This window comes from Salvia miltiorrhiza, chromosome 1 (genome assembly GCF_028751815.1).
Source record: "Salvia miltiorrhiza cultivar Shanhuang (shh) chromosome 1, IMPLAD_Smil_shh, whole genome shotgun sequence".
NCBI lineage: Eukaryota > Viridiplantae > Streptophyta > Magnoliopsida > Lamiales > Lamiaceae > Salvia > Salvia miltiorrhiza.
The window spans coordinates 42,922,272-43,054,051 of record NC_080387.1 but is presented as its reverse complement, the minus strand read 5'-3'; the positions used below and the strand labels follow the sequence as shown (position 1 = coordinate 43,054,051).

Sequence of the window (131,780 nt, the reverse complement as noted above, 5' to 3'; positions counted from 1 at the left end):
TCTATTGTTTTAATTCATGTCATTTTATATTCTATTTTTTAATCCATATGTCATTATGCTCTCCGTCCCTCCCTGCGTTCTCTCTCTCTCTCTCTACCGTCTCTCTCAGTCCAAAGCTCTCTCTCTGTTCTTACCTTCAAAATTCCACCGCAATCAAACAAATCCAATCAAAGGTCCAACTGAAAATCACAAAATCAGAAGCCATCGTTTCTCACAACTCATGCTCATCCCTTTTTCCTCATCCAAACTACACTCAATTTCACCTCTTCCCCAAAACGAAATTCAAAATTCTCACTCTAAACCCAAACTGACATGGTGAAATCACCTAAAACGCAGCAGCAACCTTCATCCTCAGCCACCGCCGCCGCTTTGGAGGTTGTTCGAGAAGCTTCCTCTTCCTCCTTCTGCAAATACAAGGCCGTGCGCAAGCGTAAGTGGGGGAAATACGTCTCCGAGATCAGGCTCCCTAACTGTAGGGAGAGGATCTGGCTCGAATCCTACGACACGGCGGAGAAGCCGGCGCGTGCCTTCGCCGCCGCTGATTGACCATGGCGAAGAAGGCGGCGCGTGCCTTCGGCGAAGATCTGGGCAACGCCAAGTTCAATTTCCCCGAAAATCCGCCCAAGATCGAGATCCAGGTTGCCGCCGCCCGCTTTGCCCATGCGTCCACCGGCGCCGAGACCTCGGGTCAGGTCGACGATCTCAATTGCTCATTTTTTTCAGGAGTTCAGGGAAGTCAACGCTCCTTGACCGATCCTGGGGGGTAAACGCTCAAAGGGTGTCAAGTTCAGGGGCCTATTTGCACCTTATTATTATTATTATTATTGTTGGAAAGGTTTATGATTGTTAATCCAATTCAATGTTGAGGTACAACTTTAGGGGCTAATGCACATTTAGTAAAGAGATGGTCTTGGGTGTACCGTACAATTAGGTTATACATTCACTTAAATTTTGACCCGCACCCTGATTTGAACTCATATCCTATATAAATACTATTTTGGATACGGATCAACCCGGTTGTACGGTACACTTAGGTGTACCCAAGATTTTGTGTTTAGTACATAGGATTAGAAAATTTGCCAAGGAGAGAGAAGGACAAGGGTGAGGTGAAGGTGATCTTGATATTGATGTGCAATTGTCTAATGCTTAACAATTAGATTAATAAGTCCCTTCGGGGACCTCCGATAAGAATAATTAGATTAATAAGAATAATGATTATTCTACCACGATTTTAGTTATGCACATATTATTATTAACAATATAAAATCAAATCTACTAAGTTGATTTCTTAACATAATGCCATATATAATTTGATACTAATAACTAGTATTACTATGTTGATATAATAATAATAATTAGATTAATAAGAATAATGATTATTCTACCACGATTTTAGTGATATGCACATATTATTATTAACAATATAAAATCAAATCTACTAAGTTGATTTCTTCACATAATGCCATATATAATTTGATACTAATAATTAGTATTACTATGTTGATATAATAAATACTCTCTCCGTCTCATTACAAATATTTCATTACTTTTAGGCGCGAAGATTGAGAAATGTGTAATTAGTATATAAAGTGAATTGATGGAGATTGTTTAAGCATCATTTTTAAAATAGGTATATAGAGAGAGTAGAGTGGGTGGGCTATTAGTTAATTAATTTAATTGCCTTCATTATTTGCCAAAAAAAGAATGAAATATTTGTAATGGGACATCCCATTATGAAAAGTAGGACATTTGTAATTGGACGAAAGAGGTATAATATTATGAAATAATCCATTAGGAAGACTTTGAAAGTAACCATCAATCTTGGTGTTCCAAGCATAAGGAGCTTGCTTCAACCCGTATAATGCCTTCTTGAGACGATAAACTTTGTCTTCTTTTCCTTCAATAATAAATCCGTCAGGTTGTTAGATTTAAACATCTTCTTGCAAATCACCATTAAGAAATGCTGACTTGACGTCTAGTTGATAAATGGGCAGCTCAAGCTTTCCCCAAGAGCTAGAACAATTCGAATTGTCTCCATTTGAACAACTGGTGCAAACGTCTCGTTGAAATCAACTCCGGGCTGTTGTGCATATCCTTTTGCAACCAATCGAGCTTTGTGTTTTTGGATTGAACCATCCTCGTTGAGTTTGGTCTTGTAGACCCATTTCACCCCAATCAAATTTTTTCCTTTGGGAAGATCAACCAATTCCCATGTGTTATTTTCCAGGATACTCATGATTTCTTCATCCATTGATTTTCGCCAAATCTCTTCTTTTGCAGCTTCTTCATACACATGTGGTTCACTTGCAAACGATGCAACAAAAGCTACATCACAAGAATTATATATATTAGCCAGGCTTCGTACCTTTTGGATTGGACTTTCGGACTCGTAATGGACTTGATCACGTTCAGGTGAACCAACGTTTGGACTCGCGGAGAGTGTGGGCGAATATGAAGAGATTCAGAGAGGCTCTTGATATTTGTGGACTGAAGAATATTAAGTCCGATGCGGAGTTTACATAGACTAATCGAAGGAGTGGTGAGGTGGCTATTTAGGGGCTTTTGGATTGGTTTTTGGTCAATGAGCGGTGGGCTATCTCGTTTGGGAACCCGGATTCTCAAGGTCTCGACTACTATGGTTCTGATCATAGGGCCGTACAGTTTATTCGCCCGGAACAAGTGGTATGTGACTCAACCCAAAACACCTAATGGATTGACTCGCAATCGTACGAGGTCATCCTAGTGTAATAAGCTAACCCAAGTCGTCTCTCAAGGAAGGCTAAACAGGGCTTTGATCATGCTACGCACAGAAAACATGAAATAAACCTAAACACTCTAATCAGAAGTTTGGGTCTGACACTTTCTCTCCGATTAACTAATGCGTAATTAAAATAAAGCATATAAAGTTAACTAGGCAAAAGATAGAAAGCCAATAAGAATGCAAGAAGGCAAACAAAGCTAGGGTTCTAAACTAGCAATCTAGAAAGCAATCATCAATTCAACACTATAAACAACGATTATCTAGGCGAAATAACATATTAACATTTAATCAAATGAATGTTAAGCAAACACACATGGACAAACTAATTAGAACATGGCATTTGAACATTAACGAAATCAACTAGAGTTTCAAACTCAAACACTAAACCAAACGATCATAAACTCGTAAACATCTAAGATTAATAACTACCTAGGCAAGAAACTCAATCAAGCATAAGATTCGAATGCAAGAAAATCTTAATCTCCATAAAAGAAATCTCTAAATATTCATCAACAAGAAAGGAAAAGGGTAAACAATAGCAACAAACTACGAATCACGTAGATTATCTAAACTCAACAACAATTATCTCCAATCATCATATTAATCAAAACACAAAATAAAGATTCAAATAAACCAAAGGATTTAGAAAACCAAGAGAATCTAGAATCAACAACAATGAACTTCAATCTTCACATTCATCAAATACATAAAACACAAAACTCAATTAACCAAAAGATTCATAAAACCAAGAGAATATAGAATCAACAACAATAATCTTCAATCATCATATTCATTAAAGACAAGAAACAAAGACTTAAATAACCAAGGGATTCATAAACAAAGAGAATCAAAGGGAGTTCTTACAAAACATAGCAATCCAAGGAAAACCAATCCGATGAAGTGTTAATTGACATCCAAAGCAATCCAATGAATCCAAGATTGAAAGTAAGTGTTGTGGAACTCTAAAAACCTTAAGAAAGAGGTGAAAATCGCCTATGGAGACTGCTGGAGACGAGAATGATAAAGTAAAACCCTAGAAAGGGGTTTTTAAACGCAAAATCGTACTGTCGGATCTGAACAGAGGCGGCGGCCGCCGTGGGACGGCGGCCGCCGTGCACGGCGCGTGCCGTGCCACGGCGCCGCCGTGTATGCCTTTCGCAGACTGCAATGCGCAGCGTTTTTGTTTTGGTCCGTTCTCCCTCGTTTCAAGTCGGATTTTAGATCCGTTTTCGCCTACGAACTCGTATCGAGACGAACTTTGATTCTTCTTCAGACCATTCAACTAAATCCTGACTTTATTTTTGTCCACATATCAATCAATTTGAGCACAAAATCCTGAGACAACAAAATTAGCACAACAACTCAAATCAATCAACTCTTGAGTGAAAGAGACCAAAATAAAAGTCAATATAAGATGTAAACACCCATAAATTCATCACAAAATAGGGCTAAACAACCCCCCCACACTTAATTCCTTGCTTGTCCTCAAGCAACAATCACAACATCAAATGGAAATCCACAAGCGATTCTACTCACCAAGCAAAACACCAACAAATCCAAGTCTTTCTAGATATCTATGTTCCCAATCAAATGTTCAAAGCTAAGGTTTAAAATGCAACAACAAGATGATACAACTCAATCCGATCAGACCCAATTCTCCGCTAGGGGTGAATTTCCTAATGCAATTTCCTTTATAATCATATCTCGTTCCTTTTTCACATTCTTTCATCTTTTCACATTTCACTCTCTTTTCTGGGGTCAAGTTATTTTTGCTCTTAATAGATAGGCCATATTTCACGAGATTGACATTTTTGGAGGTGGTCCAAAACATTCTCGTGTGGTTTCCCATGCTCATAACGATACTATTAGAGGAGCAGAGACCCAGAGCTATCAAGTACTCAACAACCAACCAAACATTTCAACACAGAGAAAGATATTAGGAAATTGCAATAAAAACACTCCCCCTAGCATCTACCGGACAAATCACGTCAAGAGTTGCTCATCAGGGTGTTGCATCCAAACATTAAACTAATTACACCACACTGGGAACATATCTATCACAAGAGACAAGGACAACAATCAACACAAATCACAAACCAGAATCGCTAGTGAACCACCATCAACATGCGATGTGTACTTTAAAACAAACATGAAATCAAGACAAGGGGACCATTCGCCCCACACAAGAAAGCCCAAGAACACAACAAAAAGACACCCACAGGATTCACAACTACCAACAAACACCCCCCCCACACTTAAAATCTGGCACTGTCCTCAGTGCAAACAAAAAGAGAGGTGAAAGAGGAAACTTCCCTAAATATCGATCCAGTGGTGAGTCTGTAGTGTCCCACGATGTCTGCCTCTCTCTCATCCATAGAACAAGCAGTCTCCAACGCAACAACCTGCACCAAACAGCAGAAGCAACAAAACACAACACAAACAAAACGAAAGAAAAACGAAACAAGAAAAAGCAAGAAAACATGGGTTGCCTCCCATGCAGCGCTAGTTTTTAAGTCGCCAGCCCAACTAAGAGAACCCCTTAACCAAAATCCGATTGAAGCTCCAGCTGCCTTAGCGCCCTTGTAAACACATCTTCTTGAATTGCAGCTGCGGGTCCTCCAAATGAGTCCTCCATGCTCGTATCCTGGGATGGCCCTCTATCCACACATCCCACGAGATTGAATGAAGCAACCTCATCAAGCTTCTCTTCTAGGAGCAAGGCACACAGAAAGCCTTGCTCAATATCACCTTCCTCGTGCAGCTTATCCAGAGATTCCTGCTCAATGTCAGCTTCATCCTGCAAGGTAGCAAGGAATTCCTCCACAATCTCGTCCTCCTCCTGAAACTTATTAAGGAATTCCTGCACAATACAATCCTCATCCAAAGCATCAAATGCTTCAACATAAGAGCAGGTTTGAATTAAGCGAGTGGGGGTAGTAGGTTTTTGATCAAAAACAGAGAATGTTACCGCTCTACCCGCCCCTACCATACTTACAGTTCCCGTACCCACATCGATGCGAGTACGGGTGGTAGCCATAAAGGGTCGGCCAAGTAGCACGAGATGCCCATTCTCGCCTCTAATCCCTTTTCCCTCATCAAGTACAACAAAATCAGTGAAAACACTAATCCCCCTCACGACCACCTCAACATCCTCAACAAGGCCTCGTGGGCTGCTAATGGAGCCGTCAGCTAGCTCTATCTTAATGTTCGTGCATTTCAGCTCTTTATTTCCCAACCTCTCAAAAATATCAAGCGGCATCAAATTGACTGCCGCGCCCAAATCAAGCATTCCCAAAACCTTTTCAACCCCACCTAAGCTAATATCAAAAATAAAGCTACCTGGATCTCCTTGCTTGGGTGGTGGTTGGTCTAGTGCAACAGTGACGGGTGGCAGTGGCTCACTGGGGCATTGGGTAGCCTTGATTGCCTGCACAGTTTTGCTTCTCCATCTCCCCATGGTTATTGGGGCCTTGTCCTTGACTACCTCAACGGCATGAGCTTGATGCGGCTGTTTGTCCTGGTTTGGGAACTTTCCGGTCGGCTGTTCTTGCTGCAGCTGATTCAGGGCTCCTGTAAGTTGCCCAACTGTAGTCTCGAGACGCTTGATGGTAGCACTCTGAGACTCCATGTTCTGTTTGGTCATCTCCATGAAAGACTGCATGGTGTCCTCGAGAGACGGCTTCTGTGGTTGAGCTTGCTTCTGAAACTGTTGGGGAGCATTCTGGTATTGCTGCTGCTGCTGATGCTGAAAATTCCCTTGTTGTATAGGAAACTGTTGATACTGCTGATACTGCGGGGGCTGCTGTTGCTGATAAGCTTGAGTGTAGTTCTGCTGCTGAGCTCTCCAACCCGAGTTAGAATTTTGTTGCCCTTGATTAAACACGGGCCTCTGTTCAAATTGAGGCCTCCCCGGATAGCTCTGAGCAGCATAGACCTCTGCTTCTCCTTCAGGTGTGCATTCCCCCATGCGATGGCACGCGTTGGTTCCATGACCAAAATCGCCACATATGCCACATCCTTCTGTTGGTGGCGCATGAACTGGTGGAGCCTTCACCTGGTTCATCGTGAGGTGTTGTACTTGCCTCATCAGGTCCGCTACTTGCTTCTGAAGCTCATTGTTGGGAGCTACTGCATTGGCTTCAACCCTCCTTCCTCTAACTGATTTCTGTTGAGAACTCGCGGCAAGTGTTTCGAAAATCCCTTTGAGCTCATCAGCTGTCTTCCGGGCAATGTTGCCCCCTGCTGTACTGTCCACCATAAACTGTGCCGTCTGGATCAATCCGTCATAGAAGAACTGCATCAACATGACGGGTGCTAGCTGGTGCTGCGGGCACTGGCGGAGGAGCTCTTGGAATCTCTCCCAAGCCTCGTGGAGAGGCTCGTCAGCTCCTTGCATGAAGTTCATTATTTGGCTCCTAATCTCTTGAGTCTTGTGATTAGGGTAGTACTTGAGCATGAACTTCTCACACGCCTCTCCCCATGTAGTGATGGAGTTCGGCGGCAGGGACAGCAACCACGTTCTCGCCCGGTCCTTGAGTGCGTAGGGTAAGCACTTGAGTCTCAACTGATCCTCGGTGAGTTCCAGCAGTGGGAAGGTCTGCACTTGGGTGCAGAAATCACGGATGAACTGCAAGGCGTCCTCACTGGGCATCCCATAAAAGAGCGGCAACAGGTTTGAATCATTGGGCTTCAGATTATAATTTCGGACCGCCGTGGGAAGCACTATAGCTGACGTGCTAGTGGTCCCAATAACTGGCCTGGAAAAATCTCCCATGTACTGAACATTCTGCTCCGCCATTGCTTCTTGGTCAGGATTGGGCCAAGCTTCTTCTTCTTTTTCAGAATGCACTGAAAGTGTCTCCTCAAAAGCTTCCAGAATGGGATTGGAAGCAATTCTCTCTTCACAATTTTTCTCTCGAAACTGTGATTCCACAAAACTTCTCGAACTGGACTCGGACTCCTTCTCCAGGCTTGAAAGAACCTCCCGAGGTCGATGAATGTTGTCGTAGTAAGGTGCAAGCTTTCTCTTCAAGCTTCTACGTCCTTGCATACACAACACGAACAAACAAATCAAACGCACCGGAGGGAGAAAATAACCGAGTCAAAAGAAATAAACAAAAATAAACACGGAAAACAATGCAACACAATCAAATGCCTAAAGCCTTCCCCGGCAACGGCGCCAAAATTTGACTCAACCCAAAACACCTAATGGATTGACTCGCAATCGTACGAGGTCATCCTAGTGTAATAAGCTAACCCAAGTCGTCTCTCAAGGAAGGCTAAACAGGGCTTTGATCATGCTACGCACAGAAAACATGAAATAAACCTAAACACTCTAATCAGAAGTTTGGGTCTGACACTTTCTCTCCGATTAACTAATGCGTAATTAAAATAAAGCATATAAAGTTAACTAGGCAAAAGATAGAAAGCCAATAAGAATGCAAGAAGGCAAACAAAGCTAGGGTTCTAAACTAGCAATCTAGAAAGCAATCATCAATTCAACACTATAAACAACGATTATCTAGGCGAAATAACATATTAACATTTAATCAAATGAATGTTAAGCAAACACACATGGACAAACTAATTAGAACATGGCATTTGAACATTAACGAAATCAACTAGAGTTTCAAACTCAAACACTAAACCAAACGATCATAAACTCGTAAACATCTAAGATTAATAACTACCTAGGCAAGAAACTCAATCAAGCATAAGATTCGAATGCAAGAAAATCTTAATCTCCATAAAAGAAATCTCTAAATATTCATCAACAAGAAAGGAAAAGGGTAAACAATAGCAACAAACTACGAATCACGTAGATTATCTAAACTCAACAACAATTATCTCCAATCATCATATTAATCAAAACACAAAATAAAGATTCAAATAAACCAAAGGATTTAGAAAACCAAGAGAATCTAGAATCAACAACAATGAACTTCAATCTTCACATTCATCAAATACATAAAACACAAAACTCAATTAACCAAAAGATTCATAAAACCAAGAGAATATAGAATCAACAACAATAATCTTCAATCATCATATTCATTAAAGACAAGAAACAAAGACTTAAATAACCAAGGGATTCATAAACAAAGAGAATCAAAGGGAGTTCTTACAAAACATAGCAATCCAAGGAAAACCAATCCGATGAAGTGTTAATTGACATCCAAAGCAATCCAATGAATCCAAGATTGAAAGTAAGTGTTGTGGAACTCTAAAAACCTTAAGAAAGAGGTGAAAATCGCCTATGGAGACTGCTGGAGACGAGAATGATAAAGTAAAACCCTAGAAAGGGGTTTTTAAACGCAAAATCGTACTGTCGGATCTGAACAGAGGCGGCGGCCGCCGTGGGACGGCGGCCGCCGTGCACGGCGCGTGCCGTGCCACGGCGCCGCCGTGTATGCCTTTCGCAGACTGCAATGCGCAGCGTTTTTGTTTTGGTCCGTTCTCCCTCGTTTCAAGTCGGATTTTAGATCCGTTTTCGCCTACGAACTCGTATCGAGACGAACTTTGATTCTTCTTCAGACCATTCAACTAAATCCTGACTTTATTTTTGTCCACATATCAATCAATTTGAGCACAAAATCCTGAGACAACAAAATTAGCACAACAACTCAAATCAATCAACTCTTGAGTGAAAGAGACCAAAATAAAAGTCAATATAAGATGTAAACACCCATAAATTCATCACAAAATAGGGCTAAACAGTATGTTCGGTGCATGGTAGTTCCAAGAGATTTTTCTTTGAATAGAAATGGATGGTGGCGGATAACTTTACGGCGAATTTTTTTATGGAGTGTCGTATGAGTGGAGGGTTACCTATTCACCAACGCCTAGCCTGGTGCCAGAGTTATCTTGAAAAGTGGAAGGACTCTGAGTTTGACAACCATACTAAAAAGATTGAGGAGTTAAGGAAGAAACGAGTTAAAATCTTAAATGATGGGGCTTCTAAATCCACTTCGGCAGATCTGGTTGCATTAGATGAGAAGATTGATCGAATGTTGGAGGCTGAGGAATTGCACTGGAAACAAAGGTCGCGAGCAAATTGGTTGGGTTTGGTGATCGGAATATGAGATACTTCCACACTTGTGCTTCGGTTAGAAAGAAGAAAAATACTATTGTGACCCTTCTCGATCAGCATGTGGTCTCACAAAAGGATGATAAGGTGAAGGCGATGATAAGGTAAAGCATCATCTTCTTCTTTCGAGAGTCTTACTGGAGGAGAGCTATAATTAGCATCATTTCAAAAAGCTAAAGTACAAGTTCTTGGTTGCCATAAATTGCTGCCGAGAGAAGGTGATAGCCGATGGATCCCTCCTCGCCGCGATATTCTTCGCCTCGATGTCAACTTCTCCCTTCACGATGTTAGTGGCATGGCTGGTGTGGGTTTTCTGGTCCGGGGGGCTGGTGTCGTGCTCGCTGTTGCTGCCCATAGAGTGGGGCGGACGGAGACTATCCTTATGGGTGAGTTGCAAGCTATGTTATCGGGTATTGGTTTTTGCTTTGAGAATAATCTTGGCCCGATTGTAGTGTACTCTGATTCGATGTTGGCGATGCATGTGGTTCATGAATACTACAAGGGCTCAGATTCTTTATGTGATTATTTTTTTGAGGCATTTGTGCTTGCAAAGGATCAGATTGTCATAGCCCAAAACCATTTATTTTCTTAATTTACAAATTTTATTTGAAAATTATTGAACTTTTAATTTATAAAGTGTTTGAAAAATATTTTATTTATTGAATTTATGTTAGTCTAGTCGTGCCCCTAGTCAGAATAATAACTTTAAGATTAAAATCAAGCTTTAAAAATAAGAGTTATTGTTGGGAACTTAGTGAAATATCATTGCCCTAGTTTTGATGATACCAAAATCGTTAAGTTTTCTTTGTAATAGACTAGAACCTTTCGAACTCAAGTGTTGGAGCTCTTTTTCTAGTTTAGTTTGTGTTCTGAAGACCGGATGACTGAAGTCTGAAGACTGAAGAACTCAACTAATGATGGATTTAAAGGCAAAGTCAAATACTGATGTTTGACTAAACGCGTTTCTCAACTGAAGGATCAGTTATGACTGATTCACTAATGCAGGCCACGTGGATTTAGCGGACTGATACTAAAGTCAAGTATTAGTTAAACTCCTTCCTCGGACTGATACTCTAGAAGTTTAAAGGAAGCCACGCACTCCAAGTCAACCGCATTAAATGCAGAGATTCAAAGGATCGTCCTTTCTCTGCAGAGCATTCCTTTTTGGTGATTACCTTTTCAGAGACGTCGTATCTTCTGTAACTGAGTAGCCATTTCTCACCAAACAAGGAACCTTGAAGATTGAAGCCTCAGCCAAGTTCGAATTTCTCTCCAACGGATGAATTCTTGAAGATCATCTCCGCCAACGGATCTATTCAAGACCTCTCCTATAAATAGAGCTCGAGGAACACTTCAATCTTCATCGTTTCATATACACAAGCTGAAACGCTGTCGAAATCGTCACTTAGCCAATCAAGCCATCCAAAAGTTTGAATCGAAGAAGAGAATTCCAAAGCCAAAATCAGTCTACTACTGATTACATATATTCTCTTAGAACCTTAGGCAAATATTGTATATCCAAAGCCTAAGTTATTGATTATAGAGAGCTTGTTCTCTGTGGTCTAGTTGGCAGTTTTTCGAACCTCCTTTCAACTGACCGAAAAAAGTGTTCGAGCCGAGAGGAGTTCAGACTAGTGTTTTGACTCCAAGAGATCTTAGCAGCCGCAGAAAAGACAGTGTTGTGTCTTAGTGAGCTAAGAGTGTTTGAGAAATCCAACCCAGTGTGTTGGTACTGAAAATCTGATTTTCAGTTGTAAGGTTTGGTGTGCACCCGTAAGCACAAGCGCATAGTATTTGTTAGTTTGATCAACTAACCGTGGACGTAGGAATTGGATTCCGAACCACGTAAAAATCCATTTGTTGTTTATCGCTTTCAGTTCTTACTTTCTTATCTGTGCAAAATCTTTTTGCTAACTGAAACTGATTAACTGCAAAGTGAAACTAAATCTTGACAACATGTTATTTGTCTGACTGATTTATCCTTGAATAGTCAGGAGGATTTATAACACTCTTCTGTTTTACAAACTTGACTGAAGCCTATCACATATCAGTTAAAGTCTTGGACTTAACTGATATCTCTTTACTGAAGAGTGATTCAGTATCAGTCATCAACCTTTGGAATCAAAGTTTTCCTTAACTCTTTCACTGTCAAAAGGTTGTTGTTGGTTTGTATTTGCAAAAATAGCCTATAGGTGCATTTCCTCCCCCCCCTCTCCCCTTTATACACATATTCCAGACTTTCCAGGACCTAACAATTACTTGCACATATTTTCATAATTTTATAATTTTATAATTATATATATGTTTATTTATTATAGTAGAAAATTTATATGCGTTGACATATATGTATAGTAGTTAAACTTATTAAATTAATTTTTATTAAAAAGAGAAAGAGAAAAAACGAACCAAGAACCCTTGAGTGCACAAACAACAAACTAAGGGCCGAGCCTCATTAAAACCCTTTTTAAGGCAAACCTGGTCGGAAAATCCTTAAAAGGGAAAAAGAGTACTCGTCTAAACAAGGAGCTGTGTGGGAACGGAAGTGAGACAACTTCAGAGATTCCGGCCGAACCATCACCCCTAAGCAGCTCGGTTCCCGAACACATCAAAGCAAACCAACAAAGGAGAACAAGCAAAGAACAAGCAAAAACACAACCAACCAAAAAGGAACCAAAATGAAAACCAGAAAAAGCACGACACCAGCCACAACTAGCGAAGCTAAAAGGAAAATCAGCAGACCAAGAAAAACCATGTAAACGGAAGAAGTAGGAACCATCCCAACACCAACAGACAACCGAAACCCCAACGAAGCAACCGCACCTGTCGCGAGAAGCATCCAACCTATTCGAAACAAACACTAACACCTTAAAGCACCATTCTAACAAAGCTATGGGTAGAAAAATCACGAGCCACCGCATGTTTAATATCGTCAATCGCATAAGGCCACCATCCCTCTTGTCTATCATCATTGGCCATTATGTCCGCGGGGTGATTTCCTTCCCGAAAGATGTGAGTAACAATCAAAGAAAAACCATGAAGACGACGAAGAACCTGCTTCCAGGAAGCTAAGAAACGCCAGGGAACATTCGTGGAGCGATTCTCCAACAACCGCACCACATACATCGAATCGGACTCAACCCAAAGATGAAGCCAGCCACGATCATGAGCAATATTAATAGCAGTAATAACCGCGAGAAGCTCAGCTTCAAAAGCAAACCCACTACCACCCTTGATGTGAAAACAGCCACGGACATAAGCAAAATTATCCCTAAAAACTCCTCCCGCGGCAATACGACCAGGAGCCCCTTTAGCAGAGCCATCGATGTTGACCTTAATCCAATGAGTCACCGGAGGCCACCAATAAACCTCCACCATGCGAGGGGGAGGAGCAGCTCGACTGCCAATTCCAAGACTTCTAACAATCACGTAGTCAGTCCAATTATTCTTGATGGTACCAAGCCGTGAAAAATTAGAATCCATCTCTTTAAAATAAGCTTTAACAAAAGTAAGAATCGACCGAGCCTCAAAACGGAGATCATCGAAAACAATCGCATTCCTACAGTCCCATATCTTCCACAGGATCGAAATAATGCCTCCTTTCCAAAAAGCCAAAATTTGGGGGCTGAAGCAAGCATTCCAAGCCAGCACTAAAAAAGTGTGAATATCCAAGCAACTTAACAGATCCGTTTTATGAAACCAGACCAGAAACGTTTCCCAAATGTAACTAATCCGAGGACAGCTCCACATGATATGCTCAATGGTTTCAGCATCCATATAACAAAAGGGACAACCATTAGGAGTGACCATACCTTGTCTAACGAGAGTATCCAAGGTTGGAAGACGCCCATGAAGAATCCTCCAGCATAAGATCGAACGACGAATCGGAATGTACGGTTCCCAAATCCATGTCCCCCATTTCACCATAGTGTAACGATGACAATTCTTGGAGAAGGCTAAAGCCGCCAAGACATCCCCCTTGAGCGAATGCTTCCAATATCTAGAATCTTTTTCCTCGCTCATAGGAATCAATAAAATATCAGCCACCACCTCAGGAAAATAATTCACAAACGAATGCGAGAAATGCCACAGACCATCGTAGTAGTAATCTTTCACAGAGAAATGGAGATAATCATGCATGTAGTGAGGAATTTTGAGCTTATCCACCAAAATGTAACCCAGCCAATCATCCTTCCAAAAATAAGTATTAGCACCATTATTGATGCAAGAGTAAGAATCAACCACCAAGGGATCAATCTCCTATTTTACGCCGAGCCAAATAGTCGAATTAGCAATATTTTGCTTGGCATAGCTGAAGGTCGTGAGGTATCTGGACCTCATAATCCGATGAGCCCAATCATCACCTTTTATCATCTTCCATGCCAGCTTCATCAAAAAAGATTTATTCATTAAGGTAAAAGAACGAATGCCAAGACCACCTTCCTCTTTAGGAGCGCACACCCGTCTCCAACTAACAGAACAACGCGGTTGCTGATCAATGCTGCCCGTCCAAATGAAATTACGACATTTACGGTCAAGCGAATGCAATAACGATTTAGGCCATTTATAAACCATCATCGAATGCACAATCGAACTCTGAATCACAGACCTCACCAAACATAAACGGCCTGCGATAGACAGTTGAAGACCTTTCCACCTTGTAAACTTTTGGACAATTTTATCAAAGATCGGCATGAGATACGAGGCCCGCGGACGACCAACAAATATAGGAACTCCCAAATACGTCATCGGAAGATTCCCCACAGAGAAACCCATGACACGCTGAATAGCCCTTCTCCTATCCGTAGTCACGCCCCTAGCGAAGTACAGATTCGATTTCTCCTGACTGCAAACCTGACCAGAAATCGAACCATAATAATTCAGAATTTCCTTGATCTTTCGAGCATTACGAACCGTAGCAGTGCTAAAAAGGATAATATCATCAGCATAAAATAAGTGTGTTGGAAAATTAGTGGCCCGGCTGAAACCCATCGGACTAAGGTGTCTCGATTCCACACAACTGCTGATAAGGTGACTCAGGACGTCTTCCGCAATCCCAAATAAAATCGGCGACAACGGATCACCCTGCCTCACCCCACGAGAACAAGAGAAGTACCCCGAAAGCTGACCATTGTAAAGAATGGAGAGCCGTGCAGAGCTAAAAATGATCCAAATCCAATTGACGAACTTCTCATGATATCCATTCGCTCTCAAAACTTGCATAATGAACTCCCAGCGAATGGTGTCAAAAGCCTTACGAATGTCAATTTTGCAAGCCATATTCGAACCCCGATTCGTACGTTGCATCGAGTTGAATCCCTCAGAGCTGAGCATAATGCAATCATGGATGTTGTGACCACTAATGAAACCAAATTGGTTATTAGAGATATGAGTGGACGCAATCCTGCTAAGCCTTGACGCCAAGATTTTGGAAATGATTTTAAAGAAGAAGTTCGACAGAACGATGGGCCTCAAATCAGCAACAGTTGAAACATCCTTCTTCTTTGGGATAAGAATCATTGTACTGGAATTGCAACCAGTAGGTAAATAAGAAGACCAGAAAAAAGTTTGAACAGCACTGACAACATCCGTCTTAATAATTTCCCAGCAAGTCTGAAAGAAAGAACCAGAGAAACCATCAGGTCCAGGGGCACTATTAGCGTCCATTCCAAAGACCTCCGCCGCAATCTCACTCTCCGCAGGTATACTGACCAAAAAATTATTCTGAGCATCCGAAACCGCCAGATCAAAAAGCGCCTCAATCTCCAAAGGGTCAGCGCTCGGGCTTCCATCATCCATGAAAAGAGCCGAGAAGTGCCCGATGATATGTTGCTCAATAATACTCGGATCATAGACATCCACACCATCAATATTCAAGCGAGTAATCAAAGTATTCCTCCGTTTGAATTTTATCATTCTGTGAAAGAAAGTCGTATTTCTATCCCCATCTTGCAACCACGAGGCACGGCTTTTCTGTTGAAGAAGATTATTTTTTCTAGAAAGCGCAACATTAAGCTCAGCTTGCAAACGAATCTCCTCATCGAAGAGCTCATCAGTATATCCAGTTTCAGAAATCTGGTTCTGGGTGACCGCCAAATGATTCTGAAATAGACCAATCGAATTATCTACGTTGCCAAAAACATCTTTATTCCAGACCTTAATATCATAACGCAGCCTCTTGAGTTTCAACATAACACACAGAATAGGGCAGCTAGTGTTAACAGCAACCGTCCACGAATTCTTCACCATATCTAAGAACGAAGGATGAAGGGTCCACATATTCAGAAATCTGAAGTGTCTTATGCCAGAAGGAGTAACCTGACGGCACTGCAGAACTAACGGAGAATGATCAGAGGTGAGCCTCGGAAGCGCCGTGGTAACAATAGAATCGCATAAATCAGCAAAACCCTTGGAAAAAAATGCTCTATCAAGGATAGATTCAACATGACGGGGAAAAAACCGTCGTCCAGACCAGGTAAAGCGAATCCCTTCAGTCGGAGATTCAATGAATTGAGAATCATCAATGAAAGCGCAGAAGTCCAAGCATGAGCTTCTTGAAGGGGACCTAGAACTGATCCTCTCATTAGAGCCTTTGACTGCGTTAAAATCACCAATAAAGACAGTATTACCTGACGTGAAATGTAGAAGATCATGCCAAAGTTGACGGCGGAGGATCTGGTCATTGGCTCCGTGTATAATAGCTACACGGAAGTTGTAAGTTTGCCAAATACAATCAACGATCACAGATTGGTCAGAGGAAAAAACCATGGTTGCAATCACATCAGGATGAGCAAGAACCCAAATGTTCGAACTTTTAGATGCTCGACAATTTTGATGAATAGGCACCATATTTAAAGAATTCCAGTAGCTCTGCCTCACCTTACGAAATGCCTTCTTAGGTTCAATCAAACCCAAGATAATAGGAGAAAATGAGCTACAGTGCTCCTTAAGTAACCGCTTGGATTCGTCCGTCAAACCACGGACATTCCAGGCGATGATATTCATGAAGATTGATTGAAATGGGCGGAGGAGCCTCCGCATCTTTCCACCTCAGCCGACCAGCTTTCACGGGCGATATTCTCCATCGCCTGAATACAGTCTTTCTTGCTATTATCAATAACAAAAGCTTCCGGATTATTGCCAGCATCTCCAGCTTTTCGAAGACGATGTTTAATACTCTCCTCTGCCTGTTTTGAGATTTGTTCCGCTGCACGATCTGCGAGCTGTTTTTTTGAAGGCCTACCGCGCCGCTTAGCTGCCATACCCGAAGTAATTGGCTCCTTAGCCAATGCCAGAATTTGTTCCAATCTCTGAGCCTTCATAGCATTCTCAAAAGCAACCGCATCAGTTGGTTGCTGTCGGGAATGAATTTCCTCACTTATAACATCCGCTTCAATTGTTTCCTCCTCTTCTGAACTTTCAGAAACATAAACTTCAAGCGGCCTATCGTACACCGATGTCTCCACAATGTTGGTAATAGCGTCCAACATATCCGGCCCTCTGATATCCTCATTATTCCTCAACTGAAATCTAACATTCTCACCACTGATTCTGTTCTTAGCATTTTCCTCCTGCTCCAACAGATGAGGCGAAGAGCCTCGATGCGAAGGCTGCGCAACCTTCTGAGGTGTAGATCTTGGTTCATTGTCCTCACCGGAACCTTGCTGCTGTACGCGCGCGGATTTATCAGTTATCTGCTCAGCCTCCAAGATTTGTAACCCAGTTTCTTCACCTCTCAGGTTTTCCAACACAGCAAAAGTGTTTCCAATCGTAGTCCCCGAGCACTGCTTATCTTTAACCGAATGTTGCTGAATCTGTTGATCGCCGACAGGTTGATTTCTATGCTTATGCAAGGCGGCTTCATGTTCGTTGTTCGTAGTCTGAATATGCTCAATTTCTTGCCATTGTTTTCCCCTTGGCTTTTGCGTGGCAATCTTGACGTGAGTAGTTGTCTCGTCAGTTTCCTTTTGAATAGCTTTGAAACATCTATCAGGAGAGTGTCCTGTTATTTTGCACCTGTTGCAGTAAAGTGGGAGCTTTTCATAAGTGAACTCAATATAAAAAGCGAAATCTCCTTCATCAAAAAGAAGAGTAGTAGAAAGAGGTTTAGACATATCTAACTCGACCAAGACCCTCGCAAACTGTCCAAAATCCTTCTTCACTGAAGCTGCATCGATTCTAATGGGATGCCCAATATATCTCGCAACTCCAGCCAGCACTTCCGCGTGCCAATATTCTATCGGCAAATAGTGTATTCTCACCCACACATTAGCCAACGAAGAATGCTCCTTGAAGGGATCGAAATTCCTTGACCATTCCCTGAGTCGAAGATGACCATTAAAAAGTTCCCAAGTGTTTTTAACCTTGGCACAAGTTTTGTCCGCCTCACTTTGAAAAACCAAAGTGTAGTAGCCTTTTCCAAGGGGAATAAGTTGCCAAGAAGAAGCAATTCCCCATAAATCATTCAACTCATTTTTTAACATCATTGCCGGCTTCGGTTTTTCACCTTTACGAAGCAAAAGTCTTCCTGTCAAAGCATATTGAAACTCCGAAACTTGTTTGATAAGAAGATCTTTGGGCATTTTGAAACAGAACTGATCACCCTCCTTCATGGGACATAGTGCATGAAAGTTATGAGCAGCTACGTCAGAGCGTCGTTGCCCCCTGTTAGAAGCCATCTCCGCATAGGATTTGTGGGCATCAATCTTCTCTCCCATATCAGTAACTTGTTGACGAACCGAATTCGTGGGAATAGTTGTCGAAGAGAAAGCCTCCGCCCCATTAGGGTTAGGATTGGGATTCCCTTGTGCTTGCGTAAGGGAAGTACCATCCGGAACCACAAGCGTACGTTGAGGTCCCTTTGAGCCATGAGAAAAGACCATCATTCCAGACTGTTCGTTGGCGTTGTTCAAAGCCAAATTCGGATTAGCAGAAGTAGCAGGCGAAACCAAACTAGGGTGTTTCCTTGGGGAAGAAACATGACGAGCATTCGGGTTAAAATTGTTAGAAACGAGTGGAAGGTTCAGGCCCCCTTTGCCCGACATGATTCAGCAAGAGAGGACGCCGGAATGCGAAAAAGAAACCACAAAGCTTTCACTGGCATTTCATCAAACACCTTAAAGGCAAACACAAAAAAACCCAGAAATTGATTTCACCTACCAGAGTAGCATCGATCCAGGCGAGCAGCAGCTTTAGCGGCTTGTGGCAGCTGCACGTCGGCGTGGAGCTCAGGCATCGAGCTCGAGCGCCGCTGCTGCTGGGACGACCGGACGAGCGAGCCCTGCTGCTTCTGGGACGAGCTGCTGCGTCTGGGAGTGGGTCTGCTGCCTGCTGGTGGGCAGCTGCGCCGGCGCCGGAACCGTGGGGACAAAGGTCTGGTAGCGGTGAGCTTCACCGGCCGGTCGCGAGAGAGACCGAACTGATGCCCGGCGAGAATGAGAGATCGCGTCGCCGGCTGCTGCTGGAGAGGAAGCTGCTGCTTCAAAAAGTCGCCGCCGCTGAGGAAAGGTCGCGTCGCCGGCTGGAGTGCTCCGCGCCACAGAGGAAGGGTCGCCGAAGTCGCTATGTTTCTTAATAACGAAAAGAAACATAAAATATATGTATAGTAGTTAAACATAAACTTAGAACTAATAAATAACTAAAATATTACCTTTATGCATGTAATTTACATCTATATGCGTGCAATATAAGTAATACACATATATATGTAAAGATATGGATAACCAAAACTAAAACGGGTTGCAAGCTAAACTAATAAAATATACATATATTATCTAAACGTGTAAAATTTTAGAAGTGCAGTAATCAAAAATATGCGTGACTCACTATGCGTTACATGACTCATCAAAGTTAGGAATCGTTATAAATAGCCGAGAGGCTTCAAAATTTTAATACATCTTCACAGCAAGAATTTAGACTATAGGTTACATGACTCATCAAATTTAGGAATTGTGATAAATAGCCGAGAGGCTTCAAAATTTTAATACATCTTCACAGCAAGAATTTAGAGCTTTCTATCCAAGGTATAATATTTTTCATGCATTTACTATAACATATATATATATATATATATATATATATATATATATAATATCTATATAATTACATATTATATAATTTATGTATTATATAGTCCTATATAAATTATTGTCCCATTCTATGTAATTAGGTGTGGCGCGACTATGACGTTGACTTTGATTTGAACCACATGTTAATTTTCAAAGCTCAAGTTTCAGATGTGGGATTTATTTAAATGCATGTTGTGGTTAATTATTGTCCATTTTAATATTATATGTTTACCATATGTGAGTTAAATTAAATATCGCTAAGGTTGCAACCAGTCGTCAGAGTCCAGCATAATTGGTCCAGGACGGTAAAGGTCATTGGTATGCCACCGTGCGACTTACAGTTATGAATGTTACAGTGGATCATATGTGTTACCATTTTATTAATGTGGACAATGATTGCATGTTCTCACACTGAGTGTACTATTTATGCTCATCCCACATTTAACATTTTCAGGTTTTTAACAAGGGAGGCGCGTGGAAGGTCGAATAGCGAATCAAATATTTTGTATTTATCTTTACTTAAAGATATTATTTTGAGTAAAGTATTTTAAATAAAAATTTATTTCATGATTTTCTCATTAAATATTTATTTATATTCATGGTTTTTCAGCACAAATATACATTTAAATTTTAGTTAGATTTGGGTGTCACACGGATTATTTTTTATTTTAGGCATGTTCGTCGTGAGGTGAACAAGGCTGCTCATTGTTTAGCGAACTTCGCTGCATGGTCTAATGGTGTAATGATCTGGAAACAGAATTTTCCTTCCTGACTCACAAATATTGTTTATCGTGATTTGAAATAATATGGTTACGTGGTTTTCCTCTAAAAAAAATTAACATATATATAAATATATCTATTTATATAGAATCAATACATAAAACTATATATGTAAGAAGCATGCATTAAAATAAACATAAAAACTAATAATTTTTTGTTTAAGTTAACATCATTGCCACTACAAAAAAATGCGTAAATAGCGACGAAAAATAGAGACGGCGGCGCCGCCGCCGGCAATTACCGACGGCACGGCGGTGGCAAAAACGGCGACCCACCTTTTGCCTATTACCGGCGCATTACCGACGGCAAAACAACCGCCGCTAATTAGCGGCGGTTGCGCCGTCGCTAATTTAAATATATATTATTTATTACCGACGGCGTTGCCGTCGCTATTTACCGGCGGCAAGCGGCCGCCGCTAATCACCACCGCCGGTGACATTCGGCGATAGCACCACCGCCGTCCGGCCAAAATTACCGACGGCAAATTCTAATTACCGACGGCGTTTGCCGTCGGTAATTAATTTTTTTTTTTCATTTAGCATCTAATAAATTGGTCAAAGATAATAATACAAAAATATTAAAATTAAATATATATTGAAATACAAGTGAAAATTTAAACATTGATTATTACTAATCTAAGATTATTACTGAGAATTCAAGATTCTTAGTAAGAAACTTATAATTATAACTTAAGAATGTTAATTTGATTAGTCATCCACTCATCAATCATCACTAATCTAATATTATTACTAAGCATTCAAGATTATTAGTAGAAACTTATAATTATAACTTAATAATGTTAATTTGATTAGTAATTCACTCATCACTCATCACTAATGTAAGATATTACTTAAGAATTCAAGATTCTTAGTAAGAATCTTATAATTATAACTTAAGAATGTTAATTTGATTAGTGATCCACTCATCAATCATCACTAATCTAATATTATTACTAAGCATTCAAGATTTTTAGTAAGAAACTTATAATTATAACTTAATAATGTTAATTTGATTAGTGATTCACTCATCACTAATGTAAGATATTACTTAAGAATTCAAGATTCTTAGTAAGAATCTTATAATTATAACTTAAGAATGTTAATTTGATTAATGATTACTCATCACTAATCTAATATTATTACTTAAGAATTCAAGATTCTTAGTAAGAATTTTACAATTATAACGTAAGAATGCTAATTTGATTAGTGATTCACTCATCAATCATCACTAATCTAATATTATTACTAAGCATTCAAGATTGTTAGTAAGAAACTTATAATTATAACTTAATAATGTTAATTTGATTTATTGATTTACTCATCACTCATTACTCATCACTAATCTAATATTATTACTAAGAATTCAAGATTCTTAGTAAGAATCTTATAATTATAACTTAAGAATGTTAATTTGATTAGTGATCCACTCATCAATCATCACTAATCTAATATTATTACTAAGCATTCAAGATTTTTAGTAAGAAACTTATAATTATAACTTAATAATGTTAATTTGATTAGTGATTCACTCATCACTCATCACTCATCACTCATCAGTAATATAAGATATTACTTAAGAATTCAAGATTCTTAGTAAGAATCTTATAATTATAACTTAAGAATGTTAATTTGATTAATGATTTACTCAGCACTAATCTAATATTATTACTTAAGAATTCAAGATTCTTAGTAAGAATCTTACAATTATAAATTAAGAATGCTAATTTGATTAGTGATTCACTCATCAATCATCACTAATCTAATATTATTACTAAGCATTCAAGATTGTTAGTAAGAAACTTATAATTTATAACTTAATAATGTTAATTTGATTTATTGATTTACTCATCACTCGTCACTAATCTAATATTATTACTAAGCATTCAAGATTGTTAGTAAGAAACTTATAATTATAACTTAATAATGTTAATTTGATTTATTGATTTACTCATCACTCATCACTAATCTAATATTATTACTAAGAATTCAAGATTCTTAGTAAGAATCTTATAATTATAACTTAAGAGTGTTAATTTGATTAGTGATTCACTTATCAATCATCACTAATCTAATTTTATTACTATGCATTCAAGATTCTTAGTAAGAAACTTATAATTATAACTTAAGAATGTTAATTGATTAGTGATTAACTCATCAATCATCACTAATCTAAGATAATATTCCTAGTAAGAATTCAAGATTGTTACTAGATTGATAAAATACTTATGGTGTATAAACTAGATTGATAAAAAAAAAATTAATAAATAAATATTTTTTCGACATAAAAATAAGGACGGAAACGAGCCAAATCCGTAATTAACAACATTTTTTGGATATCATCTCGACATATTCTAAGGTTATGAATATATATGATATTGTATATTGAAGTAGACTTTAAATGAATTAATAGGTACTAGATATATCTATAATACGAGTGTTCTGTACTGGTGACCACTCGAAAAGAACTTCAAGGTTAAGCGTGCTTGACTTAGAGCACAACTAAGATGGGTGACCGACTGGAAAATTCGTCTAAATTATGCAATACTGTATAAATACGAAAATAAATTGTGGATATACAATAAAATAAATAAATAAAATAAATTGAAAAAAATTACCGACAGCATTTTGTCGTCGGTAATTAGCGAGGGCATTTTGCCGTCGGTAATACATCGGCCTAGTCCGGCGAGTGCGCCACCACCGTCCGGTGAAAATTACCGACGGTGATCTCGCCGCCGCTAATTAGCGACGGCATTTGCCGTCGGTAATTTTCCGGCAATTCTCCGCCGTTCAACGGTGGCATTAACGGCGGAAATGCCGGCAGCTTCGCCGCCGTTAATTGCCGGCGGCGGCCGATCGCCGTCGGTAATGGCATTACCGACGAGCCGATTAGCGACGGCGATTTGCCGTCGGTAGCATTTATCACCGGCGGCCGTGCCTTATTACCAACGGCATAATGCTGTCGGTAATCGTACGTTTTTTTGTAGTGTGCCTTATTTTATTTTTTACTCTCTCTCTCTCTTGGAAACAGTGGTTGGCTAAACTCGTCGAAATGAGCGATCACAACTCCGAGTAATTAAAAATTTCCAAATTTGACAATGAAGCGTAATTAAGTTGGTAAGAGGTCGGTAGTTTGAGTCACCTAGAGAAAAATGAGAATTTATTATTGATTCTCTTAAAAAAGACGAAAAAAAGAAAAGAAAAAAAAGAAGAGGAGGTAAATTCCCGGTACAAGATAATTATCATCCCTTCAATTTAATTTCATTTCCATCCAACTGCAGCTTCAGCCTAATTAATTACTGTCTGCCTTCAATTTCCTCTAATTCATGTTTTGATGATCTGCGCTGCGGTGGTGGATCCGTTATTATAGAGAAAATCTTTCCTTTCAACAAGGATTCGACCATGGATAGAAAAGATCAATGCTAGCTGCTTTAATTCTCATTCCATTATTTGACCTCATCAAAATCTAAATGTGACATCTTTCATTCCGTTCCATAATTTGATCTCAAATACAAAATGCAACGAAAAGAATGTTGGTTTAGAAATCAACAAAATCCTTAATTAATTAGATATGTTTATGATGTCTTCAATGGTAGCTAGAACCATATTTTTTAAATATTATGATCACCATTTAAAAGGTGATGACATTTGCCCTTTGCAAATAACAAGAGGGCCTTTGAACATAATTTCTAGCTAGAAAATGCAAGGATATTCGATTGATTTTTTATTTTATTTTTTGATAAATTACACAAGTAAATAAAGAAATCTAAAAATCGCATGACGGTAAACTCGAACCCAGAACCTTAGACATAGGACATTAACCACCTACCGTTAGGCCAACACATGCACACATAATATTAGATTGATTATTGATGAATATAAGAGCATCCCAAAGAACAAGTAAAATGGATCGAGCAATAACCATAGAAGAAGAAAAGTAACGTTGTTATTAAGGGCCTGTTTGATATGGGTTTAAAAGCAGGATAAGTTAAATTAATATGGATTTATGTAGTGTTTGATATTATGTGTTACTAATATGGTCAACTCCAGGTTTATCCCAAGACTCTGGCTTATTTTGTGAGATTAACCCATACTAATTATCCCACCTCCTCCATGGGATTAACCCACACTAATTATTCCACCCCCTCCATAGGCTACTAATTTAGGTATTTGATATGTTAATCCAACCTATTTCAATGGATATCAAACACTTTTTGGGATTAATTACCAATGATATCAAACACCCATCTGAGATTAGAAATCATGACTAATCCACACTAAATTATCAGGATAATTTATATCCTGATTAATCCAATACTAAAAATCAAACGGAGATAATGGAGATAATTTTACAAAAAGGCAAAAAAAGAGAAAAAGAATATCCAATTAATGTTGGGAGTGTTAAGAGAATGGATAAGCTTGAAAATGGATCCTACATATGGGGTGTTGCACGTTGAGGAAGCAAGTGAGTGTGGTATTTTTAAAAGGTTCTTTTGTTTGAGTTCAAAGAATCTGATCAGACTATGGTCTCCTCATTTAAATCTTGATTTAAGACAAACAAATAGTAATAAAAAAAACTTTGATTAACGCTCGCATTGTCCCTGCTGGCATCTTTACAGTCTAATTTTACCTCGAAAAGGAGCTTGTCCTCATAACTGCGCACGTGCACTCCACCACCCCATCTTAAACTTCCTACTAATTCTTTCAGGAACACACTACTTTACATTATACCAATTTAACTATATATATAATTTTTAATTTATTCAAAAACCGCATGGAAGGTGCAATCCAAAAAGTTAGAAGACAAACACTATCATAACAAATCAAGACCATGGAATTAATACAAATTCAATTTCTCAAATTAAAGCAAGAAGTGCTTATAATTAAGAAATAAATTTGATATACAATTTCTTAAACACCACCTCGTCAATATTAATTCCAAATATTTCAAGCCTCATATCTTATTGAAAGTGATAAATTTAAACATTAACCATATACAAATTTTAACTCCCAATCTCCAGTAATAATATGTACATCCCCAAAAACTGTGGTGAAATTAATCAGCATGGAAATTAGCTACGAGGACCCTACCACTTTGCATCTCGTGAAATATTTTGAAAGATTCAATTGCTTTAATGAACCCTTTCTTCATTGTAAGCATGTGTTAGTTCAGGGGGATACAGTAATCTCACGGATTACTATGAATATATAATTAACCAGATTTGAGGTAAGTGACATTATCATTACCTCTAAAACTGGAGAATCTCGACATATTTTGAATTCTAAGATCCATTATATGCTTAACAAATCACATCTCCGATCATTCGCTTCAATTCACAGAATATATAGTATCAAGTTTGTATGCTAATTCAGTTCAAACGTTTAACCAAATATTAGATCCCAACCTTTCAAATTTCAATATATTCTAATTTCTCATATCTTATAATGCAAGCTACTTATACAACAATATTGATACGAAAGTAAGGGATTGGATCAAATAAAAATCTCTCTTAACATACAAACTACAAACCTCTTGCACTTAATCTACAAACCTATCTGCACTTTTTTAATTTTGGATTCAAATTTCAAAGGAAGCACAATTAATTAATTATAAGGTATATTATTAAATCATGAGTTTGTGCAGGAACTCAACCCTAATAATAAAAACAGTAGAATATAGAACATACATGAGCACTATTTTGCTACAAATGATAGAAATATTTTGGGTCTAGCTTTATGCAAACTTAGCATTTGATTTGAAATTGTTCGCCACATAACAATGTTCATTGTTCAATAACATGAGCTCATCAAGTAAGAGAAACAAAATCTATGACTATCTCTAATAGAAATCATAACATAATCATTAGCATCATCATCATCAAACCGATCAAATTACAGGCAAAATTAAAACAAATCCTAAGCGAAATGCAATAATAATAAAAATTGGTATAATAGTGAAAAGGAAAAAAGAATGAATTCCCCAATAATTTACTCAGGCATAAAAAGGTGGGGAAGCCACAATTTTTCATCTAAAATTATACTCAACAAAAGGATCTGGATTAAATTATCAAGAATCTAAAATGATAAATAAAATACAAGAAAAATAGCTACCTCAAATTATGTTAATAATAATCCGGCCGGAGCTAGAACGGCGGCCTTCCAGTGGCCCAAAACTCGTCATTTGGCATCTGAACTGAGTTGAGCAGATTGGGCGGCATCCCTTGAAACAACGACGGGTCCGCCATCATCTGCGGCGGCGCCTGCTGCGGCGGCGACCCCAGCGAATTCCCCTGACCTCCGATTCCATTCTCCTCATTCTCCAGCGGCAGCCTCTCATACGCCGCATTGCTAAACGACGCCGCCATGATTATGACCGGCCCCGACGCCAGCAGCTGCCCGGCCACGCTGCCCCCGACCACCTGCCCCTGCCCGCCCGCCAGGTACACGGTGAGCCCCGTGGCCGTGGGCGGGGCGGGCGGGGGCAGGAACGACCCCGCCAGCGACAGGATCTCGAAGCGGCCGTGCAGCGTCACCACGGCCCCGGGCGACGCCGGCTGCCGCAGGGTCACGTTGGTGACGCTGCCGGTGCCGCTCATGATGCAGACGCCGCGCTGCCGGCTGCGGGCGAAGCTGGCGACGGCGTCCATGATGTCCCCGCCGTCGGCCACCTCCATCACGTGGGTCCGGAGCGCGTTGGCGCTGTCGCGGGAGATGATGATCGGCGGCTTCGACTTGTTCTTGGATCCGGCGGGGCGGCCCCGCGGGCGCCGGCTGGCCGACATGTCGCCCTCGGCCGCGGAGCCGCTGCCGCCGTCTTTGCCGGCGGAGTCGCTCTTGCCGTCGTCGAGGGCGCGCTTCAGCCCCATGTTTAGGCCGCCGGGGGAGTCGCTCTGCTCGTCTTCGGAATTCTGCTGGTGGAATTGGTGCTGCAGGTTGAAGTGATCCCTTGTGTGGAACGGCGGCGGCAGTGAGTGATTATCCATCTTTTTTTTACTAAATCTGGAATTTGAAGCTCAAGAAAAGGGAAAGTAATCAAGAATCTAAAGAGGATTGAGCTAAATTTGTGGGGTTTCCTTTTTAGGGTTGTTTAAAGAATTGAGCTACGCTTTCACCATGGTACCAAATTCAGAGATGAATCGCCACCATTTTTGTGGAGCTTCTAGAATCTTCGGCGGCGGCGTTGAGCTGAGATCTATGCTATATGTGGTAGTGTCTGATCTGAGGAGGATATATGAGCTGGGGGTTGTCTTCTTGGATCTCAAAGACTTTGGATTAGGGTTTGATTTCGGAAAACAAGACTACTTCTTCTCTCTCTCTCTCCCCTCTGTCTTCTCTCTCACACACAGGCGCACGCACGCACGCACATATCAAGTGTAATAATAAGAGCTGCTGCATCATAAAATTGTATGATTAATTAAAATAATGAAATTATTTATGTTCAATCCGAAAATCAACTTCGGCTGTCCGTATGTTTCAAATCAACTAGTGAAAGAAAAAATAAATAAAAGGAAAGTGACCTTTTCCTTTGTCTATGTATTTGCTTCGAACCTTGCAGTGCTTTGCTCGAAGCTCATTGGTCGTTAAGGTTTCCTACATGTTTTATCACTAGCATTTGATGTTTAACATTCATCGCTAGGTATACATCTGAGGGTAATATATAATACTAACATATATTGTAAAGTAAAACAAATATAGTACACAAAAGAAGAAGAAAGGCATATCTTTTTTACAAAATTTTTTGAGCTGAAGTTCGTACGTTGCGGATCACTCGCATATTTTAATAAAATATTTGTAAGTATTCATTGACGACTAGATAATTTACACTAATTGTATTGATGCATGAATAGAGAAACTAGTATATATGAGTGGTCTGCACCATGAAAATGTAGGAAAATATTCTCTATTTTTTGTGCAAATTCATTTGCCAATATTTGGAAAATAATTTTTTTGTATGAATATTACATCACTAACTATTACTATTATTAAAAACTCAAGATAAAAAATTATATATAATATTATACACTTCACCTGTCCCATAAAAGTGTACATTATTTGTCATTTTGGTATGTCACACGAAGTGTGTATTTTTCATTTTTGAACACTGCTCTGCCACATAGCAATACAATAAAGTGTTGGATGAGATGCTGTTGTGCGGGGCGGTGAAGAAGCTGGTGGCGTTGCTGCATGTAAGCGGTGGGCAGTCGACAACCAAGAGATTGGGCGCGTGCGAGCTGACAATGTGCAAGTCAGAATCGATGAGTACGGGGGCGGTTAAGTTGATGTCGGAGGTGGGTTGCTGAAATTATAAAAATAAAAAATAAAAAAAATTAAGATGCAGATCCACCCCTGAAGTAGAGGGTGCAATTAAACCCAAACGTTAACGGACACTTAACGGCGTTAGGTCAGAGGGGGAAATTTGTACCCTTTTCTCGGAGTTCAGGGGTTTAGTTGCGCACACAGTGAGTAAGAGGGGTTATACTCTATAGGGGCTACTACTTCGGGGGTCAATCTGCACTTTTTTCCATGTTAATTTTATGTAACATATATTTATATATACACACACATCACTTATAACTTATTCAACTATATTAACTGGGATACATAACTTTATTATATTAGAAATGACTATGGAATGTTCATTATGAATAAAGGTTTGTATACTCACAAAAAATCAATATTGTCGTAATTGAGTTTTATATTAAAGCTAAGTTAATGTAAATATATAAATTACGGCCAAAATTCCAATTTTTAACCAAATTAATTAATGAGAAATCTTAGTTTAAGAATAGAAGAACATTATAATGTTTCAGAATTTAGCTCGTAATAAATTTGTGGCTAAACTTAATTATACACGGCAACATAATCTAAATTCCGACCAAAAAAAGATATGGAATGTCAAGACAACATCTTTCAAACCATTTCAGGGTCACTTCCAAGAACCAAAATCCAACACACTTGAGCCTTAGAATTTGCTGTTTACAAATTGAAGTATGCACCCGAAGACAATATAAGATGCAGTTAACACGCACAAGCTGACAATTTTAAATTCAAGCTAAAATATTCGTATTCAGAGTTTGGATCTTTCTTTAGAAGTTAGAGTATAGATCATAGTAGTCTGCATAAGATAACATAACATAGCATACATTTAACCTAGTTCAGGTGTAGCTAGCTAGGGCAACTAATTGATAGCGAATTAATCAAATTAATTAGGCTCCTTGTGAAATACTCTCTTCGTCCCAACTTTTAATATCCATATTTTCATTTTAGTATGTTCTATATTTTGGTATTCATTTCTATTTTTGGTAAAAGTAGGTGAGACGCTTACTCCACTTTAATTATTTTAACACTCAAGAGTGAGTGTTAAAATGTGATCACATAAAATATGGGACTCTCATTCTACTCAGAACCACTACAAAAAACGCCTGAATACCAGCAAAATTACCGGCGGTGAACTTACCGCCGGTAATTATCGGCGGCCCAACGACGCCAAAACAAGGCGGGTCGTTTTTTTCGTTTACCGGCGGCATTGTTGCCGCCTCTAATTAGCGGCGGTATTACCGGCGGCATTGTCGCCGCCGGTATATATTTATAAAATAATTTAATTTAACTTTAAATTTATATAATTTGCAGATTACCGGCGGCAATGCAGTCGGTAATTAGCGGCGACATTTTGCCGCCGATAATTCTGTCATTAAATAACTTACAGATCCCCTTTCACGCATTTTCCCCTCAAACCCCCCCCCCCCCCCCTCCCTGCCGCGCCTCCAGCCCCAGTCGCCGCCTCGCCCCGCCCCTAGCCGCCACCGCCGCCGGCCAGCCACCCTGCAGGTATTATTTCCATCTCTTTCTCTTTAATTATCTCTCATTTTCAAATCTCATTTTATTTCTTTAACATTTCAGTTGAACGACGCCGCGCCGCTGCCGACACTGCCATCGCCATCGCTCCGCCGCCGACCACTGCCGTACGCTTTCGTTCTCGTTATTTGATTTATTTATTAATTATTTTGTTAGATTAAAATTAATATTAATTAGATTAATTTTAATTAATTTATAATATTTGGAGTATGATTAATTAATTTAAAATTTGTATATTGATATTATTTTGTTAGAATCTAATTAATGTTAATTTGATTAATTTTAATTAATTTATAATATGTGAAGTATGATTAATTTTAATTAGTTAAATTAATTTTAAATTTGTTTTTACAATCTAATTAATAATTTGTTGGAGTTTGATTAATTTTAAATTAAAGTTTGATTAATTATAAAGCATGATTAATTTTAAGTATGAATTTGTTAGAGATTTATTTATGTTAAATAATTTTGTTAAATGAAGTATGATTAATTGAATTTTAAGTATGCTAGTATGTGTTTATCATGAAATGATATGATATTATATATTGTGGGATAGATTTAATCAATTTCTTAAGGATCTTCTCCCTTTGGGATAGAAATTGATTATTTCTTAAGGATCTTCTCCCAACAAATGATTGTTTTAAATTTTATTACTTTATTTTTTATTGCTTTATATGTATTGTATTATTGCTTCGACATTGGGGGGCCGGGTAGACCTAGTATAGGCTTAGTAAATTAGGACCACTATGGTCACTATAGCTGCTGGTAGAGTCGAGCACTTGGTAGTTAGGATAGTGGGGTTATGCTGTCGAAATTTCGTTTGATTAAAGTAATTTATGATATTTTATTTATTTTTTTCAATTAGAATTTGCAAGAATGAGTGATAATCGCATGTGGATGTATGCGAGATACAATGATCGTTCTGCATTTGAAACGGGGCTGGAGAGTTTCCTTGATTATGCGATAAATCAAACGGCGTATACAGATGAAGTAGGTAACATTAGGTGCCCGTGTAAGAAGTGTAACAATGAAGCCTTTTTATCTGTACCTGCAGTCAGAAAACATGTTAGTAGGCGTGGATTTGTCCACAATTACACAACTTGGATTTATCACGGGGAAGCACCGATGTGTATGGCGACAGAACATGCTGGACCTAGTAATTACCAAGTAATGGATGAGGATGATGGGTCATACAATAACTAGTCCCGGCTCTACGGCACTGGAAGTCTTCTCAAAGCACAGGCACTTCCATGATGTCTCAGCAGCTGTATGAGACACGGATCTCCACGCTTGAAGAGCGCCTTCAGGCCGAACAAGCAGCACGTGAGGCCGAACGAGAGGCTTCTCAAGCAGAACGTGAGGCCCTCCAGCAGCGTATGGCTCAATTCGAGGAGTTCATGAGGCGGTCGGGTCAGCTACCTTGAGCATCACTTTATGTTTTGGAACTATTAATTTCATGTTTTGGACTATTTAATTAATTCATGTTTTGGAACTATTTGTTTGAACTATATTTAGGAACAAAATTACACTTGCACTTTCTTTTTACATTTATGTTATGTTGAGAAACTATTAATTTAATGTTTTCAAACAACATTACAATTACTTCGTAACAAAGTAATAAATTCAAAATAACGACGAATGAAAATAAATTCAAATTACTTATCTTATAACAAATTATCTCCTTGTTTTTTATAAAAATAAGGACGTATGGAAATAAATTCAAAATACAATTATCATGATAAAATACTAATGGTGTATATAAACCATATTGATTAAAAAAAATTATATAATAATAATAATAATAATAATAAATTAATAAATAAATACTTTTGCGACATAAAAATAAAGACAAAAACGAGTTCGATCCGTAATTAACAGCATCTCATCGATACCATCTCGATATATTATAAGGTTGTGAATATATATATGATTTTGTATATTGAATTAGACTTTAAATGAATTAATAGGTACTATATATATCAATAATACGAGTGTTCTGTACTTGTGACCATTCGAAATGAACTTCAAAATTAAGCGTGATTGACTTAGAGCACAACTAAGATAGGTGACCGACTGGAAAGTTCGTCTAACTAAAAAATAAATAAATAAAAATAAAAATAATAAATAAATAATAATTAAATAAATAATATTAATTAATTAATTAATTAAATTACAAAAAAAATTGCCGGCGGCATAATGCCGCCGGCAATTAGCGGCGGCATTTTACCGCCGGTAACGAGAATAATCTCCGGTGGTATTCACTACCGCCGTCCGGTGAATACTACCGGCGGCAAAGTCGCCGCCGGTAATGCGCCGGCATATCTCCGGCGTTCGCCGAGGAAATATAACGGCGGGACGTACCGCCGTTAATTACCGGCAGCGTGTTTTGCCGCCGGTAATTGTGTTACCGACGAGAAAATTATCGGCGGCGCGACGCCGCCGGTAATTTAATTTCCGGCGGCCCTCGTCATTACCGACGGCAAAACGCCGCCGGTAATTGCCGGTTTTTTTGTAGTGAACACACATAACTACTTTATTAAAACTCGTGTCACTCTCAAACGGATACTAAAAATTGGGACGAATGAAGTATATAGACTATAATTAGGCTGTCAAAGACTTGGTGTCAATTCTTAAAAAATTAAAATAATATAGGTAGCTCTCTTGTATTATAAATAAAATATCACTCTGCAATATATATATATATATATATATATATATATATATGTGGAAGAGATCAATAGAGAATGCTAATTGTAAAGATAATGGAGAATGAAATGTCAGTTTCAAATAAGTCAATAACTTTTCCGAATACGCCAATAATTTTACTGAACATGCATTTCCGTTTGGGTTCAAATCCTAGATGTGGCGTGTTTTATACGTAAATGCATGTTTAGTAAAATTGATAACGTATTCGGAAAAGTTATTGACTTATTCGGAACCAGCATTTTATTCTTCATTCTCTCTACATTTAGCATTCTCTATTGATCTCCACCCTATATATATATATATATATATATATATATATATATATAGGAGGCCGCTCCAATGAGACTCCCTAATTTTAGTGAGATCTATGGCACGATCCGGTGCGTTTATTTTATCAATCCTATGACTGATATTGTATCTAGACGGTGATTTTTTTCGCAGGGTTCGAATCCTGAAGGGAGCAGAATATTTTAAATTTTGTTATTCATCAGTATACACGGCCATGTTCATCACTATATATGTCTTATTCATTACGAATTTTTTAAATTTTATTTTTCATCAGTATATACATCTTGTTCATTATATATGCGTTTTGTTCATTAGTATTATATGTCTTATTCATTGTACTCATGTTACACGAAAAATAGGGAGTCTCACTGGAGCGCGCCCCTATATATATATATATATATATATATATATAGGGGAGAGTTCAACAAGAACATAAATATTTACAAAGTCTAGAGTCATAATCTCGTTCGTTAGATCAATTTTAATCAAGGGCTGAGATTAAAAGCTAATATAATTAATATAATATTTTTTGAAAATAAAATTGGTAAGATTATAGTATCCCTTAAATTACTCACTTCCCTCTCTCCTCTCTCATCTCTCTCTCTCCCGTCCATTTTTCCATCTCTCTCTCGTCTCTCACACAGAACACACACACACCGCCGCCGCCGCCTCCATCCGTGCCCTCTCTGTTATCCAGCCCCGATTCGTCCCCACCACCACCGCCGCCTATTCGACCGCCGCCTCCCTCCGTGCCCTCTCTGTTGTCCAGCCCCGATTCGTCCCCACCACCACCGCCGCCTCCCTCCGTCATCTCTATGTTCTCCACATCACCACTGCCGCCTCCCTCCATCTGCTCTCTGTTCTTCACACCACCACCGCCGCCTTCGAACGCCCTCAAGTTCAGCCACCGCCGCCCAAGTTCAGCCCACAAGTTCAGAGCCACCGCCGCCAAGTTCAGCACACCAAGTTCAGAGCCACCGCCACCCTCAAGTTCAGAGCCACCGCCACCCTCAAGTTCAGAGCCACCGCCGCCTTCGAACGCCCTCAAGTTTAGCCACCACCGCCCAAGTTCAAAGCCACCGCCGCCAAGTTCAGCACACCAAGTTCAGAGTCACCGCCGCCCTCAAGTTCAGAGCCACCGCCGCCTTCGAACGCCCTCAAGTTTAGCCACCACCGCCCAAGTTCAGCCCCCAAGTTCAGAGCCACCGCCACCCAAGTTCAGCCGGAGAAATTTTTAACTTGTACATATAATTCTGTGAATTTATACATATAATTTTATTGAACCTGTACATATATTTCTATGAACTTTTGATTTTCTGGTATTCTGAACTCCGGTCGCCGCCCCCTTCTCCGTGCATTGAACATTCGCCGGAGAAGAGAAAGGGGACGACAGATTTTGTAAATAATTTTATTGAACTTATACATATAATTCTGTGAACTTTTGAATTTGTGGTATTGAACTTCTGAACTCCGGCCACCGGCCCCTTCTCCGTACCTTGAACATTCGCCGGAGAAGATGAAAGGGGCGGCTGAATTTACAGAGAGAGTGAGAGGGAGAGGAAAGGGAGAGAGGAGAGAGGGGACGAGAGAGAGAGAGAGATGAGGGAGAGAGAATGGAAAGTGAGTAATTTTAGGGATATATGAATCTTACCAATTTTAATTATATTAACTTCTAATCTCAGCCTTTGATCAAGATTGATCTGACGAACCAGATTGCGACTCCATTCTCCATCTAATATTGTGTTTCCGTAGAATGCAACCCTATATATATATATATATATATATATATATATATATATATATATATAGAGAGAGAGAGAGAGAGAGAGAATAAAGACCAAATCAAGGTCATTCATTGAATCCCAATCAACGATCCAGATTGCATCCGAATTTAATTTTTCATGTAATTAAAAATAGGTGATTAGCATTTATTTAACAAATCCCGCAAATTCCTCTCTTCCCATTCTGGGACCTGATCTATTTCGACGAACGTATCGATGAACATTAGTATGTTCATTTGTTTTTATACGAACATATCGACGAACATTAGTATGTTCATTTGTTTTTATACAAAAATATCGAAGAAAATTAGTATGTTCATTTGGTTTTATACGAACATATCGACGAACATTAGTATGTTTATTTATTTTTATACGAACATATCGACGAACATTAGTATGTTAATTTGTTCTGTGAATGCGTTATTCACGTAACAAACAGATATTTCATAAATAAAAGATTTTATTAGATATATTTAGTGCAATAATTACAAACCTACCTTTATTAAATAAAATAACCAAAAATTAATAATCTTAATCAGTTGAACGATCACCATTAGATTAAGCAAAATCGACGCACAGGATTTGGTCTTTATTCTTTATCTAAGGGAGTGGTCTCCATTGAACTCTCCCATATATATATATATATAGGGACAAAATGAAAATGGCTATTTTTCCTGAAATATGAGAATGCATGAACAAACACCTAAAATTCATGAATTCGAGATGACAAACTAATATAACAATTGAACAAGCACATTAGTTAAATGTGAGAGTCAGAGGGTTTTTTAGGACAATAACTTAGGTTGATTTGAAAATTAGGACAATAACTTTCGGACTTGTAAAAATAGGACACTAATTAATAAGCGTTGCACCCGCATGACATTTATGGGCCAATTATTGAATTTTGAGACTTTTTTGCACGGAGCAAGCACATGACAACCCGCACAGAGAGGTTGATTATGTGGCAAGCACGTCATTTTTACGACTCCAGATATGATGTCATGTGCTTGATCCATGCGGGAAATGTCCACGGATACAACACTTAGTGTCCTATTTTTACAAGTTCAAAAGTTATTGTCCTAATTTCCAAATCAACCTAATTAAGTTACTGTCCTAAAAAACGCTCTGACTCGTTAAATATGGTTGTTCATGTATTAATTGTAGTATATATGTGTATAGAGAGAGAGAGAGAGAGAGAGAGTAGAGAGAAAAGTTCCGTTGAAATTGTTAAATGTATTGAGAATTGAGAATGAGTGCAAATAAGTTAATAATTTCTAGGAATAAATTAATATAATGCACAAATTAATAGTCATTTTCGTCTGGATTCAAATCATGAATGGGGCGAAATTTTCATCATATTAACTGGGTACGACTATTCATGAGTTATATTAATTTCATTAATTTATTTATAAATTTTATTAATTTATTTTTTATTCTTATTTTTCACAAAAAATAAAAATCACTAAAACTTGACCTATATACGTGCGTGTGTAATACGACAGTCTTTGGCATAAAATCCAACCCCACTAATAGTAACAAGCCGAAATATATATAGCTAGATGCCTAGATTCAACAAATGGAATAAAAAAAGGTCCTACCTATCTAGTCACAAAAGCAAAGGAAAAAGAAGGTTTAGTGCGACAACTTGGCATTTGTAAGATACAGAATTAACCCATTGTTTGATCAGATAAACTTAATTAATTGGTTGTAAATGGATAAAATGACGACAATAATATCATATTATCATATCATGTTCAAATTATATCTCTCGTGTCGAATATGATTATTTAAATTAAATGTGTTATACTTATTATTGGAAGAATAATCCAGTGTAAAAAAATCATTTGATTACAGGGAAATGCCTTTGATAATATCGCGACAGTATTAGACGAATATAATACATTAAACTTACAACTTAATTGCATTTCTTTAATACATTAAACTTACAATATCATAGTCTTGCGCAGTTTGCGCGTTCTTGTCAACAATCAGTTTGTTGGACTGCTGATTTTCCTCGATGGCTTTGTGACTTGCTATCTGTGGATTATTCTTAATATATGGGCACATCTTAGTTCTAAAAAAAAAATATTCGTTAACGTAATTGCTTTCAATTGAAAATCAAGGGCATGTTATATTTCAATCAATTTAGTGAATTAATTAATGATCGAATCCTGTACCAATATGTATGGTTCTAGGCTTCTAGCACACCATTACATAGGTGCCTCTAGCTATATATAGGCTAACAAGTAAGTGACCCGTCGAAATTTGACAGGATCTATTAAAATATAAATTTATGAAATTATTAATGTATTTTTTGTTTCATGATTTTTTTTACTAAAATAAAAAATTTAATGAAATTATTTTAAAGTAAAAAGTTATAATATTTATTTGAAATTGACTGACCTAATTTAAATATCTTATGAAATTTATATATAAGCAGAGTTTCGATTCAAAAAAATATTAAAAGAGAAATTGAAACAATTATTTGAAACGTAACTATATTATAGTTGGAACCGGTAATTAAAAAAAATAAGAAAAGAATAAATTAGATAATATCACTAATGACTAAAACTTTAAAAGTTTGAAAAAATTATTAATTTTGCAATTACCTCATAACCTATCGAAAATTTCATCATACGTCATGTTAGTTGTTGCGTCTAGCGTATGACCTCTTTTTTTAGTGACTTTTGATATTGTCGCGTAGAGTTGTCCTTAACTAAAAATAGGTTTCGACAGGTATAATCCTACATTTGAAAGAGATTATCCATGACTTTTATTTATTGTCGACATAGCAAAACAAACACTCATAGAGAATTGCCTTCTCTTGAAGCGAATTGGAAATTTAGTGAGTTGCAATGAAATTGTAATCATTCTAGCTATAGAAAACTTCTTGCGCACATTTTTTTTCCTGAAATGAGTTTGCCTTCACTTACGTGTTTCCCAAGTTGAGTTACTATCAATCTGGTGCCATTGTAAATCTCATTAAATTGATCATATTTTTGAGAAGCGTGATTATGCATTTCTCTTTCAATTTAATCTCATGACTCGACAATCCTGAACACTTGATTGTGTCGAGATATTGAATTGAGAATACATGTTCATCGAGGTCAATTTGTCCATCTTCTTTGCAAATGTTGTCTGAATTTAAGTAAACTCTTTCTTTGGTACACATTAGAGACATGACGTAATCATTTATCGTATCAACCATCTCATTAGGGGCTAAGATAGCTCTATTCTTAAACATTTTCTGTATCAAATGCATTATTAATTACGTTATATTAATATAATAATTTTTAGATATATACTAATTTTTAGATATTTAATGGTTTTTGTATATGGAAACTGATTAAAATCCTATTTCAAAGGTTGTTTTTTGTAGATTTAATAATTAAGGATACTTATTTAATTTCGCATTTTGAGATCAACTTTGTTGTGATTTTTAAGGGATCTATAGTAGTTTTTTTTATTCCTAATACACAGTAGGTATTAGAGACAAATTAAAATATAATAAATTTTAAATCGTGTCCATTAAAGTATTATTGATTAAGGGCATAGATTAGTTTTACATTCTTATCTTAAGGGTGATTTTTATTTTAACCCAATTAAAATATTATATACGTTGGAACCCGAATTGGTCTGCCCATGAGGTCAAAGATAATTTTTTAGGGAATATAAATAGAATTAATAACATCAAAGTCATATATATTAAAGTAAATCAAGTATGTTTTTAAATTGAAATTGGAGAGTTAGATATCATGAAGTATAAATGAATACTAATATAAAAAATTTTAGATATTTAATAGTTTTTAGATATATAATAATTTTTAGATATTTAATGGTTTTTGGATATGGAAATTGATTAAAAAATAAAAAATAAATATGAATGAGAATTGATGAAAATTAGAATGGAGTGATTGTACGAAGCCACATAGGATAGAATTTATTTTGTTGGAATATTTATATAATGATTTTTTAGATATTTAGTTTTTAAATATATCATCATGGTTTTTAGATTTTTAATGATTCTTAAATATAGAAATTGATTAAAATTTAGAAAAAAAATAAGAATGAATGAGAACTGAGGAAAATTAGAATGGATTGATTATAGGATGTTGTTAGGTCCGGAGGGTCTCGAATAGGTGTATGGGGGGTGGGGGAGAATACTCATATAGGCTATTTTTCGAGAATGAAACTTTAAATACAAAGTGACTCAACCTTTTTAGTGAAAAGAGTTTTGTCAAAGCAAGGTTGACGACTGATACTGAATACTCTTCAGTAAAGAGTTATCAGTTAAGTCAAAGACTTTAACTGATACACGTAAGGCTTCAGTCAAGTTTGTTAAACAGAGAGATGTTATGAATCTTACCGACTATCTGAAAATAGATCAGTTAGACTAATAACACACGCAGCGGAAAACTTTTGTTTCAAAATAGTCTGTGATATTAATCACGTTGTCAGCAGTTAAGTTTCTCTTTGCAATTAATCAGTTTTCAGTTTAGGAAAGTAAGAGCACAAGTAAGAAGGTAAATACTGAAAGCTGTAAATAACACAGAGATTTTTACGTGGTTCGGAACACACTTCCTACATCCACGGTCGGTTGATCAGACCAACAACTTCACTGGGCATGTGCTTACGGGTGCACAACAAACCGATGCGTGAGCTTACGGGTGCACAACAAACCGAAACAACTAAAGAGCCTATCTTCACTACCAACACACTGGGTTGGATTTCTCACTCCTAGCGCACACTTGGCACTAAGATCTCACGGAGACAGAACACTGGTCTGAACTCCTTTTCGACACAAACTCTCAATTCGGTCCGTTGAAAAGAGGTTTGAAAACTTACCAACTAAACCACAAAGAACAAGTTCTTTGCAGTCAGTTTTACTTAGGCTTGGGAGATACAATATATGCCTAAGTTCTAAGAGAATATATGTAATCAGCAATGACTGATTTTTGGCTTTGTGATTCTCTTCTTCGATTCAAACTTTGGGGAGGCTTGGTTTTGCTGAGTAACGAATTCGGCAACGTTTCAGCTTATGTTGTTGAATCGGTGAAGATTGAAGTGATCCTCGAGCGCAATTTATAGGATACGTCTTGAATAGATCCGTTGGCGGATATGGTCTTCAAGATTTCTTCCGTTAGAGAGTAATTTGAACTTGGGCTGAGGCTTCAATCTTCGAGGTTCCTTGTTTGGTGAGAACGGCTACTTTGAAGAGCAGGAGATGGGACATCTCTGAAAAGGTGATCACCAAAAGGAATGGCCTCTGCAGAGAAAGGACGATCCTGAGATCTCTGCATTTAATGCGGCTGTACTTCTGTAGTGCGTGGCTTCCTTTGAACTTTAGAGGTTCAGTCCGAGGAAGAATGTTTAACCGATACTTGACTTTAGTATCAGTCCACTGAATCCATGTGGCGCGCATTATGTAATCAGTTGAAATTGATCCTTCGACTGATAAGTCAAATATTAGTATTTGACTTTCCGTTACATCAATCGGCATCTCAGTCTTCAGTCCTTCGTTCTTCAGTCTTCAGAACAGCAACTAAACTAGAAAAAGAACTCTAACACTTGAGTTCGAACAGTTCTAGTCTATTACAAGTGAAACCTATTGATTTTGGTATCATCAAAACTAGGATTAGGATATTTCATTAAGTTCCAACATATGCCACGTATGATAAGATTTATTTTGCTTTAATATATGTATATAGATAGATTAATGAACCAGATAGAAATTTCCAAAGATGAGTGATCTCAAAGAAGAAGAAGAAGAAGAAAAAAAAAAACAATGAGGCGATATTGCTCTATTGAATGTAGTATTAAATTTAAACAGAGTAATATATCTATAGGTTGATTTTGATATATTGAGCATACATAATTTTCGCTACACATAAAATTACAAGGTCAATTCCATCCTACTGAGATCAAATTCTAGTAAAATGGTAGTAATATCCAAAAAAACTAGCTAAGCCAAAATCTCGAAAAACTCGTTAATTGCTTTAGTCACATGCTGAATCAATAGAAATATGGGGAAATGAAAAGATCAAATTTTAAGAATAGATTCCATAGAATCTTCGAGCCAAGAGCACCCCATTTTGGGGACAAATCGAAGTAAAATTACATCAATCGCACGCTTAATATATTCTTCTAATTTGTAAAGATATGAGAGAGACCACTGTACAGATCTTAATCTCCTTCCCACAGCTCCCAAAAAAAAAAACAAAAAACAAAACAAAAACTTAATTATATTGATGTTTTTTTTGTGAAACCAAACCATCATATTACTTCAAATCTTCCCAAACAATATCCCTAAGCCAGCCGGAGAAAGAAGATGTCCAGACAATATAATCCGGACAAGAAAGCGAAAACTGGGCAAGGCTGTGCGCAACGCTATTTGTCTCTCGATACATGTGACTCACTCGGATAAGGCTATTCTCTCTGGCCAGCTGCAAGATCTCGCAGATATCCTCAGGAAGCAGATTTTTCTCTTCATCTTCGTTGGCCATAACTCTAGATAGATGCGAACATTGAGTCAGTAAAAATTTCAAAAGGCGTGATATTATGCTCCATGCTCGTAATGATCCCTTGAACAACCGCCATGAGCTCACTGATGAGTGGACTGGACATGGTTTTGAATCTCTTCGTAGCTGCCACCAACATGCGGCCCTCATGGTCCCGAATGATCACTCCTGCACCAAACACATTCCTATCTCTATCAAACATAGAGTCAACATCCACTCTGAACTGCCCTTACACATTGATCGCCGCTAATGATATATATTCATGTTATAATTATTTATCAGGCTTGCAGTTAATCATTCATGAGCACTAGCAAATCATGCGTTTTGTTACATGTACATGGAATTTAAACATGCTACAACTACAAGGGCTTCCAGTGATGTGGGTTATCCTCAGTTCAACTTAAATATGGGTTCTAAATAAAACAATTAATACTGTTGTAAATTCTTCCTATAACTTCACTTATGATTTTTCCGTGAGCTTTACTTAATAATTTTTTTACAAAACATGATTTCAAATTGATTCATTATCAGTGTTATGTCTTAATGAACAAACAAATTTATACTTATTATTTATATGCGAAAAGTTAATAGTAGGGGTGGGCTAGCAGACTATGGGCTTAGGTTGAGCTAGGCCTCTAGCAGGGTTACTGGCTTAGGGTTGGCTGGGCTTCATAAAAATTTCAGAAAGCACAAATTAACTACGTGAAATTCGGCCCAATTAGCTTGGGTATTGTTCATATGGACCCACCATCGGGCAAACCGACCATGGATAATACTTCATCAGTCCACGAAAAGATGTCTTAATTTGTCATTTTGGTCCGTCCACAAAAAAATATCTTAATATATTTTTAGTAATATTTGTGGGCCTCTTTCTCTACTCACTAACTTAATTAACTTTTTTCATTTTTCTTAATTTGTGGGTCAATTTCTTCACTTACCATATCACCCTCCCTTATGACATCTTTTCATAAACGGAGGGAATATATACTAACCACAGAAATATTCGTCACAAATTAATTTAAATAAATATACTTGTTGAGTCGGATCAACAGAAAATTAGGAGAAAACAAAAGAATAAGTATAAGGAATCAAGAAAATAATAATAACCTTATTATCTTATACATAAGAGGTCCTATTTATAGGTTACAAAAGAAACTTAATAATAAATAAAACCATTAATCAAGAAAACTGAGCCATGTTCTATTACAACAGTTCTGCCTTAAATCTACTGATATCTAAAGTCGTTGATCGGCAGGGCTAAGCAACATTGGTGATTGACAGGGCTAACTTCGTTCAGGCTTGCTCAACTCCATCACAACTTAGATTTGGTATTGGTTTCAACACCGATTTGCTATTTTCACATGTTGTATTCGGGATAACTCACATATATATATTATATATATTATTCCTTCCGTCCATAAAAAATAGTCAATTTTTTGTTAATTTGGAATGTCCACAAAAATTATTCCCTTTCCATTTTTGGAAACTAACTATCACATGATGGGCTCTATTATCTACTTATAATACAATTAATTATTATTGTAAATACTACTTTTTAAATGAGACTATTTCTCCACTCACAATACAATAATCATTTTTATTAAAATTCGTGTTGTCCCTTACTAGGACTTTTTTTTTTTTTTTTTTTGGACAGAGGGAGCAATTGTTAGTTTGAGCCATAAATCAAATGTTGGGATTTTAAACCTCTATCTCATTATTGAGCCTTGTAAAGTTGAGACCAACAAAAGAAATGCACGAAACCATCCTCATCAATACTAATTATAGATATGTCGCCAGTTTCGTCGCAAGCCTTGCAACAGAGTCGTACTTCCGTCATAACTGTATTTTGCGACCACTGATTCTACGTTGGCGATTTTCAATCGGTGGTATGCTTAAAATTTAAATCTATGACGGAAAAAGCGAGAATTTTTGACGAAAATTCTATGGCAAGTTTGCAATATTTTTGCAATGATGTAAATATAACATGTACTAATTTCATTGTTTAATTAATAGCCAAAAATAAAATATTTGACCAACTTAAGCTATAACTTGTCTTTAAGAAATATGCTTCAAAATTAATTACTATATGTCTACAAACAACTTGATGCAAATGTTTTTATGAATGTTGAAAACAAATAAAAACTCCCTTAAGTTGCTTGAAAATTGTGGCTCAAGCTATTAAGTGAACAACGAAGATAAGTACTAACTATATTTATAATACTTATTATATTCGGGCTAAAAAGTCATAACAAGATCATAGTTCGGGCTATAACTTAAAAATAAACTTCAAATTAAATCCTAATCAATTTAAGAATTATTAAACTCTAATTAAAATTCTTCAAATTAAATCCTAATCAATTCAAGAATTGTTAAACCCTAATTAAAATTCTAATTAACTCATAATTAACTACTAACTGCACACGAGTTTTTGAGTACGGTTTTATAGGTTAATAGCTTCTGAAATACCAATCTTTGACCTTTATTGCAAATTAAATTCAAGTTTTAAAACGTTTTGCAATTAAGTTTCAACTTTTCGTTTTGTAATAAATTCGATCCACCAATTTAACTCGGTCCAGTGACCGGATGTATGTTATGGCTCGATTCATTTCCACATGAATTTGGGCTTTCATAATTTTAAACGGCACCTGCAAAATCCCAATTCAGCGCAAACCCAAAATTTTCATTTTCATTCTCATCAACAAATAATGAATACTGGAATCTCGAGCGATTAATGCACCGCATATGTGAAATTTTATTGTCTGGATTTTTTTTTTGAAAAGGTCTAGAATAATTTTATTTGTTTCAGCTTTAATATACCAGATTCATATTTTGTTAGAATTTTTCATTGCAAAATCCGTTGTTTAAATTTAATTCACGTTGCGCGAATCATTACTTTTTTATTCGCCCCTTAATTTCAAATAAGCCATGTGTACATCGAGGAGGCCTAGGCACTGAAGGTCTTTGTTTTCAAGAGTTCATTAATTCAAGTTTTATCAATGATGTGTGAATTGTATTTTATTTGAATATTAAATTGTATTGTATTTATTTAAATATTTGATCTAATTTGCAATAGCATATTTGTTATTTAATTAATTTAAGTGTAATATACAGATATAACCTGTATGTCTTAGCAAAAAAAGACCACTTATACTTCATTCCAAAGGGAAAGACTGAAACTTGGCAATAAGGATCAAAGGTTGAGACTATCCAAACTAATCTTTAACGTCACGTTTAATTTACGTAATTGAATATTTTTATTTATTTATACAATTCTAGTTATTTCAAGAGGATATAGATTAAGCAAGTTTATAAAATCGTAAAAATAATCCCCAAAAAATAAACACATGTTAGCATAGGGAAAAAATGGAAAACCGAACTTCAACCAAACTAAAAACTAAAATTTGATTCGATTAATTTGGTTAATTTGATATGGCTCATAAAAAAAAGTTAGCTTAACAGCTTTAACTTAAACATGTGATATTTGTCATGCACAACTAAGAAATATGGATTACAACTTAACTCGAAATATTAACCAGGGGGCTTAGCCCACTGGCCACCGGGTCCTCACTTAAGTGAAGTGACCCGGGTTCGATCCCTCTTGGGAGCGAATTGGAGTTTGAGGAGATATAAGGTAGATTTTGGTGAATGGAGAGATAAGGTGGTTCTTGGAGTGGATGGGGAACTAATTATTAACATCTAACATGACTTTGCCCGATCAAAAAAAAAAAAAAAAAAAAAAAAAAAAAAAAAACTTAACTCGAAATATTACGAGACAAAAATAAAATAAAAGGTGAAGAGTTTAACAATTTACGTTGAACAATAAAAAAAGAATCAAATTAAGAAAGTAAGATAGTATATATTTCAAGTGGCGAAATAAGAAATTAAATGTGTCGAGCTTGCAAGCATGTCTTAACCTCCTTTTCGTTTGCTTGATATATATTAACAGAAGTAACAATTGATGATAACACAAACATAGATCTCTTACAGTAAAGACTCATGCTTTATCAGTGTGTTTCAATTGCTTGTCCAGAAACGCCTCCAGCTTGTCGTCAAATTCTTCCACCTACATATTTTCGTTTACCAAATTAACCTAATATTAAAAAAGTCATTTGATTTGGTGAATGAGATGGATTTCACCATACATATTTCATATATAATTGATGCATGAGTTCATAGTTTGTATTTTAAAACAAAATTATAGCCTAACTCTTCCATTAAATGAGAAAAATATAATATTCTCTCCATTCACAATTTATGTACTCACTTTTAAATTGCACGAATTTTAATATAATGATTAAGTGTGTAGAGTATAAGTGAAAAATTTATTAAACATAAACTAAGTATATTTATGTGTTATAGATGAATGAAAATACTCCCTCTGTCCCGTGAAGATTGATCAATTTCTTTTCGGCACGAATTTTAAAAAGTTTATACTTTGTGTGTCAAGTATGGTAGGTAAAAAAGCGAAAAGATAAATAAAGAAAAAAAAAATATCATATAAAAAAGGTGCTCAAATTTTGCGGACTCGAAAATGAATACTGCTCAAGTTTCGTGGGATGGATGGATCGAGTAATAAATTAAAATATTTTTTATGGACGAAGGAGTATTGTTTTCGGATAAAAAAGGAAAGATAATATTGTAGTACATCTATGCTGACTAGATTGGTAGACTAATACTAAAAACTAAGCAAGTATGAATAGCTGGCAGCCTCACATGCCCATCATACCCCAACTACTGCAATAAATCCAACATTGCAGCTTCACCTACTTCAAATATGTGAATAACAGCTGGCAGCAATTATTCATATTTCTCATCCCAACAAAAATGCACATGGGAATTAATATGGACACACCTTTAATTGAAGCATATGATATAGAATTAGTGTTACATTAATAATTAACAATTCCATATATATTTCCGAAATTATTAAAAAAAAGTACCTTGTCCATCAAATCTCCGATTTTGTCAGCCTCTTCAGCTGTCTCTTCAGCCAAATGTTCCACAAAGTGAACAACTTCTTTGAGGCGGCTTTCCGGCAGCGAAGCCTCGAACTCCTCCGCCGCGTCCTCCACCTTCTTCGCCACGTTCTCCACCACGTCCGCAATATTTTCCACCGCCTGCGCCGCCATATCAAGTTGCTCTATATGTACAAAAATAAATTAAACTCCCATTTAATTTACACATATATAATTATTTACCCTACAAAAATGTGTGTTTAACAAAAGCATATACTCCCTCCGTCCACTAATTCAGGACCTAAGTAGCAAAACACGAGTTTTAAGAAAAAATATATTTTTATTAGTTGAGTGGAGAAAGGGACCCACAATTAATGTATTGTTTATTAGTTGAGTGGAGAAAAAGTGTATTGTTTTGGGACCCACCAATTAAATATAAATAAAAACTTACTAAAAATGGATAGGCTTTGAGTTGGTGGACGTCCCAAAAAGGAAAGAAGGCCTTGAATTAGTGGACGGAGGGAGTATATAGGTAATTTTATTTTATCCCTTACTTGTAAATGCTATTAGCCTTTGGATCAAAAATGGCCCCCCTACTAGCAATCCAGATGCACCAACAAACCTGCAACAAGATTTTGATTTTTGAATATCATCAATTTAATTTTGTTCTATTAATCCAAAAACAAGCAAATGTTAATTACGCGATTATGTGATTTAAAATATAGGGTTAATCATAGTACGTCCTTGATTTTGCATTTTTTGAAAAAATTATACACAATTTATGTTTTCACTCCAAGAACCCTCAACTCGGAAAAAAAATTATTTATGTCTCTCCTTACAGAATAAGTCGCCTTATAAGGTTTAGGGTTTTTTTTTTCTGAAATTTTATAAATAGTATAAATTCTGATGAAGCGACTCATTATTCCGCTGTCAAATTTTATAAGCGGGACATTAATCAAACTTATGTTTAATGTTGGGAATTTTGAAATATAAACCTAAATTGAGAAAACACTAAAATTTGGAGATACCAACTATGGTTATTATGTACATATATAGTAGTAAGAAGTTTTAGAGTGACGCACCATGGATTGTCCGTAGGGAACCATGACGGTATGCCGGGGATATGGAATTGAGAGAGAAGATCTCCGGCAACCTCCGGCGTAGCTCTCCGGGTAACCAGATCTCTGAAACTCCAACAGAATATATGATTTAATTTACGTGCATGCACAATTTTTTGATAAATGGGAGAAGAAGTGAATTAATATTACACATACTTGTTTGATGGGCTTGTTATGGAAAATTTGTGGAAACTACTCCGGCGGGGAAAAGAGAATTGGCCATCATCATTGAAATTTTTATGATTGTGAGAATTTTTATTGTTGAGAAGGGGTGCGATGGGAGTGGAAGAAGATGTAGCCATATAAGTAATAAGATCGAAAAATAATTGAAGTTAATTTGGTGTTTTAATTTGAATATTGGGATGGAGATGAATATATAGATGAAGGAGAGTGGAGACGTTGACTCTATTTGATTGGCGCAAAGAAAAGGTCTCTCTCTCGTGGTGCCTCGTGCTTAATTTGGCCTAATCTTTTAATGAAGATAGATATTGATTCTCGCAGAAAATTGCCCGTGCATTAATTATTAATGAAGTTGGCATATGTATAAAATAATGTGATGCTTAAGATCTGATGTAAAATTTTAATTTTGTAGTGTTTTTTAGGTTTAATTGTCTGCAATCACATAGTGTAATGTATATTTGAATCTGTAATTGTGATGCGAATTTTTTTAAAAAAACAATGTGATCGTAACACTACATACATTTTCTGCATATCTCAGTTTTATCACAAAATAAATTGTTCGATATGTGATTCTAGAAGGACGTTGTTTTGGCATTGAAATAATGAAGTTTTGTTTCGGAGAAAATTGTGGATAAATATTATGGATGTACAAAATTTAAAATTTAACGGTACAACGTTTCAAAACTTATATACTATTGAATACAAGTTAAAGCAAACGTTGTCTTGTTTTCGGCAATTAACATTTTTTTCTTTCTTTTTCATATAAAATGAACCTAATTAAATGCAATAAAATTCGATTGATAAGACGCTGTAGTAAATTATGAGTTTGAATCACTATAAAGTGAAAATAAGAAATCATTATTTATCCTCCACTTATAAAAATAACATAATGCCCATAGCTTTAGGAAAACTCTCAACCTGCACTTCACAAGGCCAAATCTTAGGATCCATGAAATAATTGTAAGCCGAAGAACTCTCCGCGAAACAGATCGAATGCAGCAAACTTTGAAGTAAAGATTAAGAACAAGAACACGCTTGATTTACGTGGTTCGATCCTTTCGGATCTACGTCCACGGGCAGGTCAACTCGATCTCTTTTATTGATATGAACAAACGAGGAAACAATCACTCTACAATCTCTCAAAACAAGCAATGAAAAGAAACTCTAAAATAATACTCTCTCTCAAAGCTCTCGAATGACCTCAGTTTCACTCTTCTTGCTTATCAACTAACAACCCTAAAAGAGAAGTAAAACACACCTAAATATACACTGAAGATCAGACTACAAAGATAGATAAAAAAACTCCTTGAAAACCTTGCTTGAAAGCTAAGCTATCGAGCTCCAAAAACTGCCGAGCAAGTAACATAAAATAACAGCTTTTTACCAACTTTGCATATAAGTCCTTCCAGCTTTAATAATTGCAAAATACTCCTTCAATTAGTTGCATGCATGATCAAAATAGTTAACAAATCTCCACCTTGAGCATGCATGAAAACATCAATAAAGGAAATCAAAAGCTTCCCTGCCAGTAAGCTCCACCACAGAGCATCCTTCAAAAAATTATTGAAGTTGAACTCCTATCAGCTCCAAACAATATTTGAATTTGGTAGCTGGGAGTGACTTTGTGAACATATCAGCTGCGTTGTGTTCAGTAGCAACCTTCTTTACCTTGACAACACCTTTTTCTATCTCATCCCTTATGAAATGTAGCTTAACATCAATGTGCTTCGACCTTTCATGAAATACCTGATGTTTGGCAAGATGTAAGGCACTTTGGTTGTCACAATTTATCACAACTGATCTCTGATCAATACCAAAATCTTTGATAATGCCTCTTAACCATATGCTCTCCTTAACTGCCTCTGTAAGAGCAATATATTCTGCCTCGGTTGTTGATAGAGCAACAACTGACTGTAGTGATGATTTCCAGCTTATGGCTGATCCATAAAGATTAAAAACATAACCAGTTTGAGACTTCGTTGTGTCAATGTTTGTAGCATAATCTGAATCACAGAATCCAATGAGAGCATCTTGCTTATAATCTTCATTCTTTCTGAAAATTATACCATATCCTGCAGTACTTTTCATGTACCTAAGTATCCAATTTAGTGCTTGCCAGTGAGTCTTTCCATGATCTGACATATATCTACTAGTTACACTGATTGCATGTGATAAATAAGGCCTTGTACAAATCATGGTGTACATAATGCTACCCACTATGTTAGCATAAGGAGTATGGCTCATCTCCTTTCTTTCCTCTTCTGTTTTAGGTTTCTGATCTGCAGATAGCTTGAAGTGTTGAGCTATAGGAACTGAAACTGATCTTGTTTCCATCTTTCTGAACCTTTTAACTATCTTCATAATATAATCATGTTGGACAAGCTTCAACTCTTTCCTTTCTCTGCATCTCAGTATATCCATGCCAAGAATCCTCTTTGCATTCCCCAAATCTTTCATTTCAAATTCATTCTGCAAATCTTGCTTAACACTTTGTATCTCATCTTTACTAGATCCGGCAATAAGCATATCATCTACATATAGTAATAGGTAGGCTACAGCAGAACCATTTATTTTCTTTATGTAAACACAACTGTCATAATCAGACTTTCTAAAACCAATTCTATTCATATAGTCATCAAACCTTCTATACCACTGTCTGCTGCTCTGCTTAAGACCATACAAACTTTTATTTAGCAAGCATACCTTATCTTCTTCACCCTATATAGTGAATCCTTCAGGCTGTATCATATAGATTGTCTCCTCTAGATCTCCATGCAAAAAAGCTGTTTTTACATCTAATTGTTGCAATTCCCAGTCATTCTGAGCAACCATTGCAAGAAGAATCCTAATGGAACTATGCTTGACTACAGGAGAAAATACTTCATTGAAGTCAACCCCCTCCTTTTGGGTGAAACCTCGAGCCACCAATCTAGCCTTATATCTTATCCTTGTTACTTTACCTATCTCAATTTTCTTTTTAAAAATCCATTTGCAACTAACTGCCTTTTGAGATTTTGGCTTTTTCACAAGTATCCATGTTCCATTCTTGAGTAATGAAGATATCTCTTCATTCATAGCCTCTATCCATTTATCTTTCTATTTGCAAGTAACTGCTTCTTTGTAACTGTTTGGCTCAGAATACTCTATTTCCTCAGAAACATTAAAAGCATAGTGTATCATATCTGCTTCTGCATATCTAGATGGAGGTTTGATAGTTCTTCTATCTCTGTCTCTGGCCAACTTATAATTCCTCAGATCATCAATATCATCACCATTGTTTCCTAAATCATTATCTTGTTCTGTATCAGATGGCTCTTTTTCATCAGAGTCAGCTGGCTCCACCTTCACACTGATATCCTCAATTTTCTTATCATTTGGCAGGAGCTTGACTTTCTCTTTATCTATGAATGGCATGTCATCCTCATTGAACTTGACATCTCTACTTATGATGATTTTCTGCTTTCCTGGTTCTATGCACCATAGTCTATAACCCTTTACTCCCTTTTGGTAACCAAGCATCACACACTTGAGAGCTCTAGCTTCTAATTTGTCCTGTCTAACATGAGCATAGGCTGTACCACCAAAAGGTTTAAGGATAGCATAGTTACCTGCACTGCCATACCATCTGAAATCTGGTGTTTCATTGTTGATTGAAGATGATGGACATTTGTTGATTAAGGTAGCAGCAGTAGATGCTGCTTCACCCCAAAACTTCTTGGGCAGCCCGGAATTCAACAACATGCATCTTACCCTTTCTAAGATTGTCATGTTCATCCTTTCAGTCACTCCATTTTGTTGGGGATGGCCTGGTACAGTCTTGTGTCTTTTTCATCCATTTTTGTTTGCAGAAAACCTGAAAATTCTCAGAAAGAAACTCAAGGCCATTGTCAGTCCTTAAACACTTAAGAGTAGTTCCCTTCTCCACCTCCACTTCTTTACACCATTCTTTAAATTTTTCAAAAGCTTCTGTTTTATCTTTTAAAACATATATCCAAAGTTTTCTTGAGTAATCATCAATGATGCTAAAGAAATATCTACCTCCACCTACTGTAGTAGTTTGTGAAGGCCCCCACAGATCACTATGAGCATATTCAAGTGGGGCTTTGGATGTATGTTTTCCAGTGGGGTAAGAGGTTTTCTTGCTTTTACCAAGAGCACAAGATTCACATATCTCAAGTTTAAGATGATTATCTATATCAATAAGTCCTTGTTTGTTCAATTATTTCATTCCTGATTCACTGGCATGGCCTAATCTCCTATGCCATAGATCAACATTTTCAATAGCATGAGAATTTCCATGAATAGTTTCAGCATCTAGATAGTACAGGCTATTATTCATTTTCCCTGTCATAACCACATTAGAGTCCTTAATAACAGATAAATGACCATTTTTAGACAGAAATGAATAACCCTTTGATTCTAGCATGCCAAGAGAAATCAAATTTCTCTTCAGACCAGGTATAAACCTAACATCAGACAATATCTTTATAGATTTATCATGCATTCTTAATTTTATAGTGCCAATACCTTTCACCTTGCAAACCTAATTGTTTCCAAGAAGGACTGATCCTTGATCTTCCTCAATGAGCTGCTGGAACCATGACTAATTGGGGCACATATGAAAACTGCATCCTGAATCCATGATCCATGAGTCTTCAATGGGCCCTTCAATGACATTTAGAACCTCTGCAGTCTCCATTCCTTCTGCAACATCAGCTGAACTTGTCTTCTCCTTTTCAGCCTGAGTCTTTTTCAAAGCAAAACAGTTCTTCTTGAGGTGGCCAGGCTTCTTGCACCAGTGACATGTCCTTGTTTCTTTATGATCAGCTTCCTTTTGCTTTGACTGGCCTTGCTTATTGTTGTCTGCTCCATTTTTCTTGCCCTTCTTTCCCTTGAATTTCTTCACATTCAAGCTTTGGGCATTGGGATCTTGAACATTGTTGTTCAACTTTTGCAGTTCCTTGGCTTTGAGTGCCAATTGAACTTCCTCCAGTGTGATTGAGTCCACTCTACCATATAGCATTGCATCCTTGATCAAAAGATTTGGGCAGAGCATTCAATAGAATGATTGCCTTATCTTCATCTTCTAGACTCACATCAATCACTACGCCAGATTCGCTCATAGATAACGGATTTTATCCGTTATCTATGTGCGAAAACATCCGTAATATATAATGGTGTAATGTATGTGGATTTCATATATAACGGAGATTTAAGCGTTATCTATTCTATTATACATAACGGATTATATCCGTTATCTATAGTATTATATCCGTTATCTATTCTATTATACATAACGATTGTTTATATATACGTAACAGATTATATCCGTTATCTATAGTATTATACATAACGGATTATATCCGTTATCTATAGTATTATATCCGTTATCTATTCTATTATACATAACGATTGTTTATATATACGTAACGGATTATATCCGTTATCTATAGTATTATACATAACGTTTCAAACCGTCATGAAAGTTTAATATTCACTGTTATGTACACACCCATACATAACGGTTTTTTTATATTAATAACGTTTGGTAATCCGTTATGTATAACGTTTTTTACCGTAATTAGATTTCTATTTCTCCGTTATCTATTAATTTATACATAACAATATAAATGATAAAACCAACAATAATAATATTATATATCATCCAAAATATTTAATTTTATATTATTATCATAAAAAAGAATTCATACAAGATTTGAATATAGTCAAAATTCAACAACTGCTCTATCTATACTATTATGCCTTACAAAAATACTAAACATATTAAATATGCAACTAGCTAGCCATCTGGTACAACTTTTCTTGTGAATTCACAAGCCTCTTCAGCTCAACGTATGGCTCATTTAATCCACCACCACAAACCTGCCACAAAAGCATACAAAGAGCCAACCGAGAATAGCAACAAAATAGCTATAATAACATCATTTAAAAGTGATTCAGAAAAAGTAAGCTAGATTTCAGAGTCTTACAGTGAGAAGCTGATTTAAGGTGTGTTCACGGTCATCATTACTCACCATTAATCAGCAGACAAATTAAATCATCTTTTAAGAATTTGATTCCAATTCAATGCCCCTAAGTCATTTGTATTGTTCATACTGGATAAAATAAGCATATCTCTATTTCTTATACTCATATTTATATCGTCACCAGAAAGAAGCCAAATCTTTGTGCCTAAATCACTTAATGCATTGGCCATTTTATATTTTTCCATCACAAAGTTTGGAGTGACAGTCAGATACCTGCACATACAAGCATAAACAACGCATCAGAGGGAAAAGCTTATTGAACAAGTAATTAACTAAGCAACTTTCATAACAAGAAATTTCTGACTCCAGATCCCCATGAATTTTGTAGATAACACCCATGTTGCATTATGCACACATGGGTCTTTATATATGATCATAATCTATATAATAACAGCTAAAAATACAGGTATTAACAATCCTTCTTTTTTCTTCAGGGGTATAGCAAAAGTCACTAGTGTCATTTTGAGCACCTCACTCTAACATATATACCAGCAACATGTGAGTTACATCAAATATTGATGCATAGTAATATAACAAAATGCAGAATCTAAATCATATATGAATCTCAACTTTGAAAAATCATATAAAATCAACCTCTTCAAAGAAAAATACAAGCTTTACCTTTTAAGAAAGCTATTAAAGTCTATCTTTATTAGAAAGTTACAAAAATACAATATCTCAAGTGTATAAGAAATTATCTCACAAAATGCAGAATATCTCAAGTGTATAAGAAATTATCTCACAAAATGCAGAATCTGCCACAGAACCTTGCTGCTTCGCGTAGTACTTTTAAGAAAATTGTTTGACATATCTAACGGTGTCCAATTTAGCTGAAATTTTGTAGAAACCTCCTACTCATGCTGAAGTGATTACAGTAAAAATTTCAAGTTATTTGGACAACAGGAACACTCTCGAAAATCCCTCACAAGACACTGGTTCGTCCAGCCAAACTTGACAGCAATACAGTTTCTGTTGAAACTCAACATATAACTCATATTTTGGCCAAATAAAAGCTATAGGAACTCAAATACATCATCTTACTACACATTAGCACGCTTTAGCTTGAAATTTAATTCATATTTAACTCATCAACACCAAGAAAGCAAGTTATAACACAACCAATCACCACAACTTCTCCACTCAATACTAAAAGTCGTTATTCCCTTATTCATAAATCAAAATGGGCTCAACACATAGTAACATTTATGTGTATTTTTGTAGTAGTGTAATATCTATGCAAGGTAAAATCCAATGGAGTATTGACACGAGCCCAACTAAATATGTATTTTCTTTGATGTATCATTGCCAAGCATATCAGTGAACATTGCAGGAGACTGGTAAACACAATGTATTAGTCCTTAACAAGCCGAGACATAATAACTTACAGGGAGGGAGAGATATGGACCTGTACAGGGGATGCTGCTTTGAGCATTCCGAAAACTCCTCCACCCAATACCCTACCATCTGATCCAGCCAAAGATATGCTCAGACCACCAGTTCGACTGCAGTTACCAATGCTCTCTGACAGAAGGAATGAACCTGACAATGAGATTATTTCAAATCGGCCCTGTAAATCAGTCGAGGCACCATTAGAATATAGCGTAATAGACAATTTTAAACATATTATTGAAAAGATTCGGGTGACTGGCTAATGTTAAAGGTATTGTGAGGTTTCACCTCACAACAATCAACGTATTAACTTAAGATAAGATTCTCTAAATTTAGATGTTCGGCAAAACCAATAGAGCAAGAACATTGAGAACTCCACAAGTCTCCTGCAATTGTTTAAAACAGTACCAATATAGAAGCTTATCAGTGAAGATCTCAGCAACAATGAAGGATCCATAAGCTGCAAGCATATAATATGACGATCAAAATGAATAAAAGTACAATGACCTCAACAAGAAGAAATTTCCTGTAACTCCCCAAAATAAACAAAGGCATACAGAAAGCATTCTTTATATTCCATTTTTATCTGATTACTGTCAATAAAAGCATAAGAGTAAGTTATGTCAAATTTTAAGGTCATTCAGTTAAGGACCAAAAACCAAAGACTGTTATACTTCATCTGGACGATTATGCATATCAAAATAAGACTTTTTCACAGTTTAAAATATTGGAGAACAAAAGTTCTTGTACAAGCATCACTTATCAGTATTTGAAGGCAAAAGAAGCCATATCCCATGACATACCAGCCCAGCATACAAGCCATTTGTGTTGGTCATCTTGATCCTTCGTCTCAATGGCCTTGAATGTAGAATAAACAGGTAAGACAACCCCCACCGAACAGCTGTAAAGAAAACACGCAGATTATTTTTATGAACGAAAGGACTCACAAGTCAAAAGAGAAAATGGTGGAAAATATATTAGCTGCAATCGTGGTTTATATGAAACAGAATCTCTTTCAAATACATAACTGATGTGGTTAGAAACTGCCAGAAGCTAAACCCTATGTTGGAGTAATGCAAAATCTCATTACACCTGTTGGCTCATCATCGACGCTCATCTGAGAATATAACTCAAAACTCACCATGCTGTACGAACTACAATATTGGAACCAAATGGACAAAGAAGTAACCGCAGCCTGACCTGCATTAGTACGAAGCAATAATTATATAATTCCAGATACTCTGCACAAAATTCAACTCACAAATAGCAATGCAGCATACAAACACATGCCTATGGAGATAAATCCTATCTTAGTGTATCCAGACTCCATGAATGACAATGTGGATCAGTCGATGCAATAATCAATCATCGTAACCACAATTGCATACACACAGAAAAAGTTCAGTAAGACGCCACGCCACAAATACAATAAAACCTTCAGTCTCACATTCAAACATTAACCAAGAGCACACTTGAAATGCAAACAGTAAAACCTAATTACAATCAAAACATAAGCACTGAACACAAAACTCACATAAAAGGGTAATCCAACAAAAATCAGCAGCTCCACAACACAGATTAATCAAGGGCGAAAGGGCAAGAGGGGGCAAGCGAAATAATAGAGTTTCAATATGAACCGAAATTTTGGAATACTACACACCGAAATGAACCTACCTGAAGGCTACCCGCGTCGGAGGCGGGGATACGAGAAAGGGCTGAGCATCGGAGCTCCGAAGTGGTGCAGGAAACGACGGGACTGGGCATAGTGGAATCGATCTACTGTCTTGTTGGGTCGGGGACGAGTGGAGCTAATTTGCTGCACCGGGAAGAGTGAGAGAGATACGAGAATCATCAGGGGGGGAGGTCTGGACAGCGGCGGCCGGCGACTTCGAGAGCCACAGAACAGAGCAGCGACGGGGAGTGACGAGTTTGATTGAACTCGAATTTGAATTAAGTTTTGATTTAGGGCTTTATCACAAAAGAGGAGTGGCGGGCCGCGGTGGGTGGCAGAGGAAGCAAGGACGCGGCGGGGGCAGGTGGCGAGTCGCGGCGGGGTTCTCGTCGTTGCCATGGAGGCCAGAGGGAGAATTTGTGGGGCGGCTGAAGATGGTGTTTTTGGGATTTAGGATTTTAGGGCTTACGGGAACGAAGAGAAGAAGATTTAGGATTTTAGGATTTTATTATCTTAAGGAGATAAAAAAAATATATATAAAAGATAAATGTAAAGAATACTCATACATAACAGTGTTGACGCACTCATATATAACGGTTAAAACAACCGTTATAAAAAGACGCTCATAGATAACGGTCGGCTTAACGGTTCGATAATACCGTTATGTATGCAATTAATAGATAACGCTCATACATAACGGATTCACTAAAACCGTTATCTATTTCAATGGACAACAGTACATAGATAACGGTTTTTTGTCAAAACCGTTATCTTTTCAAAAAATGCGCTCATACATAACGGTTTTCTAAAAAAACCGTTATGTATGAAGTGTTATGTATGTGTAATTTTGTAGTAGTGAATGTTCTCCAAATCATCCAAAGATTTGTTGAAATCATCAAGCTGCTCACCGATTCCTTTGTCCTCCAAGAACTTGTAGGAATAGAGCTTTTGTTTCATGAACAGCCTGTTTGCTAATGACTTAGTCATATACAAACTTTCTAGCTTGTTCCATACACCAACTGCAGTGGTTTCTCTTGAGACTTCTCTCAAGACTTTATCTGTCAGGCATAGAATGATCGCGCTATGCGCCTTCTCCAACATCTCCTTCGTGTGTTGATCGATCTTGACATCATCTCCTTTCTTTTCCAAATCAGGATTCAGCGCACCAGCCAAACCTTGCTGGATGAGCATGGCCTTCATCTTTATGTGCCAAAGACCGAAATCATTCTTTCCAGAAAACTTTTCCAAATCAAAACGCACTGCCATCGTACAATTTCTTCAGCTCTGGTTCGTTCCAAGAGATTCCCATAGACGACGCCAATTTGTAAGCCGAAGAACTCTCCGCGAAATAGATCGAATGCAGCAAACTTTGAAGTAAAGATTAAGAACAAGAACACGCTTGATTTAAGTGGTTCGATCCTTTCGGATCTACGTCCACAGGCAGGTCAACTCGATCTCTTTTATTGATATGAACAAACGAGGAAACAATCACTCTACAATCTCTCAAAACAAGCAATGAAAAGAAACTCTAAAATCGCAGCTAGAATACTCTCTCTCAAAGCTCTCGAATGACCTCAGTTTCACTCTTCTTGCTTATCAACTAACAACCCTAAAAGAGAAGTAAAACACACCTATATATACACTGAAGATCAGACTACAAAGATAGATAAAAAACTCCTTGAAAACATTGCTTGAAAGCTAAGCTATCGAGCTCCAAAAACTGCCGAGCAAGTAACAGAAAATAACAGCTTTTTACCAACTTTGCATATAAGTCCTTCCAGCTTTAATAATTGCAAAATACTCCTTCAATTAGTTGCATGCATGATCAAAATAGTTAACAATAATAATATTGAATAGAGTTGGTATTGGATGCGGTTGACCGCATAGTATGTGGACGGTTACTTTTAATAAGCATAAGATATATATTTGTTCGCACAAATGTGTACTTATATATGTAATACTACAAGTTTTCATGAATAAAAGTAACACTTATTGTGAATAAATGTAATAGTTTAGAAAATTTTACATTTCATTGTAATAATAATTACTTTTTATTACGACAATGATTACTTGAACAAATAGTTAAGAATAAAGGTAATAATGAGTGAAGACAACTAAAAGTAAAAGTTTTTATGAATAAAAGTAAATATTATTGTGAAGAAATGTAACCTTTATTAAATTGTCCGTATACTATGCGGTTAACCGCACCCAATAATTTACCTATTGAATATTATAAATAAAAAATGACATTGTACGTTTAGTTTCCTTTTAACAAAAGGAACAACCGATCATAACAAAACTAGAAACATATTCACTTGGACGTACGCCAAGTGGAAATATACGTGCTAGCGGCTTAAACAAAAAAGATAACAAATTAATCCAAAATAGTTCAATCAATTATTAAGGACTCGGTTATCACTAGGGATGGCAGTGGATCTTGGACCCGGTCCAGATCCGTGGATCCAGATCCGTTTTTACGGATCTGGATCTCAATTTTTTGGACTCGACGGATCTGGATCTGGATCTGGATCTCAGTTTTGAAAACGGATCTGGATCTGGATCTTGAAATTTTAGATCCGGATCCGGTCCAGATCCGACCTGTGGATCCGTTTTATTTTATATATATATATTTTGTATTTTATATTTAGTTTACTAATAATATTAACTAAATTAAAAATAATAAATAAATTATATTCAAAAGAATAAAAACTAAAAGTAATTAGATAAAAGTATTTTGTGTTATATTTTTCATGATGGAAATTAGATGTTGTTGATTTTGTGAATTTTTTTTAATTTAATTTAGAAATAGCAGATCCATGGATCTGGACCCGTGGACCCGCGGATCTGACGGATCTGGATCTGGATCCAAAATTTTCAGATCCACGGATCTGGATCTGGATCTGGATCTAGTATGTGAAAACGGATCTGGATCTGGTATTGGCCAGACCCGGTCCAGATCCGGCCCGTTGCCATCCCTAGTTATCACTAGAATCAAATTAAATATATCTCATTGAACTAGTGAAGTTGACGACATTCCCTCCCCTTAGCAATGCCGATTTCTTCCTCGTCCACATATTTTCCGACATCTTTTTCATATATTAAATGATACTGTATTGAAGGTAAATGTATTGTCTCATCAAGTAAAGCCATAAAGAGTTTAATTGACGGCGGCGTTTGATTTGATGGATGAGATAGATAGGATTGGATGAGTGATTAAATAATTCACTCACCTTTGGGGTGATAAATAATCACTCAATTACATGATTAGATGCGAGTCGGATTATCAATCACGGCTCAATAATGCAAACTAAACACTTGATTAAGGTAGATTATTTTATCAATCATGTCTTCTCACTCAAACCAAACACCTCCACATTACCACATCTAGGTCATTTTGTACTAACCACATCATGTTTAACTATTTTGCAATTACAACATATGTACCACAAAAGAAATTGGCAAAATTGAAGATTAAGACTGGTGGCGATCAATATTATTGTGAGATTAAGGTTGTTGTTCGACTGAAATTAAAGATGGAATGGACATTGAACTATTAATCTTTTAGACTGATTTTTTTTTTCATTCTCTGAAAGATGTCGTTCTAGCCTCTAGGTGGCTAGCTATGAAATTACCCCATCAGTTCCACTAATTCAGTCCCCTTTTACTTTTCACACATATTAAGAAAATGCATTTAATCTTCTTTATTAATCAACTCATAAATTGTGTTTTTTTTTTATACCCTTATTTATTATGTTTACACATCATTTTCACATTTAAGTGAAATATTAAATCAGGTTAATTTAGTAAAACAATATTTTTATATAACATTAATTAACAAGGTGGACTATCTTTTTGAGACATCTCAAAATGGAATAAATGACTAATTTCATATGGAACGAAAGAGTATTACACATTACCACACACACATGTATATTGTTGGTCCAAAAAAGGGAAACGTCTATGCTGCACAGTGTGCACATCCACATTGTTGCTTGGATTTTGACACGTATTATCTCATTATGAACCAGTACAATTCATTTTTTACTAAAGCAGACCGATTCTTCACATCAAATACCACCGATTCATTGGAGAACCTGGTTTTTGGTTTGTACCTGTCCTTGTTTTCCACTTCTTCAAATTTGTGTTTTGAAACATCTGTCCTTAATATTCGCATCTGGTAAAAGATTGTTAATTAGTTTATTTCGAATGTTATAACAAATTTAACTAAGAAGAAAAATAAAATAAATGCCAAAATTGGAAGTCCAACATACGTTAACATTAACGAAAAATTATATGGCATTTTCAAATCCAAATTAGATTACTGAGGAACGATTTCGAAGTTATTATAAAATAATAAGATTACTACAAAAATTATGATTTTCAACTATACATGGTTACACGCATGCACGCTACACGGTATGTTCACCGTGCACGATGTGTTTAACGCGGTATAATCATTTGTGTACGGTTTTCTTATCCGTGCACATATTGTGTAACCGTGTACGAAATCGCTAACTGTGTCCCCTAAACCCTAATCGTGACTTGTAAGGGATTGTCCATTGTTTTATTGATTTCACAATTTTCTATCATCTTCCTTGTGGATACTAACGCAAATATGTAACTTTCATATATAAATATATGATATTCAACTAATAGTTATTTGTTTTGTATAACATGAATGATTACTCTTTATTAAATAGAACTACTAAGTAGAACTTACTAGTTCTTTATACTAAGTATTTCATTCAATTACTATAGTTTGTCTATAGATGGAACTATAGTAATCATTCATATCGAAGATTGTCTGCATATATAATAAAGTATATAAAAAACATATTAGTGATTATATATTTGATATTTAACCACAAAAATATCACAAAAAGTTTGATTTTCAACTATACACGGTTACACGCATGCACACTACACGTTATGTTTATCCGTGCACGATACACGGTATAATAGAACATGCACGGTTTTCTAATGCATGGTAACTGTACATGGTATGATTTTTAATGCGTAATTTGTTTAATCATGCATGGTATATGTACATGGTTTGCATGGTATGCTTTAAGGTGCACGGTTTGCATATCATTGACTGTGCACACGAATAATAAAATAACACAAAAAGGGCAAATCTCTACAAAAATAAATACCATCCATTAAGTTCGTCAAAATATAACCATCCTCACAAACACGTGAATAATGTCATACGAATGCACCAAATACACCAAAACCCTAGTTCTAAACAATAGACACAATAACGATTCCTGAAAATAAATTTCGACAAAAGTTGTATTCTGACAGTGGGAGTGGATGAAGCAGTTGAGAGGAGATGGGCATCGCTCCTCATGTGCAAGATCGGATCCTTTCCGTGTAACTACTTGGGTACTAAAGTGGGGGGGCGCAACAATGGTGTTGGAGATTGGAAGTTTTTGGTTGAAAAGGTTTCAAACAAAGTGGCAAGCTGGAAGAAGAGACATCTTTCGATGGCAGGACGAATTACTCTAGTCAAGTCGGTTTTGCAATCCATCCCGGTCTATCAATTATCCCTCGCTTTCATACCTAAAGCGGTGAGTAAGGAGCTTAATTCACTGTTCTCAAAATTTTTGTGGGGAGGAGGTACACAGACGGGGGTTATCACTTGGTTTAAGTGGAATGCCTTGTGTCTCAACAAGGATTCAGGAGGTCTGGGGTTCCGGAATATCGATTGGCTCAATCAGGTGCTGTTAAGTAAGTGGCTCTGGAGGTTTTTGGGGGAGGGGAAAGCTCTTTGGGTAAGGGTGATCAAATCGCTTTATGGGGAGCTAGTGTGGGGGGAAGGGGGAGAATGTTCGGTGGCGGGAAGAGGTGGACAGAAAGGGTGGTGGCAAAAAATTGTGGATAAAGGAGGAGGAAGAAGAGATCGGTGGTTCATCAATAATTTGAGGCGAAGAATTGGGGATGGACTTGAGACCAGCTTCTGGGAGGATGTGTGGGCGGTAGACAAACCCCTTAAGTTTGTGTTTCCGAGATTGTATAATTTGAGCCTGGACAAGAAAAGGCTGGTTGGTGAAAGCGGGTTTTGGGAGGGAGGGTCGTGGGTTTGGAGGGTGGAGTGGAGGAGGGAGTTAAGGGAGAGGGAGAAAGGGCTTGTGGAGGATCTCCGGTTGGTGATTGCTGATTTTGCTCCTTGTGTAGATGAAACAGACAGATGGAACTGGAATGCGACAACAGATGGATGCTTCACAATCAAGTCGGCATATGAAATTGTGGCAAAAACAAGACAGGACCAACAAGTTTTACCTTTGGAGATGGCAAAGGTTTGGAAGGCCCCAACACCAAATAAAGCCAAGGTGACGGCATGGAGATGTCTTAGAAACAGATTGGCAACATGTGATAATTTGAGTAGAAGAAATGTCCAGATCAGCGTGGAGGAGAGATGGTGCAATGCATGTGTTTCTAGTGAGGAAACGACGGAACACATGTTCCTCCATTGCCCGAAAGCAGCGGCGGTGTGGGACCAGATCTTTCAATGGCTCGACATCAAAACGGCAATTCCGAGAGATATCTTTCAACACTTCATTTCTTTCATTGCGGCTGGAAAAAAGAAGAGAGAAAGAAGACTGCTTAAAGCTTTGTGGGTGGGAACAGTGTGGTTGCTCTGGGAAAGCAGGAATGGTAGTCGTTTTCAGGACAAGGCTTGGGATATTGATAGACTTGTCTTACAGATTAAGGGGAGACTTTGGAGCTGGAACGAGGCCTACAAAATCGTGGAGTTAGGGATTCCTTTTACTTCTTGGTGTTCCAAAGATTTTAAACTTTTTTTATTGTTTTGATTGGCATTCCTGATGCCTTGATCCCTTTTCTTTCAATAAAAATTTTACTTTACTGATCAAAAAAAAAAACGATTCCTGAAAATAAAATGTTGTAGATTCAACTCAACAGCAAATGAATCCAACCAACATCTTGTAAAAACGTGTATTCTACTTTTTTCAATGACAAGTCCAAATAAATCAATTACTCATTGGTTAAGGAAACATCATGTATCTGCCATGCACAGTACTCTAGGAAAACAAGGACACATACAAACCAAAAACCAGGTTCTCCAATGAACTGGCGGTATCTGATGTGAAGAATCGGTCTGGGTTAGTAAAAAGTGAATTGTACTGGATTATAATGAGATAATACGTGTCAAAATCCGAACGGAAGTGTGCATAGCATAGGACGTTTCCCAAAAAAGGAAAACATCTTCTCTCACAAAAAATTGTGGGCTCCACCAATTTCAATCACGTTTTTTTTTCTTCAATCACATCTTTTTCTTAACAACTGTGCTGAATAGTAGTGAGTCATTATCAATTAAACAGTGGGAGTACTAATTTTTGTTGTATTTTATTGATTGTTGAAAATGGCTAACGTCATTTTTAATTAATAAATTTAAAAAAAATCGAATTAAAGTGGGCTAAATTCATGTTTTTTATTTTTTCCAAAAATTCAACTCCATCCAAATTATATAGGATTTTTTTTTTCGAATGTCTCAAATATATAGATTCATTTCCATAAAAGGCTATACATTTTTAGCACATTTTTAGATTCAATTCTAGTATTAATGAAATAACCAATTCAAAGTTTGGAGTGATGCCGCGGTTGATTTGGAGGTTGGGATGGGTTTTGGCGTGGTCTTGAAAGATGGAGAAGGTATGATTGTGGGGTGCAGATATGGTTTCCGGGCAGGGACGTTTTCGGTGCTGGAAGCGGAAGCCATTGGAGTCTTGGAAGCTCTTCGCCTGTGTCGTGAGAAGGGGGTTTCGGATCTTATTGCGGAAATGTACTGCCAAGAACTCTTCTGGAAGCTAGAGAAAAAAGAGGATGACATTTCTTATCTGGGACGGTACTTGGAAGAGATTTTCATAGAGATGTCTCATTTGCAAACTATGGAGTGGAGCTGGACACCAAGAGATGGTAATGAGATAGCTGATAGTGTAGCTAAGTTAGCTTTTAATTATCGCTGGCAACCTGTTTCTGCTGATTCTATTCCTTTAGATGTGAACTCTTGTGGTTAAGTTATGATATTGGTTGGCTTTTCCTCAAAAAAAAAAAAAAAAAAACCTATATAATCGGGACAGATTGAGTAATTCAATTCATCTATTTTTCAGGCCAAATCGAACTGGATACTTATCCCTTGATCGCAAATATGACATTTCTAAAATGTTGAATTGATTATTAAAATGTTAAAAGAATAATGTAAAATGTAAAATGAATGTTTTTTTTTTGACTTGGGAGAGTTGGGGAGGGGGAGCAGTGGGGTTTGAACTCGGGACCTCACTGTTCACACACAGGAGATCGCACCGCTTAGTGTCCCCTTGGGGACAATGTAAAATAAATGTTAAAGTTGACATAAAGTAAAAAAGGAAAAGTCAAGTTCAAGTGCCAAAATAACAAATTAAATGCGTTGAGCTGCAATAAGGAAATCGCTTCGATCGTCAAATCATATTAACAAAATTTAAATATTTGATATCAATACAATCGTAACCTACAAATCGATCGGTAAAACTCATGCTTTACCAGTGCTTTTGTTTTTTTCTTTCTCCATAAACTCATCCAGTTTGTCGTCGAGTTCTTGCACCTGCATATTTTGTTACCAAGTATAAGCTTTAATCACATTTAAAATTAAACTTATGTATAGGTTGGTATAATATCTACTATTTATAACAATAAAACTTTGGGCTATATAATAATATAATAGAATTCTCATCATTAAGACTGGATCGGAAGGAAATTGTTCTAAGTTATAGTATAATTATGTAAATATTGTCATATTAGAAATTAAAATGATGTCGTGGCCGCAATTAGAGATTATTTTTTAATTATTATTATTATTATCCAAAAAAAGAAAGAAAACACTCACACTCTAGTCCTCTAGTCGAACTCCTAATTTATTTATATTGATTGAAGCAAAAACCGTCTTATCCACATACTACACTTCGTTCGCAATTACAAATTTATTTATTATTAATAATTAATTGATGATCAGCAATTAATTTGGATTTTAGTAAGAGTTTAACAAGAGAATAGTAATCTAGCTATCTGATTGGCGTTTTTCATTTAGAATTTGTTATTTCTAACTATTTTTTTTAATTACAATGATTTTTTTTATTCTTTTTTTTTTGAGAAAACAATGAAAATTAATTAGATCGGATTCATGAGAGTGTATACTATCTAAAGAGATTCTTTTCAAAAAATTAAATACTTCACCCGTTCATGAAAATAGGTCCTAAAAAAATGCTGACACAAGTTTTAAAAATTGCATAAAGGCTCCACAATTTTTTTTTTTAAAAGAGAGATAGAGAGAGTTACTGAGAGAAAATACCTCATAAATTAAAAATTAATGATCCATGATGAATGATACAAAAAAAATTATGGCAAATATGTGAATGTACTAAAAATGATAAATTAAAACTTATCGAAAGGAATATATAGGAGTATAGATTAGTCAACAGTCAAAGAATAGGAAAAGGCTGGTTGCTTCACGTCACGTGCCTATCAAACCCAACTACTACTACATTAAATCCAGTAATGCGCCAGCTTTCGTGAGTAATGCTAACAGCACCACTGGCCACCCATAATTTACCTAATTAAAAAATAATTTATTTTATTTTTTAAAATAAAAATAAAATTTAATTATTTTATCATATTCTTTACATTGTAATTATTTTTTTATAATTTTTTAGTAACTTTTTTATTTTTATTAAAAAATAAATTAAAAATAAAAATAAAAATAAAAATAAATAAGTACAATATAGAGAATATAGTAAAATAACTAAATCCTATTTTTATTTTAAAAAATAAATTAAATAAATCAAGATTTTCTTTATATAAACCCTAAATATTTATTTCCTTTTTCATCCCAATAATTGTACGCACTAATTGATTTCTTAAGTGATAAAAGAAAACTGTGTAGCGCCTTTAATTGAAGGATAGGATATAGTCATATAGACATTAATGTGACATTTAAGTAACAATTTCATAAATATTATCGAAAAAATAAAAAATACCTTGTCCATTAAATCGCTGACTTTATCAGCCCCATCAGATGTATGTTCAGCAAACTTTTCCACAAAGACGACGGCATCCTTCAGCCGCCCTTCCGGCAGCGACTCCCTCAGCCCCTCCGCCGCCTTATCCACCTCGTCGGCGATGTTCTCCACCGTGTCCGCTATTTTCTCCACCGTCTGCGACGCCGCTTCCAGTTGATCTATACAAAGCTCAACTAACTTAATTTTCACACGATCTAACACAAATTTAATTTTATGATAATATATCGCTTAATTACTTACTTGAAAACGCTATTATCTTTTGGATAATAAGAGGCACCCCTACTACTAATGCGCAAATTCCAGCAAGCCTGCAACAAAGATTTTGAACATGATTATTTTGATGATATTGAAAAAAAAAACATAGGTGATTAATTAATTAATTAATTATGAGCTGGGAAATGTAAGAAATTTTGACGAACTTACAATGGATTGTCTCCGATCAGCGGTATGCCGGAGAGAGGGTTTGAAGAGAGAATTTCTCCGGCGATCTCCGGCGTAGCTCTCCGAACAACAAAGTCCCTGAAACCCCAAACACAAATACTATAATAAGAAGTTGTTAACACATTTTAAAATAATTTAGAGGTAGCACAAAATATAAAATATAAATATATACTTGTTTGATGGTCTTGTTGAATGAAATCTGTTGAATTTACTCTGGCGAAGAAATGAGAATTGGGCATCATGATTGAGATTTTTGCAATTGTGGGTTTTTTGGTGGGTTTGGAGAAGGGCTATTATGGGAGTGGAGGAAGAGGTAGAAGCCATGGAACACTACTTTTTATTAGTAAAATGAAATTTTGGAGATCTGTGTGTTTTGAATTTGGTAGGGGCGATTCAGATCATATATAAATATATATACCTGCGAGAGTGGAATCGTGTTGACTATATTTGATGGGAAAATGGAATAATTCAAAATTTGGGGGCAATAATGAATCTCAACATCGAAATTACCGCGAACTTCACGTGTTGCCTCGTGTTTAATGTGCCCAAATATATTTATCCTTTTTTTAGTATTATTATTTGGACAAAATATATCTAGATAAAAATGTATTTGTCCATATTGTAACTATCTTTGTAATTTTTTGTACTTAAAAAAAATGTATTTTGTTCATAGTTTTTGTATAGAAAATTAAAATATATATATATATATATAGGGGGCGGTTATTCAATAATTACATAAGTAACTTAAATGGGGATAAATTAATTAAATTCTTTTTATTTTGAAACAAAATTTTCAAATAAATTATTTTTTTTTATGTATTTGACTATTTTTCATTTAGACATTTTTTATTCAAATAGTATTATTGTTTTGTTAGAGACAAAGTATGATTTTCAAGATATATAGTGACTCTTGTGGAAGTTGGTGTGGTGTGTATAAAAACAACGAAGAAGTTGGTGTGTATAAAAACAACATTATCTTCAAAATATGATTCAAAACGTAAATTTCTGCTACTGTTCTCATTTATAGTCTTATTCACTCTCAAATCCAATCAAACGCTTATCCCCTACTCAATAGGTTGGGGATTCGAGTAACCCTAGAGCTGGAATGTGAGTGAATTTTTTTCTTTTTTTAGTTGTAACAATTTTTTTTAAAAAAATTCACTCCCAAATCCGTTCTACATATTCATTAATAAATTTAATTCTTCTTACGTCAAACTATTTATCTAATTTTTTCAAATTTTAATTATATTTTAGTTCAATTGTTCTTGTGTCAATTCTGGTTATACTACCATTAATTGCTAAAAACAAATTTAAATATGTGTGTGATTAATTTTAACAATTTTAGATGACTACTTGGAAAATTAATATTCCATCTCTCCCATAATATTAGTCATTTATACGTTTCTGTAATGTCCCAAATTTAATCCAGTTTCTTATTAAAATTGTATCGAATAGTCCTATTACTAAAGCAACCTTATTAGATATTTGTGAAAATGATACATGGAGCAATAAGTAAGGGCAAGTAAAATAACTAAATATAAATTAATAATTTTCTAATTAAGAACATTAAAAAGGCATTTCATTGAACTTTAAGCTCTTTAAAACAACTTTCAGCATCCACTATGAAGAGCCAAGGGTGAACAATCTTAAATGTGGCCCCCACTATTTAAGAGTCCACATTCACTTATCTCCGTCAACAGTTGATGATATTAATTTTGCCATCTTCCAATTTTGGCCTTCCTCATCTCTTATACCATCCTCCTCTCTCCTTTCCTCAACCACACCGCCGTCTCCCTTCCCTTCAAACTCGCCGACCTATGTCGCCGCCAGCCACCACCGCCACAGTACCACCCCTCTGTTTCCCTCTCATCTGTCTCCCTAAAAAAAATCCCCAAAAATCCCTAGCTTCCACCCCCCCTTACGTTTCCGGTGAGTTTACCGTCGGAACCACCGCCTTCTTCCCCTTTATCTCTTCGGAACGACAGCTGCAGTCAGCCGGACCGTCGCCATCATCGCCTCCCTCATCCTCTCTGACATCACCTCCGCCGCTCGCCGACGACAGCAGCATCATCCTATCTATGACACCAAGCCAAGACAGTGATACCGTGTTTTTAGGTTACATATGCAGGTCATGGACAAAAGAAGTTGTAAGTAAACTGATCACTCTTGATCAGCAGTACAATTTAGATTGAGGTAGTTGCTTAATTAATCTTGATTGCTATGTAATTTGCTTCCAGTTGAAAGAAAGGTTAAAGCATTACGGCTTTGAGAATATTGAGGATTTGACACTGGTTGAAGATAATAAAAATGTAGGGATGAATCGGGGTTTTACCGACGACAGCAGCGCCGTTGTCGGCCGAAGATAGGCCCCCCTCGTTGCCCACTCTCATTCACTCGGCTGGACGGCGAACGACAAAGAGTCGCCGCCGCCTCGCCTCCCTTTGAGTCTCCTTAGGCCAGATGGGGGTTGACCAGAAGCCTCCCTTTGAGTCTCCTTCAATTGGCATGAAAAATTTAAAGGACAATAAGGACATTTTTGATTTACTGAAGGGCATTCGGGTCATATCCTCAAATAATCTCCTTCTTAGGCATTACTATCAAACAAAAATACCCCATTTCCTCAATTTTAGACCATCCTATCAAACACCCAATTCGAGTTATATAGATATTAATTAGCACCTATCAAACAGAAGATTAACTAATTAACCACACAATATCTATATTAATTATCCCAATCTAATTAAACTCAATAAGAATCCTCAACCTCACCTGCGTCGCTCGCCTATCCTCCACCCGCGCCGCTCGCCTATCCTCTGGCCGGCGGCCGTCCACCTCCGAATCAGCCCCTCCGGCCTTCCCCACCCGAGAGCAGCAGCGTGAGCACTGAGCAGCAGCGTGAGCAGAGCAGCAGCGTGAGGCGACGCCGCTCCATCTCCGGCCGCTCCATCCATCTCCGGCCGCTCCATCTCCGTCCAATCCATCAGCGTAGACCTCTCATCAGTCATCAGGTAATTTATTGGGCATTAAGGAGCGCAAGTGGAAGAGGATTTAGCCAAAATAAAGACTTCCATCAACGCTTTTTGCAAGAGTTACTTTCAAGAAGAAGAAGTCTTCCTTCCTTGCGCGCGGCGCGTCGCCTAATTTTGTAAGACTGTCAAGAGCTTTCAACAGATCCGCCGGCCATCCAGATTGGGCAGATTGGACCTCGGATCTCCTCGGATTTACAGTTTCGGGCAGATCCACCGGTCTCACTTCGAAGCTGCGGCAGTCACCACCACAGATTCAGGCGACCCTCGGATTTCCAGATTCAGGCGACCCTCGGATTTCCAGATTGGGCTTCTCCGGAACCGCCGCGGATCCGGTTTTCCAATCAGACGCGCTCGAGGATCCGGATATGAGGTATTGGGCAGTCTAGCGACTGGGGAGATGCGGCGGAGGTGTGGCTAACGTGTGCGGCAGGCTGCATTTTGAATAGTTCCAATTTAAGAGATGGGAGAGGAGGTATGGAGGGAGGTGAGGAGACGAGGGGCGGGGAGTACCGGAGCCGATGGGATGGTGAAGAAGCAGCAGAACCAAAAGACTCAAAGGTTTTCGAAACTTTGGAAAGATAGAGACGACAATGAAGCACAAAGAGTTACATTCTTTTTCAACAACATTCCAGAAGAATGTAGCTTCGATTTTTTGAGGAGAAAGTTCGGTTCCGTGCGAGAACCGACAGACATCTTTTGTCCAAGAAAGAGAGATAAAAAAGGGAAGCCTTTCGGTTTTGTTCGCTTCGAAGACGTTGAAGATAGGGAAGGTTTGCTGGAGCAGCTGAATAAGTTGTGGATTGGGAGCTATAAAATTAGGGTGTTCAAACCGAGATTCGAGAGAGAAATGAAGGTCCAAGGAAGTAAAGGGAAGGGAATCAAATCTGACGCGGGTAGAAAGCCGGAAAAAAGAGAGGTCGTGCTTGCCGCAAAAAGAATGATGGGTGTTTCTTTTAAGGAGGTGCTCACTGGATCCAAAGAAGGGGAGTCAGGATCTTCGGATTTGCTTCAGTTCAAAACTTCGGATGAGGAAACACGATGGCTAGATGGAGCCTTCACGGGTTTCATCAAAGATGAATTCTTGTGGTAAGAGATTAATGAAGAAATCAATAGTGAATGTGCTGGGAAACTGAAGGTGACGACGATGGGAGGAAATTTGGTGTTGATACGTAGTGTCTGCGACGCGCCAATAGAAAAATTTTTAACCGAGATGGATGAATGGAGTGACTTCTGGTTTCAATGGAAGAGGAAATGGAACGTTGTGGATGTGTTTCAACAACGAGTTGTGTGGACGAGGTGGGTCGGGATCCCACTCCATGCATGGAATCCTCGTTTCTTTGAGTTGGCAACTGCAAAGTTCGGTCGGGTGTTGAAGATGCATGAGAAGACGAAAGAAAAAGAAAAACTGGATGTTGCTTTGATTCAAATATCCACGGGCCTTAGATCCATTGATCAAGTGACGGAGTGTTGTATTAATGGAGCAAGGTTCACGTTTCGCATTGAGGAAATTCACGAGAACCTTTCTCTTCCATGATCGGAGAGCCGGAATTAGAGGATTCGGGATCGGATGCAGGATGGACGAGCGGGGAGGAGTCCATGGATCCGGCAGCTGCAACCATCGGAGATCGGAACGAGAGCGGTGAAAGGGGTGATGACGTTTCGGTTCTCCAAGAAATTAACGTTTCGTCTCCTTCGATTCAAACCGTTGCAGACACGTTTGTCGAGGAAACCAATTATGAGGGGGCGTTGGCGGGAGGATCGAAAATGCTTTTGAATTTGGTTGGGGCAGAAGGTGAGGGTCAGCCACTCGTTAAGGATGGGCAGATGGACTGCCACGCTTTTCAAAGCCCAAATCAGATTTTAGAGGAACAGAATTGGGCCGACTCTCAGAAGATACAGGAAAAAAGCCCAACTGGTGGCTTTACTGATGTTTCTCTTGATGGGCCAGGAAGAAGCGTTTGTGAGGGAGGTCATACTTTAATGTCGACCCAAGCGCAAGGTGAGAATAGAAGCGCTATTCTGGAAAGGGATAGAAATTCAAAAGGAAAAAAAGGGAGAGAAAAGAAAAAGAATAGAGCCAGGGAGAAAGAGAAATGGGAACACTTCATTTCAGATTTAGAGCCAATTGATGGAAGGGGGGAGGAAGAGGCAGAGCAGGAAAGAGAGGGGGAGAACGAAGAAGGGCAGGAGACGACAGTTGGAGAGCAAATTTCAGGTCAGCAGATATGGGATTTTGGAAAGAAGATCGGGCTGTCAAGTCGAATTCCAGACGAAGATGTTGCTCGACAGATTGAGGTGCAAGGTAATTTTCTTTCTTGTGAAAATGCTGGGAGTATTTTGAGGAATGTTTAATGAATTTGTTATCTTATAACATTCGGGGCTTGGGGAGTGTTGCGAAGCAGAGAGATGTTACTGATTTGGTGAAAGGGCAGAAGATCGATTTTTGTTGCTTACAGGAGACAAAGATGGAGGTGTTTAGGGATTTGTTCTGTAAATCTTGGTGGGGGTCTAATTATACAGATATAGCGATTAGAAATTCGGAAGGAAGGGCTGGAGGAATTGTTTGCTTGTGGAATAGGGAGGTTTTAGAAGCCTCTAGTACGTGGGATTTACCAGGGGCGGTAGTGGTGAATGGTAGGTACAAGGAGGGTGATATCTTATGTTGCATCATCAATCTGTACGCACCAGTCGGTTCAGGGGATAAGCGGATATTGTGGGATGCCTTAAGTTCAATTGTGGAACAAAATACGGATAGGAGTGTATGTATCTTGGGAGACTTTAACTCTGTTAGGAGGAGAGATGAACGTGTGGGCAGTGGGGAGGCGTTTGGAGTGGCTGATGCAAGAAGTTTTGAAGAATTTATCCGGGAGAACGATCTGGAGGAAATTAAAACTCAAGGCCGGAAGTTTACTTGGTACAAACCAAATGGAAAGTGCAAGAGTAAGATTGATCGTTTCCTCGTTAATGAGAATTGGCTGGCTTCTTGGGAAGGGACGTCGGCACGAGGACTTCAACGTTCAATTTCGGATCACTGTCCGATTATTCTCACTACAAGATCGGAGGATTGGGGACCAAGACCATTTCGGTTCCTCAATGCATGGGTGAATCATTTGGAGTTCGAGGAGATGGTCAAACAGGTTTGGACGGTGAATAATGTGGGGGGATGGAGCTTTTTTGTGGTTAAGGAGAAATTGAAGAAACTCAAAGAGGTATTGAAGGTGTGGAATCGGACTTCTTTCGGTGAGATTGACAACAAAATCCAAGAACTTCAGAAGGAACTTCAAGAGAAGGATAAGGTGGACGAGCAGAGAGGTCTTGAAGAATCAGAGGTGATCAGGAGAAATGAGATTCAAGCCCTGCTCTCCCTTCAACTCAAGAATAAACAGATGATGCTGCAACAGAAAGCCAAACTCAAATGGCTCAAAGAGGGAGACACTAATTCGGGTTTTTTCCATAGGGCAATTCGTGGGAGACGGGTTAAAAACGAGATTGGCGGAATGCTCTTTGAAAACTCTTGGATATCTAAACCGGAAGATGTTAAAGCAAGAGTGAGAAATCATTTTGAAGATTTTTTCAAAAGGAAAGAACGACAGATGCCTGATTTCCCCATAGACTTCATGAGGAGGAAAATTTCAAATGACGAGAGGCATTGCCTGATAAGGGATTTTGAGCTGGACGAGATTAAAGAAGCAGTTTGGAGCTGTAGTGGAGACAAGAGTCCGGGACCCGATGGATTTAACTTCACATTCTGGAGAGCGGCGTGGCATGTGGTTAAAGAGGACTTACTCCAGCTTTTGAAGGAATTTCACGAAAATGGAAAAATACCGAAAGGTGGTAACGCCTCTTTTATTGTTCTGATTCCGAAGAAAGAAGGGGCTGGGTCGCTCGATGATTTTCGCCCAATTTCTCTTATCACCAGCTTGTATAAAATTGTGGCTAAAATCCTGGCTGAGAGATTGAAGAGGGTTATGGGGTCGATCATCTCCGATAATCAAAGTGCGTTTGTCAAGGGTCGTTTCATCCTAGATGGGGTGGTTATCCTGAATGAAGCTATTTTTGAGGCAAAAAAGAAGAGAGTAGGCCGTATTTTCTTCAAGATTGACTTCGCAAAAGCATACGACTCTGTGCAATGGGATTTCTTGGATATGCTTCTCAATCGACTTAACTTTGACGGAGTTTGGAGGAAGTGGATTAAAGGGAGTCTGGAATCTGGAACGGCAAGTGTATTGGTGAACGGGTCATCGACGGGAGACTTCAAAATGGAGAGAGGTTTGAGACAGGGTGACCCGTTGTCACCTTTCCTTTTCCTTATCGTGGCAGAAGGCCTCAACGAGTTCATTGAAAGAGCAGCGGAGAGGCAGCTCCTGGTTCCGGCGAAGATTGGCAAGGATAAAGTGCCCATTTCACATCTACAGTACGCGGACGATACTATCTTCTTGTTGGAGGCAGATGACAGAAATTTGGAGAGCGTGAAGAAACTCCTGATTCTCTTCCAGTTCGTCTCGGGTTTAGCTGTAAATTTCGACAAAAGTTGTCTTCTGACAGTGGGAGTGGATGAAGCAGTTGAGAGGAGATGGGCATCGCTCCTCATGTGCAAGATCGGATCCTTTCCGTGTAACTACTTGGGTACTAAAGTGGGGGGGCGCAGCAATGGTGTTGGAGATTGGAAGTTTTTGGTTGAAAATGTTTCAAACAAAGTGGCAAGCTGGAAGAAGAGACATCTTTCGCTGGCAGATAGTCAAGTCGGTTTTGCAATCCATCCCGGTCTATCAATTATCCCTCGCTTTCATACCTAAAGCGGTGAGTAAGGAGCTTAATTCACTGTTCTCAAAATTTTTGTGGGGAGGAGGTACACAGACGGGGGTTATCACTTGGTTTAAGTGGAATGCCTTGTGTCTCAACAAGGATTCAGGAGGTCTGGGGTTCCGGAATATCGATTGGCTCAATCAGGTGCTGTTAAGTAAGTGGCTCTGGAGGTTTTTGGGGGAGGGGAAAGCTCTTTGGGTAAGGGTGATCAAATCGCTTTATGGGGAGCTAGTGTGGGGGGAAGGGGGAGAATGTTCGGTGGCGGGAAGAGGTGGACAGAAAGGGTGGTGGCAAAAAATTGTGGATAAGGGAGGAGGAAGGAGAGATCGGTGGTTCATCAATAATTTGAGGCGAAGAATTGGGGATGGACTTGAGACCAGCTTCTGGGAGGATGTGTGGGCGGTAGACAAACCCCTTAAGTTTGTGTTTCCGAGATTGTATAATTTGAGCCTGGACAAGAAAAGGCTGGTTGGTGAAAGCGGGTTTTGGGAGGGAGGGTCGTGGGTTTGGAGGGTGGAGTGGAGGAGGGAGTTAAGGGAGAGGGAGAAAGGGCTTGTGGAGGATCTCCGGTTGGTGATTGCTGATTTTGCTCCTTGTGTAGATGAAACAGACAGATGGAACTGGAATGCGACAACAGATGGATGCTTCACAATCAAGTCGGCATATGAAATTGTGGCAAAAACAAGACAGGACCAACAAGTTTTACCTTTGGAGATGGCAAAGGTTTGGAAGGCCCCAACACCAAATAAAGCCAAGGTGACGGCATGGAGATGTCTTAGAAATAGATTGGCAACATGTGATAATTTGAGTAGAAGAAATGTCCAGATCAACGTGGAGGAGAGATGGTGCAATGCATGTGTTTCTAGTGAGGAAACGACGGAACACATGTTCCTCCATTGCCCGAAAGCAGCGGCGGTGTGGGACCAGATCTTTCAATGGCTCGACATCAAAACGGCAATTCCGAGAGATATCTTTCAACACTTCATTTCTTTCATTGCGGCTGGAAAAAAGAAGAGAGAAAGAAGACTGCTTAAAGCTTTGTGGGTGGGAACAGTGTGGTTGCTCTGGGAAAGCAGGAATGGTAGTCGTTTTCAGGACAAGGCTTGGGATATTGATAGACTTGTCTTACAGATTAAGGGGAGACTTTGGAGCTGGAACGAGGCCTACAAAATCGTGGAGTTAGGAATTCCTTTTACTTCTTGGTGTTTCAAAGATTTTAAACTTGTTTTATTGTTTTGATTGGCATTCCTGATGCCTTGACCCCTTTTCTATCAATAAAATTTTACTTTACTGATCAAAAAAAAAAAAAAATCAATCCAACGGTAAAAACAAACATGTAAATATGCAGTACATCGGCAATTATGTGTTCGCTTCATCAAAACATCTGCTCAACTCTAAAACTTTATATATAATTGAGATAAAATATTTATTTTTTATTTTTTATAATATATTTATTAAACTACGTTAATACCCCTACTTTTTTGAAAATTTAAGAGGAATCCAGTGACCTGTAGCTCTGCCCCTGGTGGTAGCACAGGCTCCTGAAGAACGACACCCTATAAAATATTTGGATCCATATATAGTACTATGTATAAATTTATTAAATTATGATTTTATTATAAAAAGAAAAAAAAAGAAAAAACCTATACGTATTTACATATTTTCCATCTTTAAGTAAATAATTAATGAATTGTCCTAACAGAGTTGATACAGGCAAGTGTGCACTTTAACATTATGGTTGTGGGTTTGATTCTCATTCAACTAGGTCAAATTTTATCAGATTTGAATTTTGGAGAAAGGCCAAAATATATTTGTGAATCACCTACATTATAAGTGTAAATTAGTTTTTTGAAATACAAGAAAGTCCTAAATCACAATTTTAGTCATTTTTTATTTCTAATTTTTTATAATCCCGTATATAAAGGGTCTAATTTTATGAAGGATAATTCTATGCCCCTATTTTACTCCGTGTAGCTCCCATCTAAAAAATAATAATTATAAATTTACTATTTTATTATACAGTTATAGCTCCTAAATAAAATACTTAGAGCACCCGCATCGCGGGTCCTCGATGGGGTACTCGAGGAGACCATCGTACCTCGAGGAGGGCGATGCGGCGAGGAGCTCCTCGAGGACTCCTCGAGTTATCGAGTATCCTCGATAGGGCGAAGGAGATGGCGCGTGCAATGCACGCGTCCAATTTAAAAAAAAAAAAATGAAAAAATCGAAAATTTGAATTTATATACACTTTTTGACTGCAGCTCCTCGGTCTCCGCACCTTTGACCGACGGATTTAATTTTTTTTTTTTTTTAATTTTCCCTTCTTCTCTTCTTTAAAACACCCATCTTCTTCTTCTCTTCTCCACACCTCTTCTCCTTCTTCCTTCATCCTTCTTCCTTCTTCTCTTCATAGCACTTCTTCTCCTACAATTTTCTCCGTCATGGATCCACACAACCCTTTCTACGATCCAAATTGGTGCCCTGATCTCTCCTCCGATTATCATCCCGATATGGGAGGAATCAACTTGGAGGAGAGCCCGCCCGAGGAGGAATCGGTGAGTGCTCAGCAGAGTGTCTCCCCACCAAAAAAAGGCGGCCGGAGGAAGGAAAAGGCCACCAAAATGAAGCACGACAAACCAAAAGTTTACCGTCATACTTACCTTCCACAGCATACGGATCTCATCGTCCAAATTTGGGCGGAGGAGACCAACGACTCGATCCGTGGGACGGATCATAAGGGAGAGTCATATTGGGGCCGGATCCGCGAACGTGTGTGCCCCATCCTCGGCGTCGACCTCGGCATTAAGCAACTTCAAGGCCACTGGTCCCGGGTGAGCGCGGATGTGCGTCTCTGGGAAGCTGTTTGGGTGGAGACGAGCAACAATTGGCCGTCCGGTCATTCGGATGATATGATTCGTGAAAAGGCCCAAACCATCTTCAAGGCTAGAAGCCCAACCAATGCCTCCTTCAATTTCTGGAACGCGTGGAGAACTCTCCGGCACAATCCCAAGTTCAAGTCGATGTACCTCCTTGGAGACGTGCATGCCTCCAAGAGGACAAAGACTACGGAAGAGGGCGGCTTCACCACCTCGGCGTCGGGCGAGGAGATCTCTTCTGCTCGGCCCATTGGCAACAAGGCGGCGAAGGCGGCGAAGGCGGCGGCGAAAGGGAAAGGGAAGGCTGCAGCGTCGCATACGAGCTCGGATCCTCCACCAGAAATTGTGGAGAGGTTGGATAGGAACGACGCGCAGATGAGGGCATTCACCGCCCAGTACCAGCGGAGGAACGATCTCCGGGAGAGGGAGCTCGATATGCAGCTCCTGAACACGGATACGACGAACATGACGGACGCACAACGTGCATTGCACGCGTCCATGGTCGCCGACGTGCTCAGGCGTCGTGGTCTATCCTAGGCTTTTAATTATGTGATTTTAATGATGTTTTAGGTTTTTTAAATTTTTATGTATTTTTTTTTATGTTTTAAGTAATTTTAAATTTTATGTTTAATCCAGTATTTAAATATGCAATTTAAATTATGCAATAAAATTTAAATGAAAAACATAAAATCAAAACTAATATTATCAAGGAGGCTATCAAGGAACCTCAATGCAGCACTACCTACTCAATAATACAAACACTATCAAGGAGGCTATCAAGGAGGCTATCAAGGAGGTCCCAATGCGGATGCTCTTATCACCAGAGCTGAGATCTGCAATGTGATTTCACCATACATATTGAACATCTGGGCACATTTTTTATGTTGGCCACGGCCCCATACAAATATATGATTTAAAGGAAAGCTCCAAATTATCTTTAATCCCAAGCAAAAATTAGTTTGGGAAATTAAAGGTGCAAGTATAACTTTAAGGCTACGCGTGTGTTGACTATGAGGTTTCTAAGTAGTTGGTTTATCTTATGACTAAATTGTTTCTATATATTTTTGCTGTGCGATTAGATTGTTTGTTTTCCAACTAATTTGTGCTAATTAAGTAGAAAGTTGATACACATATATAATGTTGAAGTGGTAAAGAGGACTTCAAAAGGAGTGATAATTTTCAAATTTAAGAATTTTAAAATAAAGTAGTATATATAGAAAGTCAGAAATATAATTTTGACAAAAGTCTGTTAAAACAATTACTATCTAAAAATGGGGAAGTATAATTTTGGGCCGCAATATATCTTAGATGAGTGGAAAAGTGAAATGGATGTTGTAATTATAATGCAAGATTAGGTCGGAAAAGTGATATGAGAATATGATTAAGGGTGTAAATGTAATAGTAATCAGGTGGTGACGTGGTTATTGATTGCCAGATCATGTCATGACTTCGTATTAAAGATACTCCCAACTTGAAACAAAATTAAAAAGAAATTGGTAAAGATACTCCTTAATTACCGGCCTTATAAATAAACTAATTCACGGGCCCCCACCATACCTTCTCATGCCTTAATCACACCTAATTATACATATTTTCTTCTTTTTCTAGAACATAGTTACAGTGCTTTCTTTAATTATGTATATAAAGGGCAAAAAAAAAACCTTTTTCTCGATAAATTTAAACTCGATTGAAATGATTAATTAGTCCTTCCAAAAAATGAAAAGGGGTGCATCTCATTTTGCACCTCATTTTTTCATATATACTTTTTGAAGAACTTCAATTTCACCAATGCTAATTAATATGCTATCTACGTTTGTGGAAGTTTTTGGGTACCTTCTTCTATTTTCAATTTGCAAAGATAGAATATCATAATTATTCATATGAAGATGTCTATCTCAGAAAGGAAGAGAAATGCGTTCAATAACGAATTCGATTAATAATAATCGCTAAGCTAATTACATATCTGTTTTCATTAAAGAAACCATAATTAGAAAAGCCCGCTACTAATAAATAAGTAGAACAAACCGCAAACGTAATAAGGGCTGTTAATTTTGTCCACAACCAACGGGTTCGTTCGAATAGACCAAAAAAAATAAAGGCCGGAAATTTCTAGGCTTAAAAAAATTAGTTCAATTGGCCTGAATCAAAAAATAATCTGAGCGTTTTACATTCTTTTTTTTTGAGAATGTGTTACATTCATTTATTCATTTTGAGCATGTTAATTTGAGTTTGTAGCTAATTCAGTAGGATGAGTATATCTGAGTTCACCATTGATGTCCACTTGAATTAATATAGTGTCCAAAGCACTTGTTCATGATTCAGCACATCTGAATTTTGAACTTAGGATCAACATGCGTAGATATTTGTTCTGCTTTTGCTATTTTCTTGGACAGCTATATATTGCTCTTAGAATATGACGTAAGAGCATCCACTGTGGTGCTACCCATAGTGGTGTCACATGTGTGCCAACTCAACAACTACCTTCTTTTCCAACTACCTCATAGTTTCTTCACTGTGCCACTAGCTCATATTTAACTATTCATAAACTCCATTATTATTATTATTATTATTATTATTATTATTATTATTATTATTATTATTATTATTATTATTATATACCAATATCACAACTTTCAATTAAAAAATGTGTTTTGGAGCCCGCCACTTTCTTACTTCCCAGGTAGTATTTTTGCTTGTTTTTGTTTGCTATCCAATTTTTACTTCCTTAAATTTGGTGTGCCACTATGGCGGAAGCATTTTACTACCCATCCAACTTTCTAGTATAGTGGATGGCCTAAGACAACATACTAACACTTATTCAACGTTACTATCACGACAACATATATAGTACTACTCACACTTATTTTCTTTTATTTTTTTTGATTGGCTTATTGTCAGGCTTCTGCTTCCACATGAGCTTCTTCTACAAACTCTAACACCTAACTTTCTAAGTCTACCTTCTTATGAATCTACATGTGCTGCTTAGGTGGGCACGTGAAGCGTCATGTGACAAACCATTGAAGTCAAACTCTTCATTATGTATTGTTATAAATATAAAAATCATCAAATATCAAAAGCAAGTAAATGATAATGAGTATCATTATGTATCATATAATAATCTAAGATTTACTCCTATAAATTTATACAAATCTAAATATCACCTTTAAAAATTTACTTTTAAGCTAAAGAGTTCTAAAATGAACAAATTATAAGTTTAATTTTTTTAGTCGCATAAATATTAAAAATGATGCCCAATAAAAATACTATAAAAATAAAATTAAATTAATAAAGAAAAGGGAATGAAATAGGGAAAAGATATAACCGTGAAATTCAAAAGAATGGATTTAGGAGAGAGAAGATGATAGATGAGAGAGGAGAGAGAAAAAGAAATAAATTTATGACTTTAAATAATAATAATTTATTTATTTTAAATTTATTTTTTGTAATTTTTACATCAAATTAAAGATCTTTTCGTTATCTTTAGTTTAACATCCATATTGAATATATTTTATGAATTAAAATTGATGATTTTTAAAAAAGAAGCAAAATTGAAAATAAGGTCATAGAATTAGATTGGTATAGCACATTGGCATCTATCTTCTTCCATCGTTAGCTTGACCTTGGCTTCTCAGAACTGCTGCTTTGGCATGCTTCTTGTTAGAGTAGAAGTACTCTATTTATTTATATTGTCGTTTAGTAGACATGTAACAGCTCACTCTGGTACATACGATGTTACATTTTTAGTCCAAATGGAAAAGAACAGAGCAATCATTGTAGAAATATAACTCTTGAATGAATATACTTCTTTGATCCTTGACACCTCATAAATTTGTCATTCTATTGGAAGAGATATTTACATATTAAGAGATAAGCTTGTTGATATACGACGAACGAATCCTACATGAAGAAGGAGTTTATCAAGCTGCCTCTATATAAACCAAAAGATTTCTTGAAGATCAGTTCGACTCTTTAATATTATCTCTACAACAGCTTTCGTGTGATCTACTGTTTTCTAGAGTAAGTTCGTTACTTTACTTTTCAATATTGGCTTGAGCAAAGTAAGTTTCCTGTTTGTGAGTTCTGCATCTTTGCTTTTCCATATCGGCTTGAGCAAGGTACGTTTATTGGTTGTGGTATTTACTTATTGTTTCGTGAAGTATTGAGTTGTAAAAGGGATTAGGTGGTGCTTGCCGGTGTTCACGCCTAGAAGGTTAGTTGTCGTCTAGCTTTCAATATTTCATTGTTGTTGAGGTTTTGGGAAGTTATAGAGGGGTAGAAAGATTGAGTTTTTTTGTAAGTCCTGCTGTAACTTAATCTCTCACAGTGGAATGTTTTCCCTGGGCGAGGCCCCCATACGTAGGTATTCTATCATCGAACTGCGTTACTATCCTTGGTGTGTTTCGGCTGTTACATTCGATATTGTTAAACTGCTATATGTACTAACTCGGTTTGTGGCGAGATCGAGATTATATACATGTGCTTTGGGACAGGTTGCACTTTCACTTCTCTTCACCAAAGCCTAAGAGGGTGTTTGGCTAAGCTTATTTTATAAGGCTTATAAGCTCTAATAACTTATAAGATGTAATATTTTAAGAGTTTATAAGTTATCAAAATATTTGGATAATTAAACTTATAAGCTAGAGAAATAATTGTTAGGTAGAGAGAAAAATCATAGTTACAGAGAAAAAATTGAAGAAATATGAAATTATAATGGTATGTGATGGTAATAACAAATAATAGTAAAACTATTTTCGTAAAAAGATTGTTGCTTATAAGATTTTGAAAAAATAAATTTTTAGTTTAGAAATTTATTTTCTATGAGCTTGTTTTTAATAAGTTGTTTAAAAGAGCTTATATAAACTTAGCCGCTAAGCTTATTTTAAAGAGCTTATAAGTTCCAACAGCTTAGAGCATCCGCATCTATTACGCGATGCCTCTTACTCGAGTAGAGCCCTTTCCTACTCGAGGAGCTCACGATAGATCGGGTAGCTCACGAGCGGCGGTACTGCGGGCGCGTGCTATGCACGCGCCGAATAAAAAAAATAAATTAAAAACATCAGATTTTGAAAATTGAAAATTGTGACCGTTTGGCAGTCTTGGAAATCGGTATATTTGACCGATTTTAATTTTATTTTTTTTTCTTCTCTTCTTTAAAACCCTTTATTCCTTCTTTCTCTCTATACAATTTCCACCATCATCAACCTTTTTCATCTACACCATCTTCAACATTTTTCCTCTCTCTAAAATTTCCATGGATCCACACAACCCAAACTACTATGATCTAAATTGGTGCCCCGATTTCTCCGGCGACTATCATCCCGATTTGAAGGGATGTAAATTTGGGGATGACCCTTCAACCGGCGAGGAGGAGCCACCGACAGCCCATAGTGCCGCCAAATCGAAGAAAGGCAACCGGAGGAAGGAAATCGCCTATAAGATCAAGTATGACAAACAGGCGGCGGCGGCGGGAGGAAGGACTATTCGTCATACCTACACCCTCAAGGAGACGGACCTCATCGTCAAAATTTGGAGTGAGAAGACCAACGACGCCATCCGTGGGGCCGATCAAAAGGGAGACACGTACTGGACACAGATTCTCGACCGTGTCAACCCCCTCATCTGCGCCAACCTCAAATACCGCCAAATTCAAGGGCATTGGGCCCTAGTGAGCGCGGATGTGCGGCTTTGGGAGGCAATTTGGACAGAGACGCACGCCCGGTGGCCTTCCAGCCATTCGGACGACATGCTCCGGGACAAGGCTCAAATCCTCTTCAAAGGTAGGAGCCCAACTAAGAGCGCGTTCAACTATTGGAATGCGTGAAAAATTCTCTAGAATAACCACAAGTTCAAGTCGATGTACCTCGAGGGAGACGTGCATTCCTCGAAAAGAAAGAAGACGGGCAAATTCACCACCTCGGCATCGGGCGAGGAGATCTCATCTTCCTGGCCAATTGAAAACAAGGCAGCGAGGGCGGCAGCGAGAGCGGCGAAGGGGAAGGCGTCGGAGAGGCTCGGAGGCTCCACCCGAATTGGTGGAGAGGTTGGATAGGTCCGACCAGAACTTGAAAGCAATCACCGCCGAGTACGCCAAGAAGAACGAGCTCAAGAGGGAGGAGCTCGATATGAAGCTCCTCAGCACGGGTACTACGCACATGACAGATGCACAAAGAACATTGCACAACTACATGGTCCAAGAAGTGATCAAGCGTCGTGGACTTATTTAGAGTAGGATTTTAATTTATGTAGTTTTTTATTATGTTTTTTAGATTTTAATTAAGTATTTTTAAATTATGTCTTCAGGTTTTTCTTTTTGGTATGTTGTAGGATTTTAAATAAATGCAATTTAAATTTGAATTAAATTGTGTTATTTAAATTTAAAGCAATTAAATTTAAATAAAAACCATAAAAATCAAAACTAAAAAAAATCAAGTAGACTATCAAGTAACCCCAATGTGGCCTCCTCTCCTCAATATGGCCCCTACTATCAAGTAAGCTATTAAGTAAGCCCAATGCAGATGCTCTTATAAGATATAGTTTCTTAAGAGCTTATAAGTTGTCAAAGTATTTGGATAATTGAGCTTATAAGCTAGAGACAAATTTATTTTGCTAAAGAAAGAAAATATTAATTAGAGAGAAAAAAACGAAATGAAAAGAACTTAAAATGGTATATGACGAAAATAACAAATTATAGTCGAATAATTTTTATAAAATAATTATTACGTATAAGATTATGAAAAAATAAATTGGATTAAGAGAACTTATTAATTTTCTTAAAATTTATTTTTAAATCTTATAATCTATTTAACTGCTTATTTTACCACATATGTAAAAGAGTTTATAAGCTCATAAACACTCTTAGCCTCGGCTAGAGACTTATATTGGTTCATCATTCTAAAACGCGAGGTTTTAGGATTATTCAAAACATGATTGGAATTTCAAATCTTAGCAAAAATTATATTATAAAATGATGTCAAACTACCAACAATTTTTCTATACTTTTATAATTTAATATACTATTAATATTTTTCACAGTAACTAAAAATCAAAATGGTATGTCTTCCCACGAAATTTATAAAAATATTTTTGACAATCAAATGGAGTACATTTATTAAGGAACGAAAAGAGTAACGATAGTAATGTATGAAATTTCTTTCGTGTTTCCTTTGTTCGCCCTCAAGATGTGGTTTCGCATTTCGCTGCTTTTACTGGTTTGGGGAGTTCTAAGCAGAACAGAAAATTCCTTTCGGCGCTCTGGTGTTGTGTCAATTGGGTACTCTGGAAGTGTCGGAACGAGAGTCGCTTTGAAGGAAGAGTTTGGGAGATTCAGTCCTTGATCTTGGAAGTCAAAACAAGATTGTGGAGTTGGGGTAAAACTTTTGTTTCTTTTAATCCCGGTTCCAGCTTTAAGAACTGGATTTCTGGCAACCCACCTCCTCTGTGTATGTAAAGTCTTTGTTTTGGCCTTTGTTCTCTGGTATCTCTGGTACCATTTTGCTTCAATAAAGCTTTTTCTTATCAAAAAAAAAAAAGTAACGTATGAAATTTGAAAAGTTAAATTAACTTAAATAAGCAAAAATATAGTGATGGGTGAGACCGGCGCCTAGAAAACCCCGAAGGGCCCCAAACCACACACCGCTGAGCACTCTCTATTGAGTCGAATGCACGCAAAGCATAATTCTACATAAAGCAAACGTGGCGTCCATGCTGGCAATCTCTTGCACGTGTCATCAGCACGTAGTTTGACTTATGATCAAGATTTTCAAAATTAAGGAAAAAATTTAAATTAAGAAAAATCAGGATGTTGTCCCGGAATCCGGCCCTTCGGTATTTTTTATTTATTCCGTCTTTAATTCAATAAATATAACCGAAAAGGCAGAGCATTAATAAATTTTTGTTTTAAAAAAAAACAATATATAAATACCCCTCTCCCCTCCACTAGGGAGAGAGGGAATTAGACCGAAGTAAAAGGCATGCAGTGTGTTGTGTCAATGTTTTAGAGAGAGAAAACCAAAACGCGCTCCCGCCTTTCTAGAGAGATAAACAACAGGCGAGATTTTCCCACTGCTACAGTCGCTTTTTTGGGTGTTTGTTTTCAGAGGTTTGGGCTGTGTGAAATATGGAGTGGCCGACGTATTTGGATGAATATGAAAAGCTTCTTATTCGAATGTCTACGCCGAGGTCAGCTCTCCTTCACTGCGTCTTCTCTGTGAAATTTTTTCATTTCTGCAATTTTTTTTTTCGTATTTGAAATTTAAATTGTTTTGAAACTTTTTTTGAATTCGTTTTCGTAACTCTTTCTGGAGATAGAAACACAAAATTTCGGAGAAAGTTCTTCACGAAGTTGTTAGTTTCTCTGTTTTAATATGTTTCTTTGGAAGGAAATAAAAAGAAAATCTCGAGAAATCTGATATTATGTCTCTTGATCCCGGGATATCTCCACCAAGTTCTGATCTTCTTCCGGAAAAACAAAAATATTTTTTCCGGCTAATTTTTGTGCGTGTCTTCATGGATCTGTGAATCGATCACAGGATTAGTGGACGATTTCACGCAATTATTCACCCTAAATGAATTTAATTAACTCAATTATTCGCCAATTTCTTTCCTTCCAAGTTACTCTGTCGAAATTTCAGACTTTCCACAAAATTGACCTCGTGAGAATTCTCGAATTAGTCTTATGAATTTCCAATAATGCCCCTCTTCTGACCTCGTCTCCGTCGACTTCTTGCAGGGTCATGATCGACAATGCGGGATGCTCCAACGCGACACGCGTCACGGTAATGGATCCTTCCAGTCCAAAATTCTCAAATTCTAGTAATTTCTATTTTCATTAATTTTTTTGATTTTTCTTCTTACAGATCGATAGTGCTAGGAAGCACGGAATTCTTCTGGAAGCTATTCAGGTTTTGACGGATTTGAATCTGTCAATTAAGAAGGCTTACATTTGCTCCGACGGGCGGTGGTTCATGGACGGTGGGTAAAATGGCAAATTTGCTTTTGCTGCCGTTCGATTTTCGAGGCAGGGGTGGATTTTAATTTATTTTTAACGCTTTGCAGTTTTTCACGTGACCGATTTGAACGGAAACAAATTAACTGATGAGAGCGTTTTGGGCTGCATTGAGGAGGTAACCATTAATAACCGCAGTTAAATGTTGTCGTCTAAAAAAAGCTGATGAAATTCTTGCAATAATAATTAATGAGTTGTGCTGCGGCGGTTATGGTTGGTGCAGTCACTCGAGACGGTTCATTACGGTAGATCGAAAAGCATTGATGGCCTAACTGCCTTGGAGCTAACGGGCACGGATCGGGTGGGGCTGCTATCCGAGGTTTTCGCGGTGCTGTCGAATCTGCAGTGCAATGTGGTTGATGCCAAGGTGTGGACCCACAACGGCCGGATCGCGTCCTTGATCTACTTGAAGGACGATGACTCGGGGTGCCCGGTCGAGGATTCTGAGAAGCTGGAGAAGATGGAGGGGATGTTGAGGAATGTATTGAGAGGGGATAATGATATCCGGAGTGCTAAAACCTCGGTGTCTCTGGCCGTGACTCACACGGAGAGACGGCTTCACCAGATGATGTTCGCGGATAGGGACTACGATGGCAATGTTTGTGGCGATGCCCCTGTTGTGTTGGTGCAGAACTACTTGGAGAAGGATTATTCTGTTGTGAGTATCCACTGCAAGGATAGGAACAAGCTTCTGTTTGACGTGGTTTGCACGTTGACGGATATGGAGTACGTCGTTTTCCATGCCACCGTGGACACATCGGGCGACAGAGCATCCTTGGTATGGTATTGCATTGGAATTTTTAATGTGCATATATGCTGTGTTGGTGAGTTGGTTATGGTGTTTGTCTTACAATGTGGCCTGTGTTTCTTGATCAGGAATTCTTCATCAGACACATGGATGGGACCCCGATAAGCTCGGAGGCCGAAAAGCAGCGCGTGATCCTCTGCATTGCTGCTGCGATCAAAAGGAGAGCATCTCAGGTGATGCATTGTTCCTTTACACATATGTAAAGCCTACATTTTTCTTGGCACATGTTGCTTTTGAGCAATTAGAGGAATATATGTTGTTGTCTTTGTGTGTCAATGCCTTGAGACCTTTTGAGTCCACTCTAATGCGATCTTTAAATTATTTATTTATCCAATAGGGTGTTAGGCTCGAGCTCTGCACGGTCGATAGGAAGGGTCTCCTGGCCGACGTGACACGGACATTCCGTGAGAATGGGCTCAACGTGGCGAGGGCAGAGATCTCGACCACGATGGGGACGGCCCGCAACGTGTTCTATGTGACGGACGCGGTTGGCAATGCTGCCGACGAGAAGATCATCGACTCGGTCCGGCAGAAGATCGGGGTGAGTAGCTTGAAAGTTAAGGAGCTGCCGTTGATCTACCACGACAAGGGGGAGAGGGAGGAGGCGACGACGGCCATGATTTGGTCGATTGGGAGCATGGTGAGGAGGAATCTATACAACTTGGGATTGATCAAATCTTGTTCTTGATTTTGTTTTTGTTTGGTGGCATATTCTTTGCTTCGATGCTTTGAGGTTTGGCTTGGCTGTCTGGATTGAGAGATTGGCCTACAAACGCATACTAGGTGGATGACATGGGGCCCACCTCCCCAACCCCTTTTTCTTATTAAATGTAGTAAATTTAGAGTGAAATTTATGGTTGGAGGGATTAGATGAGAGAAGATTAGGTTGGTAGTAGTGGTTAGAAGGGGATCTTGGTTTCGTAGGATATATGTGTGTGTACATATCTGTCTTCTGTAAATACTTGAAAACTTTTTCTTTTTCGAATTTTAATTAACTAATCTTTTTCTTGTTTATAATAGTATTAGTATTTCATTTCATATTTCTTGTGTTTTATTGAACCGACTAATTTGGTCGTGGAATGGACCGCTCAACCATACATGTACAATTTTCATATTTTTGTTGAATTTTTTTAATGTTGCTTGGTTTGGGTTCATTGACTAGTTTGAAAGTGACATTGGTAGCTAGGCTGAGCTGTCTATTTTTGACTTTTCCGCCAAGCTCTTTAACTCATTTTCAAATAAATACGAGTTAAGCCACAAGCTAAGGGAAGTTCTTCTGTTCAGACACATTGAAAGTTTTACTATATGGGGAAAATCTAATTTTTTACCTTAGTTTTTCATCGTTTTTTTTATTTTATTTTATTTTTCACGTTTTCTCCTTGAATAGGAGTGCATTGATGCAAAAGAAAAAGTTTAAAAAGAATGATATTTTCCCTTTCAGATATAAAGTTTTATTAGTCGATCATAAATGTGTTCCTACAAAGATGGAAGTGTGGCGCGGGACCAATTTGTGCCCCTCACCCAAATATGCAGAAATGCTCTTCTTCAGTTTGAAAATAAATAAATTAACAAAAAAATTACAGCTTGGTTGGGTAAGTGGTCTATTGCGTTAATTTTTAAGATTTTTTTGTCTCGTGGAGTTCATTAAGAGAGAGTATCTCTTGATACTTTGGCCAACTAGCTTTTGTTCGTTTTGTTCCTCAGAGACATGGGATATAACGTTGATTTTTTAGAATAGCATTTAAAAATGAAAGAAAATAGTTAGTTAGTGGAATAGTGGTAAATAGAGGTCAAAGTAAGTGGAAATTAGACGGCCTAGTTGTTTGTTATCGAGGAAAACACCAGCGCTTGAGACATGTCGACCAATGCATATTAATTAACTAATTGTGGCTGCTTCCTCCTTCGATTTCCCCAACACATTTTCTTCATCGATTTCTGTCCTTGTCTCTGTCTCCTCTCCTTGCTTTATTACTTGCTTTAATCAAATTCAAAATCCACAATTAGAGTATCTCTTGATTCTCATCGCTAATAACTGCCATTTGCACTTCGCAAGAAAAATATTTTTATATGATTAATATTAATTTAATTATTATATTTATAATATAACAAAATAATTCATTTTAACTGAATATATTTAAACTAAATATTAAAAAAAATTATAATAATAAAATTGATATTATGAAGAAGCAAAAAAGAAATAAAAATATAACAAATTGAAAAATAAATTTATTCTAAAAAGGTGTGAGAGTGAGAGAGAATATTTTTTTTAGTTTTAATTTTTAAATAAATAGTACTATAACTTTTACATTTTAAATTAAATATTTATTTAAAGTATTTTTAAGACATTATGTTGAGTATTTCATAATTATTCGAAATTTATCCTGACGCGCGTGTACGCCTGCAAATCTACGTCATTGAATTGTTCCGGATTCCCACTAATCACAAGATTTTTCTTTTCGTTATTATTCTCAATATCTTTCTTTATTTGGTTTTTGTCCTCGTCGATTAAATATAGAGTATTTTTTTTATGTATAAGATTAAAGAGTTTTACAGTAATTGTCAATAAATCAATATAATTTGCTAATTATTATAATTAAAAAATAATGTAAATACAAGTCAAAAAAATAAACAAAAATAAAAATATAGAAAATGAACTAAAATCAAAATATAAAAGAAAACAAAGAAAAAAAACTGGATATGAGGAGGGAGGAAAAAACAACTTTAAAAAAAATAAAAAATTCTAAACCTTTATAAAATCATATATTTTTTATTCTAAATTTATTTGTTATAATTTTTGCATCAAATTACGATGCATATTGAATATTTTCATGATTCAAATTCAGCAATTTTTTTTTTTTTAAAAAAACTTGAAATTGGAAAAAGGAAAGAAATAGAGAGATGAAAATTTTGGTGTAAAAAATACTGCTTTAAAAATTGTGCACTCATAATACTAGTATAGATTTGAAGCTTAATATTTAAGTTCGAATCCTCCAAATAAAGTAAAATGATTGCAAACTTAGCATTCAAGTTCAAATCCTCCAAATAAAGTATAATCGTCTTGGTCACTCAGAATTATGCTTAAAAAATACTAGAAATAGTTTGACTAAAATTTGGTGAATGAAAGCAGATACCCGAAGACAAATGGAAGCATATAAACATGCACTACAGGTTGAGAAATCAAAGCTACATATAAAACAAAGAGAGAAATTATAAAATAAAAATTAGGGTTAAGTGGATGGATGGGGTTTGGTAACAACGTGGTGTGGCGGTAATCACGGCAGGCTGAGCTGTCTCCGTCGTCTGCACCGACATATATTGTCTGTACACTCTATATATTTATATGAAATTGAAATATGATGATCACGAGTTGCAGGAGTCTCGCATACTTCCTTCGCCTTTTCACATTGTTGGACTCGAGAATTTAGACTTTGTTTTTCTATAAACTTAAATATTCTTTTAGAAATGTATGTTGAAATTATTGGCCCAAACCTCAGGCTCATTCTTTGGTAGCCCATTACCCTTTTTCAGCCTACTTGTGACAGCTTATTTCTGGGTTTAAATAGCAGTCCCAATTGCATTAATATTTATGGAAATTGATTTGAAACCCTTGCTGCCTCCTTCTTTCTTGTTCCCACCTTCATTTTCTTTGCGTTTTTGAGTGAAAACGAGAAGCTTTATCCGTATCTTCATCTCACTTTTTATCTTCACCGTACCTTTGGTTGAAGTGTGAACAAGCTTTGTGCTTATAGGGCCCGCCCTGATATTTTGGGGGCCCTAGGTGAAAAGAAAAAAATAAGCCCATTTTTTATTTATGCTGCACAACTTAAATATTAACGGTAAAATGCAATAAATCATAAAATAACAATCAAATAATAGTTAAAATAAGAGACAAATGGGGGTGTATTCGTTATGGAATTTAATGGATTTCTATGAATTTTAAAAGTCTGGGTGTATTCGTTCAAGACTTTTTAAAATCCATACAAATCTAGGTGTATTCGTTATTCCATTGACTTAAAATCCAGAATGACTTTCATGGATTTCATCCAAAAAATACACACGACGAAATCCGGCCAAGAACCACGAGAATTGAAATCCATGAAGTTTTAAGCAAGCGCTGAGTTCCAGCGCCCGCGGCCAAGAAGCCAGCGAGCGCTGGAACTCAGCCACCGTTGAGAGAGTCCAGCATACGCTCTATTTCTTCTTCTCGGAAATGCTTCTGCAAACAACCGTCGCCGCCTCCGCCTCCGCCTCGCCGGTTGGGTGCCGGTACTTATATACCTCCAAGAATCCGACGCAAAACCCCTCATCATTCTCTATCACCAAAATCCCCTTCTTACCTCCTCTCGATAGGGGATTTCATCTCTGCGGCATATCAGCAAACACTTGGCGCTATAACAGTAATGGTCAGCAGATCAATAACGCCATCTGCCACTTTGGTGGAGGCCCCAGTATTGTGGGCCGGCCGCCTCTGCATTTCCTATGTTCTTTTGAAAACTGGGTTGGCTGGATCTGCCGACAATCCAATCTTTTCTGGTACTTCATCTGAGTGTGTGTGCGAAGAAGTGGTAGACAAATACTGTCTCCAATCAATTACCTGCCCTCCTGTATCTGACTTTGTGCCATAAACTTGAATTTTGGTTCATGTTTCCTGGTTGGGTAAATATCATATTAAACCTTAAACTATACCCGCTTTATCAAAAATACACTGAAACTTTCGAAATGCTATCAAAACCCTCAAAGTATCAGGATTTTATCAAATATATCCCGCATCTATTTTCCGGTCACCAGAAATATGACGTGGCTCGCCGGATGCCACAGTGTAATTTAAATTCTATTTTTTAAAATCCATGTCATTTTTTTATTCTCTTTTTTTAATCCATGTCATTCTTTTATTCTCATTTTTTTATTCTCTTTTTTACGGTTTTACCAAACTCACCCACACACCCAGTACGGAGCTAATCTCCTTCCCTTCTCTCGGTTCTGCCGCCGCCTGAGGCCGGCGAATGCTCGGCGCGAACCGGCGCCGTCCGCCTCCACGCCGGCGTCTCTCTGCTTGAGCCGACGCCCCTTCTTCTTCTCCATCGCTGAAACACACCCACACACATCTCTCGTCTCTCTCGCTCTCGATCGCTGTCGCGCCGCGCTACCACGCCTGGAACCACCGTCACCCCGACGTCGCCGCTGCTGAAGCAACGCCGCCGCCCGGATCTGCTGCTGCTTCGCCCGGATCTGCTGCTGCTTCGCTCGGAGTCGAGGTCGCCGCTGCTGAAGCAACGCCGCGCCGCCCGGATCTGCTGCTGCTTCGCCCGGAGTCGAGGTCGCCGCTGCTGAAACAACGCCGCGCCGCCCGGATCTGCTGCTGCTTCGCCCGGAGTCGAGGTTGCCGCTGCTGAAGCAACGCCGCGCCGCCCGGATCTGCTGCTGCTTCGCCCGGATCTGCTGCTGCTTCGCCCGGAGTCGAGGTCGCCGCTGCTGAAGCAACGCCGCCGCCCGGATCTGTTGCTGCTTCGCCCGGAGTCGAGGTCGCCGCTGCTGAAGCAACGCCGTCGCCCGGATCTGCTGCTGCTTCGCCCGGAGTCGAGGTTGCCGCCCCCTGAAACCCCGCGTGGGGCTGCTACCGTTTCGCGATTTTGATTGATTAGAATAAAAGAGAATATAAAATAATGACATGGATTAAGAAAAGAGAATAAAAAAATGACATGGATTTAAAAAAATAGAATTTAAATTACACTGTGGCATCCGGCGAGCCACGTCATATTTCTGGTGACCGGAAAAGAGATGCAGGATATATTTGATAAAATCCTGATACTTTGAGGGTTTTGAGAGCATTTCAAAAGTTTCAGGGTATTTTTGATAAAGCGGGTATAGTTTAAGGTTTAATATGATATTTACCCTTCCTGGTTTGCATAGTTGTGTCTTGTGACATTAGTGAACATGAGTATAGATCCCATAACATAACATAAAGTACAGAACATGAGAAGAAGAAATAGAGCGACGGTTGTTTCCAGCGCTCGCTGGATTCCCAGCGGTCGCTGGGTTTCCAGCGGTGCTGGGACTCAGCGGACGTTGGTTTTCATGGATTTCAATTCCAGAATTATCCCCTAAAGTCTTCGAAAATCAGTGAAAATCGGGGTGAAATCCAACCACGATTTCTTTGAAAGTCGTCTGGAATCTATGTGAATTCCATGGACTTTTTAAAGTCTGTGGAAATCCACAACGAATACACCCCCCAAAGAGTAGTGAACTGCGGCCCTTAAGAGACTGAGATTATACGTGATATTGAGTGGAAAGGCAGAGGCTGAGGCAAGCGCACAGTGAGAGAGAGAGAGAGAGAGAGAGAGAGAGAGAGAGAGAACACAAAAGTGAGAGAAGAGAGTCGTGAGAGAGAACAGAGAAGTGAGAGGGGAGAGATCAGTTTGCATTGTGTTACCATTTAGGAATATAATTTTTATTTTTCCTACTGATGCCATTGACTTAGGAGTGAAATAGGAAAATAAATTTTTTAGTGCACAATATTAGTATTAGGTCTAAAATTTGGGGCCCTGGGCCATTGTCCCACTAGAATTACACAAGGGCCAGCCCTGTGTGGTTGTGTGTCTTCTTCATCTGATGTTTGCTATCTCTACGTACAGGGCCGGCCCTGAGGGCGGGCGGGCATGGGCGACGGCCCAGGGCCCCAAAAAATTGAGGGCCCAATTTTTTTAATATATCCCATTAATTATAGGCTTTATGTATACTAAACAATATTAGATAACATAATTTATTGTCAAAAATTCAAAATTCAATTTAAAATCAATTTCAAATTAATTTGATGATAATTTTGTAACATAATTTTGAGGGCCCAAAATTTTAAATATATCTCATTAATTATAGACTTTATATATACTAAAAATATTAGGCAATACTCCAAATTTTTTTATCAAATTTATATTATATTAAAACTTCAAAGTTCAAATCCAACTGTAAAATTATGCTGACAATGTCAGTTACTAACAGATTGTTCTAAAATGAGCTTCTCAAATTTAAAATTGTTGAAAATGTATTTGAGATCGTCAATGTCCCTAAAGAGATTGAATGATTTGACAATATCTATATACATATATAAAAGCTCAATCACTTTCAAAAATAGTAAGTTATGTTTTCCTGCCAAAAATCACCTTACTATTGTTTAAAATAATTTTTTCTTTCTATTTTTTTTATCAATCTACTCTAGATAATAATAATAATAATAATAATAATAATAATAATAATAATAATAATAATAATAATAATAATAATATAAAAATCATACAAAAGCGTACTAAAAATTTAATAAATGTAAATCATACTAGAAATTCTATTTTTAAGATACATATATATATATATATATATATATATATATATATATATAATTATTTATCTACAAATTTATATTTTAAGCTAAAGAGTTCTAAAATGAAAAAAAAATATAAGTTTAATCTTAGTAACTGCATTAAATTGTTATAATAAAAAATATAAATATAAAAATAATACCATATAATAAAAAATATATAAAAAAATACAGAATAAAATAAACAAATTTTAAAATGTTATGATTTTTGATCATGACAAATTTTATATTTCATCTTTGCTAGGTTGTATTTGTTAATTTTATCAAAATACAAATTTTAAAATTAAACTATATACTCATTATATATATAGTACTGTGAATATTTCAGTAGAAATTTTGTATAAGTTATTTTAATATAATGTGTATATATTATATCATCTTTAATTTTGTCAAGCATGAATGAAATTAAAATTCAGGGCAAATTCATGAATGAGCTAAAGTTTATGTATTTATATTGCAACTTTATATAGTTGAAAAAATAGCAAAATTCACTAATAGTTTGTGGATTTACAGTCAATTAATGCCTAAAAAAATATTATGAAATGCAAATCAGTAAAAAGTAATTAAAAGTTCCAAAACCCCTTTCAAAATTAATAGAAAATTTGAAAGAAAAATATCTAGACATTTTGGTGGAATTTTTTTAAATAGATAATAATAATTGTTAGTTAAAAAGGTTTTGTCAAGATCTTGGTCATTCATTTTATATCATCCAATTATAAGATGGTTTTATCTTCATTTTAATTCTATTATCTTTATTAAGAGATTTTAGATAACATAGATTTGAACGATATCGTAGATGATTTTGCAAGTAAAAATGCTAGATGAAATCATTTTTTATAAGTAATGGAAAATTTTATTTTTTAATATATTGATGCGCTAATAGATTGAGGGCCCATTTTTATAATTTAGCCCATGGCCTCATTTTTCTCAGGACCGGCCCTGTCTACGTAAGCTAGTTGGAGTGAGGTTGAGGGTGAACTTGGCAGTGGAGTTTCCGGATGAGGACTACCCTTGGATTTGAGAGAGATTGAGATTTGAGCCGAGAATCTACTGCGGCTACATTGTCTCTGAACCACCGCTGTCGCAGCCATACTGTCATGTTGTTGCTGCTGCCGCGTCGTCTGCAAATAGCTTCGTTTCCGAAAACTGATTTTAGTATCTGGAAGCAGAAAATGAAGTGCATTTTAGTCCAACGATATATGTTTAAGGCTATCGATAATTCATATGCTAAAGATGAAGCTGAGGAAAAAAAAGTTGACATGAATAAACTTGCATTGTCATCTGCTCCCTAAATAACTTCCTAGTACGAGTTTTAAGGAAAATTTGTTAAGTGTATTGGTAGTGGAAAAAAATTGTTATAATTAGTATTGAAAATTGTGAAAAAATGTTATAATTAGTATTGAGAATGGTGAAAGGTAGAAAAGTAAGAATAAATAACACTACTACAAAAAAAGCTCATAGACTACAGTATAACACCGTAGTTTATGTGATTTAATAAACGTAGTTGTAGTCTATTTCCATCAATATAGACTACGTTATAAAACCGTAGTCTATAGTTACTTAAGACTACACTTTAGACGCACATATACAACGTGTGAAAACTGTTGTCTATGTGTAATCATATACTACACGTGGAAACCGTAGTTAATTCTGTTCAAAATTGTAGTGTATTGGAAGAATAGACTACGGTTTTGTCAACTAGAAATGGTAGTCTATACTCCCTCCGTCCCAATAATCTTGTCCCACTTTCCTTTTTGGTCTGTCCCAATAATCTTGTCCCATTTCCTTTTTTGGAAAAATTTAGGGTTTGATTAGTTAATTAAACATCATCCTAATTAAGGCTAAAACAAATTGGCCCACCCCTTCATCCTACACTCTCACCCTCTCTATTTCTCACACACAGATCACGCACACACACCAGCACAGTCGCCTCTTTCTTCCACAAAATTCCGTCACCGTTCCTCTCCGGGCGGCGTCAGCCGCGCCTGAATCCGGTGAACCGCGCCTCTTTCAGTTACCCTCTTCTGCAAATTTCGAGCCCTAGTGGCCTCCACCGCCTTCCCACTGGCCTCCTCTCATAGGCGCTGCCTCCATTCTTCCCCCTCTGTTCCGCCGGCGCCGGCGCCGCCTCCCCCATCCCCCTCTATTCACCTGGCGCCGCTTCCCTCTTTCAATTTCTGAGCTGAGACTTTGAGGAGCTGCTGGATATGGAATCTCCTCCACATTTTTCAGAATGGGCTTTGATGTGTGTGCTTGGCAGTCCATTTGTCTCAAAATTCAGTCTTTTCAGTTCCCTTTTCTTTCTATTGTAGCAATTTTGTAGGTTGAGACTGTAATTTTTGTTGGTTTGGTTACTTCGTTTCCGTGATTCATGGAAAACCCATGCTAAAGGCCGGCCTTTTTTAGGTTTGTGTTGTGATTATGTGTTCTAGTGTATGTTCTTCCTTTGCTGTTAGGGTTTTGTGTGATTTTCCTTGTTGCGTCAGCTTCAGATTTGTGGAGTTAGCATATTAGGAGTTGTATTTACTGCGGAATTCTTTACATTTGGGATAATTTAGTTTGAATTTTACCTAGTAAATTCATGGATGGGAGAGAAGCCATGGCATTACAAGGGTCAGCATCATACTACCTTCATAGAGGGGGAATTGGTGGATCTGGTGGTTCAGGGCCTGGCCATACTGTTCATGGCGGTGGCGGGGGCGGGGGTGGCTCCGCTGCTGCTCAGCCAGGTGTAATACACTCCTCCCCTGCTTTCAAGAATCTTGCAAATACCAGCGTTCATGTTTGCTGCAGGGGGTGGGGGTGGTGCTGCAGCAAAATGTAGTGGGTGGAGAGAGACAGACGAGGGGAAAGGAATGATGCCGGCGCCGGCGCCGGCGCCGGCTTGCCGGAGTTGAGAGCGACGTCGACAACATAATTTTGAAGAATTAATTGTTGCTTTGTTATCAATACTTAAATCAATTAACAATATAATTAAACATGTGGGCCATACAATTTAACCTCTAATACAACTCTCCTTAATACCCGTGCCGAAAAGAAACGGGACAAGATTACCGGGACGGAGGGAGTAATATTTAAAGACTACACTTTTAGTGAGATTACTCTAGGCCTATCGTCGCAGTGGTTGGCTATCGTCAACTAAAAATTATTATTATTTTATTTAAAATTAGCAAAAAATGAAATACAAATATTGATACACTAAAAAATTATAATTGTCATATATGATTTCACAATATTTCATATTATGTTAATGTACACTGAAATGAAGCTAACAACGACATGAGATTAAATATACAAAACAAAGAGTACAATATTTTTTTCAAAATAATATCTACTAGTCTATTGTTGAAGAATCTTCGTGGAAAATTCAGCAAAAGGCTCTTGTTTTTGCTTCATTTCCAGCATATCCTGGCACAAAATTAAAACAAGATTTGCCATGAAAACATATAAAACAATCATGTCAACAAAGCATTTCTTACATTTCAAACAAAATTCCAGCTAATTGCAACATATATTATTTCAAAAGTATATTTCTTTCATTAAAATCAATAGACCAAATAAACATATACTAGTATATCTATAACACAAATCCATATTAGTAAACCAAAGCTGTAGAATATTACCTCTACTTTTTATATGTGACTAAGAATGAGATTCACCCACTCAACACGAACTTCATCAATATCCTCTTTAGTATAACTCCGATTGTTAAGCTATAAAAGATAAACTATTGTTTTATATGAAAAACGTATAATTGAGAATTAAGACAAATTACTTACATGTGAACGTATAGGCAAAAGCGACCATTCTTCATAAGCTCTTCAATAATTTCTTTCATGTTATGCATCACGAAAAATCCACATTGCTTGAAATTAGGTTGTCTTGGAGACTATGTAAAAATTATAAGGGTTGGTACATAAAAGATTATTATTACATACAAAAAATATATTTCTCATTACCTTTATAATATCCCAAATAGGTTGTTTTTTTACCTCTTTTCTCCAATTTGGCATTGAATATAAAAATAGCCCTTTCAACAAAAAACAAAAGTCAGTTATTCCTCCAATTAAAAAACTCAGTTATCCATTCAATAAAAAATATGGAACCACAGATTGGTGACTGAAGACCAGCATTAGGTACAAGGTGAACCGAAGAGAGAGCTAAGGCGACCCTCTAAACATATGATATGATGCTGCGCACATATTATCGGGCCATTGATGCAACAGTCACTTGCATGAGGCTTTCGAATGTAAATTGAAAAGCAATCGTTCATCCAAAATATCGACTCTTCATGCAATAAACAAACGAAATGACCATAGCTACAAAAGAGCACTCACCTTGCAGGAACCAAGAGGAATTATGCGGAAACAAATGAGGCATCAAGAGGAGCAAATATAAGTTCAGCATATCAATGAAAAATTCATGATTGTGAGTGGAATCAATTGCACCCTTTCCATACAGACATTCGTTCAACTGTCCAAAAATTACAATTACATGACGAAACACTGATAGCATGCATACAATAAGTCAATTGAAAATTGCACCTTCAGCTACCCATTGCATATAATCTACATATAAATTACTCAACTTGTGAGAAAAGCCAAAGATCAGGAAGTCAAGACTAACAAACTCAACTTCCACCACTCATGAATATATATACAAAATTAGATATTCTAAACTTATATAGACTCTGAAACAATATAGACTCTCTGCTCTCTCTCTGTTATGAACATATCTAGACCACTAGTCCTAATAAATATTGTAACTAAAAAATCATGTCATGATGAATTTTCTTATAATTTAACTTGTATATAAATCGAGTTGTAATTTTTAATCTTGAATTTCAGAGGTAAAACTAGCAGAGAAGACTAATTTCAGACAATTCTTCTCACTGTATACTCAAGCATGTATAAGAAATTTTTAGCAAAAATCAATAATTGTCTTTCGAACAATAAAATATTAGGAAATGAAAGAAAAAAGTGTCTAATTGAGACTTACTACCAGCAAGGGGCCAGGGGTTTGGAAGAGGGTTTGTATTTGGAGCAGGGGAGTTGATGCAAGGGTTTGATTCGCAAGAGTTTGGACCATTTGGTTGTGCCGAGCAGGAGGTGGTCGTTGCTGTGCCGACCGACCAGGGGTGGCACGATGCGGCGTGGTGATGGCGGCGTACAGACGATGATGTGGTGCCAGCAGCGTACAGACGGCGACGTGGTGCTGGCGGCGCGGTGCCGGGAGAGAGATGTGAGAAAGACAACGCTTTAAGGGAGAGATGGCGGATTTGAGGGAGAGAAACGGAGAGGACGAGTTTGATGCTGAAAACGGCGGTGTAGGGAGAGGGCGACTTACAGACAACGGCGATTGAGGAAGAGGGCAGCATGGTTGTGTATACAGACAACGGAAGAGCGAGTTTGAGATGAGAGAGGGTAGAGTTAGAGTGGGTACGTGGGAGGGAGTTATTTTTTAATTGAAATTGGCTAAGTGTAGGATCTTAATACACTACGATCAATTTATTTTATATGTTCGAATCCTACTCCCTTTATTAATTATGTTTTTTTTTTTATATTTTTTTATAATTATATGTATGTAATTTATTCTATTTAATATTTAAATAAAAATAATAATTTCTATATAAATTATTTTTTATTTAAAATTTGTATTTTTAAAAATTTTACAAAATCTATCTTAATCGTTATTTAAATAATGTTTAGAAAAAAATCATTATACAATACAAATTTTTCTTATTTTTATTTATTTATAACAAATAAATTCATATTTATTAAATATCTAAATGATTAACAAAAATCATTACAAAATAAATTCACTCTTTAAAATTTTACATGCAAAGTAAATTTATCTTACTTAATATTTAAATAATTTGTAAAAAATAAAATAAATGATATACAATATAAATTAAATTATTAAAAATCTTTAATTATTTTATGTTTATAAATTATATCTTAATTGTTATTTAAATAATTATAAATAAAAGTCAATATTTAAAACATAGACCATTCATTTTTTATAATAAAAATAAATTTATTTTTATTAATATACAACAGTTTCTAGATTAACGTGAAGAAAAGTATAAATACACACGCATATACACTACAGTTTGAAGATGACGGTAGAGAAAAGTAAAACTACACACATACATACACTACGTTATGAAGAAAAAATGTAGAGAAAACTTGTTGGAATATAAAAATAAACTTGATTTTTTGAGTGAAGATATTTTAAAAGAAAAATATAGAGAATTCTAGAAAAAGTAAGTGAAGATATTTGTATTAGAAATATCTAGAATCAAGATATTTTAGAAGAAAAATATAGAGAATTCTAGAAAAAGTAAGTGAAGATATTTGTATTAGAAATATCTAGAATCAAGATATTTTAAATAGAAAAATCTAGATAGAAAAAATCAAGAGAATTCTAGAATTCTCACTTGACTACTATATATATGTGGAGGTTGTATCAATTGTTTAGAATGAAGTGAATTGAAGAAAGATTGTGTTAGCAAACTACAATCCTCCCACTCAAATTCCTAAGCACACACGTCCACAACCAATTTCTCCAAATTTCCTTCTACCAATTAAATAAATCCTCCATTATATATACTTATATTCCAACAAAGTGGTATCCGAGCCATAAAATCCTACCTGTGGAATGGCCAACCTACAATCGTTTCAAGTCCCCATGCTCAACAAGAGCAACTTCGACAATTGGAGCATCAAGATGAAGGCGCTATTGGGAGCCCACGACGTTTGGGAGATCGTGGAGAACGGCTACGAGGAGCCGCAGGACGAGGCCGCACTATCCCAACAACAAAAGGATAGACTGCGTGACGCGAGAAAGAGAGACAAGAAGGCTCTCTATCTCATTTATCAGGCGCTGGGGGACGACGATTTCGAGAAGATCTCGAATGCGAGTACCGCCAAAGAAGCGTGGGAGAAGCTCCAGAACGCGTGCAAAGGAGCGGAGCAAGCAAAAATGGTACGACTTCAAACTTTAAGAGGAGAGTTTGAGTCTTTGCATATGAAAGAGTCCGAGTCAATTTTGGATTATTTTTCAAGAGTCTTGGCGGTGTCTAATCAAATGAAAAGAAATGGTGAAAAATTGGAGGATGTAAGAATTATGGAGAAAATATTGCGCTCACTAACCCCAAAGTTTGAGCACATTGTGGTGACGATTGAAGAAACTAAAAATTTGGAGGAGATGACGATCGATCTCTTGTTGGGGTCGTTGCAAGCATATGAGGAGAAGCAAAAGAAGAAGCAAGAAATTTCAGAGCAACTTTTAAAGTTGCACGTAAGCCCGAAAGAGAAAGAAGAAGGTCCGAGCAATGGCTATGGACAGTCCGGGAGAGGACATGGCCAAGGGCAAGATCGAGGCAGAGGCCGAGCACGTGGACGTGGTCGAGGACGAGGAGGCTTCGTCAACAGTGGTGAAAGAAATGAGTTTACAAGTGGTCGGGGGAGGAGCAACCCGCAGTCGAGGTACGATAAATCCTCAATAAAGTGTTATAATTGCCATAAATTTGGGCACTATGCTTCCGAGTGCAGAAGTGAAAAAGTAAGGATTGAAGAAAAGGCCAATTATGCCGAGAACACGAGCGAAGCAAATGGTAGTGTGCTTCTGGCATATAAAGGAGAAGCTGGAAGAGATGACACGTGGTACCTCGACACTGGTGCAAGCAACCACATGTGCGGGAAGAGAAGCATGTTCGTGGAGCTCGATGAGTCGGTAAGCGGCAACGTCTCCTTTGGTGATGAATCTAAAATTCCAGTTAAAGGAAAAGGGAAAATTTTAATTCGCTTGAAGAATGGAAATCATGAATTTATTTCCAACGTTTATTACGTGCCCAATATGAAAAATAATATCTTGAGTTTGGGACAACTCTTAGAGAAAGGTTATGATATTCACATGAGAGATTATAACCTTTCAATAAGAGATGACAAAAATAATCTTATTGCCAAGGTGCCAATGTCTAAAAATAGAATGTTCTTATTGAATATTCGAAATGACGTGGCAAAATGCCTGAAAGCGTGTTACCAAGATAAGTCTTGGTTGTGGCATCTTCGGTTTGGGCACTTGAACTTTGGTGGATTGGAGTTATTGTCAAAGAAGGAGATGGTGAGAGGACTACCATCCATCAAGCATCCCGATCAACTCTGCGAAGGTTGTCTACTCGGGAAGCAGTTCAGAAAGCCATTCCCAAAGGAGTCAAGCTCAAGAGCTCAAAAGCCACTGGAGTTAATTCACGCTGATGTGTGCGGGCCAATCAAGCCAAGCTCCCTCGGTAAAAATAATTATTTTTTGCTCTTCATTGATGATTTTTCTAGAAAAACGTGGGTATATTTCTTGAAGCAGAAGTCAGAAGTATTTGATGCATTCAAAAAGTTCAAAGCTGCCGTCGAGAAGGAGAGCGGACGACAAATCAAGGCCATGAGGTCTGATCGAGGGGGAGAATTCACATCAAGGGAGTTTCTAGAATTTTGCGAAGCAAATGGAATTCGGCGGCCCCTGACAGTTCCGAGATCCCCCCAACAAAATGGAGTGGCAGAAAGAAAGAACAGAACAATCATGGAGATGGCGAGGAGCATGCTAAAGACGAAGAATTTGCCTAAGGAGTTCTGGGCAGAAGCAGTGGCATGCGCGGTGTATCTATCCAACCGATCGCCGACAAGGAGCGTGTGGGGAATGACTCCACAAGAAGCCTGGAGCGGGAGAAAGCCAGGAATTTCCCACCTAAAGGTATTTGGGAGCAAAGCCTACGTGCATGTACCGGATGAGAGAAGGAAGAAGCTCGACGATAAAAGAGAAGCATTCATCTTTATCGGGTACGACTCTAACTCTAAAGGCTATAAGTTATATAATCCAAATACCAAGAAAACAATGATAAGTCGAGATGTGGAGTTCGACGAAGAAGGAGTGTGGGATTTTAATCCCAGCGGTGACTTCACCTTCATCCCACAATTCGAAGATGAAAGGCCTGTCGAGCAAGTCGAAGAAGTCCAGCAAGAGCTAGTGACTCCGCCAGCTTCACCTATACAAGTTACTGAAGACTCACCACCATCTTTCTTAAATGAAAGAGCCACACCACGAGCAAGGAATTTGGATGAGATATATGAAGACACTGAAAGGTTAGAAGATCTCACCTTGTTTTGCCTATCTGCTAATTATGAACCTGTTAGCTTTAAAGAAGCGGCAAATAGTGAAAATTGGCGAGTATTAAGAGACGAAGAGATCAAATCAATAAAGAAGAATGATACGTGGGAGCTCGTGACACTACTGGAAAGGCACAAGGCCATTGGAGTGAAGTGGGTGCATAAGGTTAAGAAGAATTTTAAAGGTGAAGTTGAAAAATATAAAGAAAGGCTCGTCGGGAAAGGATTTCGTCAAGTTCGGAGTTTTGCTCAGAAAGACAAATCAAGTTTAAGGGGGAGTGTTGGAATATAAAAATAAACTTGATTTTTTGAGTGAAGATATTTTAAAAGAAAAATATAGAGAATTCTAGAAAAAGTAAATGAAGATATTTGTATTAGAAATATCTAGAATCAAGATATTTTAGAAGAAAAATATAGAGAATTCTAGAAAAAGTAAGTGAAGATATTTGTATTAGAAATATCTAGAATCAAGATATTTTAAGTAGAAAAATCTAGATAGAAAAAATCAAGAGAATTCTAGAATTCTCACTTGACTACTATATATATGTGGAGGTTGTATCAATTGTTTAGAATGAAGTGAATTGAAGAAAGATTGTGTTAGCAAACTACAATCCTCCCACTCAAATTCCTAAGCACACACGTCCACAACCAATTTCTCCAAATTTCCTTCTACCAATTAAATAAATCCTCCATTATATATACTTATATTCCAACAAAACTAAGAACAATCACGCTCATACACTATGGTTGATAGAACCGTAGACTATGCTTATGATAGACTACATTTTTTATGTTATCGTAGTGTATAATCATGAAAAACACGCATATACACTACCGTTATGGTCAAAAACCGTAGTATATTAGTATAGACTACGATTTTTTGTAAAAATCGTAGTCTATGCAATGTAGAGAAAGACCAAATTTGTAGTAGTGTAAAGTATTATTAGTGGTGGGGTAATGTCCCAAAATAGATAGGAAGTTATTTGAGAGACGTCCCAAAAAGAAAATATAGAAAATTATTTGGGGGACGAATGGAGTATTATTCCCAATTTATCTGACTATGTGCTTAGAAAAGTTCAGATGTTTGATTTTGCTAAAGAACTATATGGTGTAAATTGGAAGAGTTATATAATGAAACTTCTTTGCCATAAAAAATGTAGTTGCTTGAAAAGTTTTTTTTATTCAAACTTGATTTTTCTAAAGATATAGATGAGAATCTTGGTGTGTTTACTAAATTTGTGTAAGATATCAAGTTGACTGGTGACAAGCATATAAATGATTATACTCACGTCGTGTTGCTCAATGTTATACCTGATTCATATTGTGATGTCAAGTCTACTATTAAATATGATCATGATAGCATTACATTGGATAGATATTGTCAGTAATTCTTTAAAGAGCAAATAACTTGATTTAAAGCAAGGGCGCATAGGGAAGTTAGAAAAGAAGGTTATGCATGTTAGGGGTGTATCGAAAAAGAAATCCTAAAAGCATGCTAAGAAAGAAATTGAATCAGGTGGTAAAAATAAATCTCATAATAAAGGTCGATCTAAGAGTAGATCAAAAGGTGATCGTAAATCACTACTACAAAATTACACATACATAACACTTCATGCATAACGGTGTTTTTTTTAAACCGTTATGTATGAGCGCATTTTCTAGAAATGATAACGGTTTTGCAGAACTCCGTTATATATGTAGTGTTACCTATAGGCATAGATAACGGTATGATGTAATCTGTTATGTATGAGCGTTATCTATTAATTACATACATAACGGTATTATCGAACTGTTAAGCCAACCGTTATCTATTAGCGTCTTTTTATAACGGTTGTTTGAATCGTTATATGAGCGCCTCAATACTGTTATGTATTAGTATTTTTTATATTTATTTTTAAATTTAGGGCAAAGGTGCAGATTGGTCCCTGAACTATAGACCCCCTAGAGCGTTTAGCCCCCCATACTCGACCTTGGTGCAAATACCTCCCCCATAGTCCAGAACAAAGGTTCAACTAACCCACATAACAAACGGACTACTCACGCCGTTTCCTTCCAATTTTTTATTTTTTTTAATATTAAATGGGGCCCAAAAGCCCTAATGATATGCGATCTGACTTCGTACATGTCGCAGTAGGTGGCGATCAGGCCGTACCACCACCTCCGGCTGGAGCTCTACGACATGGAGCGGTACAAAGTCGCCGCCGCAAAGCGGATCCAGAGGGAGCTCTAGAACGTGAAGCTCCAAACCCTGGCGGACCACCTCATGAAGCATGACCTCCGCATCCGCGCCTGCTACCACCGCCCCGTCAACTTCGGCCCCGAGGCCCTCTCCTGGATGATGGTCGTCGACGTCTGCTTCATCTTCGAGTTCATCCGCATCTGCGGCATCAAGCAGGGAAAGATCCTTGGCAAGATCCCCCCCGGCCTCTCCCACATCATCGACTCATCGGGGAACAAGACGGTGCACAACTCCATCCTCAGAGATCTCTTCATGCTCGAGAACCAAATCCCTTTGTTTGTCATGAGGATGCTGCTTGAACTGCAGTTCTCCTCCAAGGAAACGGCGGATAAAACTCTCCACTCAATGATGACGGGGCTCAGCAATGACACGGTGGCGCTCGTCATGGAGCACACTCACTTGCTGGATTTTTTATACCACTTCATCGTGCCTAAATCTGATATATCGTTTACGCCGCACGAAATTGAAGACGGCGAATTTGGCGGCGAGGAGGAGGAGAAGGAAGGGATGACGGCGGCGGAGGCGTTTGCAGAGCCGACTCACATGCGGAAGCTGGTGGACATAGTGATGGCAATGGTGTCGAAGTTAGTACGAGGGCCGATTGCATTGACGAAGCGCGTGATGTTCTCCAAGCCCATGAAAGTGTTGGTGAAACTGCCATGGACGATTCTGAGCAAGATCCCCATCCTGAAAATGCTCAAGGAGCCAATCGAGAATGTGCTCCAGACCTTGCATAATGAGAAAAATGAAGACGGAGGCGACGAGGAATCGGGTTCGAAGAAGAGCGACGAGAAGCCTCCGCTGCTGGAGGAGATCGCGATCCCTTCGATGATGCAGCTGGTGGAGGCCGGGGTGTAGTTCGTGGCGACGGAGGAAGGCATCTCGAGCATCAACTTCGACGACAAAACCCTAACGTTCCACATCCCGGTGATCAACCTGGACGTGAACTCCGAGGTGGTGCTGAGGAATCTGGTGGCGTACGAGGCGTGCAGCGCGTTCGGGCCGCAGGTGCTGGCGCGGTACACGGAGTTGATGAACGAGATCATCGACAAGAAGGTAGACGCGCGGTTCCTGTGCGGGAAGGGGATCATCGTGAACCATCTGAAGAGCGAGAAGGAGGTGGCGGAGCTGTGGAACGGGATGAGCAGGTCGGTGAGATTGACCAAAGTGCCATTACTCGAAAAAGTGATAGCGGATGTGAACAAGTTCTATAGCCAGAGATGGAAGATTAAGATGGCCAAACCCATGAAGGAGTATGTGTTTGGGTCGTGGAAGATTCTCACGGTTCTTACAGCCATCACCATACTATTTCTCATGTTTTTTTTTTAATATTATAAAAAAATTTTTTTGGAAGGAAACGGCGTGAGTAGGCCGTTTGTTATGTGGGGTTAGTTGAACCCTTGTTCTAGACTATGAGGGAGGTATTTGTACCAAGGTCGAGTATGGGCTAAACGCTGTAGGGGGGTCTAGTTTAGGGATCAATATGAACCTTTGTCCTTAAATTTAATATTATTATAAAATATCAAAACCCTAACTATCCCCACCAAATTTCCCGAAATCAGACTTGGCCTCTTTCTCTCCTCACCATCGTCGCGCCCTGCCACTGCCGTCACGACTCGCCGCCACGACCAGCGCCGCTGCCACGCCGGCCGTTTGCTCGGCCGGACTCTACCATCGTTTCCCATAAATCGGTTCCCGATCTCAGGTTTAGGGTTCCGCCGAGCAAGATTTTGAAGAAGGCGTCGGACGGCGCGGTCGTCTCCTGCCTGCGGATTGCCACTCCCGTCGACCAGATACTATTTCAAACCAGAAGCTGCTCGTCGCTCCCACTCCAACGCCTAAATCGCAGCCGCGCAGGTTTCATTTCGCTCTATTCTTTCAATTCACCTCTTGCTCTGCGTTCTTCGATCATGCTTCTGTTTGTATTTCTACCGTGCTTGTGTGTTTGTCTAATAGCTTTACACTTTGATTCGTTGCAGCAATTTTATCAACTCCTACCAGGAGTAAGCCTTGATTTATGACTGCATTGTGTCTAAGATAAATAAAGTAATTCCAAAATCCGCTTCGGTTTCCCTTGTTTTGCTGTTTATTTTGTCGGTTAATTCATGCCTGCGGCCGAAGTTCTGAGGCTGATGATTCGTTTTCAGGTTTTCCTTTGTTGTGTTTGTGAGTGAATTTAATATATTGTGGAGAGATTTGTCTGTTTGTTCATGCTTTACTGAAAGTAGCACTATCCTAATTCGATGAGGATTAGTTAAGTTCGTGATAAATTGGTATGCAGAGTAGATAAATTGTTTTCCTTTTACCATCTAATATTAAGATTTAGTTCTGAAGGGGAAAAAAAATAACATATGAGTCTCAAATTGTAAATTGTAACCATCGACGCATAAGCAGCACCGAACTGCTTCTTAGCTGGTTTACTCATTTGGATTTCAGATTAGCTATGTACAATAAGTCATTATGCATGTTTATGCACATATGTCTGAATTCAAAGCATTAGGGCATATTTCGAGTCATGTGACCAGTTTGTTATATTAGCTTGAGATGCTGTTAGTTTATGTATTTAATTTCTTTTATGCAAAGTGAATATGGGGGATCAGGATGAATTTTTCTGCTTTATTGGGAATTTATCATGGTCAACATCAGATAGAGTATTGAAGCAGGCATTTGAGAAGTTTGGTCATTCATCCACTTATCGCAGTTGATTGGTGTTTTCTTGTTTCCACCTTTTGCAACATTGATACTATTTCAATTAAAATTGTCTACAGATTATTACATTATGCTTCTTAAATTAATTTTAGTTTGCTACTTCAGCTGGTTTAGTGGAAGTTTGCAGATACTTTCTTTCATCGGTCTACAGATTTTAATAGATTAATTCTAGTGAACATATTGTCCATGACACGTAGATTAAAGGAATATCTAAAATTTGAGTTGTCACATGATTAATTTCCCACTTTTATGTATTATTAAGTGTGATTGAAACTCTAACTCAAGTCGAATTTAAAAAACATTAAAAATTCATATATTTTTTTAACTAAAACTATTATTAGTTAAATACTAAAATTTAAATATACTTAGTATATTCATAGAAAATTAGCCCATAACTATACACATAGGAAGTAAAATAGACATAAATAATTACTCTCATTTCCTCACGCAACAATCTCAAAACTTGCAAGTAAACGTCACCATGTATGTTGACACAATTTGTAAGCAATTGAAAGATTAATTAGCCAAACTAACCCGTAGTTAATAATTAATAAACCAACTACTCATGCAAACATAAGCAAGAAGCAAATAAAGTGATTAAAGCTCAATCATGGTTTAATTGACTTAATTAACAAATAATATGTCGTGATTTTCATGTGGTTTCTAATAAAACTTAGTAATTGGTAAAAATGAATTGAATGAAACTTTAATCGGTGAGAAGATTTTTGGGTGTAGTGCCCATACAAAATGAAAATTTAATTACAACTAAATGGAGTAGATGCGATTGAATCTTTAAACTGAAAACAGGTTTTGGAGTGGGCCGGTTGAGTATGCTAGTGGGCTTAACAGGCCCACCTCCATCTGAGTCTTTTGTATTCTCTCCTCGTCTCTTCTCTTCCTCTCGTCTCCTCCGTCTCTCTGTCGTCCGGCCGCCGCCGCCCGATAGCCTTCGCTCTCGCCACTGCCCGCAAACAACAGGCCCGCAGCCGCCTCCGCCCTCGCTCAGCCGCCTCCGTCCGCAGCTTTTCAGCAGGTAAGATAGGCGGCTGGCCATGAATTATTTTTTCAGCCCTAGATTTATTGCAAAAGTAAAAGAAATATTTTTTATGTCGGGTATTGGACACCCTAGTAACCGGAGTCGGGTATTAAGGTACCCAAACAATAATCTCATAATTTAGTGTTATTTTTCCAATATATTGATTGCTGAATTGGGTGCAATAATCTCAATCTTCCTATGATTTTTCCTAGTTCGAATTCTAGAATTGCTGAAAGGTCTAATTGTTCTTTTGCATAATTGAGATGATTACTTAACTCCTGTTTCAGAAACAGAATGCTGATTATTGTAGAAAAAAATTAAATCTTTCGTTGGCCCAAAAGGAATTTGTGTTGATTTTCGACTGATCAAACCAATGAGCCTAAAAGAAATATTAGTGGCTTAGAACATTTATTGGGCATTCCGTGGTTGTATTTGTGAGTAATCGATTCTCTTATCAGTTAAGTCCTCATATGTTGGTGATCGTCTTGAAACCAAATTGTTTGATCCAATAATTGAATTCTTATGTTTGTGATTGAATGTCTGCCACAAAATTGACTCATAACATGGCTTCATAAGATCTACTTCGTCTTAGTTATTTTGGTGGTTAACTGTGTTAACTAATACTTGTTTAGACATGGAGATAGGCTTGGTTTATCCCGAAAGAGATGGTAAGAAATAAAACTGTCGGAAAACTAACCGAGCTCCTTTTACTTAGTTGGAACGAGATTATTTGGTGTGTGAAAGGGATCCGTGCTGTTTGAGAACAACTATGCATGTAGGTTACACTTTGTCATTTAAGGAGCTCTAATTGCTTGACATTCTTCACTACGTATGTTGTCGATCACACAACTTTGAATTGGTCGTATCTTCTGCATCTGTTCAAGTTTTCATCCGCAGATCCACCGAGAAAACTTGTGTTAACAAGTGTTTATTGGTGTTGAAATGGGTCACGCTTCTCTCGTGAGGAACCCGAAAGTCATCACACATGTAGTTAAACTAGTTGATCTACGGCTCTTACTAATTAATATAAATTTTTGCAGGTGGAGGACATAATATATACATCATGGTGAATGCTATAAAGGGATTGTACATCACATGGTATTTCCTTGGATTATTATCAAGTTATGGCCTGCACTTGGCGCGTTCTGCAAAATAATGCCCCAACCTACAAAAAATGCATAAATTCCTCATCTTTCATCATTTTTTTCAAAAAAATCACTGGGTAGAAGTTTCAGCATAGCATTTTGAATTAGGATGCCGCAGTTTCTGTGGCAGAATTTTTATCAAGTGATATTTTTGCATGAATGTTAGAAGGTCATTGGTTCTTATTTATTTATTTATTTATTTTGCATATTACTACTAAAGTATGGACATATTTTCAAAAACTGCCGAAGTTGAAGCTCTAAGTTGATAGCCACCCTATTTCCTTTCTTAAAGTGGTGCCCAATGTTCATACATTCACCTCAATTGCCTTAGAGCATCAGCATTGGTTGAGCCTCTAGTTGGCTCAACCATGCTCCGGGCCCACTTATGAGCCAACTGCAGCATTGGTTTGGCTTATCATGCTGATTCATATGAATTAGTTTTGAGTTTTTGAGTTTTGATTTAATTTGAATTGAAGGTGCTTGCATTGTATTTGCACACTAGTCAGAGCTTCGGTAGTCTAACGTAATCGATATTTTCTTGTTTATGCAGTGACATTCCCATGGCTCAATTCATCATTAACATGAATGCTTCTCTGCCGCAGTCGCAGAAGTTTATAATACATGTATTGGACAATACTCATCTTTTTGTGCGGTCGGATATGGCTGGTATGATTAAAAGCGCCATTGCAACTTTCAGAGATCAGAATACATACGAGAAGCCCTCTAATTAATCTCCATAGACAAAGCTTTGTGTGGTTTTTGTCATCAATTTGAACTTACATTGAATGTCTTTGGCCTCAAAATAGGAACAGAGCACCATCAGTAAAGATTAGTTTCAAGATTAAAGTTAGTTAATACTGTACGATTGCTTGATATATTGTGCTTCAGAAAGATGTTTGAGGCTGGCATATTCAGGAAAGTGTAATATGTGTGTTTGTGTGTGTGTGTATATATATATATATATATATATATATATATATATAAGAACTGCATTTATCGTGAGAATATGAGAACACTGCATTAGATGTATAAAATTATTGCATTTACAATGACATTTACTGCACTAAAAAAAATAAATTTTATCCATCAAGATGATGTATTTATAGTAGATTTTCACTATTGAAGGGTTAAGAATGTTTTTCGTTTTCATTTTAAATAAAAGTTTTCATTTGAAACTCCCTCTAGAGAGATTATTATACAAGCCACATTTATCGTATTAAATTAATCAACTTTGAATTCGCTATAAAATATTATGAATTTATTATACAAAATCATGAATTAAAAAAATGGAATTTTTGTCACTTGTTGGATTTGAATCTTGAATTATGAATTTGTTGTAATTTATTCAGCAAAGTCATCAAATGGCTTATTCGTAGATTTGTATTAGCTTATTCGTATATTTATACTAATTTATTTGTTATTTTTCTTTTACACAATAAATTTAAATAAATTAATATCAGCTTATAAGATTTGAACATCTAACGTTCTAGATTTATTCTCATTTCTAATCACATTTGACCATTCTCACTAAATCCTTAGTGAATGTGCAACGGGGCTCGATCTAGAGGCTCGAGTCGACCCTCGGCGAGTCCTGCCCCATTGGCGAGCCCCCAGGCTCAGAGAGAGGGTGCGATAGGTAGAGCCCGACTCTATGGATCCATTAAAAAAAAATTGTTTTTCTTATAGAAAATTAAAAATAAAAATAAAAATTATTTTAATTTTAATTTTAATTAAATATAGCTTCTCTTTTTATAATATACTTCACATTATAGAGAAGCCTCAGCATACAAAATTAAATCAATATAACTTTTTTTTATAATACACCCCACATTGTAGAGAAGCCTACACTATTCTCTTTCTATAAATTATAAAATAATTACAAAGTTATCTTCAGTTTTATAGAAATATTTAATTTTGGTTAAGTCTCTACTTTCTATATTTTGAGTAAATTTTATTATCTTTCTAAAAGGGGTTATGACAAAAAAAATACACGAATTTTGAAAAAATTGCAATATTCAACTAAACTTTCAATTAAGTCAAAAAAATACATGAATTTATATTTTTGTCACAATTTTCACCTAAAATTGAATTTCAAAGAAATTAGAGCTTAATTGACAGTCGAAATTAAGTCAAATATATTAATATTGCCTTCTTAGATCTCCGAACTTTAAATACTCCTTATCATCAGAAGTTAGATCAACATTAGGTGAACTTTCGACTGTCAACTAAGCACCAATTTCGCCGAAATTATAACAAAAATATAAATTAATGCATTTTTTTAACCTAAATGAAAGTTCATGTGAAAATTATACTTTTTCAAAGTTTATGTATTTTTTGGCCATAACCTTTCTAGTGATTTCTTGCAGATAAAAGAAGGAAATTAAGAAAGCGAAGAAACATCTTTATAATTTTATTCATCTTTTAACACTTCTTCTAATGAATATATTTTCAAAATGTTAGTACAGTATTTAAAATAAAAATATCGATTTATTTTTAATTTTAATTTATAAATTAACGTAAAGAGATTTTCATCGTGATAATAAAATGAAAATAAATCATTCATTTGATCCTTTATTAATTCAGAATCAGACGGACCAGACGCCACTAAAATGAATAACCCATTTGATAAATACGGGTCGACAAGTTCGGGTTCGGGTATACGTGATTCTTAACAGTAACCTTTCCTCCATATCCAATAACCACGAAATTCATTGTTTCTCTCTCTATCCCAACAATGGCAATCGCTCCAACCTCATATTTTAACTCCACAATTGATTCATCCCCTCCTTCTCTAAGGTTCTGCTTCACTTTTTATTCAAAGTTCAATTTTTTCGCTATGCTAGGCCCTAATTTTACAATCTATGCCCTTTTGCAGCTGCGCCACCAAAATCTTCGTGGGGTTGAGAGTTCAATCTCCAAGTATGTGTTCTTATCTCGCAGCTCGATATTCAATTTAACTTGTTCTATGATGTAATTTTGACTCCTTTAAGAAAATAAATAAATTACGCAGATGGATGGGGAGTAGGAAAGTCCAATTTGAATGTGGAATTTCGTGATAAAGTGTACAAAAGCATGGAGTCCAGGTATGGCTTCTGCTACCAATGTCTATGGGTCAATTTCCCACCATCAAAATTTCTATTTGGAACTGTGTTTTCATGGTTTTGTTATCATAGGATATTGTAACATTAGCTGCCACCTGTTTTGATTGAGTAAATTGCAATTCCGGACTACTTGGTTTATCATTTTCTCTGTTGGGTGTTAAAGAAAAATTTGAAAGAGAGATAGAAACAATGGGAGGTTAATGGAACTTGGAACATCTTCTTAGGAATCCTTTTAGGTTAAGCTTTTGAAATAAATTTGTCGTGCTATTTGTTTAAGAATTCTATATCTGCAGGTTAGTTAAAGAAAATTCAAGAAGGGCATTGGTTGAATTGAAAATGACACCAAGTATGAGAAGCATAGTTGGAAACTTGGATTGGGAGCTGTTAATTAGCTTTAAATTTAAGCAAATGGCCTTAGGTCGACCAATGAAATGAAAAGATAAGATGTACACGCCTGGTAATAGCAAAGCCAGTTAGTTTAGGGGAGGTTATATCCACCAAATGACTAGAGATAGATTCTCAAGCCTCTTAAGATAAACCTTCATGTGGAAGTTACTGCTTAGGACTGAAGATTAACAACAATATCAACCCCGGCCAATCAAAGTTAAAGCAGTTTCCATAATAGTGGGAGAAGTCAATATATCATATATGTGTGCTATGTTTGGATATTGCAATCAGCACGAAAGCTAGGTTCAGTGAGTTTTAGTGAATTTATTGAGTTAAAATTTGTGCAGCATAATGGCATTTGAGTGTACAATTCCATAATTATGATTGAAAATATTGTATTTGCCTTCCATTTACTCTACTCTCCTTCAAATTTGCCCCTTATAGCTTTGGGTCATGACTTGATCTTTAATGTGCATAGAATTCCCCCTTTGCTACGTATTTTTTATAAAGTGACAGGGTATGTACTGTGGCAAAATTTTCTTTGTTTTTCTTTGTAAATAGTATTTCAGTTTAACTAACGTATATGCTCACTTTATTCCCTAATCCATGTTTTGACCTTTTTCAACATCGAAGTATTTGTTAGTTAAAATTAGAAAGATGTTACTCTTGGATTTCTATTTCTCCCTCTGGGTACATCACTGGATTTCTTTTTCTCCCTCTGGGTACATCAGTGGTAATCAACTCTGACTGATTTGCCTTAAACCATTTCCTTGGCTCAAGAGCATACATCTCTCACTCCTAAATCTTGACTTGGGTAAAATAACACATTAAATATAGATATTGAATTATTGACATATTGTAAATGACACCTTTTAACCATTTACAGATCTATTAATACCAAACCAACAAGAGGTCGTGTAGCAATGATGCCTATTGGAACACCTAGAGTGCCTTACAGAAACCCCGCTGAAGGAACTTGGCAGTGGGTTGATTTGTGGAATGCTCTTGTAAGTCTATCTGGCTACTCCATCCCAGTAAAATTGTATGAATTACTCAGTTTTTTGAATAACCATATCAAATAGAGTGTGAGAGCTCATAATAACTTTATCATATTTCCTTTGTTTTGTCCAAGATTAGTGTCATCAAGCATGTCATCTGATCATCTTTTGCTCCCTAGTTATTTTCTGTAATAGTTGGTTATTTGATGTGCAAAGAAAGATAAGATATTTCTTGTCTGTTCTCTACAATATCAAAATATTGCCTTTTTTTAATTTCTTTTAATAAATGTTTCTATCTTCTTTGAAACTCGTCTGACAGAAGTCAATAATCTCTTAATTGCAGTACCGTGAACGTGTTATTTTTATTGGGCAAAACATAGACGAGGAGTTCAGCAATCAGATACTTGCGACGATGTTGTACCTCGACAGTATTGAGGATTCAAAGAAGCTGTATATGTACATTAATGGCCCTGGAGGAGATGTGAGTTCTTAATTTAGTAATTTACTACTTGGCACTGACATTTTATCATTTATTTATGTTTATAGCATTCTTTGTATAGTAATTTAATGTTTTGTTTCTCTTTTTCTATTTAAAATCTTATGATAGCTATAAATCTCTGTTGCAGCTCACTCCTAGCATGGCTATCTACGATACCATGCAGAGTTTGAAAAGTCCTGTTGGTACTCACTGTGTGGGATATGCTTATAATTTGGCAGGTTTTCTCCTTGCCGCTGGTGAGAAGGTATGTTTTCTTATGGGTTTATTTTATGTATAGTTAGATAATAACAATATTGAACTGCTCCATCCATCCAAATATGGAATTATAAAACAGGCTTATAAAGATATGTATTCTGTCATAAAGTTAGGTTTGAAAATGCATATATGTTTAGTAGAAATTGGTGATTTTATTGCATCTGTTTTGGTTTCCTGGCGTGTTTCTGTTAAAAAAGACAAAAAAGTCTTGCCTTTTGAATGATCATATAAGGACATATAAATTATATAACAAATCCTAGTGTCTTTGATCAGCGTTTCTCTATCATGTGATTATTGATAGCCTCCTCATCAGATGCATTGTCTTGAATAATATGAAAATTTGAAATTCCTTGCACTCTGGTGCACTCATCTCATTTACAACCTCCTTTTCTTGAAGGGTAATCGCTTTGCCATGCCGCTGTCAAGAGTTTCATTACAATCTCCAGCTGGGGCTGCTCGTGGTCAGGTTTGATCAATTAATTTTCTTGTATCTGAAGCCTCATTCCACCCTTGACAGCAACTTATAATATCTTTGAGAACCTTTTTCCAGGCTGATGATATTCGTAATGAGGCTGATGAGCTGCTACGAATAAGAGATTATCTTTTCAAGGAGTTGGCTCAGAAAACTGGCCAGCCAATCGAGAAGGTCAAACTTGTCAATAATTCAATATTTTCATTTATGTTATAGTGCCTAAGTTGATTTTAATGAATCCGAGCATCATATATTGCAATTATTGCCATAAAATATATGAACTTTGGACTGTTTTTGGTTTTACACGTGACTTTTAAATCTTGTCACAAAATATGATAACATGATTCATATTTTCAATTAATTGAAATCTTGGTGTAATATCGAATATCGATGGTGACACCACATATATCTTACCTCGTCATCTTCAATTGATTGAAAATCAGAATCATATTTCAATTGCAAAAAATTTCAAATTCATGTATTTTGTAACAAGATTTAAAAGTCCGTGTACAAAAAAACAAACAAAGTTAGTGCATTTTATGGCATTTGGTATCCCTGTTGATACGCACACTGAATCTTCGACATGAATATGCAGGTTCACCAGGACCTAAGTCGGGTGAAGCGCTTCAATGCTCAAGAGGCTCTTGAATACGGTCTCATTGATCGAATAGTTAGGCCACCCCGTATAAAGGCTGATGCGCCGCGACAGGATACTACCACAGGTCTTGGTTAGTTCATCTTTTTCTTGTAATCCGAATGCCTCCGGAAAATCTGTAGTTACAGATGTTTCTAAGTTCCAATTAGACTTTGGCATTGAGCAACTCATTTTTATAGTTAATTTGATGTCTCCCTTTCTTGATAATGTTTCTTTCAAGATACATTTTTCTTGGAAAGGTTAGAGCTGGTTGTTCAAATGATAATCTAGATGAAACTTATACCTACTGCTGCAAGTTTGTGTTACTAATTGCTACTCCCTCCGTTCAACTATTTGTGTCATCTTTTTCATTTTGATCTATCAATGTTTTTAAAAACTAAATCGGGAACCGAGGCGTTTTCTTACAGTACCATGAGGCGTAGGAACCGATTCAAGGCGTAAGCCTTTAAGAAAAATTATAGGTTCATGAATATAATAAGTTCATAATAAAATAACTAATACTATAAAGTCAAAAGCTATAACAGAATACTAACTTAGCAGTCATAAGCTATATAATAATAGGTTCATAGCAAAATAACTAATACCACCACAAGTCCAAAAATCATATTATAGTTTATAACTAATAATCTAACTTAATTATCATCATCTCCTCCACTTCCATCCTCATCCAGGTCCTCATCCACAAGTCTATGTTCAACCTCTTTTTCTTTTCCTACATTTAAACATATAAATATAAATAAGTAAATAATTAGAACTTACAATAACTTTTAATTAAAACTAACTTCTAAAAGTACCTTTCTTTGATACTTCACTTCTTCATCTCTTTCTTGGTATGGAAGAACTTGTCCCCTCATCCATATGATCTGATTCAATATCATCGGAGTTAGCATCATCGACATCAATATCATCTTCGTCATTTGGATTGGCTATCCACTCATCACCGGAAGCTATGTCTTCAACAACCAAAGGATCGTCCTTCTCCTTTCTTAATTGCCTCTTCGAATGTCTATGCTTCAACCGTTTATTGTACATAATGTGCACTAACTTGTTGAGGGCCAATGTGCTTAGACGATTCATTTTTTTTGTATGCACTTGATTGAATGTACTCCAATTACGTTCGCAAGCCGAGGTCGAGCAAGTAAGCCCAAGAATTCTCTTTGCAAATGCTTTGAGATGGGGAACTTCATCTCCAAAATGTTCCCACCAATCAACTATTGGATATATGATATAATGATTAGATTAAGCACAAATAAGCTAGTTAAGATAAGTAATTAATAATTAATTGATAAACTAACTACTAACTAGGTGCACGAGATGTGTATGTTAACATAGATGCTCTCGAGCCAAATAATCCTCTCTTGTTTTTGTACTCGTCAAGTTGGACATCAACCTTCATATAAGTATAGTTATCCTTGATCATGCTCTCCATACAATTAAACAACCCCTTTTTAATCTCTGCATGCTCAGAAACATTCTCACTCTATCTAAATTGCGGATTCAAATAATAAGCAGTTGCGTGTAGGTCACGGTGCAATTGCTTCTCCCACTTATCATCGATGATATTCCAAATCTCCTTGTAGGCACCTACTTTGTCATTCAAGTTCTTGGCTATCTTTTCTTTGGCCTCATCCATAGTAGCGTAGATATATCCCATCGCCGGCGCCCTCTCACCATCAACCACTCTCAACACATCCACAAGAGGCTTTGTGGTCTTAATAGAATAAGCCACACTAGACCCAAAATGAATTATCACTCATGATAATTTTTCTCACAGCCTTTCCTTAATCCTTTTTTGCCCACACGCATCCTGTCCAATCTTTCGAAATGAACATCTGCTGCAGTGGCTGTTTCAACTCATACATGCTCTCCAATGTAAGATAGGTAGTCGCGAATCGGGTGGCAGCTGGTCGAAGAAGATCTTTCTTAGCAAACTTTCTTGTTAAGCTCAAAATCCACTGATGGTTGTGGATGTAATTAGTTACCCTCTTTGCTTTAAGTAAAGCATTCTTGTGCTGTGGGAGTTCGCCAATCTTTTCAATAATTAGATCAATGCAATGAGCTGCATACGAAGTCCAATATAAGCTAGTCCTCTTCTCCATTAACAAACGCCCGACTGCTTTGTATGCGACTGCATTATCTGTTATCACCTGCACAACATGCCCCTCTTCGATTTCTTCAACAACTTCATCAAGTAACTCAAACAACTTCTGGGCATTTTTCACAACATCACTTTCATCCACAGTTTTCAAATACACTGTTCCATATTGATTGTTAACGAGAAAATTGATCAGACTTCTGTTTCTCATGTCTGACCAACCATCCGATAACAATGAAACTCCCGTGTGCTTCCAAGTTGCTTTGATCTCATCTTTGAGGATCCAAGTTCTCATCTCATGCATTGATGGAGGCTTCAACCCTCGACCGTAACCCCCAATTGAGCGCATCATACTAACGAACGATGAACTTCTAATGCAATTAAATGGGATTGCGTTCTCAAAGAAGAACCTCCCAATATCTAGACAAACTCGACTACGATGCTCTTTAGCCGTTGCACTTGGAGGAACTACTTTGCCATCTTCTAACTCATTAGTAAGAAATTGATCCATAGACCCTCTGCTACCTCTCTCGACGCCGGCTAGGAACGAATCTTTGGACATATCAACACCAAAATAGGCTCCACCATCTACCATATCATCGAATTCTCGTTGTTTGGAGTGTTTTGATTCCTCAAATGCTCTCAAATACTCCTTCATCGAGTTCTTAACGTCATCAGGTACGCGTGAACAGGGAGTCACATTCTTGTGATTGCAGGCCAAATGATCTTTGACTCTCTTAACTCCCCCCTTATTTCCTTACTACAAAACTTGCACTTCAAATATTTGTAACCTTTCTTTGCACCTTCTGTCGGCACTTCCATTGGAATTGCATAACTCCATGCAGGGTCTTTTCGTTGTGGGCCACTCATCTTGAAGATTCGAAGACTTTAAATACCATAACAAAATAATAATAATTAATAATACAGTTAATACTAAAGAGTTAATACTAAAGATTTAAGAGAACGACATAACGAGAATAAATAAAAATTGTAAGTTTGTAACATATGGAGCATGAAACGTGAATCATAATCTGAAAACAAGAATATTGTGTATTATATTATGTATAGCAGATTCAAGTAGAAGAAGATGTGAAGCAGGATTTGCATGAGGCAAGCATAATCAGAGATTAAGATTTCAGAAAGTTATAGAGTATAATTTTGTGTTTAAGCAGAATTTGAGGCAAGCATAATCAGAGATTGAGATTTCAGAAAGTAGAACTGAGAAGTGAGAACTTTACCTTTTGTTGAAGAAGTACTGTGAAGGGAAGGTTGAAGTTGAATCGTTGAAGTAGAACAGACCAAAAGACACTGGCGAGTTGTAGTGAAGAGATGAAGCTGACGTTCTGACTCTTATTGTAGTGTTTACGTGACTTTTTGTCTTACCATATGTATATTAGACTATTATGTATTAATTAATATGTAGGGCTTTACTATAAATTGGGCTTAAATTAATAAAGTCTATGAGTAATTAGGTTAAAATTGACAAAGCCCATAAGTAATTAGGTTAAAATTGATAAAGCCCATTCAAATTGGGCTGAAAAATCAGATTCTAACTGAGGCTTAAGCCTCAAGCGAACAGGTTCCTATGCACCGCCTCAGATAGCCTCAGTTAATTGAGGCGCACGAATCTGTTCAATAAACTGAGGCGCCGCCTCAGATGCGGTTTTCGAATGATTGGAACTAAAGCTCACCTCAGTTCCTACTCCTCAGTGGATTTTTAAAACATTGTAGGCTATTGATCACCACGCTTAATGAACCCCATACACCTCTTAAATTGTTGACATTCTAAATTCGATCCCCTTATTTCACTCACACACTCTCTTTCCTTTTTACCGCGCTTTTTCTTCGACGCCGCAACCCTTGTATGTGAAACCCTATATCTCTACTTTGTTGTGATAAAAATGAAGGCAACCTCCTTTTCCTTTCTCTTATCGATCCTTTGAATTTGTACCCCTCGTTCTAGAAGATTCACTCTCTCGATGAGGCGACTTTGAGTTCTCCGATTCAATTGATGATTTACTATGGGCGTCGCAGAGGGAGGATGGACGATGGTACTAGAGATGGAGGACAAGCCTTGAAACTCATTTCCCTTATCCTTACCCTCTGAATATGTATCCCTCCTTGTCGAATACGAAATCGGCGAGAATCTGAGTAGCTTTGTTGTCGTAGATTTGCTCTCTTTATGGGGCGACCTAGAGTTTTCTGATTTAGTTGACGATCTACCATGGGTGACGCAAAGGCAGAGGGAGGATGGACGACGGTAACAGAGACGAATTGTCGATCTTAAAATTTGGAAATTATGGACACCACCAATTAAGAGTAATTGTTTGAAAAAACCAATTAAGAGTAATTAAGTGGAAGCAAATACTCCATCCATCTCATAATGGTGAGGAGCAATATGTGCAGAATAGGGAGAGAGTACAAATCAGAGGAATCATTTTTGCCAGAGGAGCCGTATGGGTCAGAAGAATCATTCTTACCAGAGGGATTTCATCCATCAGAGGAATGGCTCTTGCCAGAGGAATCGCGTTCTTCAGAGAAGTCACCCTCACCAGGGGAACCACCTTCGTCAGAGGAATCATCCGCGCCAGAGAAGACACCATGGCCAGAGGAGACGCCTTTGCCAGAGACAACGTGTTTGCCAGAAGAGTCATCTCCACCAGAGATTACATCGACAGAGAAGACGCTTTCGCCAGAGGAGACGTCTTTGCCAGAGACGACGTGTTTGCCAGAGGAGACATTTTTTACCAGAGGAGTTGTTAAATGCGCGGGAAGGTCTCCCGCGTATTATCGAAATTACCAGCGTACCCTTCCACCACGCAAGACGCATGCACCGAAGATGTTTTTACTATTTTACCCCTCCGCTTGTAAATCTATAAATAGGGCCCGAGCTCGTGTACTGTGACTTACGCTCTCTCATATTTTCGAATACAATAGTTGTTTTCTTTCTCGTGCGAGGTTTCCGATCAGTTATTTTTACTCTTTCCAGCCTTCTCGACTAGGTAGAATTTTATGTTTTCCCTTTATAGATTTAGGTGTTGGTTACGTTAAACACCAACTGGCGCCGTCTGTGGGAAGGCTACTGAATTAAGACGTGAGGTTACGGTCGCCGACGTACGCAGATCTGTGAATCCAATCGGATTTGCGGGCGTTGGCACCGATTGGTCCGATAATCCGGACACCCAGCTGTGTTTAATCGGTTAAATTGCGTTTTCTGGTTTAAAATGTTGTTAATCTGCTGAGCTCTGCGTTGATTTGTGTTTTGGGTGCATGGGGAAAGGTGGCGACGGGCGTAAAACATGAATCAGGGGAAATTTACGTTTATTTACCGCTTGTTTGGGGTAGTTATCTGCGAATAAGGGGTTCTCTTGTAGAATTGAGGTTTTCTTCACCGATCTAATGTTTTGCATGAGGAAATTGTAATTGGGTGCTCTGTTCCGATTGTGTTCGTCGTTTCCTTATGGATCCCCGATATTTTGGGTTTATGTTGCTTGTATGTGGTTGTTTTGCGTGTTAATACGATAATTGTGGGCGATCTTCGTGTTTTATCTTGTTTTCGGTGAAGCGTGTGGTTATTACTGTTAATTCATGGGTTTGCATCGATAATACGCCGATTAATACTTTGCTTCTGTTGTGCTCGGGTTCGCGTTGCTAATCCGTGGGTATTCTTTGTTTGCAATTGATAATTACCGTTACATCCTATGTTTTGGTGACTAATCCTCGCTTTGCATCGCTGAATCGGGGGTGATAATCTGTTTTTGTTACGTTGGTTCTGTGCCGGGGGTTTATAGACGTTTTTCGTTTAAGGGAGGGGGTTTATGGGCGTTTTCCATGTTTTTCATGGTTGATCTTCGATTTCGATGATTGAATTGGAAGTTCTGTTCTGTTCCTGATATATTGGGGTTTCTTGCTGTGGATCTATGGGTTTTGTGGCTAGTCTTCGATCTCAAGAGTATTTATTGTCGTTGATACAAGGGATTTACCTCAATAATATGATAATTAAACACTTTGTCTTAGTTGTGGTGAGATTCATATTGTTGTTTTGTGGACGATCTTCACTTATGGGAAACTATTATTCATGTTCTCCATGTTTTCCTTAACTAATCTTCGTATTATGGTAGTATTTTACATAATTCTTTTTGTTATCATGTTTAATGAATCGTGCTAACATGTCTTCTGGTGGTTGCTCTGTTTGTACTTATCTCTGGGTATCTCGCGTCTGCTGGATTTTACTGAGGGCTCTATTTTTCTCAATCTATACTCTGGGTTTATTTTCCAGAGTGTAGAATTACTCGGAACTTTTTAACGGTCTTTGTACCGGTGCTCGGGATTCTTTATTGGATTTCTTATATTGGGACTCCCATCGGTAACGGAGGGTTTGTTCTTTTGTCCTTGGGACTTTTCTCACTTTGCTTACATGTAGGTACTATGGGATCGTCAGATGCTCACCGCAACCTGGAGAAAGAGTTCGACTCCGCTGCTCTCACCACTGAGGTGCCTGCCTCCTTGTTCACTGGCCTACAGGGCAATGCTGCCTTCGCTGCACCACCAGGGTTTCAGGCTATCTCCGCCACTCCGTTGACAGGGCTGAATGCAAGTCTCCAGAGATCTGCTCTGGTAACTCCGGGATCTGATATGCCAAGCTTAACTCCCGCGCCTGGAGCGGGACAGCTTACGTTTCGGTCAATGGAACAGATGATGGCGCTGCTTCACTACTCCGCTGTGCGTCAAGCACTAGGAACTCCCATGTTGTCCACTGTTCCCACTGTAGCTCCACTGGTGGGAACGGCTACTTTGCAGGGCACTGAGGCCCCGCCTCCCGCTGCTCAGGAGGTAAACACTTTAGCAATCAACAAACAAGCTGCGATGCCTCTGGAAGTGCAAGGGGACCCAGCTGACAGGGAAGTGGAAAGAAGACCAGAGGGGAGCCGGGTCAGACTCAACAGTGTTGTTAGAAAGGAGAGGGTTGACGAGTCTGATAGTCAATCCGTCTCCCTGGTGTTCGAGGAGGAGAGACCAAGGGAGAAGGCTCGGTTAAAAAACCAAGTGTCTCAGCTGAAACATCAACTCCAGGATCTGGAGGAATCACTTAGGGAGAAATCCCGAAGGGAGGATAGGGAACAAAGGTCAGGAAAATCGCATCGGGTGGAGAAGTCCCATCGATCGGAAAAATCGCGCTACACAGAGAGGTCAGAGGAGAGGGAGCTGGAGTATTCCTCTGGCAGACATGAATATAGAGTCCACAAGCGCCACGCTCGTGATGCGCCCAGAGACAGAAGGGAGCAGGGGAGGCATAAGGGGGACAAGAGAGCTAAGACATCAAGGCTCCACCCGATCAACAACCGCAGTCCTTTCTCGGACGATATCTTGGCAGATACCTTACCTAGAAGCTACAAGCCCATCTCACTGGATTACGATGGCACTACCGATCCGGAGGTACACCTCAATCGGTTTGAAGGGTTGGTTACGCTGCACATGTACACGGAGGGCATTAAGTGCCGAATCTTCTCCACTACTCTTACTGGACCGGCTCAGTTATGGTTTGGGACGCTGCCCCCAAATTCCATTCACTCTTTCGAAGAATTACAGACTCGTTTTTTGCGGCAGTTCGCGAGTTCACGAAGGGTAGGGAAGTCAGCCCTTTCGCTGATGGATATTAAGCAGGAGCAGGGAGAAACGCTACGGGAGTACACAGCGAGGTTTAACCTTGCCGCTCTGGAGGTGCCAGAGGCAGAATCGCAAATTAAAAACTGCGCCTATGTCAGAGGACTCAGGCCGGGGATCTTTTTTGACGAATTACAAATTCGACCAGCAAGGGATTTTGATGACATCATGGCAAGGCTGCCGGGTTATCTACAGTTGGAGGATGCCAAAATGGCGAGGAAGGTGGAAAATGAGAAACACAGAGTCAAGAAAGCTGAGGAAGCACCCGAAAGACAGAGACAGCAAGATAGGGCCCCATTCAGAGGGTTGCCTCCCAGGGTACTCCCACCCCAGGGAGGAATGCCATCTAATCAACAGCGCACAGTGAATGAAGTAACGCGGTTTACCGAATACACGCCCTTGAATAAACCACAAGAAGAAAATTTTCATCTGATAAAGGATCAGCCGTTCTTTAGGGTACCGGGGACCTACCGGACTGGGCCGCCGCAGGAAGGGCCTAACAATAAGTTGTGTGAATATCACAATTCCTTCGGGCATTACACGAAATATTGTGGACACCTTAAGCACCAATTGGAGTTACTGGTGCGTCAGGGATATCTCGACCATCTCATTGACAGGGGAAATGAAGGTCAGAGGAGGACTGATCAGAGAGATCAGCGAGATCAGAGGGATCAGAGAGATCAGCGAGATCAGAGGGATCAAAGAAATAACCGGGATCAGCGACGAGAACAGGGGAACAACAACAGAGACCGCAGGCTTGATGACAACCAGGATAATCGCAGAGAGGGGGCAGACAGGCAAGCTCTTCCTCCCCCCCGTATAGAAGGGAAGTTCATATGATTTGTGGGGAGAACGGGATGCCCACATCAAATAGGGCTAAAAAGCAAGTCGTCAGAGCAGTTAAAACAGGGTATTATCCTAAAAGGGTCATGGAAGTCACCAGCGCGGCAGAGGAGCCGGCAATCACCTTTGGAGCAGAGGATATACGCACACTAATGTATCCGCATGATGATGCGCTGGTCATCACGGCGGACATTGCCGGCTGCATTATTCACCGTATTTTCGTGGATTCGGGCAGCGCTGTAAACATCTTGTATAAGGAATGTCTCCAAAATATGGGAATTAACGCTCATGTTGAGCCGACAAATGCTCCTCTGTTTGGGTTTGGAGGAGAGATGGTCATGCCCCTGGGGTATGTAGAGTTGCCGTTGATTCTGGGCAATACAGCTGCAGGTAACAAAACAAGGATGGTACGGTTCTTAGTGGTGGATATGCCTAAGCCCTCGTACAATGTCATACTCGGCCGGCCTGCCTTGACAGCGTTCAAAGCTGTTATATCACTGTTTCATCTGAAAATGAAGTTTCCCATCGAGGGTGGAAGAGTGGGAGAAGTTTGCGGCGATCAAACGACATCAAAAGCATGCCACGTGCAAATGCTCACACAGTCAGCGGGGCAGAAAAGGGAAAGATGGACAGAGAGGTCGAACGCCCGGAAGAAGGGGAAAGTGGGCGAGGTGCACGCCCCAGCAGAGGAGCGCCAAGAGTTGGCGGATTTATTAAAAGACAGAGACTCCACAGAGAAAACCGCGCTGGTGTCCACCAGCGACGTTTGCAATATGATAGAGTTATTTCCAGGGAAAGAGGGTTTCCAGACTAAGATTGGATCGGCCATGAGTGATCAGGTCAGAGAAGAGCTCATTGGTTGTCTTCGGCGAAATGCGGATGTGTTCGCTTTCAGCACCGCAGATTTGAAGGGAATCGATAGAGGGTTGGCGGAGCATTGCCTCAACGTGGACCCTAAGGTCAAGCCGGTAAAGCAACGGACAAGGAATTTTGGGGCTGAAAAGGACGCTGCCATCAGAGAGCAGGTCTATGAACTATTGAAAGCTGGGCATATTGTGGAAGTGCAATACCCAGAGTGGATCTCAAACGCGGTGATGGTACCCAAGAAAACGAATACTTGGAGGATGTGCGTGGATTTCAGAGATTTAAACGCTGCTTGTCCGAAGGACCATTATCCTCTGCCAAGGATTGATCAATTGGTGGACTCTACTTCAGGATGTGCCTTATTATCCATGATGGATGCGTACCAAGGGTATCATCAGGTAAAGATGAACAGGGGAGACATCGCCAAAACGGCCTTTGCCGTCTGTTGTGGAGTATATGGGTGGAAGAGTATGCCGTTTGGTCTGAAGAATGCAGGAGCCACGTATCAGCGGATGATGGAGAAAATTTTCAAAGAACAGCTTGCTAAGAATATCTCAGTGTACGTAGACGATATGCTCGTACGGAGTAACAGGGCAGAGGACCATGTGTATGATCTGGAAGAGATCTTCACAGTAGTCAGAGATCACAGACTCAGGTTGAACCCAGCCAAGTGCACTTTTGGGGTCACCACAGGGAAATTCTTGGGGTATAAAGTCACGCCAGCAGGGATTGAGGTCAACGCCGACAAGGTCAAAGCTATTTTAGAAATGACACCGCCCAGAGGAATCAAGGAGGTGCAGACTCTAAATGGGCGTATCACTGCTTTGAGCAGGTTTATATCGCGATCGGCAGAGCGAAGCATGCCGTTTTTCAAAGTGTTGAGGAAGGGAACCAAGTTTCTATGGACAGAGGAATGCCGAGCGGCGTTTGAGGATCTTAAAGTATACCTAGCAAAACTCCCAACTCTGACCAAGCCAGTTTCGGGAGAAACGTTGTATCTATACATAGCTATGGGGGAGGAGTCAATCAGCTCTGTGCTAATCAGAGAGGAGGGAAGTCATCAGAGACCCATCTATTTTGTCAGCAGAATCATACAAGGGCCTGAGCAGAATTACACAGAGATTGAGAAGGCTGCTCTGGCAGTCATAGTCACGGCCAGAAAGTTGAGGCCCTATTTCCTTTCACATCGAGTGATAGTACGCACGTCTCTTCCCTTCAAGCAAGTTTTGGGGCGCCCGGATTTGTCGGGAAGAATGGTCAAGTGGGCCGTGGAATTAGGGGAGTATGATGTCGAATATGAGCCGAGAACAGCAATCAAAGCACAAGCATTGGCAGACTTCATACAAGAAACAACTCGCCGTCCTATACCAGAGTTTTGGGTGGCCTTTGTGGATGGGTCCGTGATGAAAGAGGGATGTGGGATCAGGGTTTATATCACTTCACCAGGTTATGGGACATACCAGTTCGCCATCAAATTCACTTGTCGGTTATCTAACAATGAAGCAGAATATGAGGCCGTGGTCAGAGGGGCTCACATCTTGTCAGAGCTTAAAGCCGAGTGTGTCATTATAAAGACGGACTCCCAGCTGGTTGCACAACAGTTCTCGGGAAGTTATAATATCAAGGATCAGAGGATGAAGGCGTACCATACCAAAATTAACGGAATGAAAGAAAAGTTCATGGAATTTAAGCTCGAACAGATTTCTCGGGAGGAGAATACGAAGGCCGACCTACTGGCGCGCATGGCTAGCGCAGTAGAGCAAACTTGGAGCGACAAAATTATTCTACTCTGTGATACCAGAGAGATGGAGACTTCGCAGGTGTTCTCGGTAGAGATCAGGGATGATTGGCTGGCTCCGATCATACACTTCCTAAAGACAGGGGAGCGGCTAAGCAGAGAGTCCAACCAGAGGGCCCGTTATGAGAATTACTGTCTAATCAACGATCAACTCTTCAAACGATCTTTCACTCAACCTTTGCTAAAATGTTTATCTCCAGAGGAAGCTAATTTTGCTTTGCAAGAAATTCATGCAGGTTGCTGTGGTGGGCATACGGGATTTCGGGATCTTGTACGCAAAATTATCCGGGCCGGGTTCTATTGGCCTCATATCAACCAGGAAGCCAGAGAGTTCGTCCGCAAGTGTGAAGCTTGTCAGAGGCATGCCGGGAGAATCAACATACCAGGGGAACCCATGGGGGTCATGTATGCTGCTTGTCCGTTCGACAAATGGGGCATTGATATAGTCGGCAAACTGCCTACAGCACCTGGAGGGAAATGCTTTCTCATTGTGGCAGTAGACTATTTTTCTAAATGGGTCGAGGCTGAGGCTGTGAGCAAGATCGATGAAGTTACAGTGGAACGCTTTATCTGGAGGAATATCTGTTGCAGATTCGGAGTGCCACGAATCATTGTGTCTGATAATGGGACTCAATTTACAGGGCAGAGGATCGCGGATTTCTGTGATCGAATGGATATTACACAGAGGTTTGTCTCAGTGGCTCATCCACAGGCAAATGGACAAGTGGAATTAGCTAACAGGACCATATGTGAGGGAATCAAGAAGAGGCTAACTCAGAGCAGAGGGAAGTGGGTAGAAGAGCTGGACACCGTTCTCTGGGCTCACCGAACTAGTCCAAAAACGGCGACAGGGGAGGCACCATTCACGCTGGTGTATGGATCCAATGCGGTGATACCAGCAGAGGCACGACTAGAATCATACCGGATTACCACGTATGACACTGAGCACAATGAGGAGCTCCGCCGAGCAGAGCTGGACTTGGTGGAAGCACAGAGGGAGGAAGCCCGTGTCAGAGCGGCCAAGTACAAAGGCATTATCAAAGCGGGATATGACAAGCGAGTCAGAGTGAGGAAATTGTCAAAGGGAGATTTGGTTCTCAAGCGAGCTGATGCGTTAAAGGCGGTGGGTAAGTTCGAAGCCAATTAGGAAGGGCCATATATCGTCACAGAGGTTTTGGGAGGCGGCGCGTACATATTGTCGGATTCAGACGGCAGAGCTCTCCCCAGACCATGGAATATAAACACGCTTAAAAAGTTCTATGTGTAACTGCTGCCTAGCAAGAATGATCACTTGTAGACCGGATACTCTTTTTCTCCACAGGGGTTTTAACGAGGTCCGGGGCCATAATATCAATAAAACAGATATGTGGTTCTAGGGAATTCCCTGGTGTTGTGTTTGTTTATTACAATTCTTGTTTTCTTACATTACATATGCTACTTAACATGTTCGTGCAGAGCACTGCACATGTCACCAGAGGGGGGAGTAGGGTGTATACCCGTAATCCTCAATTTTTAAATTCAAAATGCAAACTGCTTCTTAGCAGGACAAGGGAGAAACAAATACAAAAACTGCTTCTTAGCAGGTCAAAGGGAAAGCAAACATCAGGGATGGACGTCTCTTCTTCCACGATCCAACACTTCGAGTTCTCTTTCGCTGCCGGGACATGCTCATTTCTCAGATCTACTTCAGCTCCACCACACGCCTGCAGAATATCCAGAAAAATAACAAGTCAAAATGCTACAGAGAAGGAATACAGAAAAGGAGCAAACCAACGTCCAGACTGAGGGCATTACAACCAAGACAAGAAGGCATTGTGAGCCAAAAAGACGGGAGATCTAGGGTTTGAGAAGAGAGCAGTTTGGGGCGGCGGAAAAGAAATGAGGGAATTGTAACCTAAATCGCGAAGGGTGGAGAATATATATAGAGGCAATATGGAGCTTAAGAAATGGGCTAAGGGGTAATGGGCCCGCACGAACTTATGGGCCGAAGAAGGGAGTAAGAAATCATTGGGCCACCATGTTCATAACAGAGTATTGCACATGTCACCAGAGGGGGGAGTAGGGTGTATACCCGTAGATCCCAATTTTTAAATTCAAGAATCCCTTCTCAGCAAAGCAGAGGGATCACGCGCCAACAAAGCAGAGGGATCACGCTCCGACAGAGCAGAGGGATCACACTCCACCAAAGACAGAGGGCAGCGCTCGTAAGCCGCGAAAGTTGGTCGTGCCATCCGGGCCTTCCATGCTCCGCGCAGA

At 38.0% G+C, this 131,780-nt stretch overlaps 8 protein-coding genes and 1 pseudogene across 25 annotated transcripts; 4 read left to right on the top strand and 5 right to left on the bottom strand.

Moving 5' to 3' along the window:
• Positions 1-26,614: 26,614 nt before the first annotated feature.
• Positions 26,615-28,125, bottom strand: LOC131026005 (AT-hook motif nuclear-localized protein 26-like). Its single transcript, XM_057955787.1, has one exon. The coding sequence runs from the start codon at positions 27,669-27,671 to the stop codon at positions 26,832-26,834; it is 840 nt and encodes a 279-aa protein (XP_057811770.1). The 5' UTR covers positions 27,672-28,125; the 3' UTR covers positions 26,615-26,831.
• A 17,547-nt stretch (positions 28,126-45,672) lies between these two features.
• On the bottom strand, positions 45,673-48,401 carry LOC131025995 (uncharacterized). Of its 2 annotated transcripts, none has more exons than XM_057955778.1 (5): positions 48,066-48,401; positions 47,874-47,975; positions 47,346-47,413; positions 46,777-46,976; positions 45,673-45,899 (listed from the first exon to the last, which is right to left on the bottom strand). In XM_057955778.1, exons 1-5 carry the CDS (start codon positions 48,209-48,211, stop codon positions 45,831-45,833), a joined length of 585 nt encoding a protein of 194 aa, XP_057811761.1. In that variant the 5' UTR covers positions 48,212-48,401; the 3' UTR covers positions 45,673-45,830. The 2 variants fall into 2 exon arrangements, with proteins under 2 accessions (XP_057811761.1, XP_057811758.1); XM_057955775.1 differs by having other exon boundaries at positions 47,874-47,981; positions 48,066-48,356.
• Positions 48,402-53,743: 5,342 nt separating this feature from the next.
• Positions 53,744-57,669, bottom strand: LOC131025964 (uncharacterized). Of its 12 annotated transcripts, none has more exons than XR_009102194.1 (6): positions 57,200-57,669; positions 56,667-56,725; positions 56,329-56,426; positions 55,814-55,985; positions 55,542-55,703; positions 53,744-54,349 (listed from the first exon to the last, which is right to left on the bottom strand). XR_009102194.1 is itself a non-coding variant. In XM_057955746.1 (5 exons), exons 1-5 carry the CDS (start codon positions 57,287-57,289, stop codon positions 54,148-54,150), a joined length of 603 nt encoding a protein of 200 aa, XP_057811729.1. In that variant the 5' UTR covers positions 57,290-57,669; the 3' UTR covers positions 53,744-54,147. The 12 variants fall into 12 exon arrangements, 3 of the variants coding, with proteins under 3 accessions (XP_057811729.1, XP_057811737.1, XP_057811733.1); XR_009102195.1 differs by having other exon boundaries at positions 55,934-55,985; XR_009102196.1 differs by having other exon boundaries at positions 55,934-55,985; positions 56,329-56,383.
• A 7,940-nt stretch (positions 57,670-65,609) lies between these two features.
• Positions 65,610-68,253, bottom strand: LOC131025955 (uncharacterized). 2 transcript variants are annotated; one of them, XM_057955738.1, is made up of 5 exons: positions 67,884-68,253; positions 67,694-67,789; positions 67,511-67,578; positions 67,229-67,428; positions 65,610-65,799 (listed from the first exon to the last, which is right to left on the bottom strand). In XM_057955738.1, exons 1-5 carry the CDS (start codon positions 68,033-68,035, stop codon positions 65,728-65,730), a joined length of 588 nt encoding a protein of 195 aa, XP_057811721.1. In that variant the 5' UTR covers positions 68,036-68,253; the 3' UTR covers positions 65,610-65,727. The 2 variants fall into 2 exon arrangements, with proteins under 2 accessions (XP_057811721.1, XP_057811719.1); XM_057955736.1 differs by having other exon boundaries at positions 65,610-67,428; positions 67,884-68,171.
• Positions 68,254-86,289: 18,036 nt separating this feature from the next.
• LOC131025949 (ACT domain-containing protein ACR8) lies at positions 86,290-89,251 on the top strand. Its single transcript, XM_057955729.1, has 7 exons — positions 86,290-86,600; positions 87,151-87,196; positions 87,278-87,392; positions 87,477-87,544; positions 87,650-88,204; positions 88,303-88,407; positions 88,572-89,251. The coding sequence occupies exons 1-7, from the start codon at positions 86,539-86,541 to the stop codon at positions 88,920-88,922; spliced, it is 1,302 nt and encodes a 433-aa protein (XP_057811712.1). The 5' UTR covers positions 86,290-86,538; the 3' UTR covers positions 88,923-89,251.
• Positions 89,252-106,886: 17,635 nt separating this feature from the next.
• On the top strand, positions 106,887-108,366 carry LOC131025936 (putative UPF0481 protein At3g02645; annotated as a pseudogene).
• A 169-nt stretch (positions 108,367-108,535) lies between these two features.
• LOC131025912 (general transcription and DNA repair factor IIH subunit TFB5) lies at positions 108,536-112,812 on the top strand. Of its 5 annotated transcripts, XM_057955706.1 has the most exons (5): positions 108,539-108,860; positions 108,983-109,049; positions 110,520-110,745; positions 111,789-111,846; positions 112,444-112,812. In XM_057955706.1, exons 4-5 carry the CDS (start codon positions 111,812-111,814, stop codon positions 112,622-112,624), a joined length of 216 nt encoding a protein of 71 aa, XP_057811689.1. In that variant the 5' UTR covers positions 108,539-108,860; positions 108,983-109,049; positions 110,520-110,745; positions 111,789-111,811; the 3' UTR covers positions 112,625-112,812. The 5 variants fall into 5 exon arrangements, with proteins under 5 accessions (XP_057811693.1, XP_057811689.1, XP_057811683.1 ...); XM_057955700.1 differs by lacking the exon at positions 108,983-109,049; XM_057955698.1 differs by lacking the exon at positions 108,983-109,049 and having other exon boundaries at positions 109,587-110,745.
• A 1,668-nt stretch (positions 112,813-114,480) lies between these two features.
• LOC131025905 (ATP-dependent Clp protease proteolytic subunit-related protein 2, chloroplastic) lies at positions 114,481-118,589 on the top strand. Its single transcript, XM_057955685.1, has 9 exons — positions 114,481-114,689; positions 114,769-114,812; positions 114,904-114,976; positions 116,268-116,388; positions 116,723-116,860; positions 117,006-117,122; positions 117,531-117,599; positions 117,684-117,779; positions 118,201-118,589. The coding sequence occupies exons 1-9, from the start codon at positions 114,628-114,630 to the stop codon at positions 118,336-118,338; spliced, it is 858 nt and encodes a 285-aa protein (XP_057811668.1). The 5' UTR covers positions 114,481-114,627; the 3' UTR covers positions 118,339-118,589.
• Positions 118,590-118,892: 303 nt separating this feature from the next.
• LOC131008377 (uncharacterized) lies at positions 118,893-121,013 on the bottom strand. The gene is made up of 5 exons (XM_057935263.1): positions 120,091-121,013; positions 119,849-119,990; positions 119,376-119,471; positions 119,103-119,271; positions 118,893-118,972 (listed from the first exon to the last, which is right to left on the bottom strand). Exons 1-5 carry the CDS (start codon positions 121,011-121,013, stop codon positions 118,893-118,895), a joined length of 1,410 nt encoding a protein of 469 aa, XP_057791246.1.
• Positions 121,014-131,780: the final 10,767 nt, after the last annotated feature.

Excerpts from the sequence above, each read along its gene's own strand:
- LOC131026005 (XM_057955787.1), bottom strand. The coding sequence starts at position 27,671 with ATGGATAATCACTCACTGCCGCCGCCGTTCCACACAAGGGATCACTTC.
- LOC131025995 (XM_057955775.1), bottom strand. The coding sequence starts at position 48,211 with ATGGCTACATCTTCTTCCACTCCCATCGCACCCCTTCTCAACAATAAA. Across the intron at positions 47,982-48,065 it reads ATAACAAGCCCATCAAACAA|TTTCAGAGATCTGGTTACCC; the intron begins GTATGTGTAATA and ends ATTCTGTTGGAG. Across the intron at positions 47,414-47,873 it reads TTCCCTACGGACAATCCATG|GTTTGTTGGTGCATCTGGAT; the intron begins GTGCGTCACTCT and ends ATCTTGTTGCAG.
- LOC131025964 (XM_057955746.1), bottom strand. The coding sequence starts at position 57,289 with ATGCCCAGTCCCGTCGTTTCCTGCACCACTTCGGAGCTCCGATGCTCA. Across the intron at positions 56,427-56,666 it reads ATTGTAGTTCGTACAGCATG|CTGTTCGGTGGGGGTTGTCT; the intron begins GTGAGTTTTGAG and ends TTTTCTTTACAG. Across the intron at positions 55,676-56,328 it reads ATGGCTTGTATGCTGGGCTG|GTTCATTCCTTCTGTCAGAG; the intron begins GTATGTCATGGG and ends TCTCATTGTCAG.
- LOC131025955 (XM_057955736.1), bottom strand. The coding sequence starts at position 68,035 with ATGGCTTCTACCTCTTCCTCCACTCCCATAATAGCCCTTCTCCAAACC. Across the intron at positions 67,790-67,883 it reads TCAACAAGACCATCAAACAA|GGACTTTGTTGTTCGGAGAG; the intron begins GTATATATTTAT and ends TTGGGGTTTCAG. Across the intron at positions 67,579-67,693 it reads CTGATCGGAGACAATCCATT|GCTTGCTGGAATTTGCGCAT; the intron begins GTAAGTTCGTCA and ends TCTTTGTTGCAG.
- LOC131025949 (XM_057955729.1), top strand. The coding sequence starts at position 86,539 with ATGGAGTGGCCGACGTATTTGGATGAATATGAAAAGCTTCTTATTCGA. Across the intron at positions 86,601-87,150 it reads ATTCGAATGTCTACGCCGAG|GGTCATGATCGACAATGCGG; the intron begins GTCAGCTCTCCT and ends GACTTCTTGCAG. Across the intron at positions 88,205-88,302 it reads CGGGCGACAGAGCATCCTTG|GAATTCTTCATCAGACACAT; the intron begins GTATGGTATTGC and ends TTTCTTGATCAG.
- LOC131025912 (XM_057955710.1), top strand. The coding sequence starts at position 111,812 with ATGGTGAATGCTATAAAGGGATTGTACATCACATG. Across the intron at positions 111,847-112,443 it reads AAGGGATTGTACATCACATG|TGACATTCCCATGGCTCAAT; the intron begins GTATTTCCTTGG and ends TTGTTTATGCAG.
- LOC131025905 (XM_057955685.1), top strand. The coding sequence starts at position 114,628 with ATGGCAATCGCTCCAACCTCATATTTTAACTCCACAATTGATTCATCC. Across the intron at positions 117,600-117,683 it reads CTGGGGCTGCTCGTGGTCAG|GCTGATGATATTCGTAATGA; the intron begins GTTTGATCAATT and ends ACCTTTTTCCAG. Across the intron at positions 117,780-118,200 it reads CTGGCCAGCCAATCGAGAAG|GTTCACCAGGACCTAAGTCG; the intron begins GTCAAACTTGTC and ends ATGAATATGCAG.
- LOC131008377 (XM_057935263.1), bottom strand. The coding sequence starts at position 121,013 with ATGAAGGAGTATTTGAGAGCATTTGAGGAATCAAAACACTCCAAACAA. Across the intron at positions 119,991-120,090 it reads AAACAGCCACTGCAGCAGAT|TGTGGCTTATTCTATTAAGA; the intron begins GTTCATTTCGAA and ends TTTTGGGTCTAG. Across the intron at positions 119,272-119,375 it reads CTCGACCTCGGCTTGCGAAC|CATAGACATTCGAAGAGGCA; the intron begins GTAATTGGAGTA and ends AAACGGTTGAAG.